At 61.1% G+C, this 141,068-nt stretch overlaps 2 protein-coding genes across 5 annotated transcripts in view; one reads left to right on the top strand and one right to left on the bottom strand.

Moving 5' to 3' along the window:
- Positions 1–20,255, top strand: part of LOC117642777 (optomotor-blind protein-like) — a 23,802-nt gene extending 3,547 nt beyond the window's left edge. The window contains exons 2-7 of one of the 4 annotated variants that reach the window (XM_034381310.1): positions 12,063–12,176; positions 12,453–12,606; positions 16,689–16,912; positions 17,021–17,337; positions 17,453–17,944; positions 18,020–20,255. In XM_034381310.1, coding sequence (XP_034237201.1) covers positions 12,063–12,176; positions 12,453–12,606; positions 16,689–16,912; positions 17,021–17,337; positions 17,453–17,944; positions 18,020–18,546 — 1,828 coding nt within the window. In that variant the 3' untranslated portion in view covers positions 18,547–20,255. Of the gene's footprint in view, positions 1–12,062; positions 12,177–12,452; positions 12,622–16,688; positions 16,913–17,020; positions 17,338–17,452; positions 17,945–18,019 lie in introns of all 4 variants that reach the window. The other 3 variants (XM_034381309.1, XM_034381308.1, XM_034381311.1) reach the window with 3 other exon arrangements.
- Positions 20,256–65,136: 44,881 nt separating this feature from the next.
- On the bottom strand, positions 65,137–104,614 carry LOC117642801 (T-box transcription factor TBX3-like; the record flags this gene model as incomplete). Its single annotated transcript, XM_034381351.1, has 7 exons — positions 104,458–104,614; positions 93,815–93,928; positions 93,092–93,245; positions 83,379–83,387; positions 72,011–72,157; positions 71,666–71,742; positions 65,137–65,257 (listed from the first exon to the last, which is right to left on the bottom strand). Coding segments are annotated over exons 1-7 (762 nt in total), but the record flags the coding sequence as incomplete, so codon positions are not given.
- Positions 104,615–141,068: the final 36,454 nt, after the last annotated feature.

Here is a 141,068-nt window from a genome sequence, read left to right as displayed (position 1 = left end):
GCGGCAGGGCGGCCGCGGCGCATCCTTGACTCAAGTAGCAGATAGCCGCGGCCGACTCGAGGGCCTCGTCTCCATCTTCCTCCAGCCCACTCCAGATCGTGCGGTTCCATTTTCGTCGCGGCCATATTGGCTGGCTGCGCGCTGCGCCGCGCTGCCCCGATCGGCGGTGGTCTAATGGGTGAGACAACTCACACAGAGCGCGCTCTCGCTCGCACAGTCTCTCGCTCACGCACTCGGCCGCAGCCAATACCACAAAAGCCGTTTGGGCGTGGGCCGGACTGTAGGCCCCCTGCTTGATCGCAGAGTCCAGACGATTCAAAAACGCAATCAGCGCGAATCAGGCCGATGGCCAGGCGAGGCGACCTCTGGCGGCCGGCGGAGGAACCACGCTGGCCGCCCGGCCTGGCCCGGCCACGCAAAACCAGAGTGTAATAATCATTTTCTGAGGTGAGCTGCCGTCCGGGGAGATTGTTTCTCTGTGTGAGGGGGGAGGGGTAATCGGCTGTCCTCGCGCGGGGGGTAACGGGGTAGGTTGAAGTTAGCGCCATGTGTGTTTTGTTTTCGTGCATCTTCGTGTCTATAAAACGAGCCCCACCTTGCGAGCGCCTCCCCACGCCGTATATCAACTCGCTCTCATAAACGCCGTGCTGCCCCCCCCCCTCCCTTTCCCCTTTTCCGGGTCGGCCACTTACGGTGGCGGAAAGGGCAAAGCTCGAGACAAAGCGCCTTGAGGAAGTGGGACCGTGCGCCCGGCTAGCGCGGCTTGCTTGGCGACCGTCTGTTTCAAAGGCTGTGCGTGCGTGAGCGAGAGTGTGTGTGCGTTTGGCTTGCGCCTTCCTCGGCCGATCGACAAGAAACAAATCAGCAAAACAAAAGACAAGTGCCGTGCTCCACCTCGCGAGGGTTTCTCAAGCAGCAGCGCGCTAATTACGATTTCGAATCGCCGCGGCGCGCCGCCCGAGACGAAAAGGGAGTGAATGAAAAACAGTGGCTTTTTTTAGACGGTGCGGCGCGTTCCTATACGGACTCCCCGTATACGCTTTTCTCGCGCTGTTTCCGTATTCCATTCCCCTCGCGTCGAAACGGAACAAATTTCCGTGAGCGGCGCTCCTTAGGCCGGGTGGTCCGGGCCAACACGCTTGAAAATTAAATATTCCGGCGCGGACACGCTCCGTGGCGCTCTCTAGCATGGCGAGGCGGTGCGAGGCGGCAAGGCAAGCCGTGGGGAAAATGAATGGAAAAGGCGTCGGTCGTCTTAGCCTGCCGCTGCCGAGTGTGTGTGTGTGTGTGTGTGTCTGTGTGTGTGTGCGCGTGTGTGTGTGTGCGTGCGCTGAGAGCTAGTCCGACCAGTACTAGTGGGACCGGGCCTCGCACGTTACGACCTTGTAATTGCACACACACACACACACATTTCCAGGAGTGCGGCAGGCGATAGGAAAAAAAAGCTCGATAATCTTATCGGCTGATAGCGGTCATCGCTGGAATAACCAATGGCTGCATTATTTGCCATGGTGGCCGCGGTGCGCCAGGCGACATGCATCCTACTGCACGCGCCGCACGCGCGTCGGGCGGTCAACGGGCGCCCCCGGAAATCGGCCGGTATTTGTTTCCGATAATCGGTCGCGTGCCCACGGAATTTGAAACTCGCCGGTGGTGGTGGCGGGCGTCATCGTGGTGGTGGCGGGCGTCATCGTGGTGGTGGCGGCGGCGGCGTCGACGACCTCCCAGGGCAATGAGAGCGTCGGCCGTCGCGACGCCCAGCGTGATGGAGTCAACAAGTGACGGGTGCCACGTCGACGCCCTGGGCTGCCGGGGGCTGCCGGGGGCTGCCGGGGCCCGGGTCCAAACGCTGTGCCGGCCGCGGCGCACAGGAAGTCGTCCCCGGCGTCACCGCCGCGTCGCCGCCACGCCCCGCCACGCTCTCAATTACGGCCTGCACCGGCACGGCCAGCACGCCGCGAGGTGGTGTTCAAAATGGCGGCCGCCTAGCTGGCCATCAGTCACGCCATCTTGGAAAACAACAAAATGGCCTGCTGCATCGCGGTGCACGCCGAACGCGGCAGAGAGAGAGAGAGAGAGAGAGAGAGAGAGAGAGAGAGAGAGAGAGAGAGAGAGAGAGAGAGAGAGAGAGAGAGAGAGAGAGAGAGGGCCGTCGGCGAGTCGGCGGGCAGGTGCTGCCGGCTGCGGCGCACTCGCCACACTCGGCTCCGCGGTGCTGGCGGCGCTCCGCTAGGACGCCGTCGACGCCGTCCAGACGCCCCTTTATGAGCCCCCCGCCCCTTCCCCGCCTCGCCGCGCGCACTCCTTATAGCGCCACTTCTTGGCCTGGTCGCTCGGCTCAGACTGTAAAGTGTACGCGGCAAATTAATATCCGGTGCATCGAGAAAGTGTGTGTGTGTGTCGGTGCCTGTGTGCGTGGTGCTATGTAAGCATGAGCATATTTATCTAGTTGCCACCGCCGGTCGGCGCGCCGCCTCGCGCCGCAAATGCGGATGAGCAAGACGCTTTATGCATGCAACACACTCACACAGACGCACACACATGCGAAAAAAATGGCAGTCATTACGGTTTTAAAGTGAGTGTACGTATGTAGCGAGCCTGTCGCGCATACTATTGTAACGAAGAAGAAACGCCCCGCCCCCTTCCCATTGCTTCCCATAGGAACACGCGTCGAAAACAAACAGCTGCCATGGCGGTGGCACCGCGCTATCAGATTCAGTGCCCCGTTCGAGGGGGAGGGGGGAGAGAGAAGGAGTGTTAGAGACGGCGTTTGAACGCACCGCGCCAACGCCAGCCCACCCCTCCCAGGCCCGCCCTATGCCGAACAGCGCGTCGCTCTGTCTCTCTCGCACCTGTGCCTGACGCCCCATTGGGTGCGAGAGAGACAGAGAGGTGTACAGTTCTCACCCGCACGTTTGGCTCGCTTTCGTTTCGAAGCCGGAAGCTCGCTCCCTCCCGCGGCGCGCCAAATTTGATGAGGGGCACTCGACGCGCGGGATTTTCTTTTTCGAGCCTTTAGCCAGCCTTCAGCCAGACGGCCTTGCGCAAACGGCGGTTAGATTCCTCGCGCGGCAGCAGCAGTAGAATGCCCCAGTGTTATTGTGCCCATCTTTGCGGTGTCAACTCGGCGTCACACCACGCACACACAGTCACACGTACGTGTGACGAGCCGCCAACACACACACACACACACACACACACACACGAAAGGCGTCTGTTGTCACGCGTCGTACCTTGTGCGACGGCACGTGCTGCTAGATTACTGCTAATTGTCGCCTCTGCGAGTGTCACTGTGTGGGCATACAGGACATGAGCCCCGTCCCGTTTGAGCCCCGATGGTCTGAGCCCCGACCTGAGTCCCAACCTGAGCCCGGGTTGAGCCCCGACTTGAGCCCCGACCCAAGCCCCAATTTTCAGAGCCCGGATTGAGCCCCGACCTGAGCCCCGTTTGAGCCCCGTTTGAGCCCCATTTGAGCCCCACTTCAGCCCCGTGGCAATAAATCATGCAAAAATGCGTGATTTTAGGTCGCGGGGCTCAAATGGGGCTCAAATGGGGCTCAAACGGGGCTCAAAAGGGGCTCAGGACGGGGCTCAATCCGGGCTCTGAAAATTGGGGCTTGGGTCGGGGCTCAAGTCGGGGCTCAACCCGGGCTCAGGTTGGGACTCAGGTCGGGGCTCAGACCATCGGGGCTCAAACGGGACGGGGCTCATGTCCTGTATGCCACTGTGTGTCTGTCAGTGCTCGCGCGTATGTGTGTGTGTGAGTCCTGCCAGTGTGTGCGTGCGTCTCGTTAACTTTCGGTGGGGGCGCCGACGAGCACTGCGGTGCCTCGCGAGGGCCTCGCCGAGGGCCTCGTTGTCCTTATCAGCGATAAAGCCTGGGCGGGGCGCGCCGCTCCGGGGCGGCGACGGCAACGCGGCAACGCGCGAGGGGGCGATGAGGTGATAGTGGCCTGCAGGGCGGCCAGCAGGTGGGGCACGCAGAGCGGCGCAGAGCGCCCCCGGAACCATGGCGGCGGCCCGCCCGGCCCGCCATGCGGGAGGTAGACCCCGCGGCGGAAAAGCAGGCCGCCGTCGAGAGTTTTACGATTTTCGGAAACCGAAAATTAGCGGCCGTGTTTTGACAGACGCGGCGGCCGTTGGCGGGCTGGCCGGGCCTGGGGGCCGCCCCGACGTGCTTCACTGCCGTCTTCGTCTTGCGCGAGATAACGCCACATCCTGCACCGATGTGTGTCGCCACCGCGCAATCGCCGCCATCGGGCGGCAGCCGTCGGCGCCGTCGGCGTGGCAACGGTTTAGGGCGGGCTAGAGACTCGCGAGACTCGTCAATCAACGGCCTGATGACGCCCTGGACGTGCTAAAGTGCCCAACGCGCCGCGAGGACAGAGCCTCGTCTCGGCGTCGTCTCGACGGGCGGCACGGCGCGGCGGGCACGGCAGCGGCCAGTTCAGACGCAGGGAGCAGCGCGGCCTTCAAGTCAGTCCGAAAGACAATAACGAGGAGCCAAACTGGCAACCAGTTCCAGCGGCAAAGCGGCGCTCCTCCTCGCCTCTCGCCCGTCTCTCGCCGTCGCCGCCGCCACCCGGCCGGCCGGCCCGGCCACTGCTACCGCCGTGCACGCCGTGGCGCGCTGGCGGCGCTGTGGGAAGAAAAGGAAGGGCCTCGTATTGGTCAGGTTTCAGACTTCCAGACCACGACACCCGACGGCGCCAGCACCGCCACACAGCGCTGCCGGCTCCAGCGGGCGATCTCCAACGCGCGCACTCACACACGCTCACACACACACTCACTCACACACACACACACACACTCGTTTGCGTCGCGCTTGAACGCACTTTCACCTGGAGCGAGCGAAACTCATTGAAAACAGCACGAAAAAGGTTTCCGTTGGCGCTGCTGCGCTGGCTGCGCTGCGGGCGGCCGGCCACCCCCGCCGCCGCGGCGTCGACGTCGAGTCGAAACCGCAGACAGGTGTACCAGCAGCTGGGTATCACACGTGACGGCTTTTGTGTGCCGCCCGGTGATACCAACTGTGGCTCCTAGTCGCGGCGCTGAGCGGCGGTCGTCGCTGCGTCGGTGGGCACGCCTGGCACGCCGATGGAGAGACGGGCTCGGTTTCGATCACGCAACCCTTTGGCGCTGCTAGCCCTGCTAGCCTGGCGCTGGTAGCCCGGCGCGCGCACACACACACCATACTGACACACGCAAGACACGCGATCACCTGGCCCTGCCGGCCGTCGTCCTCCGCGCCCCGCCCCGCCCCGCCACGCCTTGACGGCCCCCTGGCGGGCAGAGGAGGCTGGTCGGGGGAAGGGGGAGGGGGGATGATTTTCTGGATAGCCGCAGACCGTGCATTTGACTGACTGGACCGAAAATCGACACCTCCTTCGGCGGTTGTCCTCTTTTTACACATTTCTGGAACGAATCTCTGCGACCGAAAGGTAGGCCCTAAGTGGCCGCAAACGGCTAAGAAACTGGGTCAAAACGGCATAAAGCCTTGCTTCATTCAAACGGCCCGACCCGCCCGCTTCGAAACAGAACGACTTTTTGACTTGTTGGTTTTATTATTATATCGGTGGGACTGCCCTGCCGCTGGCCGCGCTGGCCGCGCTGGCCGCGCTGGCCGCGCTGGCGCCGGGGGAGGCACCGCCCGTTCCGCGTTCTCCGCCTTCCCGAAAATGACCGCAAGCCCCGCCCCGCCCCGCCCTTCGACAAGGCCGCGCCGCCGCGGCTTGGCCAGGCCTGGCGGCGCCGTGCTTCGATTTAGTCATAAAATGGAGATTTGGGGCCGCGCTGCCTCGGCGCTGCGCGAGTCACCTGTTTGGCCCCCTCGCCGTAATCGGGGAGAGGCAGAAATCTATCCGCCCTGCCGCTGCCCTGCCGGTGCCCTGCCGGCCGGCCGGTCTGTGCGTCTGTAAAACACGGTCGTAATTGCTAAAAACAACGCGGCGGCGTAATCGCTGCGCCGCGCGTGCGTGCGTGCAGCACACGCCCCGTTCGGCGTGCGCGACTCAATAAGGCTAAAAAAGGCGGCCGAAACAAAAAAGAGTCGGCCCGGCCGGGGTTCGAACCTTGGAAAAAGCCGGTGAGCAGCCGCGGGGCGGGGAGGGCGATGAAGTCATCGGCTGCGGGTACTCGGCCGGTGGGAGGTACCCACCCGTCCGGGCACTCATTCATCCCAAGCACCCATTCATGGCCCGGCCGAGACTAGATTACACACACACGCTCGGACAGACGCAGTGTACAAACTAGAGCGTGCCTCGGTACCAATAGCACTGCTAATAACACCCCCCGGTGGTGCCACACATCAATCAATTTCGCCCCGAATTCCTCGTTCCGTGTGATTGGGTTGGCATCCCTGTTGGCGCCTAACATCGTTAGGTTGGCACCACCACCCACCACGACGCCGCCTCTCGAGATCTCGCCTGCCCGACGTGACCCCAGAGAGAGAGAGAGAGAGAGAGAGAGAGAGAGAGAGAGAGAGGGGGGGGGGGCAGAGCGTGATCGGCCAGGAGCTGCTCAGTCGCTGCTCGCTCTGCGGAGCTCGGCGCTTCGCATCGGGAATCGTTTATTATTTTATTTGCAGGAAAAGGACGAGCGAGCCGGGCCGGGCCGGGCAGGGCGGCCAGGCCGGGGCCCCCGTGGCCTCGATCGGCGATTCCTCATTATTTCGCCCGGCTCCTGCACGATCGGCCCGCCGCGTCGGAAATTATCGCGGCGTGGGTTCGACTCCCGGCCGGGGCGCTGCGCTGCAGGGCGTTGTGTCGCGAGCCCTGCCCGCGCCCTGCCTCCTAACGATGTGGGGGGCGAGGCTAATGAAGCCATAAACCGGTCGCATCTGGGATAGTGTAGCGGCCGGAGCCTTTTCCTCCAAGTTTAACGTGCGGTCCTCTGCTGTCTTCGGCCGACTTCGGCCGACTTCGGCAGACTTCGGCAGACTTCGGCCGTCTCGGGCAGGCTTCGGCCTTCGGGCAGCGACGTTGCGGAGCCGCTCTCGTACCTTTATTGCCGTAGTCAAGTGGCGCCTGCAGCGATAGTACTCGCCAACGAAAACAGAGAACAACAACAACAACAGCAAATCCGACCCGGAATATGCATTATTCGCTGCGTTTCCCACTGTGTTTCGGCTTTTGGGAGTCGTCGGGGGCCAAATGTATGCGCGTTGCATGTTGCTGGCCGGGCCGCCCGCGCGCTGCCGGGGCGCCCCAATGTGGCTCAGACAAAAATGACGGGAAAAAGAAAAAGACGAAAAAAGTACACACCTCGTTGTTAACACCAGGTATTTACCCGCAGGACTTGTCCACGCCTCGAGTGCGTGTGTGCTTGTGTGTGTGATTAGAACGGGGTATAATCGAGCTGGCTAGTTTCTTCATTACTCCGCGGGGGGTCCGGGCAGTAAAACAAAGACATAAACACCAGGCGGGCTTAATTGCGGTGTTGCAATAGGTAGACTTTGCAGTGCTTCGCTGTGACTTGGCGGCTTCGCGGGCGTCAAGGCGTCCTTGGCGTCTTTCTGTGTGATCCGGCAGTGCCACGGCAGTGCCACGGCAGTGCCACGGCACGGCACCTTGGGCTGCCCCTCTTAATCTCGCAGCGGATCGAGACTCATCCTCCTGCCCGGGCATGCCCCTGCCCCTGCCCATGCCCCTGCCCATGCCCATGCTCGCCTCCATTCACTAGACGGGCTCCGGTCCGGTTTGGATGGAGATTAGAAGCCTTCCTTTCTTCCTCCTTTTCTCCGGGCCGATTTCGCCCTTTTTGTCCGATCGTAAGTCAGCCTGGTAGGGCGTGGCGTGGCGTGGCGCGGTGTGGCGCGGCGTGGCGCGGCCCCGGGGCCGTGCACTGCGATGGTGGAAGGCGTGAACTGAGGCGGGGGTATCGCTGCTTGGCCAAACAAAGATAAGCAGCGCGTGAAGCTGCCCCAGGCGCCCCGCCCCACCCCACTCCTCCACCCCGCCACGCCCCACCACGCCCCGCGCAGGAACACCCAAATTTCTTGCGGTCTCGACGGGGACGCCGGCTGCGTTCGAAACCGCCGTCGCCGCCTCCCGCTCGTGGTTTGTCATCGAAAATGAATTTTTGCTGCCTCGGACGCGACCCCCTCGGGGCCCCACGGCCCCACGGCCGGCCCCCTATTACCCGCGTACCCTCCTCGGTATGATAATTACGGGCCGGAGGCGTGAGCCTGAAGGGCGTGAGCCAGGTAGAAACAAAAAGGTGTTGAATGGGGATAATGTGATAGATAGCCAGTCCGCCTTGTTTGGATAGGCCTCAGCCTCCTGGCGCCGCGACCAAGCCCTCGGCGCGCACCGCGGCCGTGGCGAAGTAGGGCAGGCACGCGAGCATCGACGGCGTCCTCCCGACGACGGCGTCCTCGACGCGTCCGGCGCCAAGCAATCCTTTTTCACGGTGTAGTCTCACCCTGCAGTCATTATATGGTTTTGTTTAGTTATATCGCCTCTGGATGTGTGTGTTGCTTCCTGGAAGAAATTATAGGTTTCAGCAAACTGCCCTCTCCGCGTGGAGGTGTGGGCCACCCGAGGGTGTGCGTGTGTGTGTGCGTGTGTGTGCGAGCGCGGTTTGGTGTCTCTATCATACAGAGTGGCGGCCGGTCCGTTTAGGAGGCGCACATGTGTCAAATAAACATAAATATCATCACGTGAACCGCTTTTGTTTTTCGTTCCCTCGTGGCCTTTTGCACCTGCCCGTCGCTGTCCGTCGGGCCGGCTCTAATTTATCGTGAATCAGGCGGGCCAGTCGGCCGGGCTGCGACCGCCGCCTCCGCCGCCTCCCACACCAATCTCATCCTGCTCGCATCGCCCTGCTCCCTCGGGAAGTGCTTAACCCTTTGACCCGGCGGCGCCGAGAGCGCTCCCGCGGGAGGCTACCCCGTCTGCGGGGGCGGCGCACCAAGCCTAGCGTCTCCTTCATGAGCCCCGACACCGTGGTCGAACAGCGTTTACAGTGATGCACTGCTGGAGGGCGAGGGGCCGCGCGCCGGCCGCCTAGGAGGTCCACGCCGTGCAGCAGGACCAGGGGGACGAGGAGGGGGCCGCGCCGCCGCGCCGCCGCGCCTGACCAAACACACCTTGGCGCAGGGAAGCTGGAGCGGAGAGTCGGAGAGAGATCAGCGAATGTTTATAATCCTTGTTTGTGCTTGTGCCGTGCCCTCCCACCCATGGCGTCCCCCCTCTCTCCTCCCTCTCTTGCGTCCTCCCGGCCGGCTCCTAATGGTTTTATGCAGCGAGCTTGGCCCCGGCTCATGACCGCCTTGACTGGCCGGCCCGAATAGCCGGGCCGCCCGGCTGCAAGCATGGCTGCCTACCGCCACGGCGGAACGGATTCCCTCTGTCTCTCTCGCACCTGTGCCGGACGGCCGGTGGGTGCGAGAGAGACAGAGCGACCACCTCAACGTGCGGATGTGGAATCAGTCGGAAGGGTGGAAGGGAAGGTCCAGGGCCGATACGGATGAGTTAGTTATGACCACTCTTTGGTGTTGGACTTTTCGACACTGGCCGCCGCTTCCTCGTAGAATCCGTGTGCGTGTCTGGGTGTCTCGCCCCGTGAAGATGTTAATTGATTCAGTGGTGTGTGTGTGTGTGTGTGTGTGCGCGCGCTCACAGCTGTGTGTGTAATATGGTCAGGCCGGACCCGTCACACGCACACACACACCGACACACGAGACCAGGGGGCGACGCGGCCGCCGCTGCGCAGTCACAAAGAAAGAATAAGAATGGTCAAATTATAAAATTACAATAAAATTAAAACGAATAAAGCCTAGGAGTAGGGGCGCCCTGGCCGCGCTCTCGCCAGCCAAGCGGAGCAGGCATGGCACTGGCGTGGCGGGGCGGCGGGCCGAGTGGCAGGTGTCGGGCAAGAGCTTCGTCGCCGCCACCGAACCTCCCGACCGAACGGGCTTAGCTGGCGCTCCAGTTACCTGGCTTCAGCTGGGCGCTGGCGACAGCGGCCCAGCGGCAACCAGCGGCCAGCCAGCAGCCAGCCAGCGGCCCTGCGGTGTAGAGTCCCGGTGAAACGCGAAAAGCGGCAGCGGGCCTCGACTTTTTGCAAGGTCTGCTTGTAGAGCTAACCAGCGGGCGCAGCCGCCTGTCTGTGTGAGAGTGTGTGAGAGCGGCGTCGCGTGTGGCGTCCCTCTGAAAGAGACGCCTCACCTTGCTCGCCACCGCGTCACCAACGACCCTTGTCTGTCTGTCCGTCCGCCTGCCCCTCGTACGATGATGAGGTGTCGTGACTCTGTGTGTCTGCCAGTGTGTGAGTGTGTCGGTGTGTGAGTGCAGTTGTGTGTCCAGTCCTAATAAGAACGGCGCTGTCCCCGCCGCGGCTGCCTGCCTGCTTTGGCGGCCTGAGAACCAACCTCGCCCCCTTCATTCACACGTCCTGGGCCCCAAAACGGCGCGGCACCTCAAAATTCGGCCTCTCTGCGGGGCAGTGTGCGGTGGCGGGGTTGTACGGGGCGCGGCGCCGGCGGGCAGCGGGCCTCGGTGGCGTCCCTCCGAGAGGCGCCAGCGCGCGAGGGGCTTCGTGTACTACATCGTCCACTGTGCGACGCGGTGCGACGCCATGCCGGCTATGCCCCCCCCCCGCTTCCTGGATGCGTCCGCGTCGTATCACGCCCGTTTTCGTCCCTTCCTTTTCGGCTGGGTGGGCAGCCCGTCTCTGTCGCACTCACATGACGGCCCATGGCGGCTGCCCCTTCCGGCCGGTTCGAATAAGCTGGCCGCATGCCAGCGCCGCCGGTTATGTTTTTCGCGCAAAACACGAGTGTGCTCTGCGGAGGAAGGCGGAAAGCGATTCCGAAGGGCTTTGGTTGAGCCTTGCGCCCCAAGGTAGCAGTTTTGCACTGCTTAACAGAGCAATTAACTCGAAGCAGCCTGGCGCGGCGCGGCGCTCCCCGACGTGCACTCACCTCAAGAAGGGCAGTTTATGTGCAACGAGAGCGCCGCGGTGCGCGGCGACAACTGTTTACCCTGTAATGTCTGGCAGCAGGCTGATTCCGAGGGCCGTTTTCGTCGCTCTGTCTCTCTCGCACTCACGGGGCGTCGTGTGCGGGTGCGAGAGAGACACGGCGACGAGAACGACTCTCGCGGAATCAGTGTGCCGGCTGGCGCTGGCTGGCGCGCCCTGCCGTGCCCGGGAGGCCACCGTAATCCCGGGTATTATCACCCAGGCCGCGCTTCGCCCGCCTCGCCCGCCTCGCCGTGCAGATTGTGTGCAGCGGGGCGAGCGGCTCGGCGACGACGGCGCCCTGGCTGCCGGCGCGGCGCGTCCCAGGGCCCGCCACGCCCGTTGCCGGACGGGGGTGTTGGGGCGCGGCAGTGACAACGACGGCCACGGTGTAGTATCTGGCGGCGTCCATCGTGTGGTGCCAGAAGTGGCTCCTAGCACGCGCGGCGTGTCCCTCTCTCTCGCACTCGCGGGGCGTGCCCGGCGTGCCGCAGGGGTGCGAGAGAGACAGAGCGGCCGCACTGCATTCCGCGGCCCTCTATCTCGCGCTGCTCCGCGGTGCTCCGCGCGTCAGACAATACTACACGTGTTCTCGCCGCGACACGCCCAGCTACGCCAAGCAAGCCGCCAAGCCGGCCGGGCGCTAGTCGCGCGCTCCGCCCTCCCCTTCTCCTCCCTGCAGTGCCTGGCAGTGCCCTGCGGAGGCCAATGTCGTGGGAAGGAAGCGCCGGCCGGCTGCTCGGCTCGGCACGGCCGCATCGCGTTTTCACACAGCGAAGCGTGCAAAGCGAGTGGTTGCCGCCGCCGCCGCCACGGCGCTGGCATCGCGAAGCGCGAAGCGTGCGGCCTGAAGCGCTGGTAGCGGCCTGCGAAGTGTGCCTACAAGACATCGATCAATTTCCCCGTGTGCGTCAGCTAGCGTCAGCGGGGCCTTTAGTCCCTGTGTGCTTTTACACTTTTCATCTCGTTACTAAAACCGGAGCCGTCCCCCCTCTCGGCGCCCCGGCGCGCAACGCGCCGCCTGGCGCCGGCGGAGCAAACCTTGTAGTAAAACGCCCTGGGCGCTGAATTTAATACATGTTCCTTTTCCGTTGTTGCAGGCAAATTTTCCCGCAAATGAAGTTCAGGCTGACCGGCCTGGATCCCAAGTCGAAATACATCCTGCTGCTGGACATCGTGGCCAAGGATGACTACCGCTACAAGTTCCACAACAGGTGAGTCTTGGAGTCGCTACTATTCGGCGTGCATTAATTCCCATTTTTTGGGCCGCGTTAGCGAAACTGATAGCATCGCATCGCGTTTCAATTTCATTCTAATTGCGGGTCGGCCGACTGGACAGTGGTGAGTGGAGCCCGGTCAATCGGCCGGAGGAAGCAATCCATCCCGGCATTCGACGGTGGCGCCCGCCGCCCCGCTGCGGCACGGCGCGGCACGGCGCGGCACGGCACGACAGCCAACTCACCGGTAGTTCTTTTCGTTTGTTTCTGCAGCCGGTGGCTGGTGGCGGGCAAGGCGGACCCGGAGATGCCCAAACGCATGTACATCCACCCGGACTCGCCGTGCTCCGGGGAGACCTGGATGCAGAAGCTCGTCAGCTTCCACAAGCTCAAGCTCACCAACAACATCTCCGATAAGCACGGATTTGTAAGTACCGGGGTTGTAAGTATCCAAATTCCATACCTCGCGGCGCGACCACTGTCGGGGAGGGCCGTAAAGTTATACGCCGGTCGGCATAACCCCTTCGGATCAATTCTAAAAAAAATTGTCAAAATATTTAAATAATTTTTGGCCTGGTAGTGTAAAACTACATCTAAAATACCTCAAAACTTTTACAAAAGGATCTGATCGATCAACTCATTCGCCGAGCAGAACTCAATGTAAATTTACCAAGTCCCTGACAGTGTACGCAATGCGAATAACCACTAAGCTAACTAAGGGAAAACTAAAAAACAAAACCAACAACAACAGCAACATGGCATGCCGGTGGTCCCGCAACTTATCCTCATCCAGAAGCGGCGCGAAAATGGTCTCGCCGCCTTAGTTGTAAGTCGCCCGTTCTCTCTCGCTCGCTCGCACCCTCGCCGCCGGCTTAGTGACGGAGACGCACTCCACTGGCGCCGCCAGGACGGCCGTGCCCTGCCCTGCCCCGCCAGGACGCCGGCGACACTGCCCTACCTGGCCGCCTTGTTGGCCAAGTCTCGGCGCCACACCGTAACTGTTGGCCTGCTGCGTCCGAAGCTGGCCGAGAGAGGCGGCAGGGCGGCCTACCTCCCCGGCGGCGCGCTGGCGGTCTGGACGAGGGCTTGCTCGAGGCTTGGATGTCTGCCTGCCCCCTGCCCGGCTCTTCCTCCTGGAAGGTGGCCGGCGTGGTCGGCGTGGCCGGCGTGGACGGCGTGGCCGGGAAGAAGCTCAGTGAACCGCGTCAAAACAAAACATAAGCGCCAAAAAAGGGGAAAGAAGTGGCTGAGCTTCCCGTCGACGCCGCAGGGGCCGCACGGCCGCAGGAATATGCGAGGGGACACTGTGCATTTCGTACACCAGAAACGTGATCATTGTGCAATTTGATCTCGCGCCGTCATCGGGAAAAATGAAAGCAAAGAAGAGGGGCAGGTGAGAGGCGAGAGGGCGGCGGGCGTGGGCGGGGGAGGGGGAAAATAATAAAAAGTGTCGATTGTTGGGAGCTACGCACGGCCACGGCCAGCCACGGCGCACGGCGGATTATTTTACCGCAGGGCAGGGCGGCAGGGCGGCAGGGCTGGGCGGGAACAGGTTATGTGGCGTCGATTTGTAAGACGCTGCACGGCGCTGCACGCTCCGGCGGCTCCTTATCCGAGGCTGCCCATCTGGAGCCGAGGCAGGCCGAGGCAGGCCGAGGCCCCCGACGACCGCGGCACCTTCCCGACGAAGATACCATCCCCGGGGCAGGGCCGCACGACCAAGTCAAGGGGAAAAACGTTTACAGCGCGCGCGGCGCCAGTATTCGAACCGGCGACTTTGCGCGCGAAAGGGCGTGTGGCGGTCGGGCCGGAGCACCTGCTGCTACATGTGTTGTGATCACGACATCCCCGCCCCGCCGCCACCTGTTTGAGGAGAGAAAGTTTACCATTTCCATAAATCTCTTGACGCCTGATAAGAGATGCGAGGCGTCATGTCGGGGCGCCGTGTATGCGTGTGCGGCACAGGTGTGCTGTATGAGCCCCGCTGCATCCCACCGTGCCGCACCACCCCACCCCGCCCCGCCGCGCCGCGCCACGCTCCAGAATTTCGCGGCGTTTCTGCTGCCATTCCTCCAGCATTCTCCAGCGACAGCTATGAGAGCAGGGTGTCGCCACGCCTCGCCGTCGGGGGGCGGCTGGGGGCGGTACGGCGCGGGGCGGAGGGGCCGCCCCTAAGCCCGCCGCCCGCATTCGACGACGCCCCAGTCGCCCCATGCCGTGCTTCGAGGTGGGCGTCCTCGGCGTCCTCGTGGCCCCGGGACGGCCCCCTGCACCCCGCCCGGCCCCCCGGCCCCGCCACGAGATATGACGGACGTATACGATGTCTGGGAGATAGAGGGGGGAGGGGCCTTACGCGCCGCGCCGTGCCGCGCACACCAGCACAGCGCGCACCGAGAGAGAGCGCGACTGAACAAACAGGGAGAGGAACGGAGAGCAGAAAGTCTTGTTGTCAGCTCGTAATAATTGTTATTTAAGGAGGATCCCGGCGTGGCGCCTGCCTGCCCACAGCGCCTGCCCTGCCCAGCCCAGCCAAGCCGTCCGGCGGGGCGGGGCGGGGCGGCGCCCTGGGGAGCGCTGGCGCGGTGCTGGCGCGGTGCTGGCGCCCCTGGCCCTTGGAGCCTCGACCTCGGTCGTCTTCGGGCCGCAGCCCAGGCCTCGGTGTTGCACCTTATGAAACGAAAACCAAATTGAAAACTTATCAGCAGGGCCCCGGCCGTCCCCGGCCGTCCCCGGCGGGTCGGAGGGTCGACCCATTGGCGTGTGGAATGGAATGCAGCTAGCCCTGCTCTCATTAGCAGCGGCGCGCCGGCCGGGCAGTGGCGTAGCCGTGGCGTGGCGAGGGGTCACGAACCCCGGCCGCGAAACCCGATCAAGTTATGGCGGCCACACCTCCGGCGAGCGGGTCTCTGGCGCCGCTGCCACCCGCGGGGCGCTCGACGGGGTGGTCGGGGCCGAGGCGACCGCGCGATGACGTGAAGGTTCGGCCGTTCGGCCTAAGGTTCGGCCCTGGGCGAGGCGGGGCACGGCCGCCACGTGTGTCTATGTGTGGCGCCGACGGCAGGCTGGCGGGTAGGCACGCAGCGCACGCCGCGCACGCCGCGCACGCACAGTGGCGACGACACTCTAATGACCTCGTCAAACTTTTCTGTCCGAAGCAGAAGAAGCAGACGAGAGAGGTAATTGCTCATTTTGTGTGGCGTTGGGCGGCCGGGCAAGCGGGCAGGGCTCGGGGCAGTGCTGGCGCCACTCGGGTTGTCTCTCGGAGTATTGCCCGTCGCAGCGCCAGCACCGCACCAGCACCGCACCAGCACCGCACCAGCACCGCGCGAGCGGTTGACCCGCAGGTGCGTCGACCGCACCGCCACTGCGGCCCCGCCCCGCCCCGCCCTGTTACTGCCCGCCAGCTCGGCGTGGCGCGCGCTCGCGCTTGTGGGAACGAGAAGGCACACTATGAAAAGGCGTGTATGAAACGGAGGCAAAAACGAGCAAGCGATGCAGTTCGCAACCATGTTGCATCGTCCCTCATCGTCTTCTTTCTCTCTTGCTGTCAGTTTACGCGCGGCCATTTCTCATCCCTGGCGCCGCCGCGGCCGCCGTCTGCCTGGGGGCCGTGGCCGGCCGTGGCGCACGGGGCGTACTTCGGGGGGCTCATGGCGGCGGCGGCGACGCGACACCAGGAATGTGGGCTGCCCTATCGGCGACCCGCTGCCTCAATTTCACACCTCCCCGACAAAGGGACCAGGGCGCCCGGCCTGCTTTGAATAAAATGATTCCCGTGTAACGCTTCACGCCTTTGTTCCTGTGGCCCAGGCTGGCCTAAGGCCCGGGCTGGACCGGGGCTTGGTCTTTACGACCTGCTGCAGGGCCTCCTGGACCGAGTCCTGGACCGTCCCCGGCGTCGCTAGGCCGCGCGGCGTGGACGGATCATCTCCTCCTCCTTGTTGACGAGGCGCGGCGAGGCGGCTTTGTGCGGGAGGTTCAAATCGGGTGACAATCTGGGCGTGATCCGTGCCGCGGGTTCAAATACTGTACCGCTTCTTGTTTTTTTTCGTGTCCTCTCCTGGACCGGGACGAGGTGTGACTGTGCGAGTAGGCGATGACGTGCCCGTGCTTTGCCGCGCCCGGGAAACAAGCTTCTGAATCTAAATGACAAAGAATAAAGAAAAGGACCCCGCTGCCTGGGACTCTGGGACACCCGTCGGGACCCAACGTCTCTCTCTTTTTATTTCGTTTACTTTTTTGTCTCGTCCGCTTCTTCTCGCGCTCATCCTCAGCGGGTTATTCGGTGTTATACGGCGCCCCGCGGGGGTCCCAAGAAATGACCAATCCCACACGGATGGTCCTCTGCTGCGCGATGCTGCGGTCGACCCCGGCGTGCCCCGACGACCCTCCCGACCCGATCCGCCGTACCGCGCGTCTTGTATGACCAAGCACCCCACACATGGCAAAAACAGAGGGCAGGGGAGGCATCGGCACCACTCTAACCAGTCTTCCTCGCTTGTGTTACAGACGATCCTCAACTCGATGCACAAGTACCAGCCGAGGTTCCACCTGGTGCGGGGCAGCGACGTGAGCGCGCTCGCCTACAAGCTGTTCAGGACGTACGTGTTCGAGGAGACGGCCTTCGTGGCGGTCACGGCGTACCAGAACGAGAAGATCACCCAGCTCAAGATCGACAACAACCCGTTCGCCAAGGGCTTCCGGGATACAGGCGCCGGCAAGAGAGAGAAGAAGTAAGTAATAAATTCGCGATGCCCGAATTCACTAATGAAATCACTCATTTTTCTTGTGTAAAGATGGTCCGGCACCCTCTACAATAACCTCTCTCCCTCTCCTTCGAGTAGGCAGGCGATGCTGGCGGCGCAGAGGCAGACGTCCTCCTCAGACGACCACAAGTCGTCGTCGACGCCGTCCCGGCCAGAGTCATCGGCGTCCTCGCACCCCGGCAGCGGCGCCGCGCCGTACACGCCGTCGACGGGGTCCACGTCGTCGAGGCCCGGCGCCCTCGGCGCCAGCCCCCCGGCGCGGCACCACGAGTCCAGGTCGGGCCAGGACGACGACGAGAAGATGAACGTGGACGTGGTGGGCTGCGGCGCGCCCGACAACCTCCTGGGGTACTCGTTCGCCCACAGGCCGTTCCCCGGGCATCCCCACTCAGGTGAGAATTGATTGTCTGGCTCGGCTGAGGGCTGATGTATTCACGCCCTGACAACGACCGTTTAACGCCGTGTTATATGACGGATGGACGACCTAACCCTCCCCGTTGTTTACAGAGTCCGTCGTGGAGGAGGCCATGCGCGTCCGGATCGACCAGATCGCCCTCGCGCAGAAGCACCACATGTACGACAGCAAGCACGGCGAGGACGGCGACAGCGACCGCGACGGCAGCGAGTCGTCGGCCGAGTCGCACTGCGAGAGCGAGCCGGGCGAGCGCGCCACGGCGTTCCAGCCCATTGCCCGGTCGCCGGACAAGCCCGGCGGCGAGGCGGGCGGCCTGGCGGGGCTGGACGCCAGCAACCCGACGCCCCGCATGTCGATGGGGCCTCCGATCCAGCCGCCCCCGCACCTCTTCCCCTACCTGTACCCGCCCGGCCTGTACCAGGGCGCGGCCGCCGCCTTCCAGACGCCGTCGCCGCTGTCCCTGTTCCAGGGCGCGGGCGCGGGCCTCGGTGCCTCCGGCATGAACCCCGGGCTGCTGTTCAACGCGCAGCTCGCCATGGCGGCGCAGCACTTCGGCCACTACCCCCACCTCGGCCAGCCTGGAGGTAAGTGGCGAGGCGGCCAGTGCACTGTTTTTCAATCACCGAGCCCGGCGCTAACGAGCCCTTCTTTGTGTGCAGGAGCGCTCCAGCACCAGCTCAAGGCGGCCGCCGCGCTGGCCAGCGGCAACCACCGGTTCTCGCCGTACCAGCTCCCCGTGCCGCCGCCCGTCACTAGTCCGTCGGGCAGCGCCCCGGGCTCCTTCCACGGCGGCGTCTCCGTCGGCGCCGAGTCCCCCACCGGCTCCGCGTTCGAGACCGTCACCCCCGGCTCGCACAACAGCAGCCTGAGTGCGTGCGGGTCGCCGCCAAGCAGGTCGCCGCCGCAGGTGTCGCCGTCGCTGCCCCCCAAGAGGCCCGCGTCGCGCGACCTCCCCGCACCGCCCCCCACCAGCAGGAGTAAGCAGTCACCACCCCCGCCGGCGGCCGGCGCCTCACCACCCCTTCCCCTCCAGGTGTCGTCGCCCAGCTCGACGTCGGCGACGTCCGCCTCGGTGGAGCTCAAGAGCATCGAGAAGATGCTGAACGGGCTCCAGCAGCAGCAACAGGAGTCGAGCAAGAGGAACGGGGAGCTCGCCGGCAACGCGGGCAGCCCCTTCGCGACCTAGTCCCGTGTAAATGTTATGTCAATGTATAATGTGTAAAAATATTAAGTTTTTCTCATAATAAGACACACACATCAAGCACAAAAAAATGTTGTAGCTTATGTAATTTATGATATTATTTATGAATCTCATGTAAATATTCTCTTGTCCGAGTCTACCTAATTATTATTGTCCTTATCGGAGAAAAGCGTGTCTTTTCCCTTATGTTAGGGGAAAAGCCTCGCTGTTTTTTCTTTACTTGTAAAGATTTGTCTGTTTGATCTTATTTGTTCAAGTAGAGTTTTCCAGTTACAAAAGTAAACTGTATTGAAACGATATAGTCCTTTTACCTCTCAACTTATTCTTCTTTCTGACTAAGTCGCGTAGCTGCATAGTAATTAGAAACTAAAAGCTCTCTCTGTATGGTTGCGTCGCATAGAGCTCAACAGGATCTATATCGCTCAATCGTTAGAGAAGTGACTTTCCCACCTGGCCTGAGTACAAAGTCTCAGAGACGGAGAGAGAAGGCCTCCCTGTGAAGTGAGTGACTTTGAGGTAGAAGATGATGTCAAGAGAGTTTTACTTGGACTCCTCCACTGGAGCCGGCTCGCCGCGGCCCTCTGCGGCGCCTAGGTGTCGTCCACACATTACGTAACGCCATTTTGTGTCTTTGTCGCTACTCATGGACTGTCAGTGACTGCGACAGAGACAGATAGCGTTACGTAATTCGTAGACGACCCCTAACAGCACTGCCTGTGATTCTCTTGCCGCCGCGGCCTGCTCCAGCATGTGGATGCTACTGTTACCTTTTTGCGGCTGTCCTTCAAGGAGGGCGCCTCCTTGTAGAAGGAAAAAAAAGACCTCAAAAAGACTAAGAAGTGAATTTCAAGTTTTGAAAAAGAAAAAAAAGAACGCCCCTTTGGTCTTAGTACCTGGGGAAATGAATTTTTATCGCTGTTAATGTACGCACTAAACTGCTTTCTGTATTTTACATTACCTGTGGCGACGTGTGTGTGTTTGTGTGTGGATTGAGATGTTGCATCAATATTTCGTCCCTCATATTGTTGAAGTTCGAGGCTCCATAAGAGTGCGCTGCCCTCAATATGCCCTAATTTATTGATTGTCAGAACGTTTTATGGTTTCAATGTACCGCACCTGACTGCTTGACATTTGTATAAGATGCGCGCCTTTCTCAGGACTTAGTGATAGGCCTCTGACGGTATTTGGAACTTACATTCATTATCTCATGGCCGTGCTGTATTTGTAATAATTTTAATTGTAACTCCTGAGACAGTTAGTGTTTCAATTTCAACTGAGAAACTTGTCATTTTCTTGCTAGAGTGGCTCAAAGAGAACGCGTTATTACTTGTATCTTATAAGAAAAAAGCAACCTATTTTTTTTCTTTTTGAAAGCTTTATTGTCTGATGCTCCTTGGTCTTTTTTGGGTGTTTTTGTTCCCAATTTCCTTCAGTTGTTTTGTTTGTTTCATTTCAAATTCTAAGCAATAATGGTTTTGAGAGAGTAAGGAGACAATATATATTTGAAAGTATATATTATATAAAGAGATGGACGTTGCGCCTCCGTGTCTGGTTGCTGCTGAAACATCCGTGTCTCATCTGTCGTGAATGTAGATGATTTGTGCAATATGTCTGTGATAGTAGAGTTCCCATGTTAGTAAAATAGAACATTCATATCAAAACACTGATTAAACCAATTCTAAACAGTGATTGTCGACCATGCATTTCATTAATTCAACTTCCCTTTACGCACCCTTCAAACACCAAACTGATGAATATCTATGACGAGTATCATCTCGTTTTCATGTATGAAAACAACTGAGCAGTTGCTCCAGCTTGAAAAGAAAGAAGGGATAAAAGTGCAGAAAAGATCGCAGTACTGTATGTGCGACCAGAAGTAAAATCGAAGAACTGGGGCTGAGAGGACAGGAAGAAGAGGAGACAGGCTCGAAGAGAAGCCCTCGTGAACGCTTGAGGGGAAGGGGGAAGGGGGGGGGGGAAGAGGGGGAGGATGTGGACGGGAGAGAGGTGAGGAAGAGAAAGGGAGAGGCCAGCCTTGGCGGGGAGGGGGAAGGGAGAGGGGGAGCAACAGTGGCGCCAGTGACGCGGCTTTTCTCCGCTGGAGCGCAGCACTGTGCACGAACCGACAAGCCGAGCGGGCCCCCTATGGGCCGCCTGGGCCGCCGCAGTCGCGGCACCTCGCCGCGCGGCAGACGAAACCCGGCAAAGCCGTTTTACACAGTATAGAATTCGCGAAAGAGTTTCAAGACGGCACGGACTTCTGGCTTATTCTGATGCACGCACCACAAGCTACGTGCCATATAGTTGAAAAAAATCCGGAAAAATTTTATTGCAAAAAACAAATTGAGCCAGAAGGTTTTTTTGAAAACTGGAAGCTGCAAATGTGAATAGGATGGTGTTGTACCCGTCAAAATAACTTTCCCTTCAACAAAGCGGGATTTTCAGCCCACGCCGGGAAGGTAGGCAACTCATCCACCACCCATCTATGTGGTTTCTTGGCAAACTTGGCGACCCGCGGGAAAGACGCATTAATGCATTGCTGCGCGCAGCGCGCGGGGTTCTCTTTCGAGAAGCTCTTAAAGATCCCTTTGCAGCACAGGAGCCGATGCTTGCTTTACTCTAACTTTGTCTGTTGACAAATCACAGGTCGGCTTGGCGGAGGTCAACGTCGGGGCGGTGCAGTACGGTGTCAATAAGCCACCGCGTGTGTTACCAAAGGGAGTGCTGGGCACACACACACACACACACACACACACGCACACTCACAGGCACAGACACACTCAGACGCAGGAGGTGCGCACTCACACGGTGATTCGGGAGTTGTTCATTTCTCCTACCTAAATGTTCGCCTACCTGTCTATTTCGCCTACCTATATTTCGCCTACCTAATAAAAATATTGAATAAAAATATTCAATAAAATATTGCCATTTTTCGCCTACCTATAGTTCGCCTACCTAATAAAAAAATTAAATAAAAATATTCAACAAAAAAACGAAAAAATCGGCGGCAAAAAGTGGCAATACGAAAGTCTCAAGGAGACCCGCCGATCAGCTTCGGTGTTCTTATGGGAACCGGGCCTTCATCCGACGCTCCCTGCCGCGCAATTCGACAGATTAGTGGGTTCGTATTAGGCTGGCCCACCCGAAGTGCGCGCGGTTTCTGTGGTACAGTGAGAGTCCAGATTCAGAGGCCTTACCTCAGAGGGGTCACATTGGGTATTTGAACCCGCGACCCCGAGTGCCGAGTCTAGTCAACTCCTCTACCCTGACCGCTCAGCCACCGAACCAGCTTGTCGGCGGCGATGTCGCAACTCCTCTTGAGCTGCCGTTCGAGAAATCTGGTCCCGAAAAAATGTTACTTTGAGCGGTCTCGAACCCGGGACCTGCTGCTTCCCACATCATGCTCTTAACCACTGAGCCACCGGGACGCCATGGCACCCGCCTTGCCTGCGCTGGTACTCAATCTTCTCTGGATATACCTCCCCAAGCAATTGGTCGCCTAAAAAATTGTGTATACTACCGGTCCCGAACTCGGGACCTGCCACTTCCCACAAACGTGCTCGTAACCGCTGAGCCACCGAGACGCCATGGCACCCGCCCTGCCTGCGCTGGTACTCAATCTTCTCTGGATATACCTCCCCAAGCAATTGGTCGCCGAAAAAATTGTGTATACTACCGGTCCCGAACCCGGGACCTGCCGCTTCCCACATCAAGCTCTTAACCGCTGAGCCACCGGGACGCCATGGCACCCGCCTTGCCAGCGCTGGTACTTATTCCTCTCTGGATAGACCTCGTCAAGAAGTCGGTTGCCTCTGCCGAAAAATATGCTCATGGCACTAGCCTCGAACCCGAGACCTGCCAGTCAGGAACGCAGCACTCTAACCACGGCGCTACCACGTTGCTATGCACGCTACTAACCTAGCGCCAAACTTCAATAGCCACCCATCTTGCTTGATGCTGGACAAATAATAACTTCGGCGATGGGGTGAGCGCTGTGCGTAGCAACCAAGTAGCGCAGTGGTTAGAGTGCTGCGTTCCTGACTGGCAGGTCTCGGGTTCGGGACTAGTACCATAACCATATTTTTCGGCAGAGGCAACCGACTTCTGGACGAGGTTTATTCGGAGAGGATTGAGTACCAGCGCTGGCAAAGCGGGTGCCATGGCGTCCCGGTGGCTCAGCGGTTAAGAGCATGATGTGGGAAGCGGCAGGTCCCGGGTTCGGGACCGGTAGTATACACAATTTTTTCGGCCACCAATTGCTTGGGGAGGTATATCCAGCGAAGATTGAGTACCAGCGCAGGCAAGGCGGGTGCCATGGCGTCCCGGTGGCTCAGTGGTTAAGAGCATGATGTGGGAAGCAGCAGGTCCCGGGTTCGAGACCGCTCAAAGTAACATTTTTTCGGGACCAGATTTCTCGAACGGCAGCTCAAGAGGAGTTGCGACATCGCCGCCGACAAGCTGGTTCGGTGGCTGAGCGGTCAGGGTAGAGGAGTTGACTAGACTCGGCACTCGGGGTCGCGGGTTCAAATACCCAATGTGACCCCTCTGAGGTAAGGCCTCTGAATCTGGACTCTCACTGTACCACAGAAACCGCGCGCACTTCGGGTGGGCCAGCCTAATACGAACCCACTAATCTGTCGAATTGCGCGGCAGGGAGCGTCGGATGAAGGCCCGGTTCCCATAAGAACACCGAAGCTGATCGGCGGGTCTCCTTGAGACTTTCGTATTGCCACTTTTTGCCGCCGATTTTTTCGTTTTTTTGTTGAATATTTTTATTTAATTTTTTTATTAGGTAGGCGAACTATAGGTAGGCGAAAAAATGGCAATATTTTATTGAATATTTTTATTCAATATTTTTATTAGGTAGGCGAAATATAGGTAGGCGAAATAGACAGGTAGGCGAACATTTAGGTAGGAGAAATGATATAGACTCGGTGATTCTTTCTAAAATTTAATCGGAATTTTCTGGACGTTGAGCTCACTCTCCGACCGCACATCACGATGGTCTCTGCATGGCGGCGAAGGGGTTGTCGTGATATCTCGCGCATCTCCACTGCTGAGGCTTTGCCGGGCAGTGGAAGTAGTTATTGGCTCCGGAACAGAGATCTCGTCAAAGGCCACATGTCAATGCGCTACTCTGCCAACAAAGACGATACAGGAATTAGTTGGAAGCGCCGGGGGTTGGTGGGTCAATCGCCATCCGGGCCAGCGCCGCGCCGGGGCCCCGGAGCCCCTGGAGACCGGACGTTAAAAGCAACGGGCCACTTAACGGTATTGTTTCCGAGGGCCCCGGCAGCCCCGGCAGCCCCGGCCGGACCGAAGCGACGCTGAAGCGGCGCCGTCGCCGTTGTCCAGGCACGCCGGGGGGAGACCAGGGAAGACCGGGGAGGACGGCACCACCGCCGCCGTTTTGCAAACGACGCGATTCCGCATCTCGGCCAAAACGTCGCGCGGTCCCACAGTGGCCCGTCCCGCAGTGTCTCAGTCCTCCACCGCGGGCCGCGGCGTTCGGAGGGCCACTCCGCCGCCGCACCGTGCCTCTGGCTCTGGCCCTGGTCTTGTCCGCCTTTTGGCCACCACGACGCGACGCGCGGTGCACCTCGACACAACCCCGCAACTGCCGCCGTGGCCGCGCCACGCAGCTTTCTGGCCCGGCCAGCAGACCGATTCCGAGAGCCGTTTTCGTCGCTCTGTCTCTCTCCCACCTATACGGGATGCCCTGTGAGTGCGAGAGAGACAGAGCGACGACCCTCGGAATCGGACTGCAGCTTGACATGCGTGTCACGGACGTCGCGGTCGGCGTCCTCCGCAGTCACCCTGCCGGGGCCGCCACCCTCCGAACGCAGCGCTGCGAAACTCCCTCCCCCCTTTCTGAATAGCCCTAACTGGCGCGCGCGGTTTGAACGCCACGCACACGTCGCCTCCTGTGACATACGACTACTTTGCGCTCAATTTGAGCCGCGCGCACGGAATATGTCTTTCCTTCTTTCGTGTTTTTCTTCTTTCTCGATGCAGTTTTTTCTACGCCACCTCCCCTTTCACTCCTTCCCCGCGCCGCAGAGGTCTCCTTCCGATGTCTTCTCTCTCTTTCTGCCCCGCTGGCCGGCAAGACCGGCAGGCCACGAGGGTCATTTGTGTCCGCTCGGCGCAGAAGGCGAGGGAATGCCGTTCACCCGCCAGCGCCCCCCCCCCCCCCCCCCTCGCGGACCACAAGTAGCCCGTTACCTTCACGTGCAGACGGGGAATGATTGAATGGACGCGGGTGAAGTCCGTCACCGAAAGCGGAACCGCACGCTGCCGCGGTCACCGAGTGCAAAAACTGCGAAAACGGACATGTATTCAGGAAAGGGGCAAGGACTGGACAAAGGGAGTGTGTGTGCGAGCGGACCGGAGCGACCCGCGCACTGCCGGCGGTCCCAGGGCTGCGCCGCTGCGCCGCCAGTCCCGCGATGCAGTCGTTCGATTATAGTCTCGATAGTCTCGATAGTCGCCCGCTGGTCAAGCCGTGTTAGACTTGTCCGCTTTTATTGGCGGCTGCTGGGCGAATTGTCTCTCTCGCACCCCTGCGGCCCGCGCGACACACCGTGAGAGAGACGGAGCGACGGGACCACTGTTCGGAATCAGCCTGCTGATGGATATCATTGCAGCCACCCCCGGTCCCTCCGACCGGCCGGCCGGCCGGCCTCCTTGGCCACAGGCGGCGGCTGCAGGCTGTTAGTTTGTCACTCGCCTGCCCTGGTGCGCCACTACGCGCCACTACACTGCAGCACGCAAGACCAGGATTGTGCAGCCTGCGCCCTGCCAGCGCCCCAGCCAGCCTTGGGGTACCAGACGGTCATATCCGGCAGCCTGGCTGTGTGTGTGTGTGTGTGTGTGTGTGTGTGTGTGTGTGTGTGTGTGTGTGTGTGTGTGTGTGTGTGACAAACGAGGACCGCAGGTTCACCCCTCAGGTGGGGCGATCGCCGCCCGAGCCGTCACCTTGCAAGCCTCGCAGGTTGCATAGATGGATAGGTAGATCGGCTCACTGCGCTTCGATTAACATCGGCATACGTAATCCGCGCCGATTCCGGGGACCAGGGGACTTCCCCCTTGCAGGACAGCTTCACGCTTTCCAACGAGCACGTTTGTCAAGCGGGTGGCTTTAGAGAGCGCACCCGATGGTGGCCAACGGAGCGACCCACCCGTGGAACCGGCTCTCACTAAAGGGGGTGCCCCGAAAGTGCACGCCTCTTCAGAGCGCCAAAGGATCCAGGTTTTGGGGCACTAAATGGGGCCAAGTCGGGGGCCGCAAATTGTCCAGCAAGGCGGACAACAGCCTCTGCAGCCACGCGGTCGCGGCGGTCCCGGCGGTCGCGGTATTTAACCCCCACGCCTTATCGACGCAACGACTTGGCCGCGTCTCAGTGGAGGCGCGCCACTATCCGTCCGCGTCGCGTCCACTTTCAGCCCCCATTTCCCCGGAGTGCAACAACTAACACGTCGTTCCATCACTCGGCCTCTCCCTCGCGGGCGCCACCGCCTTGGGTCCGCGGCCCCGGCGGCCCCGCGACGCTGGCCGACGGCGATGGCTATCGGCGCCACGACGCCGGGGGGCAGGCGCGGCCGGGCAGGCTGACGTCACTCAATCGGCGATTGATGAGCCGATAGCCCCGCAGCCCAATCCGAATGTGAAAGAGAATCCGCCAATTGGCCGGACTACATATCTCTGGCGGCGAAGCACTGCGAGGCACTGCGAAGCACTGGGAAGCACTGCGCAGCGCTTGCCAAGATAACAAGTCTGGGTAACGACTTTCGGATCGGGGCAGGCCTCCGGCTGCCTCCGGCTGCCTCCGGCCTCCGGCGCGGCGGCCCTCGTCGGCGCTGGACAAGTCTGTCCTAGCCAACCTTCCCGCCAGAGGGAAATTTACCGCGCGCCGTCTTATCTGCACCCCTGGGTGCATCGCCTCGCATCGGGAAATTTCCCGCAGGGTGTCGTCTCTCCGCCCCTCCGAGGGAAATTTCCCGCGCGCTAGTGATGCGGCTGCGACGGATGTTTGTCAGATCGATGGCTGTCCATGAAATAGTGAGGGAAAGAAGCTGACACCAACGGGCAAGATAATCGGGGGACTCGGCTGTCGAGACAAGCGACGGGACGAGCGACTGACACGGAAAGACAAAAGACGATCAAACCAAGATGGATGGCATGGGGATGGCGATGCGAACCGTTCCAGGGCCTCATTCGTTTGACGCGCCTGCGTCTTCGGACACATATGACAAGTATTTGTCGTGGTGCATGTCACCTCCGGGAGTGGCCGAGCTGAGTCGCTAGTCGTTGCTCGCCGCGTCGGAATCGCGTATCTGTCGCCCCGGCCGCGTTGAGTTGCCCGTCTTTTCGGCCCGGTTTATCGAAGGGGATCTATATGCCTGGAACGGGCCGCGCGACAGCGCGACGGCGTCTTGCATGTCCGACCGACAAAATGACAAAATGGATGACACGTCGCTGCTCTGCTTGCTGCGACTTCGCCGCGTCGTCGTCCGCCGTGTTCGCCTGCGGGTGGCTTTGAGAAAGTAGTATGCGAAATTCATCCGCCCGCGTGGGGAGACACCGGCCCATGCGTTGTACAGTACACCGCCAACCGCGCACGGGGCTCTTCCATTCGGGAAAACGACTTAGATCGTATCGCCCTGGTGCAGACTCTCGAGATGAATTTCTCATAGCCTGGCGCCTGGTGCTCCACGGACCTGAATGCAGTTTTGGGATTGATAGTTCTCGGCGCCGGGGCTGTCGGGGCTGGCGTGCGCCATTAGTTACGTATTGCCTCGTTTGACGTCCGACACGGCACGGTGTCTCCCGCAACAAGGAACGACACCTTGACGTCTTGGAGAAAATCTGTCACGGCGCTGCGAGGCCTGAAACAAAAACAATGACCCTGCAACCAACTTATGAAATGTTGGTGCCCAGTGCACATAGATCTCAATCAAATACCTTTCCCCCTATCAGCAGATCGCCGGGTGGGTACTGCATCGCTCTGGTCCCGGACAGCGGAATTGAAATTTTATGGGCCCGGCTTGGGTGACTGCACCGCCAGATGGTGCCCAGATGACACGAAAACCTCCAAATCCATTACCTTTAAACTGGCGCGCTTTTGCGCGACTGTATTTCGAATGGGCGCGCCACTGTTGTCGGGTGGCATTATTCGACCAAATTCGACCACTTGTCGCGGGCTGTTTACCGTCCAAAGTGACACGCAGGGCTCCTGGCGAGGAGGGTGGAGTGGCACGCCAGGGGAGGGAGGCATATTAGAGCCAACGAAGCGACAAAGGACATTCGCCACCACGCACAATTACTCTTTAGATTTATCACCAACTCCGTGGTCAAGCGGGTGCGTCCGATGCGGGATGGTAGACACCTAGGCAGGCGACACGGGGAATTCCACCGAACGCCTTGCCTGCGCACGGTAAAAACGGCGGCCAAACTAGGATTTTTTTCGGAGTCCCTTTCTGAATACAAAATAAATAGAAATGACTGAAAAGCACACCGAGACGCGCGACGCGCGGCACTGCGTTGCGTGTGGAGACACGGTGGGGACACCCCTCAGCACGCCACGGCACGCCACGGCCCGTAGCGCACGGGGCTTCACCTCCACTGTCCCTTTATAGGTCGTTTCAAGCGATTATAGGACCCCTTATTTTCTCAGTCTATAAAAGAGAGCAATTCCCTACGACGCGACACACACACAAGCACACACAGACAGTCGCGCTCGCATGTGACCCCTGCCGCGGGTAGGACGCTTGGGTGGTACCCTCGCACCGCGTCGCGCCGCGTCGCCACCAGGCCTAATTTATTGGGCCTGCATCGAGGACGACGACGTCGCCACGACGAGGGTGGAAGGTGGAAACACCTGACGCGCCGCGCCTCGCACGCCCGGCCCCGCGCCGCCCCACCCCGCCCCGCCGCGCCCGCAGCGTCGCCACGCCGAGGGCGTCATGCGAGGAATTCCAAGGCGTCGGGGAACACACGTCGCTTCTCGCACTCCGCCGCCGGAAGCGGCAACCGTTAGTCCCGGGTTCGAATCCTCTCACTGCTCACGTTTTCCGCACCGACTGTGCCGTGCTTACTTTCCGCGACTGTGCTACAAGATAAAATGAACCCCGTCGATACTCCATGCCCTGGGCGACACATAACTGCAGCTTCTTCAACCACCTGCGCATGGTGGTCGCGTCCCCTCTCGGCGCAAGTCTGTGCGTGCGTGCATTTCGCTTGTGCCACTGGCTGCGCGGCGGCGCGGAGGCGACACGTCGTTAGATTCGTCTAGTTAAGAGCCCCGCTGTTGCGACCGGTGGCCGCCGGACTGCTGGTGGCCCGCAGGGGAACAAGCAGCAAGGCGCAGCAAGGCGCAGCTGTGCCGGAAGCAGCTCGTCCCCGTCCTCGCCGCCTTGTAAGAGAGGTGATGATTGTCACCTGAGAGCCACCGGCTAATTTATTCGTCCCCCAGCACCTTGGCCAAGGCTTGGCCAGGCTTGGCCAGGCTTGGCCTGACTTGGCCCGGCTCGGCACGGCCAGGACGCGTTGCCGCGGCCGCTGCGGGCGCGGGGGCTGCAGTGCTATCAGTTTGGAATCGCCCCCAAAAGTCTTTATGCTTCCATCGATATTGCGCCACACGTTTTCCCAGCGCCGCCCCGAAAACTTTCACAACCAATCCGAGCGGGCGGTGCCTATTTCCCTATTTCAACACGCGCGGCGCGGCCAAGGCGCAGAGGGTGACCAAAGGAACCGCATTAACCCACACATAACTTTTTATCAGATCAGCCGCGTCGCGCAGGAGAGAAAAGGGGTAAGCGATAACGTTAATAGGCCAGGAGCCGGAATTAACGCCGCGGAGGTGGCCGAGGGCTGCTCAAGGGGCAGCTCCCGTGAGCTTCGTCTAGTGCACCTGCAGGGGGTGTCACCGTCACTGCAGAGTGGGTCGGCAGGAAACGAGAGAGAGCTTTCGGGTGCAGTGAGATGTCCTTGCCCAGATTGGACTTGCAGTACTCTGAAGTCAGCTCTTGGTCTGCCGCGAACACCGCCGTTGGACCGTCAGAGAGGAGCTGGCAGGTCCAGTGAGGTAGTCGGCTTCCGTAGATGACGGCCCGTTCCGTCTGGACTGCACCAGACTACTGTATGCCGTGGCCTGGAGTCGTTGGAGAGCATCGCGAGTCACTGCTCGAGGTGAACCCAAACACCGGGACAAATTACGCCAGGAACCATATGTGAGTGAGCGCGCGTTGCTGCCCGGTGATTCTTGCACACTCACATACGCACCCTCCTTACTTTAAGACTGCCTCCCTGACAGATTTACGCCAAGTGGAAGTCAATATCTCCGGCCAGGTAATTGGCCTGTCTGTCAATGGATAGCGACACTTGCATCACGAGCGGGCCGCCACGCTCCGCCACGCCCTGCCAGGCCGCGTTCGTGGCGCCTTAGGTGCCGTGCCGCAAACTGCTGATAATGTTATCGCAGGTGAGAAAACGCAGTTCGCTAATGAGTTTGCTCAGCCAAAAACGCGTGCATGCGCCGCCTTTTCCGCCCGCCGCCGTCGCGGTGGGGCCTTAGGTAGCCTGGGGCTGCCTGGGGCTGCCTGGGGCTGCTTGGGGCCGTCGTCGCGTGTGGTCGGCCCGCGGCCTGCCGGTCAGGCGACACACAGAAATTAACCCCGCGCAGGACTCTTTACACCGCAACTTTCCTCGTAAACAAAACGAAGGGGGAAATCGGAAAAGACTGGGGATCACGAGGCAGTACATTGCTATATCGCTCTGTCCGAGTTAGACCTCTCCGTCTAGTTTTTACGGGTGGCGTTGGTGACTCTTCGGACAGCAGGTCGCGCGCGGCCGCGCACGTAGCTATACGTGTCAGTCCCAGGGCAGCCCGGGCGCACGACGAGAAACTTTTTCTGGGTTTACAGCTCCACTCGGACACACACAGACAGGCGCGCGCGCGCGCGCAGGACTCCGAGCGATAACAAGATGATTCTCACCCAGAGGCTACTGCTCGGGGAAACAAGTCCAGCGGTGACGACTCGTCTTGTTTCGGCAGACCAGCAGGGCCGCCCTGAAAGCTACACCACGCTGTCCCCACCCAAAACCCCGAACGCGCGGACCCGGTCACACCCGGTCGGCCGACTGCCACCGCCTTTTAAATGTCTCATAAAAGCGAAGAGCGCGCGTATCCGAATTTCTCATCTTGCCTCGACTTCGTGGGGCTTGGAGCCGCGTCGAAAACGCAGCGACCGTGTGAACGGCGTGAACCCCGAGGCGTCCCGGCGGACCGGGAGGCAGGAGAGGGACCGCGCCAAACGAGCCCGTCGCCGCCGTCGTCGCCCAGCAGCCTGGGCACCGCCTTGCGTGCGACGGAGAACGCACCACCAACTCGTTCCGAACGTTCCGAAATTCGACAGAAAGGCAAAGGCGTTGGCACGTCGCCGGCGCGGCGGGGCTTGGGCGGCGCTGATTTAGAGACAGGAATCGACTCGGCCGCTGCTCGCGCTGTTCGCGCTGCTGGACTTGGCACTGGTCAGTCGAGTCCGCCGATTCCTATCTTGTCCCATCGCCGTTCGGCCACCGCGGGAGTGATAGCAGAACGACTTGGCTGCCACGGCGAGGGGCTGACGAGCCGACGGCGCCGACGGCCGGCGGTGCCAGGCTCGGCGACGCTTGGCCAGGCTTGGGCACTGGAAGGTGTCGCGGGGAAAACGTCTCCATCGAGCGCCGCGCCGCCTCGCCGCCTCGCCAAGCGGTTCGCAACCCGTGACGTGACAAGGAGGTCTGCCCGGAGCCGAGCCCCGGGGAAGGCACTGGCCACCCTCGCGGCCGCCACACCAAACTACGCACTAAAACAGGCCGTATTTCAGTTGGAACTTTTTCTGGAGCGAGACTTGGCACAGCGCAGGCAGCGCAGCGAGGCGGCCAATGCTTTGTTACTGGCCGCGATAAGCCCAGTCGCCTAATCAGTGCTGGAACAGTAATTCAAAGAGCCGCGGCGCCGCGCCGACGCGAAAACAGTGAAACACCCCGGCCGGTTAGTGCCTTTATTTTCTGGACGGGCTCATAATATAACGTCTCTGCTTATCTATGATTCGCTTATACGCCGCGCCGTGTCGTTGCTTTTTCGTTTGTTTCTTTTCGTCTTCCGTGCGCACGCGCCACGCTCTACACTGTGACCGGAAGCGAGCCCCTGGCGGGGCCACAGGCCATTGGGCCACCTCGACAGCGCCTGGAAATGAAAATGGGGTACACGCCGCGGCACCTTCGGAAAACGCGGCCTCCGTGAGCTTCTGTGGGTCCTGCCGTGCCTGGCCCAAGCCCAGCCTAGGAAGCGAGATACGCCGTGGTTTCCGGCATGCGAGCGTGGCGTGGGGCAGGCCTCGCACTTGCAACTCGATAACTTTGGGTTGGGCAGCGCCCACGGCGTTTCGCTGTCCACCCGCACAGCCACCCACCGCGCCACCATGATGTATGTTTTGTTAATTGCCCACGGGACAGACTTTCCTACTGGGAAGCCTCGCGGTTGGTTCCACGGAGGACAAGACAAGGTGCTTTTCCCGAGCTCCGCATCTTTTCTCTCGCACTCCCGGAGCGTACCGCACGGGTCCGAGAGAGATGGACCGCCGGGACACCCTCTTGGCCGCCTCGCAACGCGAAAGAAGACTTCGCGGGACTCAGCTGCTAAATGTGACGAAACGGTCCCGACGATGTGCGCCCCGAGGCCGGGAGGCGCGCGGAGCCACTTGGAGAGGCCACTTCACTCGGCCACCGAGTGCGCCGTCGATAGCCATCCAAACCGTCCAAACGACCCCAGAGACACCGGCGGCACCGGGCCGCAGGTGAGGACGGACGGTAACCACGTTAGTTTCGGAGTTCGGAGGCCGCCGCGCGTTCAACAACACCGACTATGAGGGTCTGTTCCCTGCCGCCAAATCGCTGCTGCTGTTTGCCTTCTTCTCGGCCATCATGAGGGCGAGCAGCGTCGCGTATTAGCCCGCACTTGTCCCGGCCGATGAAATGTCACACGGCCGGCGCCTCGAAGCAGGCCGAGCAGGGGAGCAGGACCTCCTCCTCCTTAGGCCCGAGAGGGCGCGCGTCGCCCACTGCTGCCGGGGAGCCCGCAAGGGCCAGGCCAGCGTCTGGGGGCTTTACTCTAACGAGCAGTCCAGCCTGCTTTAGTCGTGTGTACCGGCCTTGATTGAAATGGGGAACGTCTGCGGCTGTGTGTGTGGGTGTGTGTGCGCGCACGTGAGTGTGTGAGTTGGGGTCAGTTTCGATTACAATCAATTGGGGGTGGGGGCTTGGGCAAGCACCGGCAGCGCGACGCTGTCCGCCCGCAAGCGACACGCACGTCGAGGTGGGACTTGGAAGTCAAGGAGGCTAGGATGACGAGGTACACGAGGTGCACGACGAACGAATCAAATTGTGCCCCCGCACGTTGCGGCACGCGGGGGACAGACGGTCGACTGTCGGGACAGGCGGGGGTCGTAACAATTTGGTGGAGTGCCACCGCGTCGCCTGCTGGCCCGGTGGAGCCCCACCCCTCCCCGCTCCGCTCCGCCTCGCGTGCTGGCCTTCTTCTGCGACGTGCACACACACATACACACACCTTACAAGGGGGACGTCACCCTGGGGTCGAAAAAAAACGTGAAGCTCCGATCTAGTCCTAGAAAGTGAGCAGAGCGCGCCGAACGCGGTCGAAACGACCACCGGCAACGACACCAGCAACGACGAAGACTAACGGCGCCTTCCAGTGTGTCATTCCGTCGGGCCGCGCGGAACAGCGTCCGCACTTGAACCAGCTGGAACCTCCTGGAACCTGGAGCGTGTTCGCGGCGGCAGGGCAACCATGCTCTGTGGGGCGCATAGCAGGCGCAGCACGGCCGGCACGGCCTGGGCGCTGCCCCTCCGCTGTAAGGCCCTATAGCGGTGGCCGTGCGGCCCGCGCGGTCCCGGGCGGCGCCTGCAGCACGCGATGCCCCTCCCCACCCTGCAGGCCGAGCTGCAGGCCGCGCTGCTGGCAGAAGACACCGCACGCGTTATAGCGGCCCGCCGTACAATTTGTTTTCGCGCATGCCATCGGAGCCTGCGTATTACACGACGATCGCGTCCGTCCGTGTGCCTGCCCCAAGCAGCGCGCCGACACACTCACGCACGCGGACACACACACACATCCACACGCGGCAGCGTGCTGGCACACGTATGCAGGTACCCAAACATTAATGCGATACTTATCTGATGTCACAGAGTCGCCCCGAACTGCACCTGCCAGAGCTGTCCTCACTCGGGCAGGCCGCCGTTGGTGCTGCCAGCCCTGCCAGCGGTGCACCGCTGCCCCGCCAACGGGCGACAAAGCCCCGGCCAACATCCAGGCAACTCGAAGAGGATGGATATCTGATGCAGTTCAGTGCACTTCACACATGCATCCTGCTCGGCCCAGTTCGAGAGCCCCATGAGCATGCACACCGCGAGGTGGCCGGCCGCGGCTCAGTGACGGGCAGCGCTTTTAGCGGCGAGTGTCATAACTACCTTGTAAACGCGCCGGCTCGCCGAAGCCGCCGCGCCGCGCCCATCCGCCTATCGGAGTTAATTAACTCGCCGAGTCACGTGACCCGAGCACGCACCCAGTGCTCGCTCGTTGCACACTTTTGCAAGTTTGCGTCACCGTCACATGACGGCCGTTCGCGCCGCGTCCAGTCGGTCGCAGGCAATCTGCATCTGCTTTGCGCCGCGCTAGACTTGCCGCAAACATGTCACGTGGTGGCAAACCATATGCCGCAGGCTGCCGGCACTTCCCAGACCACGTGCAGCAGGCCGACTGCCGCAGACCACAAACCGCGGGCCTTTCCCCACAAACCATAACCATGGCCACCCATGCTGCATAAAGCCGTAGGCCACTTCTCAGGAACCACTTCATGCCGATTGCCACAAACCACTCCCCACGTTTGCCGATTGCAAGCCGCCACCGGGCCGCTGCATGAGTGCGAGAGAGACGGACAGGGCCTGTGTGCTAATGCCGACCGCGGCGCCTCAAAGCGCCTCGACGCGTCGCTGACGTGCCAGTGGCGTGCCACTTGTCGTGCGGCGCTTTATTTCGCCTCCGCGACTTACGGCCTCGCTATCGGCCAGTATTATGCGGCCGGCAGAGTCGTTTTCGTCGCCCTGTCTCTGTCGCACCTGAAAGCGTCGCCCCATGAGTGCGAGAGAGACAGAGCGACGACTCTCGGACTGCCGCGACTCTCAATGCAGCCGATGCAGCCACTCAGCAGCCACTCCGCAGCGCCGCCCAACGACGGCAAGATTGTAGTCCAGGGTGCGCGCACAGAGTAGTTTGTCAAAACGGGGCTTGCTAATTTATGGACGCTCCCTTTCGCCCTGTGTGTGCGTCCGCTGGTTTGTTTGTGTGTGTATGTGAGAGAGGAGAGAGAGAGAAGGAGAGACAGAGGCGCCCGTCCAGCCACCCCCCGCAGTGTGAGTGCGGTGAGCACCAGACCGGACCGAGCGAGGAGTGATTCTCGCGAAGGTACCGCCGAGGAAGTGAGAGGGCGAGGGGGAGAGGGACGGGGGCACCAAGTGGTAGGTACTCGTCTGAGGCCCGCGCCACGCCGCCCGGCCGGCGCCAGGCAGCGCCGGGCAGCGCCGACCTGGAGCGGCGACACACACCTCGACGGAGAATGGGTCGCTGGAGGTGGAGGAACGCGGCAACGCGGCAAAAGGCGCAGCCAAGGCGCAGCCTGTGCAGCCAAGCCAACTGAGCGTGTTGGCGAAATCCCGTGCGGAGGCGCGCTGCATGCACCCTGCAGGCCCATTCCGGACAGTGTCTCGTCGCTGTGTCTCTCTCGCACCCCTACGGAACGAGCCTCGGGTGAGAGGGACACAGAGAACGACGAGAGCATAGTTCGGAATCAGCCCGCTAGCTGCCGTCCTATCCTGAAAACCAAGACAGAAACACCAAAAGTAGTTGCAAATTGATGGCAGAGTCGAAAGTGCATATGCAGTGAATGCGATAGACTTCTTCTTCTTCTTCTTCTTCTTCTTCTTCTTCTTCTTCTTCTTCTTCTTCTTCTTCTTCTTCTTCTTCTTCTTCTTCTTCTTCTTCTTCTTGAGGTATCTTGGAATGCTTAATTTGCGCGAATGTTTGTTTGTTGTGCGTTCCTTTGCTCGTGTGTCTCTTCGATGTGCGTGTGTGAATGTGTGAGTGTGTGAGAGGGAGAGAGAGAGAGAGAAAGATACTGTGCGAGAATGAGAGCTTTTTGGCGAGTGCTCTGGGCGTTGGACGGAGACAGAGAGTTTCCCAGCGCCAAAAGGCCAGTTCCTTTCCAATCGATAAAACAAGCTCTTTATTGCTCCATAAACCGAAAACACACACGAGCAAGGGTTGTGTGTGTGCGCGCTCCGGGGGGAATCGAAACAAGCGAAAAATGGTGTCGTGCTCGAGCAGACGACAGGCCCTCCATGCGTGTAACCTGGGCGACACATTTACGCCGAAATAATGGCTAAATCGGCCCAAATTCGGGACCTCTGGTGAGGCGTCGCCGTCAAGGCCGTCCAGCCCAGCCCGTCGAGACTGGGCAAGGGCCGCTTCAATCAAGCAGGGAAATCTTTCAACGAGATTTATCGCACGAGTCGCCGTGCAGCTGGTGGCGTGGCGTGGCGTGGTGAGGCGTGGCGAGGCGTGGTGAGGCGAGGCGTGGCGGCGAGGCGAAGTGGCGCGAGGTGGCTCTGTCTCCACAATTACAACACAGGCTTGCCAGCTACTGTGTGGCACGACAACACGGCTCCACCATGTCCTTCGATTTATGGCCGCAGATTAGCCTCAGCACCGATTTTAACAAAAATTATTCCCAGCGCCAGTGTTTTTTTTTGTACAAAGCTGCTATAAGCCAAGCAAACAGAATCCGAGAAAAAAGCTGTAACGTTTGGTGGTATTTGAACCCGGGCCCCGCACAAGGCAACACTGAGGACGCCCCGTCTTGACGTCTCCATCGCCTTGATACGGTCGGCACGGGCCGGCAGGTGCTGCCGTGCTGCCTCTGGCTGCCTCCACTGCAGCCGGTCCTGCTCCAGTTCGTCCGCAAACGTGAACGTGGCGCCGAAACTTTGGAACCTTGATTGGAACCGAAGACCAGATCTGCAGAGTTCACGTTAGCCCGACGCTCGACAGCAGCGCGACTGGTCCGTGGTCCAGAGGTCCGGGCGGCCCCTTTGACGCCCTGTGGTGTCAAGCGTCTGACACGATCTGCTCGCTCGCTGCGTCTCGCTGCGTCTCACAGGGCAGGCAAATAATCCCCCAGTGTTGTCACCTGGCATGGATAGGAAGGCTGGAGCCGCCTGGAATCCGGGGAGGGATCAGCCCGGATCACCAACACGCTGACGCATTATTTCACTGCTTCCGTAATGATGCCTGCCTTCGGTTCAATTACCACCCCTTCTTCTTCTTCTTCTTCTTCTTCTTCTTCTTCTTCTTCTTCTTCTTCTTCTTCTTCTTCTTCTTCTTCTTCTTCTTCTTCTTCCGCTCGTCGCCCGCTGTCGGGACACAGTGCTCGTCACCTTCTTATAATCGAGTCCCCCCCCCTCTCCCTCTCTCTTTCCATTCTCTTTCTCCTTCCACCCCGACGACGTGTCGATCCAATATTTAGCTGACACCTCTCGGTTTATCTTGGCCAATGATGGCGGCGATGATGCGAGAATGACGTGTCTTTTGCACCTGCCGTTATTTATTCGCGACACTCGCTCTCTCTTGCTCGCACACTCCCGCACGCACACACTGCCAAAGAGAGAGAGAAGAGAGAGAGAGAGAGGGAGAGAGAGAGAGAGAGAGAGAGAGAGGGAGAGAGAGAGAGGGAGAGAGAGAGACCTGGCCGATCGATCACACTCGCGAAACACTACACGCGTCCGCGCAACGGCAAGCGGCCGGCTGCCCCGCCGAGTCCAGGTGCGGCCCAAGTCCGGTATTAATATGGAGCGTTTCGACAAGTTTTTCATCTATTTCTGCCGCACCTGCCGCGGACCGATCACAGAAAAAAAAACGCGCACATCCGCCACGGCCGTAGCGTCAATCGACTCTACGCGGTGAACGTGTCGTCCTGTCCGAGGCAGCGCGTCGTCGGCTTGTTTTCCCAACTCGCCGCGTTCGCCAGGCTCCGTGCTCCGCCTCGACCGGCCTCGGCCGCGGCACCTCCAGGCACCTCCGGTGTGCCATCGGGCTAAACACCGGGGGCAGATTCCCCCAACACCTCTCGCCCGAGTATTTGCTCGGGCGGCTCGGCTTCTGTCTGCGTGCCTGGCCGGCCGGCCGCCGCGCCCCGCCGCGCCCCGCCGCGCCCTGCCCCGCCGCACCTCGTCGCACCCCGCCCCGCCTCGCCACCGCCGCTCTAAGCCGCGACGGCTCCTCGGTCAATAAGTGAGTGTCAATATTGGGTGTCCCCACTAAAAGCCGTATAGCTTTGTGCACACACACACACACACGCAGAGCGGCAGCGGATGTGTTAGTTTGTCTGCGACATCCATCATGGTGTGTGTGCGCTCGCGTGTTGACGGCCGCTCGCCATTCCCACCCATTTTTTCCTAAAATGCGAGGAAATTTGGCGGGGAAAGAGGAAAACAGGGTGGCTGGCCGATGGCCTATTGGGGGCTGCACCGGCTGCGCCCTTGAACCGCGGCCGCGCCGTGCATTGCTTCCATTCCACGCTGGTGTTGCGGCCGCAGTGGCCGCAGTGGCGTCCCTACAGTGGCCCAGCAATGCGCTTTCGGCCGATCAAACGGCCCGGCCTTCCTTCCAGTGGAATGCCCGCCGCGTTAGCGCGCCGCGTACTCATTTGGTTATTTTGGCGGTGTGAGTGTGTGTGTGTGTGTGTGCGTGTGTGGGAAGTGCCGCGCTGACAATCGCCCGGGCGACAATCGAATGTTTGCCTTGGCAGCACCTCTTTCTCACCCGGCCCGGCTGTTCGCTCGCCCCCTCCCCGCCCCCTCCCCGCCCCCAAGGTGCCGGGTACTGCCTGCGCGCTTCACTTATCCAAACACGCCTCTCTCGCCGTGTGAGCAGCGGCGGCGGGAAATCTAAAAGCGAAACCGCGCAAGAGAAATAGGAAAATGGCAAAAATGGTGACGTTTTTGTCCGTTTCCCGCGCCGCTTCCGCCACGACGCGACGGCGCCACCGCCGCGCCGCCTGCCGAGGCAGCTGCGTTGCCAGCAATTAAGAAGTAAAAACGGAGCGCGCCGCGGCCGGGACTCGAACGCCGGCCCGGTCGATTGAGATGGACGGTTCCGAGTCGCCATGCATCAGCAGCACGATCGGAATTTCAAGCTGTCCAGCCCGCGCCGCCAGGGCCGCCACCGCCAGCCGCCACCGCCGGCCGCCGAGGGCCGCCCCGCCAGGGCTGGCGGCGGCAGGACGGGGCTGCGTGCGAGACACGCCGGGAGACACGCATGCGAGGCAGTGCCAGGCAGTGCGGGCACCGAGGCGGCGGCGCACCGAAAAGGGCGTCAGAGTATGGACTCGCCAACGGCAGGCAGGCAGGCAAGGGCTCCAAAGACAAAGGTGAGTCCGCTCTGCTCGCGACCGTCGCCTCGTTGCCTCGTCTCCTCACTCGAATCGACGCCTCTGTTCGCGTTTCGCCGGCCCAGCCCGAGGCCCAGCCCGAGGCCCAGCCGGCCCGCTGCCCCGGGCGGCTGCCCCCACGTTCTATCACTGTCACGCCGGCCCGCCCCGCACGTCCGTCGCAAAGCCACGGCCACGCACCGCGCGCCGCGCACCGCCTCGGCGGAGCGCCTGCACTGCGAGGGGTAGGCAACCCCAGCGCACCGAAGCGCTGCGTGGCGGTGCGCTTGAACTTCGCCGGGCGGCGACTCCAGCCACTGCAGGGTTGCCGCCTCTCTGGCAGGTGTGAGAGGAAGGAGACGGAGCTAGAGTCCAGCCTTGAACCGCGAACCTCCGACCTGCTAGGATGGGTGGCAGATAGGCGAGCTGGCCTAGGGTTGCCACTTATTTCGCTGGCTGTCCTTTCACCCTGGGTGTGCCTACACTATTACCACCGCGGGCCCCACGTTGGAGAAAGAGGACCAGCAGGGAAGATGAAACATAAAAGTCAAGGCGTCTGCACTAACCACCATGACGACAACTTTCCTCCACCGTACTCCACATTATTTCGGTCCCCATAAAGATATCGACGGATGGCTCCCCCTAGAGCGTCTGGCCCCCGCAGGTCCCCGGCCCAATGAGGCATAAAACACGTCTGGAGACGCACGTCGCACCTCCCAGAGCCCCAGATCAAAGCGACCGACCGCGACCACTTAATTAACTACATAAACAAGTATGACGCAGTCTCACGCCGCGACCCCGAGATGACATCTCCTGCAGACGCCGGCGAGTGTGTGTGTGTGTGTGCGTGCGTGTGTGTGAGTGTGCCGGCACCGCGCCGCTGGAGTGCGTGAATCTCGACGGAGAGATAGCAGTTATCATTCGTATTCAAATGCGTATGTACTGTGTGTTGTCGGCGGTGGCACGTCGGCTGCATCAAGCGAACGCGGTGCGCGCGGCCAAAAGGTAAAAGAATTTTCCTTTTTTTTTTTCAGAAAAAGGAAGCGCGCCGCGAGATTTGGTAAATTAGAATGCACATTAACACCACCGGGCTGTCTCGCGGATTCGAATACCGGCTTTTTGGAAATCGTTTTTTTTCCTTTCCTTATTTTCTCGTCTGCTGACCCCGGGCCTCGAGATTTCGGTGCAGACGATAGGCGGCTGAGTAATGACTGGACACTGTCACTGTGTCACTCGCCGCGTGTCACTGCGACAGGTGAGTGACGTGCGCCACGTGACACGGCGACGTGACACGACAACGTGACGTGCTTATCACGGCAGTGTGACGCCGTAAGTGCGCCGCGTCCGGACCGCAGTTGCGTCGGTGCTGCCGGGCGACTCCTGTCGGGACGGTGATGATGTTTCATTCGTCTTGTCGGACGAGCAAGACGAGGTCCACCCTGAGCGGGGAAGTGATCGACATGGAAATCGCCAACTAATATCACCGCGGTCATTGGCGAAACGGCAAGCTCCCTTCTTTTCCGGCCTGGCCGCTGCCCTACATGGTGCCCTACATGGCGTTCTCCGAGACGGACGGCGCCAAGGCGGGCATTCCAGAGGTGCCACCCCCAGCGCCACCCCAGCGCCCCATGTGGGGCCCGCCTGCCCCAGCCCGGGGCCTGGCCGGGGCCTGGCCGGGGCCCAAAAGCTAGGATGACACTGCGGATGCTGTGTGGCCTGGCTATTAGTGAGGGGGCCAAAGTATGTCGTCATTTTTCTTCGAGTCTTGGCTTGGCACTTTGCGGGCCCCGCCTTACATTGTCTCCCTTCAACGAATATTTACTGCGGTGTGACGGGCCTCTAGTTTCTGCGATCGCTAATTCACAGTGGCCCAGACCTCAAACCTAACCTCAAACTTCCACCCTGTTCCAAACGCGCGCGCGCCCCGAATTCCAGGCTCGGCTGGTGCGAACGTTGCCGCGGCTAGGTCGGCTAGGCCGCGCTGCAGATTTGTAGCGCTGTCGAAGAGCGCTAATTAACCAGGCCCGCAGCAGCATTTGTCGACCGTAGTGCTGTCGAAGCAACCAGTTCAACGGCACAGCAATTTGCGTTGAAAATATTCGACGGCGCGCGGCGGCGAGACTCAAAGTTGAACTGCAGCGCGATGTCCAATGGGGTCTGCGCGGCGCCTGCACGGCGCTACTGCAGTCTGGCACGGTGGCGATTGGAATCCTATTCGGAGGCAAGCCGAGGCAAGCCGAGAAGCCGCTGAAATGCAGCCCGATATTTGCCAAGCGCGGAACATTCTCCGACACACCGGCAATTAGCTGACAATGGCTGCTGGTGCTACTGGTGTTGTTGCTGCCGTTTTGTTTTTGTTTTTGTTGGGGCGAAAATGTTTGCCTACCGACCTCTCGGGCCCGTCCCGCCCGTCCGGACCGTCCCATCGTCGGTGCGAGAGCGCCAACAGCCGACACCGCACACCGCCACTGCACCTCAAATGGTCTCTAGTTTCCCTCTTGAATAAAACGAACGCCTCTTTTTTGCCGTGCCGTGCCGCCCCGCCAAACAAGGCCCAATCATTATTGTTTTTGTTCTCCTTTTCTTGCGTTGACGATTGAACTGTTGCGCGGGCTGATGTATGCAGAAAGGGAAGACAGAAGCGCGAGAAGGGAGGGAAGAAGGAATGCGAAAGAAATGCGAAAAAGTACGCGCGAAACAAAGCGGCGCCGACTATCGAATCGTCGCGACCTCCAGCACCAGCAGCGCGAGCGTCACACACACCGTCAAATAGGGTTCAAAGCAGAGCGGAAATTTTGGGGCATTTCCTTCGTGAGACTAGACTACATACCGCACGCGCAGTGTTGCCAGCAGCGACAAGAATCCGAAGCTGTAATTTGAAGGCAGGAATGAAACGCAACGCGAACTGAGGCGGAGGCCCATTTGCCTAGGAACCTATAACGTGCGGTAGTTGGCCGCCTTGCTCGCTTGCCGCGCGGCGCGCTGGTGACAGCACACACTCCACTGGTATTTCGGAATTGTGGAATTGGTTGGCGCGTACGCACTCGGCATACCGCCGGCTCATTGTTCGCCGAGGTAGCGGTCTTCCCTACACCCGTGTTCGCCCCACCACGCCCCCTCGCTCGGCGCCAGGCATGTCTGTACGAGAGGTACCCTGCGACCCCTCGGCCGAATCCGGTACTCCGGCTGAAGACCGTCAAATGGGGCAAGCGACGCGGCTGAAAACAATGGATGCGCACTGCTAGCTGCCAGCGCGAGGGAAGATGCGGTGATACTCCTCGCCCCGAGGTCACCCGGGCGGTCGACACACCGTGGGATAGGCCGCACGTGTCACTCATTTTGACTGCAGGACAGGTGGACTTGGTGGACGGACTGGCTTCGTTATTTACTGTCCCATTACGAGACGATGACGAAGGGGCTGGCGCCAGGCTGCCGTGAATCGCTCGTCCAGCCCCGCCAGCCCCGGCCAGCCAGAAATGCACACAATTTGATACATTTCACCACTTTTTCCCTTCGGCCGGAGACAATGGGTGTCGCATGTTTTTTCCTCTCTTTTCACCCGCCACTCTTTTTTTGAGACCCCTTTGCTCCCTTTCTATCGCCGCTTCTTTTTGGCGCGCACCGCCTTGGAAGAACAGAGGAGGAGGAAGGAGCGGCAAGAGAGAGGCATTTCTCGCGCGCTGCCGGCCGGCCGCCTGCGGGATCCCGGACTCGTGAAATCTCGACCGGCGTGTTTCTCCCGGTGACATTTTCGCTCCCCGCGTGATGAAGATGCATGCGGCTCGCCGGCCGAAGTGCGAAAATGGAAGCGAATTATTTATTTTCTTGGCGATTTACGGCGCACGTCTTTATTCTGGCACGCTTCTGGTGTTTGCTTTTTCGTCCCAGATTATTATTCAATTGTGTTGGCGCGTTTTCCTGTTTGTAGTAAACCGGAGCTAGGAAACCGTGGACAAACATGGCGTTTGAAAGAATATCCCCGCAGAGCTGCGCCGAGCACAGAGTACCCGCAACTAAATGAGATGTGTGCGGAGACCACTTTCCATTCCTCAAAACGTCCCGGGACGTCCTTTCAGGGCAGAAAAACGGCTGGATCGTGACGATTTTTTCTGCGAGGACGTCCTTGCGTTTCCCCACAAGTCACTCCCGCGTGCGCCATTGATGTATTTGTCACGCAGCCACTGTGCCGCAAGCTGCAGCACTGCAGCGCCACGATTTAGCCTCCATTCGACCGCGCTGATGTAGTCACCGAGAGAAAAAGATCCTTTTTTGTGGCTGCAAATCAGCCAGCACAGTGGCGCCGCTCTACAAGACCAGGAAGTGGCGTTGCTTCCTCCACCCCACTGTGCGCCACTGTGTGCCACACAGTGTGCCACAGGCCCGCAGCAACATGCTAATCCCCACCCCAAATTAGGCGCTACCAGCCAATCTGCATGAAACAGGCCGCCAGATCAGTGGGGTTAGTTTTCCCGCTCCAAGTGTCAAATGGGGCCGCGCGGATCGAAGCAAATCGAAGCCTCTGCTTCCGGCGGGGCGGGCTGGACGACTGGGTGGAACGAAAGGGCGGCACTCGTTGCGCGGTTAGGTAATTGACACTCGTTGCGAGGTTTTTGATTGGTACTCTTTTGCCCCAAGGTTAGGTGACCTTTTTTCGAGTGTTAAGGGTTTAAAATCGTGTGGCCCGTTGCGAGGAGGGGATTTCGGGTGAGCTCGAACCGGGGCCCGCTGAGGACGGGGCCACCCCGAGGGGCCCCGGTGGACCCCGGCGGACGGTCGGCAGGACGGACCAGCCGCAAGAGGGAAGCGATTAATCGGTCTGGCACCGCGCAGGAGGAGCAGGAGGGGAAGGCGGACACTTTCTATACGGCCGTGTCCGCAATTTGCATGTCCTTTCCCGCCCTCTGCTCTCTCCGCCAGCCACTTCTAGCAGCAGCGCGAGGCGCGAGAATTCAATTGCCTGAAAAATGCGTACATCGCCTACAGGTTTCAATTAGCGAGTTACAGTGGCGGACCTCGGAGACGACGCGCGGGGGAGGAGGACGCTCTGATTTGCATTGATAATTATTCAACTCGGTGGCGACAGGGCGGCGGCAGCGTGCACCCGTTCGGATCGGGGTGGCTGCTGTTGCAAGCGTGACACGAACACAACTAGAGTACACTGCCATTAGAAGAGAGACGCGCCGCGCGGACTTTGGGTGTGATTATTCCAAAGTGCGTCGTTCTAGGTGATTGCAGCGGCCTGACCCTCGTTCCCTTGGATTGGCGTCTTCCCGATATAAAACCTTGACCGTTTAGCGCCTGACATCACGCTCCATAACCCTCCCTCCGGTGCCTACCTCTCCCCCACCCCTCACCCTCCGCGTCCTCGTGTCACTGCTGCACCCCACAAATTTTCGGCCTTGGAGCGCGTCCCAAATATCACTGGCTGGCATTTTTGCGGGCCATTTGACGCTCCGTTTTATGTGCCAAAATATTTTCATTGCAGCGGCGTGGCGTGGCGTGGTGCGCCTAGCCGCGTTGGCACAGTCCACTTCGCTGATTAGTCGGGAGATTTATGACACTCGGGGTGCCAGCTTGTTTCGCTTCGATGGCCAAATAAAGTCATGGCGTTGGATTTCACTCCTGATTCCCACTTTTTTGCTCCCGTCTTGCGCGTGGTTTTTTTTTCGCTCGGGGTTTTTGCGGCGCGCACGGGCGCTCTTGTTTTTGTGGCGCTCGGCTGCCGTGACACTTGGCTTGCAATGATGATATGCATAAGGTCAACGCGACGTGGAGTGTAACCTTCTATCGCCCCAAATATGTTTTTTTTCCTGGCGTAGCGGCAAAAGCCATTCAACAAGCAGCGCAGCCTTGAAAGGTAACACTACAACTCACCCCCCGGTCACGGCGGAACAATATTTTTACGTATTAAATTTGATTTATTATTTGTTTGCCCGTTTTGTGGGGCTGTGTGTGTGTGGTAGGAATAATACGAACATGCCACTAAGATGAGATGCCATCACGGAGCCCTTCCATCTGTTCTGGTCAGGGTCTTATCTAAATATTGCACGGCCCTGGCGGGTGGCGTGGCATGGCGGGTCGCGGGGTGGCGGCTTGGCCGTGGCCCGGCGGGTCGCCGCGCCCCAATAAAATATTTCATGGTGGATCGGGCGGTCTCGGCTTGACCGCAAGCGGCGCAAGACTCCGATATCCACTGCAATAACACCAATTTCGCGGCTATCTTTCCAGTATCGCCCACCAGCCATCGCGACGGACCACGGACCGCATTCTGCACGGGGCAGCGCCGAGCCGGCCAAGCTGGCGAGGCTGGAGAAGCTCCCCTGCGCCGCCGTGCCACGCCGCGGACACTTCGGCTGCCTGCACCCTCGCCGCGTCCACCCCTCAGCATACGCTCCACTGTGTTCCCCTCGCAGTGTGTGTGCGCATGTGTGTGTGCGCAGAATTTCAATAACAATTGACAGTAATAACAAAAATCGCTCATGATCTCCTGGTATGCGTAACTTCTTTTCCCCGCTCGAATCAATTTTGCTGACAGAATGACACCACTACTCTTCTTTCCCCGCCTGAATTTCTCGCCCGAGGTTGCGGAGCTGACGTCTGGGACGGCGTCCGGACCGCAATGTCGGCGGCGCCCTGCGACAGTGTCACTGCGATATTGACGTCAGGACGGCATTACACGCTGTTGGGCACGCGAGGGACGGCCCGCAGTTTTGTTGCGTTTCCCGTTGTTGGGGGAATGACTACCAACCGCCTGCGAGGAAAAAGGATTGTAATGAAGGCAGACATTTCCGAGACGCTAAATTGTGATTGGCTAGCTTTGGGCGCGACACTTTCTTTCACCGAATTACTGTGCTAGGCAAAAGAACGGATTCGGTACAATGATAGAACTGTTTTAACAATATTTTGACAAGATAAAGTTCTACCACTAGGTCGGCTTTTTCCTTTTTTTGCTTGGCTGGCCGTATGAAATGGTGAGGTTTACAAGCCAGCCCTCCTCCGGTGTGGTCAGCGTAAGCCGTCTCTAAGCCAACCAATCGGTTGCGCTCCCCTCCTCCATGATCCTCTAGGGCTGGCCGGCCGCTGGAGCTCCGGGGCAGAGGTCACCAAATCATTTCCATCCAGGGTGGTGGCGCCGCGGCAGGGTGAGCCCTGGGCGAGCCGAGGCCAGCCCCGCTCTCGGCCTCTGCCTTGATATCCTTCCTGGTTATTCGGACCGGCCCTCCAATTTGTCGCCTGCAGTTTTTCTGGTTCCACCCGGGCTTGTGGGGATAGCCGGGACAGCAGAGTCCCGGTGGGGCCGGCTCAAGTCCGGGACGTCCAGGGAGTCCAGGAGCAGGATCTCTGAGCTGCAGGTTCCCACGCGCCGCATGCGAAATGCGTTTCGAGTATTGAACAAAATGTCGGCCCGCTTTCCCGGCGGCGTGCCCGCGGCCGCCAGTCCGCCCCTCGCCGGGGCCCCGCCGGGGTGACCACGATGCCGGGGCCCTCTCCGTCGCACCCGAGGCCGCGGCCGGACGACGATCGGAGTGAGACGGAGACGGGGCGAGCGGCAAGGTCGTGCAACACCTGACGAGAGCCTGTCCGTCCCTTTATAGGCCGGCCTCGGTTTAGTGGCCGGCCGGCCCGCCGGCCAGCCTCATCAGTGACTCATGCAAACGGTGACGACGTTTTTAACACAACACACATTTCCCACGGACGGGGATCGGCTAGGATGCTGCGAGTCCCGAAGACCGGCTCGTTAAAACACGTGCCTTTTGCTTTTATTTGCACGCGAATCGGGGAAATAAAGGCAAAATGTGTTTTGGCGCGGAGTGGCCCATCGAGAACAGGGATATCATATTGGCATGCGAGCTTGAGGCGCCACGGCGCGCCTCGGCCAAGCATGCAGGGCGGCGGCTGGCGTGAGAACGACCGTCGTGCCGCCGATGTCGCGCAAGCAGTGACCGCCGACCAAGTACCGACGCCCAAATTTCTCCAGCAGATTCGTGAACTGGCCTGGAGTCGCCTGGAGGCCGGACCGAAGCGGAATAGCGCAGCGTCCAGCGCGCCGCGCGCCGGGTGGGCCCTGCAGTCCGCCGGCAGTGCCCTACGGAGGGAGCCCTTCGACTCCAGGGCCACCAAGGCACTCTCATAATTAACCGATTTCTCGGAGGAGGACCGGGCAGCCAGCCTCCAGCGCACCTGGGGCTGGAGCGGCCAGCTCACTGGAAGGGAGAGAGGCGCTCGATCCATACGCCCTACGATAGGCCGTGGGAATGCGGCACACACACACTCACACAGTGATTCGCGGAAGGGCCGATTTTGAGCGGGCGTCGAGGCTGCATCACCCCTCTTTATCACTTTATAGTGAACCGGTTTGGCCGAGAGCATCGTGTTAGTGAGCTGCAGGCTGGGCAGGGCCCATGGCCGGGCCTGTGGCCGGGCCTGTGGCAGGGCCTGTGGCAGGGCCTGTGGCAGGGCCTGTGGCAGGGCCTCTGGCGGCGCTATGGGGACCGTCAAGGTATCACCCTGCACTCTAAAAGCCCCGGAGTAAAAGGGAGAGAGTGTCAAGTCGGTAGCATGGGAAACTCGGGCTGGGCCCTTCAGACGAAGGTACTCATTCCACCAAAAAAATCTATGTCACACATCGGAGTAGAAGATAACCAAAAGTAAGGTTATGCCCGCCCACTTTTCAATTCTTGAAGGACTTTTTTTTAGGCACGAAGTAGCCTTATAGTATACCCAGGACTCAGCCGGCTCGAGATTTGATTTGTGTGGCCCTTTATGCATTTCGGAAGTTTTCTATACGATTTTAATGAGATTTTGCAGACTAGTAGAACTTTGAACGCTGATTCTGATGTTGAAATCTGGTCAAAAATTTGGTGGCCAATTTTGAGAAATTTGCTGTCAAAATCGCCGTTTCCATGGCAAAACTCGACTCGTCAAAGGAAAAAAAAGGGAGTGGGGGGAGCCGAGCCGGGGCGGACCAATAGCGGAGCTTCTTTTTGGGTCTGTACAGCTTACTCCAAAAGCTGAAAAAGCAACGTTCGAAATGAAAAATTTCTTTGACTGCAGGTAGACAAGATGCAACAATAGAATTGGTGCCGGTTCGAACGCAGTTTTTCGGGTAGAACTATCCAATAATACTTCTTGATTGGAGTGTTTTTGGACATGCGCAGTGTTGTTGTTGTGATTCAGTTAGCACTAGGACCACTTCGCTCCACCTCGCGACTTGCAGTGCTCATGTTCCTCGAACAAGACTCACCCGCGTTTCGAAACCATCCCTCCCGAGTTTATGAAGTTTGTCAAACCAACCGTCGTGGTGTTGATACGTTGTAAGGGAGAACTATTACACAGAATTGAAGAAAACATGACTAGAGAACCATAGCCTTTTGAAACAAGCCAAACAATTCAACGTCCACAACAATGGAGGGGCAGTTTTAATGCGCGACTGCTGGCGCTTTCAGCTTCGCGATTTTCGCAAGGGCGCAGACGCCGAGAAAATAGTTGCCAACCCGAGAAAATTAATTTACTGACTTCCTTCTGCTAAGAACATTTTATTCATGATGGACTTCAAAGATGTTCCATTGTCAGAACACTGCGGAATACATTAGCATTGGAATTTTTTGAATTTACCAGCATTTTGATTTCTATTTATTGTCAAGTTTAAATTTCGACGGATGGCACATCGACCACATTGGTACCACTGCCATTGGTAGTCCCCTGAGCCACAACTTCACAACACCACTTCTTTTCTTTCTCCACACTCTTACACAATAATCAAATTGACTTCGTGACTCCTAGGATTTCTTGAAATCGTATTTTTTGACTTCTGAAGGCTGGTTCATCTTTGATCCAGACAAAGGATTTGTTTTGAACACCGAGTAAAGCGGACACCCTGAAAAAGACCGCGGCGACGGGAAGCGATTTATGACCGGGTGACGAAAACACCTGTCAACAAGCGCCTCCCGAGTCCCTTTTCCCGAAACCTCATTTGCAAACTAGCGCCGCTCGCATTCATTAATTGGCCCGCGATGACGGCCGGCAAAACAGAAGCTCCGAAAATGAAACCGAAAGGCGCCGGCCGGCGAGCCGCGTCGACAGGGGGTTGACGGGGAGGGTCGGGGACGACGGCATGGCGACGGCCAGGACGCCCTCCGCCCGCCCTCGCCATTCATTTCCAGGAACAGCCCAATAAATCGGGCATCGATGCCGCCGCGCCGCCGCGCCGCCGCTCGTTGGCACATGTCCACGCACGCGTTCTCAGAAGCATCTTTATTTGGCGCGGGAAGTAGGAACCGGGCCAGCCTCGCGCTGCGATTGGCTGCCCCCAAACTAGAGCCCCGCTGTGATTTACTCTCCTTGCCGCGTTACACGCCGTGCTCCCACGACGATCCGAACGGATCAGTGACGCAGGTCACGAGCCGCGGGCGTGACAACTGTCTCGCACGTGACTGCTTGCCGCCCGACGCCTTCACACCTCGAGCTCTGTCTCTCTCGCACCGGCCGGGCGTCGGGCGTCCCGCGGCGTTGTCGGAGAGGCAGGGCGACCTAACCTAGAAACGGCGCGCGGCGCTTATTCGCAGTGGGCCGCCACGCTCCGCTCCTTCCGGCACACCTTCCACTCGTTCCACTCTCTCACGGTGTGTCACAAAAGCTGACGAGCAGTGTCACGACGCTGGGAAAGTCGCGGTGGCGATAGCGCACACAACGGGCCGCTCACTCAAAGTTAACGAGCTGCGCTCCCAGCCGAAAAGGAGTGTGGTACCGCGGCAAGCGCGGCCTGTGGCCCGGCACTACGTGTTGGACGCCGCCGCTAAGTGGACGAGACCCTCGTTGACCAGGTCGGCGGGAGGTGGGAAGTCAGGCGCGAATTGTCGGCCGCGGATGAAGTGTGGGTGTGGGTCGGCCGTCCTGTTTTTTTTGGCGGCCTCGGCGGCCTCGGTCGCGCCGCACCGCGAGCTCCGGGAGGAGATAACCTCTGGCGAGACCCCGCTCGCTGCGGCACGGCCGGCACGGCTCCGGGCTGGCGCGGCGTCGCCGCCCTCGGCAGCACCAAGGCAGCACCCCGCCGTGCGCGTCGCGCCGCTCTCTCAGAAACTGTGAGTCAGGAAATTTGAATACGAGAGCAGAAATAAAGAAGCAGACGTGACCCCCCAGCAGCTCCAGGCCAGGCTCCAGGCTCCCTGGCGGAACCACCTCCAGGCGATGCCCTCTGCCCCCGACCGCGGCACGGGGCAGGCACACTGGAAAAGCGGCTTCAAATTTTCTTCCGGGTCAAACTTGTTGTGGGCGCACGCGCACGCGAGGAATACCAACGTCTTTTGTCATCTCCCCCTTGTTGTCCCGCAGTGATTTGTCCCGCCGCTCCGTGCCCGCCGTTTGTCTCCGCGCGGGAAATTCAAAACGCCGAAAAATATTCCGCGGGGTGAGCCACGCACAAACGGGCGCTGGCTGCCCAGGCCCAACCCCCAAGGCAAACAAGGAGGCAACTAGGCAAACACATAAGGATCATAAAGCCGAGAAAAGGGTTTTGGAAGGGGTTGGGCCGAGGTGTTCGTGATTAATACGTATCGAGCGAAAATGGTAATGAGTGGGCGAGACGGGCGAGGGGGTGGGGGGAGGGGGCGTGGCGACGCCCGTTATAATAAACTAGTGGGTGGACAGGTCGGATTTTGAAACAATGGGTCTTCGGCCGGGCCCGACACCACAGCCCCCCACGGCGAGGCCCCACCAGGCCCTCTGCCCTGCCCCGGGCGTCGGGACAGGTAGCGGCGCCTACCCGAAGTCCCTGGCTGGCCTGCCAGTGGCCTGCCACGGCGTGCCCTGTCGCCGTCGGTCTGAATGCCGTACGACCGTACGATGACCCACCCAAATAAATGCATTTTAATTTTTTTCTGGACCCGTGGACATAAAACGTGTTGGATTGGCGTGATTTAGGGCGGGAGGGACGCCAGCGTGGCCAGCCTCCTCCTCGGCGTCCTCGGTAGCCGTTACCACGCAGAGGCTGTGTGCACGGAATCCCTGCTTGGTCGCGGTGGACTTGACTCAGGCGGGTCGCGGGTCAGTAGTAAGGGCTGTCCATCCGCACATACCGCCATCTTGGATTCAAATCCTAGCCACGTCAACGACTCGCTTTTTGTGTTTGTCGTGGAGGTGACGCATGCTGGGGCACGTGTCACGGCCTATCGGGGGCTAGCCGCCGACCTGGCCGCCGACCTGGCCGCCGACATGGCCAGCGATTCGGATTCACGTCGCGTTGGGTCGGCCGAAACGTGTCGGGCATGAGGCGAGAATCCCCGCGGCACCTCCCGAGGGGCACCGAGAGGCCTGCACTTTCTTCCAGGTGACTCACGCGGTGAACCCCAGAGGGGCCCGCCGCCTCTCTCGCACTCATGGTTCGTCCCGTAAGGGGCGCGAAAGAGACAGGCAGCAGCGTTCAGAGTCAGCCCGCTGGCCGTGCCCCGCGCGCGTGCGTCGGCGCGGAATGGCGCCCGAGTGAGTCATAGGCGTGCTTTCACGCCCCACAGTGCACCGGCGTGACGTGGTCGTCGCCAGAGCCTCAAAGCGGCCGAAATCTTGTTACACTCGTTCTTCGGCGTCTCCCAGAAGGCCGAGAAGTGGTGTGTGGTGCCCAGCCCCGGCGAGCCCCCGCAGTGCCCCAACCGGGACCACACGGCAGCGACGGCACTGCCCAGCGCCCCTACACCTGCGACAAAGGCGACAAGGCGACACCAATAAACCGGAGAGCCTTTGTCCACGGTCCCTCTGCCGCACCGCCCCTATAAAGTGGAAGGCTGCAGGCTGCAGTCGTGTGGCTGCACAGGCATAGGAGGCAGAAGGTGTCGGACTCACCTAGGCCCCACGTCGGGACCGCCCCGCTGCAGCGATTTTGGCAGTGGCGTCCGAGTTGGTCTGGGGACACAGTCCAGGGACGATCTCGCAGCTACCGGTGGTAACCCTTTGGCTGCTGCGGGACCCCGAGCGGGACCCCCTGCGCGGCGGCATTCCGAAGGCGAGCCGAAGGCCTTCGTCAAAGACTCTGGGCGCCCCATGTCCTTGGTCGTCTACCTGACCGGCGGCGGCGAGCTTCTATCCCGCTCCGCTCCCGATGCCTTATCTTGCGAGCATTATTGTCTCAGGGCCTCATCTTTGTCACCGGGCTGCCGATGTTTCGGGTCCCGAAACCGCCGCAACCGGCCAAGGCACCGCCGAGGCACCGCCGAGGCGAGGAGGCGCTCGAGTCGTTACTGAAGAGCCGGGTTTGCCGCCCGAGATGATCTGAATCGCCTGCGTGTGTGCGTGGACGTGTGTGTGTGTGAGCGTGTGTGCGTGCCAAGTCGAGCGGCAGCATCGCGCCCACGACGCCTTTGCAGCCAGTCGGCCTCTGCTAATCAATGTGCTTGCAGGCGGACTACTCGGAGAACGTTGGCGAGCGCGTCACCGCGGTCGTCGGCGTCCCAGACGGTCCAGGGCGTCCCGGACCGCGAGAGACATTAACGCCCGTCGCGGTGTTCTCGGCGCCGCGGTCGCCGCCGCCAGCGCTCTGGAATCTGTCGCCGGCCAGCCTGGGCTCGGGCCGGCAGCAGCGGGCAGCCCCCCGAACGCTTTCTTATTATTTTCCCTTCTCGTTAAACGGCTTTGCTCGTTTTGGCCGGCCGCGGACAGTCGCTGTAGGGGGTCCCGGGCGGTCCCGCGTCCCGACCGAGGCCCCGGCCGTCCGGACGGCGGGCAGGAGTGGCGCTTGGCGCAAAAAGGACGAGGAGGGAGGGAGATGGCAAAAAGGAGGCAGTCGAATTGATGAGAAGGTGCAGATATGAGTCGGTTGGCACACGGGACAGCGGGGGACCGGCACCGAGGCACCGACCAGCCGGCAGCCCGAGCAGAGGGCGACCCAGACGGCGCGCGGTCTCGGCGACGTCAACATAGTGTGATTTTCGGCGGAGAGCGGCCACCGCCTTCATTAGGAACGAGACAAAGCGAGGAGTTATTTACACGGGCACAGGCGGCGGCCGGCAGTCGTAGACACTCTCATCGATGCTTATCAGTTATGGCACACACCCTCGGTGCAGGGGTCCTTCCTAGGTCCTACCCCGTCCCTCAGGGGTACCAGAACGACTCAGGGAAAGAAAGGGCGGCGGTGGAACCGATATTTCATCGCCCTGCGGGACGAGTCCATCATAACTCAGGTGGTGAACGATGTCGGGGCCGACGCAGGGCCCTAGCGCCACCTCCGTGCGACCATGTCGGACTGTGTCTAGCACTGCTACCTGCGTCGAATCCTGAGAACCCCGGACGAAATTCCAGAAACGGCGCTTGCGTGAGTCACTAGGCACTCCCACAAGCGCACCTGAGAGTGTGTTAGGTGTAAAACGTCGCTCAGGACGCGTTGCATGGGAGACTGTCACTTCTAACGGAGCGCTATTATCCTCAGCACCTTTGACTTTGTAAGCCTCCTTTCTTGGTGGGCATGCGTTCGTGGTGTCTGATTCCTCACCCCGCACCAACACCGCTCGCACAGACACTCCCCCACCCCCTGGACTGGATAAGGCAGGCGCCACAGTGTGCCATGACTCGGTATTACTTCCAACCCTCGTCTGCGGGAGTATCGTCTCTGCCCGCCCTTTCCGTGTGAGCCCTGCGAGCTGCCTCGACCCGCCCCCGCACTGATAAGCTGCGACCGTTTTATTTATTTCTACTTCCTTTCTTTTTCCTCCCTCCCTCCTTTGCCCTATTAAACGGGCCCTTTTACTAATTCAATTCCACCTAGGTGCTGCACGGGAGAATGCTGATTTCTCGCGTAGCGATACCGCTTTTCGATTTTTATGAACCTTTTCCCCCTGAAAATGTTTTACACTTCCCAGTTTTGTGTCCACCTGCGAGGTGGCACATGTCATCTTCCGATTAAACAGATCAATAACACGGCGACGCTGGCAAGCCGGCAAAAGACACGAATCTCGGAGGGCATCGATCACCCGTTTGACAGGCCAGAGGCCAATGGGCCAAACGCTCAGCCAATTACCAGCTCGGCTCCTTGTGTGCACCTGCAGGCCCGGCCCCGGCCCGGCCAAGGCCTGGCCGGCCTAGGCGAGGCGTCGCCGTACTCTACTTGATCGTCAGATAAGACACCCGCCTTTCAGGTGAGCGGCTCTCCGCCCAAAAATGCACACGGAAAAAGAAAAATCCATAACTGTTTTTTGGCTGGCTGCTGTCATTTTATTTTGTGTTTACGAACGTTTGGGTCGCCGTGTGCAACCGATACAAAAGTCACACCGTCTTCTTGTTGTGATGTCGCCGTGTAATATCGCGTCACCTCATCAAATAAAGCAGCGAGACGATGTTCCGGGAATCACCGTGCCGTGCCGTGCCGCGCCCGGCTTGGCTTCCAAACTGCGGAGGCGTCGCCGAGGGCCCTTCCCGGCCGGGGGCCGCCTGTAGCCCCATCGCGGGCGGCGGCGCGCGTTCGAAACGGCACCCTGGATGTGGGCGCCGGAGACCGGAGACCGTGCGGACCGAGGACGCTAGCCAGAAAAGGCGGGAACCATCCCGCATAAAAGTTAACGACACCGCGGAGGAACAAAAGCAATCCACACTAAACTGGGCGCTCTCTAAAACACACACACGCACGCACGCACACACCGGGCCCGGAATTATATATGCCCGAATGTCGAAATAAAGGAAGGGTGTTTGAAAGCGATACGCGGCGGGTCCTGGCGGTGCGACGCGGTGCGGTAGCGGCCAGCTTGTCCACTTTAGCGGGCGACACCTTATACCCGTACGCCACACGGCGTGGAGGCCACACCATCAAGCGGCCATAATCCACGCGCATTAGTAGTACCAACGTACCAACACGGAATCAATACTCCTCCGGGGTTTTTATTCCCTTTTTAAAGCTCAGCATTTCGGGGCAGGGGCCAGCTGTCTGGACACCCTGTTCGAATTTTGTTCTCCCGGTCGCGTTTCTGGTTCATCTTGTACCACCACCAGTAGACTGCATTCCTGGTCGTCCAGCTTTGTCTTGGTAAACAGACAGAAATGACAGCGAGATAATCGGAGGGGTGTTCGGACGAGCTACTTACGCCGCGTCATGTAGGAGAAGGGCGTAAAGCAACAAGCAGGTGCGCGCTTTCGCGCCAAGATTATCACGCGTTTGTCAACGACTCGCAATAAATCTAACGATTAATTACACGTTCATGCCTCGGAATTTCACACCACACCGATGCAGGGCTGGGCATCTTGATACCGATAAGGCCTGGTAATTGGTGACCTGCTCTAGTCTTGTACTTGACTTCAAATTAGCACCTCACCTCCCATTATTTACGTAAAGGCCGTCCCCATTGACGCAGCGTTTTTAATTGTCTAAAAAATTATCAAAATTAATGTCAATTTAAAATTATTGCTGACTAGACGTGACAAAATTACAGACCACCAGGAAGACAATTTTTTAAAATGTAAATTAGGCCATTAAATTTATAATTCTTTCGGCCTTGAGAATTTTCCCAGAAGCTATTGTCTCTGTTTTCTGCTTTTCTCTTTTTAGTGTGTCGTCTCGTTCCAAGGACTGCTCCTCCGGGCGTCTGGAAGCAGCATACGTTATCAGGCTTCTCTCACCGGCCCCAGTCAAGGAATTCCTAAACTGCAGCTCATTTTGTTACTCATTCCCCCATCTTCACACTCCCTGTCCTGTCGCCGGGGACCGTTTCCCTGGTCCGCTCCGTGGACCAGACCGTGCCACAATGTTTTCATTACCGCCCCATCACTCACAAGACGTTCGCCCAATTCTAAGCCCGAGGGAAAGAAGGCGCAGGGAAGAGAAGAAAAAGGTTGAGTTCATGCACGGTGTCCACGCACGGTGTTCACACACACGCACCACGAACGTGTGTCCGGGCAAACACGTGTACGCGTGTAAGTACTAGTGTATGCAGATGCCGCCGCCGGCATGACCGCCTGCCGTCGCCATGCGTCATGATGCGGCTGATAGGGCGCCGCGCCGGGACACCTCGGGACAGTGCGGGACGTCTGGGACAGACAGTCTGGGACAGGCTGGGACAGTCGCACGCTCCGTGAGAGGCGGCACACCGTCTGTGCCAACTCCTTTGAGTGAGTGGACGCTCCACAGGCTTGGCTACGAGAACACGGTGGTCAAATTGCGAGGTTTCAAAGTCAGAAAAAACAGTTGGGTATTTTGATTTTAGGAGCCGAGGCTTTACCTGTCTCCCTCCGTGGCCTACAGTAGTAGTGGGCAGGGCCGCTACCGGGCTGCTGCTTTTGATACGGGCTGGTGCTACTGTTGTGCCGAGATACCCATCGCCTCACGCGCCGAGCCCCCGCAGCCCCCGCTGCCCCCCGAGGGGCCCCTTGCTGTGAGACCACGATTTACCGCCCATCTGCATGTGGACTTTAGCGTGTTGAGTGCATGCATCGCCTCACGGACAAACGGGGCATTTTTCGGTCACCATCGCGGCGAGAATACCGATGGCAGCAGCGAGACAGCAACGAGACTGAGAAAAACGTGGATTGGCGACGGAAAAAAATGAGTCGCCGCTTGCAAATCAAACTGCCAACCGTGGTGAGAGGCGCGTGCCCAGTGTCGTTGTGAGCGTCCCGGCGACACTTCCGAAAATCCCCTTTACGACATTATAAAGCCAGTAATGGAGTGCGATGTCGCGTGGACTTTATGGGGTGTGAAAGAGACGACACGATACAAGACGCATTGTTGCATACAATGTGAGAAGGACGTGTTTCCGCACAAAGCAGCCAAATCTGCGGTACACGAAGGAGGACGCTTTTTGAAAGCTAGAAAAAACAAATCCCTGCGGTCAACAGAAAACAAAAGGTGCGACCTTGGTAGGAATTGATCCTCGGACTGTAACCTGAAGGCCAAATGCACAAATAAGAGCCACGTGTCCGCAATAAAGGCATTGTATGATTCGAGTGTCGCATTTAAAGAGCCGCGGCGCTAAACGACGCGTTTTGCCTTATAAATCACCAGGCTCCCCTCCTTTGTCGCCTTTATCGTCCACTGCTCATCCCCCGCGGCCCGGCTCGGCTCGGCTGTTCCGGCTCGGCTGTTCCGGCTCGTCACCCCGGCTCGGCTCGGATGGTGTGAGAACGCGGCTGGGAGCGGCTGCTGTGGGGTCGCCAGTCAACTTCGTTAGGGTGGTTCGGTCACCCAAGATCCACTGAAATGGAACCCAAATCTTTAAATCAGTAAATAAGTAAATCAGAAAATTGAAAATATCGACACAGGTTACGTTTAAAAAGTCAACAAAGGTTAAATCGACGAAAGTTAAATTTTAAAAAATCGACAAAGGTTAAATTTAAAAATCAACAAAGGTTAAATTTAAAAAATCGACAAAGGCTAAATTTAGAAAATTGACAAAGGTTAAATTTAAAAAAATTAAGCAATTCAAAAGATTCATATTGTTAACGAGCTTGGTGAAACTTTTCTTTTCCTAGTAAAGTGCAACGTTTAGTACCCACCCACCTACCTACCAACGGGGTGTTTATGGACTCGCTCTCTGACGGCCCAGCCAGGGGTGGCGTCCACAGCGCCGCGCCACATCGCCGCGCGTGAAGAACGCACACTCTTCCACGCGCGCGGTGCGTTCTGGAAAACATAACGTCTCCGTTTTTTACACCACCTTATTATAACGCCCTCGCTGTCCCATTATGCAATCAGGGGCGAATCTGCATGCCGCAGTTAAAAGCGCCGCATCCAGTGCCGCGCTGCCGCGGTGTCAGGCGCGGTATGACCGCGGCATGCCGTTTCCGTTTGAAAAAAAAAACAACAACTAGAACAAAACGGAGCGAAACACTACTTATGCCGTTTTCATTTCACTTTTCCGTGACAGTGCGCGCTGTGCAGCGGGCTGGTTTCGAGCGGCGTTTTTACGTCGCTCTGTCCCGTTCGCAACCTTACGGAACACCCCGTGAGTGCGAGGGAGCGACAGCGACGAAAAGCGGGTTCGGAATCAGCCCGCAGTGCGCCCGTGTCCTCGGCGCTGCCTCGGCACTGCCTTGTTGCGCGATAGACAATTCTTAACTCGGCCGGGACACGAAGGCGAGGCGCACTGGAGGCGCTCGCATTTTGGTGCATGCGGCAACTTGCTGCAAGTTGCTTTTAATTATCGTCTCGGCTCAAGTATCTCCCTCCGCCCTGTCGTGACGCCCGCAATGTCGCAGCACGGTTGGCTTGTTATTAAAAAGGCGCGCACGCACGACCAGCTCATCGCCAACAACTAACAAAAGCAACAACAACAAGAGCGAAACCTAGCGATCATAAAGCCCGAAAAAAGCGCACACGTACGCCACCTGATGTTGTTGTTTGCATCTTTTGCGCAGTGCTTCGCTTGCTTCGCGGTGCCCCTTTCCCCGGCTGCAACCCCCGCGGCATGTTAAACGCTCGTATTTACGAGAGCCCCGTATCTCCAACGGCCTTTTAACAGAAAAATTTGCATGTGAAGAGAGGTTTATACATGACACGTGTGTGGGTGCGCACGCCGGCCGTATGAATTTTACCGTCGCTTTCCCGGCGCCCCGTCCGGCCCGTCCGGCCCGGCGGCCCGTCCCACCGCAAAGACGCGCTGCCGCGCCACGAACAGGAAGCATTACAAACACGGGTCAGGACGAATTGGGATCATTTTTATCGTCGGCTGGATTCCCACCCTCACTTTTTTTTCCCTTCCAGCGAGACAGTCCAGCAGACGAGGACCTAAAATTGTGCACTAAACCTATACGACTGGCCGGAGGTAATGATGGGTGGTGACCGGCCGGCCGGCCGGGCCGCGCTGGCCGCCCTGGGTCGTTCGGGGGCAATACAGGGCCGCCGCGTCGCGCCGCGTCGCCACGGCAACCAGCACAACGAGTGACAGTTGCTGGATAAAGACACACGTCTTCGTAACCGCCGCCGCCAAGGACTCGTCCAGCACGCCGATGACGTCGAACCTAAAGCGCGGCGGGGCGGGGCGGGGCTTGGCGGCCACGTCGTTTCGGAATCCGTCCGCGCGTCCGCGCGCCTGGAGGCCGCCGCCGCGAAAATTCATGCGGTGGTTACCGCCGTCCAGCGGCGCTGGCGCGCTGGCATGGCGCTGCGATGCGCGGCGCGCCACAGTAAAGTGTAACGGCTGCCGCGGTAACGCTGCGGCGCTGTGCGGCGCTGTGGGCCGCCGCGCGTACGAACCACTAAAACACGTTAGTCACCCCGGCAGGCCGGCGGCAGGCCAACGGGCCGCGAACGCCGCGGACGCCGCGAACGCCGCGCAGCTCGTAAAATGTTGCAGTTTGGTGCCCCCGCGGCCCCGGCCTTCCCCACCCCCTCCTCCCCGCCCGGGGCCTCCATGCCTCCAGCGCCTTCAGCAGCCGGCGGTGGTGGTGTGGAGGCGGCGGTGACTTTTACGCGCCGCCACCGGCCGCCACTGGCCGACGAGGACACGGCCGCAAATTAGCGACACACAAAGCGATCCGGGGGGAGGACGGGGAGGACGGGGAGGGCGTTGCGGCGCGCGCATGCAGCAGGGCCTGCGATTCGATTCCGAAAGGTGTGCTTGCGTCCCTCTCGCACTCACAAAGGGCGGAACGACAGTCAAGCTGCTCCCGCGCAGCAGCGAGGCAGCAAAGCAGCAACATGCGGAAAGAGAGGGGGGGACGAGGCAGCACCCGGTGTTCCGTGGCCCGCCACTATTAGCCATGCGCAAGTTAATAATTCGTGTGCAGAGGAAGTTTCTGGTTTCGGCCTTAGGCCGCCCGGGCGCCCGCTGGGGAACGGCAGTGGAGGGGAAAGGGCGGCCTCAAGTTGTTATAACCGGAACTGTCGCCCCGATAAGCGAGTGTCTTTGATTTGTGTGGCGGCCGCCGCGCCGCGCCTCGCCGCCACTGCTTGCCGTTGCGACGCATTGAAAGCCGCGCCCCAAGGTTTGAATTTGGCGCCAAGGGCCGCGGCGCGGTGCAGTGGCCCATGGCAGTGGCGCGGTGCCGCCGGCGGAGTGGAGACCGGCCGGCCCTCACAACCTCTCTCGCCACCTGTTGGAATTGGCCCGGCGATATTCGTGTTTTCTTCACACCTGCCTTGATGAAACCTAATCCGCCGCCCTGTCTAAATTTTTCTGTTCCGGTGCGCACACGAATAATCGGGCCACTTTGTCAACGGGCAAACAGCGGAGTGATTCCGAATGGTGGCCGTTCCCTCTCTCTCTCTCGCTCTCGTGGGGCGAGCTGCGGGGCTGTGAGAGGGACAGAGCTCCTCCAATTCAAAGCTGCCCCTTTTCCCGCGCTGCACCACGCGCACGCCCCGCGCTGCGTTGCGCTCCACGCGGCTCCACGCGTGCCGCGCTGTGACTTGCGACGACGGCGTCCTCGGCCTATCCAGTTACCCGGCGACGTCTCCTCGTGTTACGGTGGTCCGCGGCCGGGGCCGTGGGGCCACGACGGCGAGGTGACTTTGGGCGGCTTTAATGGGCCGAAACAACACTGCCGCTATCGGCAGAAGCGCCATAAGCGGCCATGCCGCTTATACCCCGACCGCACGAAGACCAGCGGGCGGACCGCCCCGCCGCGGCGCGCCGCCGAATAGATTTCGTGCCGGCTTTAGGTAAATTCGGGAAACAATGCCGTGCTGTCCGCAGCGCGCAGGTCGCGCAGGTCGCGCAGCGCCATCTGGCTGTGATTGTGTCCCAAACAGGCCTCGGCCACGCCAGCGTACGCCAGCGGGCCTCGGCCTCGTCCTCGTCGCGAGGTGTGCCCGAACGAGGTGCTCACGCCATCGCCCAATTCAATATCCTCGTTACTCGGCTAGCCTCGCGACGGGACGGCGGGACGACGGGGCGCTCGCATGCAATAAAACTTAAAACTGTCGTTACGGCGCGCGGTGGTGCGAGGCTAGGCGCCGGCAGCCGGTTGATGGACCAGCAATGGAAAGGCAACTTCCCCGGGACACGCACACATGTGAGGAAGCCGACGGGGACGGCGAGTCTGGATCGAAATCGGCCGCCTAAGCACACTCCGGAGGGGAAGAATGGCGGCAGTGCTAACAGCCGGGGCGTCCTTCGAAACGAGTAAAGGTGCGAGACGGCCCTCCCTGGCGGGGCTGGCTGCCCGGAAACCGCGTTCCAGGACTCCAGGGCGCCCGGAGCGACCACAGCGACTGAGCGGGGCCCAGGCCCAGGCCGCCCAGGCCGCCCAGGCGCCGGCGTGGCGCGACCAGCGCAAATATTTTATTTCGGCCCGGCGGCGCTCGGCTCTCGACTCGGCGCGTCGCTCTCGGGAAAGGCTTTGCCGTGATTTCTCATTCGCATTCGACCAGCCTTCCTCCAACATTCTGTTTCTAGTTTCCCCGTTGTGGCCCGCAGCGCAGCGGCGACCAAGGGAAGGAATCGGCCGCCCTGCTGCCGCCCTGCTGCCGGCCGGCCGGGTTACATAAAAAGAGATTTGTGCGACTTAGCCGTGATGGAAGCCGAGCACTGCGTTCGAGGCAGAGGCAGCCGCAGAGGCAGCCGCTCTGGAAGACGACCAGCATGACGGAGAAGGGCAGCGTCTTGTTGATAACGCTCCAGCGGGTCCCCGTCCCGATCACCAGCAGCGGCGGCAGCAGCGGGCCGCCGCCACCCTCGCCGCCCACCCCTGCTTGGCGACCACCCGCCGTTTAAATGACCGAAATAATTGAAAACGCGACCAAGGGGAAAATGGGTGCGTTTCGGTGGCAGGCGACTCGCAGGCGACGGAGAGAGTGAGAGAGTGATGGGGCCGGCCGTGGGACAGACGGAGAGCGACTGCATCACGTGTGTGGATGGCATAAAACAAGCGAAAGCTTCGCCAGCGGGCCCACGCATGCGTGTGGGGACCTTGTCAGTGTGGCTGCCTGCTGAATCTGTATTAGAGCATTCGGGTACGTTTAGTTCTGCTATTGTCTTCTTTCCTTTTATGTTTTGAGGACATGAGGGTGTCTAGGAAAGAAAAAAAGAGAGAGAAGTAATTATCATGTAACTTATTATCAGAGTTTATTTTTAAAAGTTCTTACATCGAGGGGTGGTACACGGTATCCAGGGGCCGAAATCACGAAACACAAAAGATTTAGTGGGCATCGAAGCATTTGATGACAAAGCTGGGGTAGAGCTGCTGCAATAATCAGACACTTTCAGTTGGGTGCGTTTAAATTTCAAGCTAGAACGCTGTGCCCCAAGATGAAAAATAAATTGATGCTACAAGGCTCCACTCTTTATAAGAGGAGAAACCACATTGTACTCCGGTTCGTTCAAAAATAACACAACGATATGATCAAGGTTAATGCAAAGACCATGGTGAAGTATTTTTGCTCTAAGTTCAATAAAAATAATGGCTGGTAGAGACAAAGATTCCAGGAGAACCAATAACTTATACAAGACATGTCTACAAAATATAGTTTACAGTCTATAAAATCTACAAATACTGCGAGGAAATAACAAAGAAAGTGTAAGCCAAAACGGGCCAAGATTTACTAAAACAAGGTAAACTGAAAATCAACAGTCTGGAGTGTTAACACATTTTCATCTATCCTTCATTAAGAAAATGAAAATCAGTTGGTTAGATTTTTCTAAAATTGTGTACTACATTTAACATAATCTCCATGCGAATCAGTCTGAGACATAATTTGAAAGATAACAGATAGATATTTCAAAACACAACATTTTTTTCCAAGAGATGGAAAGAAGAGTAAACTAAACAAAAAATATTACAGGCACAAGGAAACAATCGACCCGTTTTTGTACCTAGAATCACAATGTCACAAAATGGCAATTTCGAAGCCACTTCCTACTCTTTGCGTGTCAGGATTTCCTCATGAGCTAAGAAAGATAATTACAGTTTATGTTTGCGTGAATTCGCGGTCTGCTTCATAAATTACACAAAGTACAAAGTAGAAGGAAGCGCAGGACAGGGCGCAAAGCGACATGTTGCTCCATAAGCATATTGTGGTACTGCAGAAAAACAAATGCAGGAATGCACAGTACAGAGGTGAACAAAAGAAAACATTCGACAGGCAAGTTAACTTTTGAGGTATAAACAATCTTATTGCATACACACAATACTCTTTGGTATAAATTAATAACAATTAAAAGAAATGTAAAATAAGTAACACTATATTTACAAAACACAGGTTGATTCACCAAATAAAAGTCAAAGTGAAAACAATCAATATGCTCATAAAACGGTGATATAATTTAAGGATAACGTAGAATTTGTTGTGATATATACATTCTAATAAATTTCAGAAAGTTTAAATAATAAATTTAATCGTTCACACCACAAACAAATTTGCTTTAACTATATCTATTATCAGCACCAAGGTCTGCCGCCACATGGAAATTCAAGAAACCCACCCGACAGAGAGTGAAGGTACTATTAAATTTCACATAGCTGCTTCTGGAAACACGGCGGCCGGCAAGGATGTGCGCTTTGAGTGACACGTGGATATCACAAGCAGGCATGGCCATCTTGTGATTGCCTGATCTGCGTGGTTCTCGCGGTGTGGCGGAGAAGAAAGCTCCACAAGAACAGTCGTCGTAACTCCTCCAAGAAAAATTTTCTGCCACACAAGACCACCTCCCCGCCAACTGCCAGGCCGAGCCGTCCTGAGGGAAGTCCCACTGCATCCGCTCCCCTACGACGCCCCCGCCGGTGAGTGGGGCGATCCTGGCTTGCTCCGGGGGACGCCGTCCAGGCCGTTGACCATCCGCTCGATGCTGCGGATCTGCGAGGACGGCGAGGACGACGACGACGTCGTGGACGAGGCCACGGCGTGCGGCTGCGTCGTGGACGCCGAGGAGGACGTCGTGGACGGCGCCGAGGAGGCGCCCTGGGCGAGGCGCACCACCTCCAGGCTGGCTGGTGACGGTGACCGCCGCAGGGACACCGGCGTCGGTGACAACCTGCTTGACGGCGAGGGGCTGCGGCTGCGCGACGGCGACCTCCGGTGGTGGTGGTGAAGAAGGTCGCGGCTGCCGGGGAAGGCGGGGTGGTGGTGGTGCAGGTGGGGGTAGCTCGGCGGGCTGGAGGGGCTCCCCGACGGCGGCCGAGCCAACAGCGAGGAGGACCCCGGCGTGACGGCCTCGAACGCGGAGCCCAGCGGCGAGGAGCCGACCCTGGACGGGCTGAGCGGCGACCCAGCGCCTCCGGGTGGCGTCAGCGGATACGGGCTGAAGCGGTTGGGGGCACCGCCCACGCCCGCCATGGCGGCCTTGAGGTGCTGGTTCAGGGCACCCGCTGCGAGGACGAGACCAACATTAGCAACAGGTTCAAACAAACACCAAGCACATGTAATGTGCCAGACACCCACCCGAGGGCTGCGCGAGGTGCGGGTAGTGGCCGAACTGCTGCGCGGCGAGGGCGAGCTGCGCGTTGAGCAGCAGGCTGGGGTTGACGCCGTGCACGCCTCCGGACGCCCCGAACGGCATCGGCAGGCCCTGGAAGGCGGCGGCCGCGGCCGCGGCGGCGCCCCCGTACAGCGACGGCGGGTACAGGTACGGCAGCAGCGGTGGCGGCGGGCCCACGGACACGTTCGGCGTGGGGCAGTCTGTGGGGGAGAGGCGGGTCAAAAACAGCGCGAGGGTAGGCAGCCCAGCGCACCGCAGTGCAGCGCGCTGCCGACCCGCACGGCGTCCCACCGAAGAGAGACTCACCCGCTGCCGGCTTGTCCCGGTCCTCGCGGTCCCGGTCGTCGCGGTCCCGGTCGCCATCCCGCTCGCGGCTGCGGCTGCGCTCCCGCACCGTCCGCGAGTCGGCGCCCGAACCCGAGCAGCTGCCGCTGTCCGAGTCGTCCTGCTGCTGCTGGTGCTGCTGTTGCTGCAGCAGCTGCAGGTGTTGCTGGTGAAGCTGCTGCATGTGGAGCAGCTGCCGCATCGCCTGCTCAGCCGCGGACGCATCTGCAAAGACAGCGGCGTGTTAGGCTTAGATCCTGAGGAAGACATCAACTTCGTAGTCTAAATTGTGTTACTGCTCACCCGACGAGGCTGCGAGGTGGCGGTAGTGTGCCGCGGCCTCCTCGGCGGCCGCGCTGGAGCCGGTGGACGACGGCGGCCTCGGCAGCGGCACCCCGGCCACCCCGGCCAGCGGCACGGAGGACGGGGACAGGTGGGCGCCCGTCGAGTCCGGCCTGGGGCCACCCTTCATGTCCTCCGTCACCCTCTGCGCCAGCAAGGACTGCCTGCACAAACAGGGAACGGCAAAGAGAAGATTATCACTCTGGGGAATTACAACGACCCCCTATTAGGTCCAATTCTCGTCATCGCGTTAGGTGGGCGGGGCGGGGCGGGGCGGGCCGCGGTGGCGGGAATAAAAAATGAAATGAAATGACGAGACACTTTGATGCGAGGTGACGACGCGGCGGGAGGCGACGCCTCACTTGCGGCGCAAAGGACGTCGCTCAGCGCGGCGAGGCTGAAGGCCCTGAAGGCCCTGAAGGCTGCGGGGCGTCGCTCAAAGGTTAACGGCGAGACCATAATGACAGGGCACGCTGCGTGGCGCTGCGCGACGCGTGGCCGTGGCGCCGCGCCACCAGTCACACCCCCGACGCCTCGGTGACACCGCCACCGCCGCCAGCGCCACGGCCAGCAGGGCGGGGCGGCCCGGGCCTCTGATGACAGGGAGCCCGGCGAGCCCAGCCCAGCCCGGCCGGGCCTCCCTGGGCGTATTCACCCGGAAAAGTGAACTGAACGCTTTAGCGGTTTAGAGCGGTCGCTGCGGGCTGGGGACGGGCTGGGGACGCACAGGCGGACGGACGGCGACGGCGACATACGGGTGGAAGGGTGTGAGCGCGCGCGGGAACGCGTAGCCCGCGTAGCCCGCGTAGCCAGCGTAGCGCGCAGGGCGGCGCGTCGGCCACGGCCCCGCGGACCCACGTCCGAAACACAAGCCTCCCCATCACGGTTCGTTGGCCAGGGCCAGGCCAGTCGCCCCCATCCCACTCCGCTCCCTCTAGGCCCCAACCGCGACACCTCGCCCGGCGGCGTCCTTCCACCCGAGCAGTCGCGCCAGAAATTGGGTCAGCTCCGGCGAGGCACTCCCTCAATGGGGCCGGGTTCGATCCCCTCCGCCGCCCGATACGTTTTATTTTTTGGCGGTGCTTATTCGGGCCGAATTCCGCGAAGCACTCACACTAATTACACGGAGACTTGGGCCGAGCGGCAGTCTGCGGTGCAGCGGCTGCAGTGGCTGCAGTGGCGGCGCAAACAAACTGCACGACTTGCATTTCCGCGAAGGGCAGGGCGAGGGCAGGGCGCCCCGCAGGACACTTGCGCGACGGCCGGCGGACGCGACGGCCATCCGGTGGTCTCGGGTCACGACACCAAATAATAACCTAACTGAGCAGCACCAGCAGCGCGCCCGTGAGGTGAGGTGATGGTGTGCCACGCAGCGCCACGCCGCTGGCCTCCTCGTCGGCGTCCCGGCGCCTAGCCTCGCACCGCGTGTGGGGCCTGCCTGCTCGGTCTGCCCGGCCGTGGCCCGGCCAAAGGGCGAGCGTTACCGCGGGGAATGCCGAGGGCGCCGCCGAGGGCGCCAAGGGCGCGGCACGGCAGCCGACACTAGTGCTGCCGAAGAGGCTGTGGTTCCAGCAGCACTATACGGTGTTGAGGAAATCGGTCCGCGCGGACGGGCAAGAAGAGGACGCCCAGATTCCCCGTTCGACGGGCACGTATGTAGGTACTCGACTTCCGTGTGGTGGCGGTCCGCCCCGCCCGCCCCGCCGCCCCGCCGCGCCCCGGGCCACATTCCCTCCGAACTACACGCGCCTGCCTGCCTGCCTGCCTGCCACCGGCGACGTAATGAAGAGCTTATTCTCGTTGGCCTGCCCCGGCGCACCCGTTCCTGTTTTCTGACGCCGGCGGCGAGTGGCAAGCCGAGGCGGCTGCTCGCCGTGTTTTTTCAGGCGCTCGCGCGCTCCACCGCAACGCCCCGCCGCGCCCCGTCACCGCCTCTTTGGAGTGCAAATACTACAGAATATTCTCGGCGCCGCCGCGCCGCCACGCCATTTCTGGCCGCGCTGCCTGCTCTGCTGCCGTGTGAGGCGGTGAGCATCTTTGTGGCTGGCTTGGCTGGCGTCGCCGCCGCGCTTAGCCCATTACATCAGAATGTATAACATTACACTTTCCTCGCGAAGTGTGTCCGGCCGGGCCGGGCTGCTTTTTGCTTTTTACGCCCCGCGAGTGGAGGCAAAGGCGCCCCGGCCGCGAAACGCGCATTTACATGGAAACGAAGTGTTTAACATGATACTGAGGACCACGGAAGGGGTGTAAGTCAGAGCCTTTTCATGCCCCCACCCCGGGCCGGCACACCGCGGCACACCCGGACCGGACGGGCAGGAGGCGATGAGAGCACCCCGCCCTCATATTTTACTCGCCAACTAGCCCCGCAGGCCCGGCAGTCCCCGCAGGCCATCATGGAGCCCAACTCGCTCCAACGGCCGAGGAAAAAGGAGAGAGAATAACTCACACCGAGATGAAGAAATAAGAGAAAAATTGAAGCTAATCATCTGGATCCGGTAAAACAAACATCTCCTCTCAACGAGCCGATAATGACAGCGGACCACCGGCGCAGCAGCCCGTCCACGGCGTGGCCACGGACTCGCCCGGCCACGCCCCTCCCCCGCCCCCTCCTCTGCGGTCCTCCAAATAGAGTCTTCCTGCCCCAAATGACCGTGTTGGTCCTCATTACCGGGCGTCCGCACCACTCCGCCACTCCGCACCTCGGCGACGTGGCCGACGACAGCCTCGGCGACAGCCTCGGCGACAGCTCACCCAGCGCGCGCCACGCCCCCGAGGCCCCCGAGCCCCCGGTGAACCTCCCCGGGGAGGCAGGCGAAAGGGGCCCAACTAATATCCGGACAAATCAGGAGGAATGTGGGAGGCCGAAAGTGAGTCAGGAATGCGCTCATTTTCCGTCAGCCTTTTTCCCTCAAGGTGGTCCTCTCGCTTATTTTGATTTATTTTAGGTAGGCTCCGAGGAAACGGATAGGTGAGGGTCACGCCCCCTTCGCCCTTTCCAAGGCGTTTTCGTTTTGCAGTGGCGCGCGCGTCTGGCGCCTGCTTGTGATTCGGCCTTCGGTTTTTTGACAGGGTGCACTGTTAGGGCCGAGGTTTCATCAGCCCCCTGATGTACAGAACCTGAAGTACAATGTTCGTCCTCCTGGTGCTGGGCCGCCCAAGTGCTCACTCCACGCCAGCACCCGTTCCTGGATCATGGGCCCGTCGGTACGTGGCTCCCTGCACGCGTCCCCGGGGTCCTCGGGCGAAAGCGGGGGGGCTGGCTGCAGGCCGCTCAGGGGTTGTGGGGGCTGCTCGCCCGGCCCTCCCGGCGCCCCGCGGGACCCTTAGCTCCATCTCCCGCGGCCCTCAGCGTGCACTCCAACCCAACCAAGCCGCCGCCTACTCCATGCTCGGGGTTGGCCTGCCCGGGCAGGCGGTGGGCCACGCCAGCACCGGTGCCGGGGCAAGTCCCGGCCCGGCCGGGGGCCCGGAATCCCCTTTCTTACAGCGGAAAAAAAGGCCGTAGGAGGGGGGGGGAGGAGGGGCCGGAGGGGGGAGACGGCTATGGAGGGAGAAGACCAGGATATTCAAGCGAAAATACGAGAACATTCTTTTGCGCACAGGAACACACTGTGTACATGTGAGTGGTAGCGCCTATACAAAGATGTAGCGGAAAGGGACGGGTGGGGGAAGCCACACGGGGTGGTTGAAAGTGGTGGGGGGTCGGCCGCGACGTGTGCAAAGGTGCATGTAATCCTGTTCCAAGCTACCCCCTTGCAACACCATGGTCCAGATATCGTGAATATGGTTACGTACATCTGGGCACGAATGACAGTGGAGCAACTATGAATACCCGGCCCTAACAGTGTGGGGTGACATGCACCCACCACCCTTGTTAGCCAGTGCCTCTACAGTGTTGGCACACTCTCGCCGTGCCGTCCTTCCCTTCTCACGAAATTGATGAGGTAATGACTGGTCTGGCGTGGCGTGGTGTGGCTCAAGCGCCCCGGGGGCTCCCTGCCCCGCCCCGCCCCACCCCGCCCCGCTACCTGGCCAGCTGGACTACGTGGGGGGCTGCCCGTGCATCGCCGTACCCACCATTCACTTTGGAATTCGACACGCAGGGGGTGCAGGCTGAGGCACGCTCAGGTGTGTTGTGATCTAGCGGGCCCTGCTCGCCACGGCACGGCTCGGCTCGGCTCGGCCCGCGGCAGCCAATCAATTAGACATCAATCTCCTCGCGGCCCTCAGCGTCCACTCGCGAATCCAAGCACGAGCCGCCGCCACTCCGTGCTCGGCGTGCTCGGCCTGCCCGGCCCGCCGGCTGGCGCCATGCAGCACCGCTGCCGTCCGTCGGGGCCGTGCGGCCGTGCGGCAGGCGGCAGGACAGTCCTCCTTTTCTAGCGAGCGAGATAAAGATAAGGCCGCTTTGAGGACGCGGCGCGCCGCCGGACCGCCTTGCCAGTGCCGTGCCCGCCGTGCCACGCCGGAGTGAGCAGGCGGCTCCACTGCGACTCCGGGCCGACGACTCCGGTCCCGGCGGTCCCGGACACGGTGGCGACACGAGGGGGCGTTAGCAGGGCAATCTCCGCCGGCGCCGGGGCCACCTTGGCCACGTCGGCCACGTTGCCGGCGGCGAGGAAGTCGCGCCAGAATGGAGCCCCCGGTGGTGGGGGCGGGGCCCGGGCGGTCGGGCGGACTGGATGCGAGAAAAAGCTTGTTACCGCATGAATGACACGGTGTGCGCCCCGCCACCCTGTCCGCCAAGCAGTGCCTTGCAGAGCCCCCCCGCCGCCCGCCACTTACCGGCACCAGCGCGCTCCAGTCACTCCGTCTAGACCGCCTCGCCTCGCCTCGCCTTCCCTGCCGGCCGCACCCCTACCCGGGACGGTGGCCGCTCGGCCGCTCGGCCTGTCGCTAATGCTTTTACCGGCGCAATTATCCCCGTCAGCCGCTAACAGCCGGTATATTGTTTCGTCGCCGAGCCGTGGCCGGCCCAGAGCGGGGCGGGGCGGGGCGGCGCTGGTGGCGCGGACTGACAAGGCGTGGCGCCGTCGTGGCGTCGTGGCGGGGCCACCGAGGAATGGCCTTTTCTTCGCAGACACTCGCGCGATTCGCGATGCTCGGTCGGCAAACGGACAGACGGACGGAGGGACGGACAGACAGACAGACAGACGTGCGGACGGACGGGAGTGTGCGACCATCAGGGGCGTTGGCGCCACACACACACACACACACACACACACACACACACACACACACACACACACGCACGTTAAGTCCGGTGTCCGCGGCGCGGTGTAGTCGTACATCTCCGTTACGGCTCCCCAGAGGCGCTAGCGCGGGCGCTAGGCAGCGGTGCTAGGCAGCGGTGCTAGGCAGCAGCGGTCCCACCCACGCCCCGCCGCGCCGCTCGACACACAGCACAGTGTGGTACACGGCGCCGCTGAGCCGCCACCGGGGTTGAGGAGCGGGGCGGGGCGAGGCGGGGCAAGGCAGTGGCGCTAATAAGGGTCGGCCGGCGTACCCCACTTTGTCACCAAGAGCAGCGGTTCGCCGTTCGCCCGGAAGAAGCGGCCGCCGACAGGCACTTTGGTCCCGGCGCCTCCGGTCCTCCGGGTGCGGGTGTTCGCCTCCGTACGTCTTGGCGGCGGCCAGCGTGACGCCAGCGTGCGCAAAGGGCCCGCACCGACCGCCGGCAGGGCGAGCACCGCCTCGGCGACGTCTCGTCCCTGCTGGTCCAGACGGCCGGGACAACACAAACACACCACTTCGGTGTTGGCGGAGGAGCCTCGCCCTGGTGGCGGACCTGGCGACCTGGCGTCCGGGGGTAAATTGCCTCGCCCTGTCGGGCCTGTCGCCACGTCTGCCTGCGATGAGGCGAAACACGGACGAACCGCGCTGCTTATCGGCTGCAAATATAATTTACGCGCGCGGCGCGGAGGGGGAGGGGGATGGTATAAATCAGACGGCGGGGGCGGACTGGCGGACGGCCTGGAAGGCGGCGCGCCGCGGCGGGGTGGCGCGTTTATCAAGGGGGACCGGGACGGACCGGGGCAGATAGAAGCGGGGCCTCCCGAAATTGAAGCGCCCTATCGGCGGCCGAGCTGTAGACTGGTTCCGGGTCGCTTCGTATCTCTGTCGCACTCGCGTCGGGGGCGCGAGGGAGATAGAGGGAGACGGAGGAACGACGTGCGTGCGGATCCAGCCGGCCGTGCGGGCCGTGCGTCACGGTGAAGGGGTGGGGCCCGCTGGGCCCACGGGGGCGCCGTGTTTCTGCGCGGTCACGGCCATCATGACGGCGGCCAGGAGTCGCGGAGGGCGTTTGGGGGGCGAGTGGGGCGCCACGGAGCGGCGCGAGAGGCGCCAACCCGAACGCTAGGCGCGCTAGGCAAACAGGGCGGCGGCGGGGCTCGGCGATTTGGGGCTGGTGGTGAAGCTCGCGTCGCCGAGTCGCCGAACGGCGCGCGGACAGCTTTACGACAGTTGTGACAGTAAAAAGGTGGGAGGACACCGTCAACAGGGCCACGCCCGGCATGGGCGCCACCAGCGCCGCCACCACCACGACGGTCCGCGCCCGAAGTACTCACTTCTTCTCTCTCTTGCCGGCGCCAGTGTCCCGGAAGCCCTTGGCGAACGGGTTGTGGTCGATCTTGAGCTGCGTGATCTGGCGGAGCGAGGAGAAAAGCCACTTACTTTATCGTCGAGTACAGCAATTAAGAGGCGATGGCTGCGTGCGGCCTGGGCAGCCACCGCGAGCCTCGGGCGAGGCGCGCGGCGATACCCCGCGCATACCGAGACCCGGCGGCGCGGCGGCGCGGCGGCCGCAAGGGGTATCGCCTCGCGTCCCGACGCGACACACGGTGCTGCCGCCGCCGCCGCAGGACGCCAAGAAAAAGGGCAAAAAAAAAGGACGCCTGATGCGAAAAATTTACCTTCTCGTTTTGGTAGGCCGTGACGGCGATGAACTCGGTCTCCTTGAAGACGTACGTCCTGAAGGTGCTGTAGGCCAGCTTGAGGACGTCGTGGCCCCGCACCAGGTGGAAGCGGGGCTGGTACTTGTGCATTGAGTTCAGGATCGTCTGGAAGCACAAGAAGAACATCACGATGAACGCCTCGAAAGAGTGTTCAAATAGAGTGAAAACGTCGACGACTAATTCGAAAGTCGGCCCCGGGGGGTCCAGCCGGTCCAGCCTGGCGTGCGCATAGTGCACGCAGCACGCAGTGCGTGCGGTAATGCCGGCCAATGGCGGCCAATGCCGCCGCCGCTAATCCCCGCAAAAGCGCAGCCAAACAACTGCAAATATTTGCTAATGAGTGTCGGCGTGTCTGCCGGTCGGACCGGGCCGGGCCGCGGCGGGCCGCGGTGGGCCGGGGCCGTAATGTATGCAGCGGGTCTGTTCCAAACGGCGGCGCTCGGCCGGACGGCCGGTGCGACAGAGACCACTTTCGGTCATTACGATCGCTTTTCCTCGTTCCACGGATATTACGATGGCTCCATCGGCCGGCAGCCAAAGCCAGGCCACGTGGCGGGGCGGGGCGGGGCGCGGCGGGGCGGCAGTATGAATATGCACGAAGAGGTTAGGTTTTACAAACAAGCCACGACCCTCCATATTGATCCGAGAAAGACGCCTGCTGCTTTACCAACACACACACACACACACACACACACACACACACACACACACACACACACACACACACACACACACAGACACACGCTGTGGGCAGCGCGGTCGGGAATACACCTCGTGCTATGGGCCGCCCATGGAACGTGCCCGAAGTGAGGCCGGCCGGAACCCAGCCATTACTGGCCTACAGAATAAGGGCGTTTCGGGGCGTTTCCGGGCGTTGTAATGCATCCGCCACCGACTGGAAGCACTGGAGGCACTGGAGGCAGGTCCGGCCCGTGCGGCCCGGCTGCCGCGGAGGCAGTGGCGGCCGGTGGCGGCGGCCCGGAGTGGACCGGAGGCGGCGGCAGCGGAGGATGCATCTGGGGCGGGGCCGCGTGGCGACGGCAGCGGACCGCGACGACGACGACACACCGCGGGCCCGCTGTCACGGCGCCAACGGCACGCCGACGGCACGCCGACGGCCAGGAAAGAAGTTTATCCCAGCCGAAACAAGCGCTGCTCCGGCATTGTGGGTGCAGGCCGGCTGGACCTGCTGGAGCCTGCAGCCGCAAAGCCACACAAGCGTGCCCCGCGTGCCCCTGCGGTCGAATCCTTCACTTTGGCGCGCGGCTGGCGCGGCTGACGCGGCTCGCGCCGGAAGCGGCCAATCCCATCACTGTAACTACACCTCATGGTGAGAGGTAATAGTGTGCTGCCCCGAGCGCGTGGGTCCCTTTGAGGGCATTGCTTTTCTTTCCGTTGGAGGGAAAAATTGATCGAACGAAGCGAGCGCCGAGCAATCCCAGGCATCTCCACCGATGTCCTGATAAATTTGTAAAGTAACGCAGTCCGAGATACGGCAGCGCGGCTGGACCGGACCGAGCCCGGGGCTTAATTATGTCACCACCCGGTGAGGGAATAAAACAGAAACATGCCTGACATTCTTTCTTTGAAAATACCCGTTTCCCGTTTGAAAAAGTGCATGGTGTAAGGCCCGAGCCGTTAATGGCGTTTCGTTTTATGGCGCTCGGGACCACCGCGGTGGAGCCGGGCAAGCCGGGCAGGCCGGAGCCGTCCCCGCCCGGAGGCAGCCATGGGGCAGCCATGAGGCAGGCCCGGCCCGGAGCCACTGGCTTCTTCATCGGGGATTCACCGGGGACGTGGGACGTGTTCTGCACCTAATTATCTTGCCTCCTCTTTTTGTTTCGTCCAGTTCCTAGGCAGGGCTTCGGCCGGGGGCATGGCGTAGTTGGACGGGGGCTGCGCGGCCGGCGTCGAGGTCCAAGTTGGGGGTTCCGGCCAGGCGATTTCGCGCGCCTCAGACAAGGACCTTAAGGTGGCGGGGCACTAATTCCACTTCACTGCATCGAATTAGCTTCCGGCCGAATCCTTTATCGGGCGATCGCAATGTCGCCCTGCTGCGCGACGCCCTGCCCTGCCAAGCCCTGCGAACTTGCAAATGGGCCGAACAAGAAGACGCTGCCTCCCTGTCCGGCTGCTGGAGTGCTGGAAGGGGGAGGCAGGCCCAGGGCCGGCCCAGGGCAGGGCGCTGGAGTGCCGGACACGCTCCGTGTCCAGCCGGCCTAATTGGGTCCCACACTCTCCAACAAGTGCAGCATGCAGCTCCAGTCGCCCCCACACTGTCGGCATGTCCCACGGCCGTCGAAAGGCCGTCGAAGCCCGCGTCGCGCCACCGTCCAAGTTCGTCTACAGAACTGCGAGCCCCGCTGCGCAGCAGTTCACGCGGAGCTGGCGCCACAGACAGCCCGAAATATTAATTTTTGCGGAAATAATTGCGTAATTTTTTGGTGGAGGCTCGCGGTGAGTCACCTCCTCTCCTCGACTTGGCGATGTGATGGCGGTGGCCGTGGCCGGGGGGTCGTTGGGAGGCAGGGCTGGGCAGGGCTGGGCAGGGCTGGGCAGGGCGAGCAGGCGGAGCGCCGATCGGCAGCCGATACCACGGCCGGCGCTTTGTCACCGAGAGGCCCCGGAGACCCGGAGACCCACAAGGAGGCCGTCATGCCGGCCATCCCGGTCGGCCTAATCACCCTCCGCCGTGTGGGTCGCCTGGCTCGCCCTGACGCTGGACCTGCCGTGAATCTGATTATGTCCAACTCGTTAGTTTTAGCGCCTGCTGCTACCCGAGGGAAACTCATTATCACGCTGTATTTTATCCTCTTTCTGTTCCTTTTTTGTGTGTTTTCGGGTGGGGGGAGGAAATAACACGCACACCGACCGGTTACACTCACACACACGAGGTGACACAGCGACGCGCCCGGGAGCTAGAGTCGTGTGAATGATGGCCCGGCCGGAGAAGGACGAGGCCTGGCCGCGGCCTGGCGACCTCCATCATCGACTCATCGGCCAACGGGTTGCCCATTCAGCGGGCAGATTCCGAGCAGTGCTCCGTCTCTCTCCTCTCTCGCAGCGCCACGGCGCGCCGCGTGAGTGCGAGAGAGAGGCCCATCGCGGCGCCCATTGATCGGCGAGAACGAAAAGCACTTGGCGACGCGGCGAGGAACGCATTTGGCCTTACCTCCCAAGTGGAGGCCGACGCAAAGAGCCGCGGAGGCGCCGTGCCGTGCCGTGCCGTGCCGAGCCGTGCCCTGCCCAGCCTCGCCGCCTTATCGAACATGTTACTTCGCTCGCGGGACGCGGCGGGACGGGGCGGCTACCGGAGTGCCGCCGAGACTGCAGCCGGGCCAGGACACTCATTCCGAGAGTCGTTTTCGTCGCTCTGCCTCTCTCGCACCGACGCGGGACGCCGCGTGAGCGCGAGAGAGGCAGAGCGACGAAAACGACTCCGAGTCTGTCCGGTAGCCGGGCGCGATAAGCTTGGCGTCTGGAGGCACCGCCGATTGGAATTAATGCTTTCGCCGCCGCCGCCTGTCTCACTCGCACTCGCGGGGCGCCCCGCAAGTCCCGCGTGGGTGCGAGGGAGACGGAGAGAAGCACGGCTCGGAATGAGTCCGCCGAGCGCCGATCCGCGCGGCCGGCGGCCTCTGGCGGCCTCTGGCGGCCGAGTCCCGAAGCTAGGCGGTTCATTCAGGGTTCGGCCGGCCGGCTAGGTTTCGAGGCTGTAAATCACCTTCACCAGGACGCCGCGGACGCCGCGGATAGGACAGGCTGCTCGGCCGCGCGGAAGCAGCGGCGGCATCATCGCAGCGTCATAATGACTCCCCGCTATGCTAATCGCGAGACTATTATTTCGCCGCCAACTGTTGGTAAACACACAGCGAGCCGCGAGCCCGCCGCCCCGCCCTGCCCGCCAGTCGACAGGGGTGGCTGGCTGCGAGAAATGTTTCCGACTCTCTTTCCCGAGCGACACTGCTCTGAGCGTTACAAAGTCCTCGAATCAAAAAATGAAACAAAAACGAAAACTCGCCGCAGGAAAAGCCCTCTGCGACCAGTGGAGCGGGACGCCTCCGTTTCCATTTGCAATGCACGGGGCGTCCTGGACACTTGATACAGTTTTTTTTTCCGCCGCCGCGGACTTTGCGCGGCGGGCGACCGACTGCCGCCACCTGCAGATATGTTTTGTTTTTGTTGTTTGACGCGTTGTGCCGCCGTGGCCGCCGCCGTCCGGTGCACCTCGGAGAGGCGCCGCGCTGCGCCGCGTGAATACGCATTACGGGGCGTGAGCGGCATGCCCCCGGCACGGCCGGCGCGGCACGGCGGCACGCAACGACGCTGGCTGGCCTAATGGCGCGAGCCGACGGCGGCCTTTCGCAACGCTCTTTTTATTTTTAGACCATCGATTTTCATCCTCCTGCCGTTATTGTTCGTGACTTTTGCCCAACCGTCAATCGTGCGCTGTGTGTGTGTGTGTGCGCGCGCGCCTGACGGCGGTGACGTCACGGCGGCCGGCACAATAGCGGCGCGGTCAGGCCGGCCGGACGGCCGGAAGGGGCGAAACCGCAAAACACAGATGGGGCGGCGGAGTGCGGCGTGGAGGCGGCGCGGAGGCGGCGCGGAGGCGGCGCGGAGGCGGCGCGGAGGCGGCGGGGCGTGACGAGTTGTGACGGGCCCGTCACGCGGGCCTCACGCAAACCGTCGTGCGAGTGTGACAGTTGGCGCCGACAAAGGTGCCTGCGGTCCGGGCGGAGCCTTCCGGGCCCTTCCGGGGCCTTGCGCGCCGAGGCGGGGCGGGGGTGGGACGGGGGGCACGAGGGCATGACTTTTACACCCACACACGGTCGGACGGACGGGCGGGCAGACAGACGCCACACACACGTGCGTTAGACTGCCGCATGGGATTGAGAGAACCTCCAACTTGTCGATTCCAAACTATCGATTCCGAAAGTTTCCTCGTTCCAGCACACTGCCAGCACGGCTACTAGGCAGGCGCCCAGGCGCGCGCCTCACCGCCACGCCACACCCAGCCCAGCACCCAGCGCGCACGCGGCACGCCACATCATTATTCAACAGACTTATTCCATCATTTTGCTCCTCGCCGCCCCGCGCGGCCTTTCTAACGTACAGTACTTTTAAAAGAATTTTCCGTAAAAAGAAACGACTTTTTCTTTTTCTTTTTTTGCATGTCTCCCGCGGCACATCTCGAAAACTGGCGCCGAAAGTTTCCGCCGCCGCGGTTGGTGACGCTGTCGCGCGCTGTCGCTTGTCGCCCCGAGATGAGCCCCCGGGGCTCATTGCACCCAATGGGTGACCTGGACTGCAGGCGGACTCCGAACGGGACTGGGCAGTCGCTCTCTCTCGCTCTCGCCCCTCTCAGTCAGGGGGCGCGAGAGAGACGGACCGACGGAGAGCGCGGCGCTCGGAACCGCTCGCTGGGGAACACCAGCCAATCTGTCACCCGCACGGCGCCAGCGCGCCAGCAGACTGAGGGCCGTTTTCGTCGCTCTGTCTCTCTCGCACTCACGAGGCGCCCCGTGTGGGCGCGAGAGAGACAGAGCGACGAAAACGACTCTCGGATTGAGTGAGCGCGGTGCTTTCCACCCCCGTCCCCCGCGGGGGCAAACGGCGCAGCGCGAGGCTCCACAACAACTATCACCCCGTTGACGCAGCGGCGCGGCCCGACGCAGTCACACTCATCTTTCATGCCTTTGTGCGTCCGCGCATTTACGCGACCAATTGTCATCTTTTTGACAGCGCGCGTTCAAGGAGAATAAAAAAACACGCGAGCCGCAAGGAACGGAACGACAGAAGAAAAAAAAATTGCCGTGCTAGGGAGAAAAGCAAGGCAAGTATAACAGCAGAAGAAAACGGCACTCCGCGCGATAAAGATGGTCTCGCGAGGCAAGACGAAAGAGAGAGGGAGAGTGGGTGAGCGAGTGAGTGAGTGTGACGGAGGAGGAATGAGAGAAAAAGATCACAAGGGATGAGGGAGGTGTGCGCATGCCGTCGTGTGTGTGTGTGTGTGTGTGATGCATCCCTTCCTGTGTTTAACCCCAAGCAAAGAAAAAGCGCCCTCTGCCCCCACAGAGCCGCACCGACACAAAAACGAGCCGAGCCCTCTTGCAGCACACACACACACGCACACACACGCACACACACACACGCACACACACACACATACACACAGTAGTGAGCCTCCCTATGCCGCACGGGCTGTCTTCATGAAGGGCCTCATTTCGTGTGTTCTCTCCTCTTCGCGCGCGACTTGCGACCAATTTGCTGCTGGACCCGGGGCGAGCGACGCGCCAGTGCCACTTTCGGACGCGCCCCCCGCGGGGCGTGTGGCGGGGCGGGGCGGGAGAGAGTGTGCGCGACGACGTCCTTGGCGTGTCCGCTAAAGAACAGAAGGCCCCAAGTTTCGAGAGGCCCCCGCGACGACCCTGGACGCAAGCGGTTTTCTGTCTCTCTCGCACTCGTGGGGGCGGCCGGGGCGGCCCGCGGGGGTGCGAGAGAGACAGGGCGATGCCCCGGAGGTGGTCCGTGGAGACGAGGAGCGTCTCGGCGGCAGCGCGTCGCAAAGGAGGCGCCGCCGAGGAGGCGACAACGCAGCTTGCTAATCCAGGCAGGCAGGCAGGCAGGCAGCCGGCGAGGCGGCAAGGCGGCGAAAGGTGAAGGAGCCGAGCCGCGAGTCATCAGCCCACTCCACGCCAAGGCTGCAAGGCTGGAAGGCTCCAAGGCGAAGGCGCCGCGCGGCGTCACCCACGGCAGGGGACATCAGGCATGCAAAACGACGCACGAAAAAAACGGCAAAAAGGCCGCCAAAAAAAAGACCCTGGAGTCACACACGCTGCGTCGCGCTGCGTGCCGCACGGAGGCTCGGCAAACTGCATTGTTTCAGCCGGACTGCAACGCCGCAGCGCGCGGGCCGCGGGCCTCATTCCGAGCGACCCCATCGCTCTGTCTCGGTCCCACTCATCGGGGTCCCGTGAGGGTGCGAGAGAGACGGAGCGATTGGCTGGGGGTGGCGACTGCGTCCGACTGCGTCCGACTGCGTCACCCAGGCAATCCGCCGTTCATTTCGCGCCGATTGTTCGTCGAACGCGACACTGAGCCAACACGACCCAAACTGCGCTCGAAAAAAAGAGAGAAAGAAAGCCACCCCCGCCCCTTCTCGGCGGCCCCAAAAGGAGAAGGAGAAGGAGGAGCAGAAGAGGCACAGAGTGCGGATCACCGTCACCGCGATGGCCCTCGAGACAGTTTTTTCCACCGTCACGGACTCGAGGGCATTTAAATGAAACCGGGAATCGCCGCGCGCGCCCTGAGTGCGAGAGAGACTGCGACAAAGTTACAGTGGGGAGTAACCAGTAAGAAGCCTGATCGGGCGGGCGTCTGAAAAAAATGCTCTTGGCGGGAAAATGGTAGCAGGTAGGCCAACCCGCGGTGCTGCGGTGCCGCCGCCTTGCCTACCTTGCCGGGCGTTTTGGCGGGCCGGGCGCTGTCGCGACGCTCCGTCCTCGCTGCTGGCTAGCGGCCCTGGTGGCTGCCCCCGAGGGCTGCCCCCGAGGCCCCGCTCCCGCTCCACCCCGTCCACCCCGTCCCGGCCGTCTGATTGCGCCTGCCCGTATAATCAGTCCTCCCCGTATCGCCACGCGGAGCGCGCTGCTGCCGTCCTCGGGCCCGTCGTCCTAGTCGTCCCCGTCGTCCCCGAGTCGCCCGGACCAGATCGGCCAAATTGACCGTGTAACACCGACCGGCCCGCCGACCGGCCCTGACGAGAGGGACCAAGTTGGCACAGAGGGCGTCGAGCGCGCTCGTGTGTGTGTGTGCGTGTGTGTGTGTGTGTGTGAGTGTGTGCGTGTGCGTGAGTTTGCGCACGTACACGCGTATGAATGTAGGTGTGGGTGAGTATGCCTCGCTGTATTGTAAACCAGTGTTCCTTCAACCCTGCACCAGCCGGGAAAAAAATGTACCGAAATGATAAATAGAAAATTTGACAATTGCACCGACTTTTCATCCAAAGCCCAAAACCCAAGTTGACGAGGAAGGGGAGGGAGGCTAGATTTGCGCCACCAACCTCTTCCCTCGGCATACGGCCGGCCTGGCCGGGGGCCGGGCGGACAGTGCGCCCTGTTCTGCATGCGTTCGGCGGTGGGCGCGCGGGCGCAGAGTCATGCATTTTTCATCATATCGAATTATGATAATGCGGCACGACGGCCAAAAAGCCCCCCCCCCCTCTCTTCCTCATCCTGCCCGTGGTCATCGTGCTGCTGATGCGGCGTCTCCCTCTCCCCTCACCTCGCGCAAGCCCGCGTCGTGTCACCAAGACGCTGCCTAGGTCAAATGAAACTGTTTGCGTCCCGTGCCTGGCCGTGTGGCGCCCGCCTAGAGTGCCTGGGACGTCCCGGGACGTCCTGGGACGTCCTGGGACAGCCAGCAGGTGTCCGCGCGCCGCCGGTGCAGTGTAAACAAGGACAAATAAACTGTCGCCCTAAATCGAGCGGACCGAGCGGGGCTGGCAGGGCTGGCAGCAGCAGTTAGCCGGGGTATGCACCTGAGGGAGGGGAGGCACCTGGTACTCCCTGCGAGCGGTGCGGGGCAGTGCGCACATCCATACGCCCTTCCCGCTGTCCCCGAGCCCGCCTGCACGGCCGGCACCCTACCATTACTCCAGCCCTCCTCCGCCGCCCCCCCCCCACCCCCACCCCCCGCGCACCTGAACCGCTCCAGCTTTTCTAAGGGGCCAAGATTGATGACTTGGTAACAGGCACCCTAATCACGCATCCCTCCCCCTGTCGCCCCTCCGGTCCCCACTAGAGCACACTCTCCCATTTTCCCACATTTCCTCGTCGGCCGCCTTCCCGCCCCGCGTCGCGTCGGTGAAGCCACTCTCCATGCACGACATCGCGCTCGTCCGAGAGGAGGCCGCGGGTTCGATCCCCGCCAAGGGAGTCTCCGTTTTTTCCCTGCGCGTCGTAAAGACGGCGGAGCGGCCGCGTTCGGCTGGCGACGCCCCAGGCGTCGTGGGGCCGCACCCGCCGGCGTCGCGGTTGGCCGATTCGATAACAGGCGCGTGTGGCGGGGCGGGGCGGGGCGCTTGTCGCCCAGTAACGCCCTGCAGTGCAGTATGGCCGAATGGCGCCGCGATGCGCCCGACGCCCAGTAAATCACCTGGGAGGCGCGGCTCAGCCACCGCGACGCCCCGCCCGCCCCGCCCCGCCCCGCCCCGCCCCGCCCCGCCCCGCCCCGCTCGTCCTCGAACCGCGCCACGATTTATGAGGGACGTGAATTGCAGCCCCACCGAGAGGGGCATTTCGCCCGGCCACCGCCCCACAGGAGCGTTTGAATCCATTTTAATAATAAAATCAAAATGTCCCAGGACACGCTGGACGCCCCGCCCGGCCGGAGTGGCCGAAGGCACGGCGCAGAGCCCCCGTCGCCGTCAAGCACCCCGTCTTTGAGGACCTCCTCCACGCCGTCCTCGCGGCCCTCGTCGGCCCTGCGCGCGATGTGCCTCATTGGCCTCCTCGGCGACGACGCGCGCGGCCTCCCCCAAGACCGCGGCGTCGCCGTCCCCCGGGACAGGACTGCAGACTGGCGCCGAGAGCCGCGTTCGTACTCCGTCTCCCTCGCGCCGACAGGGGACGCCGCTTGAGTGCGAGGGAGACGTGGCAGCGAGAACGAGCCTCGGAACCAGTCCGCTGGGACTGGCTCTCATCGCCAATTGGCGGCGGGCGGCGTCTTTGAGGCGTCGCGGCGAGCCAAGGCTTCCAAGGCGAGCCGGGCCGGCCGGGCCGGGCGCCGCGGTACGCACCGCCAAGCCACCGCCAAGGCACCGCCCGCACGCCGTCTTGACCCAATTCCGCACCGGCAGTGCGAGAGGGAGAGGGAGGGCATTCAAAGGCCCTAGTTGGCCACCTCGGGGTGGCGGCACGCATCCTGGGCCGCGCTTCGGTAATTGGGGACTACTCACTAGTACCGCGCGCAGCGAGACAAGCGCTAGAAGAAAACGCAGAGAAAGAGAGAAGAAAGACTCTGGCCGACAGAAGCTGCTAATCTCGACAAAAAAACAGCTTGTTTTTGTTGTGTTTTTTTTTTTTTAAAAAATACGAAATTTTTCAAATTTGTGTATTTAGTTTCCCACCTGTCATGGCGGCTTCTGAAATCGGAGACGCGGCTGGACAAAAGCGAGACCGCGTACAAAAGGGGCGGCCAACTATCTATTTCTCTTTTTCGTTTTGTTTAGAGAGTCCCCACCACAATGTGAAGGGAGGAGGCGCGAGGCCGCGACCAGCCGCCCTGTGGATCCACTCTGAAAGTCCGCACCGCCACCGCGCGCCGCCAGGGCCGCCAGGCGACACCGGATAGGGGCACTGGAAGGACTGGAGGGACAGGGCGAGATGCTCCACAGCGATCATTTGGCCAGATTAGCTCAAGGTAACGACATTAGCATCGTGATGTATTCAGGGGGCTGTACTACACACACGAATGCTTGCACGTACCGAGTGACCGCGCCGCGCCGCGCCCCGGCGGCGCACGTGCCCCAGAAGGACCGCTCAGAACGCACGTATTATTCATGGCCTAGGTACGGCGGCGCACAGAGCGGGTGTGTGGGTGTGAGTGCGTGCGTGCGTGCGTGTGTGTGTCCGGAACGGTGCCGTCTTTGTAACAGGCACTACTGTAAGCAGGGTGTGCCCAGTCACGCCCAGGGGGTGACAACTGTCACGGGCCGTCACGGTGTCGCGAGCACCCCCCCCCCCTCCCCCCCACACACAGGCTGAGGCTCGTGCGCGTCGGACCCACGCCCTGGACTGGAAAAGGTAAATCAATAGGAGGTGGCGCCTTCACAATTTCTTCTCAGATTTTTTTTTTGTCGCGTTGGTCCTCCGATATATAGTGCGGTAAGCTTATTGCATAGCGTCGTGGCAAACAGCGAGAGGAACGGAAAGAATACCGGAAGTGCGCGCAGGAAAGAAGCAGTAAAGGAGTGATTGAGGGGAGGGTGGTTTTACGGAGGCCGCCACGCACGCACACACACACACACCCTCCACCCCTCCTTACTTTTCATCTGCGTCCCTTGTCGTCGTCCTCGGCCGGCTCGGCGTCCTGCAGCCCAGTCTCAAGGGCGGCTAATTTTACGCTTGGAGCCCCACCACCCCACCGAAATGCTCCAGTATTTTGTGTGCGTGCCTGCGTGCATGTGTGTGTGTGAATGTTTGTCAGAGCGTTGTCCAGCAGCCAGGGCTTTTTGCTCCCTGCAAAGCCTGCTCGACACGTATGGACCCCCGTAGTACTCACTTCTCGCAGTCTCCCAGTGTAGGAAGTGGTAGAAAGTTACCTGAGGCATCTGCAACAGAGAAAACCCGAGTTCATCACCAGTTCGAACAAAACATTTTTTTAAACAACGCACGCTTTCAAGAGCAGTTGTTCACGCCAGCAGCAGCAGCCTATTGAGAGAGAGAGAGAGAGGGTTAAAAAAAATCCAAGTCCCCGAAAATTAGCCAACTTGGCTGCGGCCGCGCGCGCGCCCTCGACGATATCGAAAAAAAAATCTCACGAGTCGGAAAGAAAATGTTCTCGCGTGTGCCAAGTGCGTTGAGTCCCTTCCACGTTCTTTCATGCACACTTCCCTCTTGGCGCAGTTTTTTTTCTCGCTATCGCGACCGCCATCAACGGCAGAGTCGTTCCTCCCATTCCATTCCGCGTATTACAATTACATCGTGTACACGATAAAAAATAGGAGGGAGAATTTACATGTCCGGCCGGGCAGAGTGTATTGACGGGACACATACGCGTATACTCGCTCTCTCTCTCTCTCACACACGCACACACACACACGCACAAACATTGGCACACACACACACACACACACACACACACACACACGCACACACACACACACACACGAGCAAGGTGGCTGCGGCAATGGACTCACACAGACAATAACACACATTAGCGGACACGCGGCGCCTCCGAGCTTCTCTTTCTAATAAGACGGAGACACACACACACACACACACACACACACACACACACACACACACACACACAAAACCAGAGTGGAGTTCCCTGTCATCTGATAACGGCCCGGCTACCGGGTGTGCGATCGGGACTGGCGGTGGCCGTGGCGGAGCGGAGCGGGCGGAGCGGGCGGACCTGTGGCCATTCCAGGAAAGTGATTGGGAAATGGCGAAGGCGGCGGGGCGAGGCCCAAGTCGCGCGGTTTCATTTGAACGTTTTAACGGCCCGATTGAGCCGGCCGGAGACGGAGGGACATCCTTCCTTCGCGCTGCTTCGCCTCATTATCACGCCGTTCCCAGGGCGTTGCCGCGTTGCCGGCGGGCCGCGCCACGCCACTGCCTCGCCTCGCCGCTCGCTGCGGTGGGTCGCGGATTTATAGCGACGGACGGACAGACGGACGCCGCGACTGACGGATGGGTGGACGGAGCGCAGTGGGACAGAAGACCGGTGGAGGCGGACAAAACTCTAGACGCGTTTTGAGCTCAAGAGTCGCTGAATGGGACTCGAACCGAACGTGTGACCCCACCAATGGACTGCTCTCCCAACGAGGAATCCATTGGTGGGGTCACACGTTCGTTTCGAGGCCTGTTTAGCGACTCTGGTGCTCAAAACGCGTCTTGAGTTTTGTCCGCCTCCACCGGTCTTCTGGCCCACTGTGCGGAGTCGCACGGGGCGCCGTGCCGATGCTTCGGAAAAGGCATCGCGGTGGGCCGCGGCGCCACGGCCATGCAGGGCCATGCGATCGTGTGTTACAGCACGGAAGGGCTCCTGTGACGTAAAAAGCGTCCCGTTTACGTCAAACTTCCCGACAGCCCTATAATTATGCGACTATCACGACGGGCCTCGCTATCACGACCCGGATGACAGTGCCACCCCAGGTGTCACGGGGAGCGGGGGAGGAGGTGGGGGGTGTCGCGGGGGCGTTTATCAGGCCGCTCGGAAAGGGGAATATCTCACCCAATTAAAGGCGGGCATCACGCGACCAGAAGGAGTGACGGAGTGAGCAGTGCTGCCTGAGCACACCGCAGCGACCAGGCTTGGGGCAGCCGGGTCGGGGGCAGCCGGGGCACGGCGCGCACCGCTCACGGCGGCCAAATTGATTCTAATGAGTCCCTCTACAAACAGTGCGGGCCGGGGCGCAGCAGGGCGCGCCGGGGCGGGAGGGGAGGGGGGCTAATCAAGATTTTTCAGTAAATGCCGCGCCGCTTGGCTTTGTCGCGCGGAGGTGAGCGGGTCGCGTGCCGCGCGCTGTTCGGAAAGGCAGCACCCCCACCGCCCCCGCGCCGGTCCCCGCGGTCCCCGCACTGCGAGCTAGGCGCCGTCGGCGAGCCGTCGGCCTGGCGGAAATAAAGACAGCCCGCAGCGCATCCCGGGGCGGCGGTGGCTCTGTGGCACGGCCGGCACGGCGTGGCAGCACCCGCGTGTAATCCCATTTGCAGGCCGGTGACCCGCCCCGCCCCGCCCCGCCCCGCCCCGCCCCGCCAGGCCCGGCTTCGCGTACCGCCGGCGGCCGCGAAGAGGGCCCAAGGGCCGGGGTGGCCGAGAGGGCTCAGCCCTTTTTCGCCGCGCACCGTGATTGGCTGCGTGGGGGGTGGGGGTCTTGTGGGCGGCGCGGCGCGTCGGGGCGTCGAGGTGCCAAAAGTCGCACCCCGCCAGCGCCGCCAGGCCCGCCAGGCCCGCCCTGCAAGCCGTTACGGCCCTACCCCCTCCACCGCCACGGCGTCGCACCGCCGCCATGGCCGCAGCCCCAATATTTCATTGCGGCGGGGTTCGAATACCGGGAACATCCGTTCTTCTTCCCTCCATTTTGAGTTGCTGTAGTTCAGTTTTGCCGCGGGGCTGGCGGCGGCCGCGATACCATAGGCGATACAGCGCGCGCCGTCCGCCGGCTGATTGTAAGCCCGTGTAACCCGTCAGTCACGGCGGGCGAGGCGGGCGAGGCGGGCTGGCGCGGCCCGGGCCAGTGACAGCCTTTCACTCCATTCCGAAACGTGGCGGCGGAGGGACGCCCGGCGGACCGGCCGACGGAAGACACGTCGAACGCAAAGCCCCCACGGCCCCACGGCCCCGGCGAGGGCTAATTACCGCCCTTGGGCCCCGAAGGGGTGGGGGTGGGGGCGGCCACCCCCGCCCTCCATCGCCGTCATGGCCAAATTTGTAGCCAAAAATTTCCGCGACCCCCAGGAAAAATTTCGCGACCCCACGGGACACCTCCTTTAGCATGCGACTGCGTCTGATCCGAGGCGGGCATTTTGCTCCCTCAACGGCCAATTGGTCTTAGTACCTTCCTTTAGCATGCATTTGTTACGGAGTGCAATTATCAATCTTAGTTTGGGAGCAGTATTGTCTCAAAGTTGGCCGAAACGCTCAGAAATGTCTATGAAAAATCGTGTTTTGGGCTGATTTTAAGCAGTCACTGCGTCTGATCCGAGGCGGGCATTTTGCTCCCTCAACGGGCAATTGGTCCTTGGACCTTCCTTTAGCATGCCTCTGTTACGGAGTGCGATTATCAGTCTTAGTTTGGGAGCAGTATTGTCTCAAAGTTGGCCGAAACGCTCAGAAATGTCTATGAAAAATCGTGTTTTGGGCTGATTTTAAGCAGTCACTGCGTCTGATCCGAGGCGGGCATTTTGCTCCCTCAACGGGCAATTGGTCCTTGGACCTTCCTTTAGCATGCCTCTGTTACGGAATGCGATTATCAGTCTTAGTTTGGGAGCAGTATTGTCTCAAAGTCGATCAAAACGGTCGCAAATGTCTTTGCAAAATCGTTGTGACTGTTTTGGTCAACTTTGAGACAATACTGCTCCCAAACGAAGACTGATAATCGCACTCCGTAACAGGGGCATGCTAAAGGAAGGTCCAAAGACCAATTGCCCGTTGAGGGAGGATGAAATACCGCCTCGGATCAGACGCAGTGGATGCTTAAAGTCGGCCCAAAACACGATTTTTCTCAGACACTTGTGACCGTTTTGATCAACTTTGCGGCAATACTGCTTCCAAACTAAGGCAGATAATCGCACTCCGTGACAAATGCATGCTAAAGGAAGGTCCTAAGACCAATTGGCCGTTGAGGGAGCAAAATGCCCGCCTCGGATCAGACGCAGTGGCTGCTTAAAATCGGCCCAAAATACGACCCCAGATCAAAATTGCAGCACAAGCGGTGGGTTTTCAAGCCGTTACAACTTCTTTTGAAGAGCAGTGGGCAGCCACTGGCGCTTGCAGTGCAGTGCCACAGTGGTTGCGACACGGCGGGCCGAGAAGACCGCCGCAAAGTGTTGTTGACGAGCAGCACTTCGTCGTCATCGTGGAGGTGAAAGTGTGACGCGCGTGACGCAATAGCCGCGCGTGGCGGCCGTTCGCGCCAGTCAATAATAAATGAGCAGCTGGGGGAAAATATTGGCGCGGCCAGGCAGGGTGACCCCGCCCTGCCCCCTCACCCTCCAGGGGCAGCGGCAGCGCGTCCAAGGGCGGCCTGCCTGGCGCGGCGGGGAGTTCTAATTTTATCCGCTCGGCGAGGAGAGGATCAGCCGACGCGGAGGTGTTCTACGGCATGCGCTTCGACGGGGGCCGACGGGGACCGACGGGGACCGGCCCTAGAGGCCCCGCACCTCTCGAAAGGGCTTCACCGGGAAGCCTGCAAGGGGAGGGGGAGCCCCGAAAGGGGTGGGGGGTTCGTGGACACACACATACATACAAACACACACACACCATACACACACAGTGCAGTGGACGACGTCCCCCTCCCCTCCCCTCTGAAATAGCGGCTGCGCCCCCCGCTGGTCCGCCGTCCCGGCTACGCCACTGGCCTCAGCTTTAGCCTCAGCCGCCTGAGCTACGCCCTGGCTACGCCCCTGCCCCGGCGTGGCCGGTGAGGCTGCGCCTGCACTGCGCGCTGCGACTCTCCCACACGACTAACTATAGGAGACCCCCGGTGCTGTATCCCAATGCACAGACCAGCGCGTACAAGCTAAATTGCCCCCTCATAAAACCGGCCGCGCGCTCCGGCGGGGCTGTCGAGGACGGTCGGGTGTTTCCGTCGTCCCTTCGGGCCTCGAGGACCCGCCGAAGGCTCGCCAGCTACGCGCCGCCACGCCGGGGGAGGCGCGTCCCCGTCGAGCACGGAGCCGAACGAGACCGAGCCAAGCCGAAGACGACCCGACCGTCCCCGACAGCGACTACCTGCGGCGTGACCCAGATTACGGATTTTTACGATCATCGGGGGTCTCCTATAGTTAGTCGTGTGACTCTCCCCGGGAGGCAGCGGCAGGCCGCGGACGGGCACTGTGCGCTCTTCCTGCCCATTGTGGGCCACTTGTCGGTAACGAACGGTTTCCCTCGCGTCGCCGCAGCGCGGCCAGTAGACTCATTCGGAAGAGTCGCAATTTCGTCGCTCCGTCTCCGTCGCACTCGTGGAGCGAACCGTGAGGGTGACAGGGAGAGACGCGCAACGCGTTCGGAATCGCCAGGGCGCGGCGGCGTCGCTTCGGGCGGCGTGTGCAGTGCAGGGTGCAGACAGGCCGAGGCAGCCGGGCACACGCAGTGGTTTGGCGGCAGCGCGGCAACTCCACTGCCTAGTCAAATCTTTCGGGAGCCACACTGGAAGCTGCGCCCCACACACGCCCGGGCATTAATTAAAAACATCCCCCACACACACACACACTGGCAGTCTGCTGCTGATTTCACGGCTGGTTTGTGGATCGTTAGGGCTGCCGGCCATTAGCGGTCCGCCCTGCAGTGTAGGCGCCCTGCTGCCCGAGCAAGGCCGCACACACCCCCTGATAAATCACACGCACACACACACACACACACTCGCAGACAGGTAGCATGCCAACGTCTTCATTTTTCCACAGACAAATGAATGACTAACACACTGGCTGGAAATTGAATTAGGGGCCATCCTTCATATATGCCGGACTGGCGGGGATAGGGGGGATGCAGGGGCAGCATTAGGGTGGGTCAATAAGTTATTCGCCCGGTAACTGAAATTAAAACAGGACGGTTTTAATGAACTCCGACATAATGCAGCGTTGGGAAGAGGACACACACACACACAATCACACTGACGCAAAGGATTTAGTACGTCACAAGCGGACTGGACTCTGCGGATTCCACGCACACAGACACACACACTTGCACAAACACAAACAAACACGCGACGCACACAGACGCGGTCCGGGCCCACACTCGGGGTGTTTTCTCGGTGGTGGCGCCGAGCGCGGCAAGCGGCGCCAAGCCCATGTAGGGCCACCCCGTCGTATCGCACGGCGCGACGACGGCGCCCTCGGGGCGGTGCCGCCTGTCAGGCCGTCAGGCCGTCAGGCCCAGGTAATCAGCCAACCGCCGCCAGCCTCGCCCGCCCCCGCAAGTCTCGCCATATATGATGGATAGACGAACGGCCAAACACTTTAAAAGGGGGGCGAAAAAAAAGGACTGTTGATTTTCTTTCGGGTCTGGGACCGTGTTTGCACTCAGTAGCGAGTCGGGTCGGGCCCGTGGTCGGGCGGTGTGGGTTCGGGTCGGGGTTCGAGTGGCGCCGCACTGTAGAGCCGAGCGTCGCCCCTTTGTCATTATCACCTGCGGGAGCGCCGATCCGTTCGTTCTCTTTTCTTTTCCGCCAGAGTCTCCCAGAGTGAAAGGCCGCGCTGGAGTCGCACTGCCAAGCACTGCCAAGCTTAGGCGTCGCCGCCATGGCAGTGTGAGTACACTGTACTGCTGCACACACCCAGAGAGGTCCCCCAGGGCGGACGCGGCCCTTGCCCGCCCCAAATAAGACCTTAAGCCTGAAAGCCACACCCTTTTTGCCGATGGGATTTGCATTGCCGTTCGCCGCGTTCGCCGCGCCACCACCGTCTCCTGGGACGACACGCGCCGTCACAGGGAATGCCCAATTTTTACTCCGAGCCATTAGAAGACGGCCGCCTTTGCGGCGCGAGAGAGGGGCCGCGCGTCAGCACGTCGCCGTCGACACGTCGCCGTCGACACGTCGCCGTCGACACGTCGCCGTCGACACGTCGCCGTCGACACGTCGCCGTCGACCTCCAGGTGGCTTAGGCGCGGCCCCGCTGCCGTTTTCCTCCAGCACTCCATCGCCATGAAGGAGCAGGCTATCCATGCACGCATCCATCCGTCCACATGGCTGCACCCATAAGAGGAGCTGGCGCCGCTGCCAAGAGGTGCCGTGGCGTGGCTCGGCGTGGCGCGGCGTGGCGCGGCACGGCGGGGACCTCAAAGGACGGGCCCGTCGGTACCGCCGAGCGGCCCGGCAAGACCCTCGCAACTGCGGCAGTGGGCGCGGCACTTGCGCGGCCCTCACGCGGCGCGGCGGGGCTGTCACCTTGCATCAGGGCGCGCGCATCGCGCTTGACGCGCTCCGCTACCTCCCCATCCCGGCCAGGCCGGCCCGCCCGGACCCGCCACCGACTGCTCACGCTGCAGCCGCCAAACCGACCAAAGGGTACCAAAGGGTGGCGCTGGGGTCTCAGTTGGCGGGCCGGTCCGCCCTGAGTGGGGCGAGAGGCGCCGGGCGGCACACTGGCCGACCAGCCGATTCCGTGCAACGGTACGGACCGCCGTGCGTGTCGTGTCGCCTCTCCAAACAAAGAACAAAGTGACCCCCACTTTCTTTCTTTTTCGGCGGCGGAATCGGCCGGGTCGTCAGCTGCCGCGGACTGCGCCGCGCAGACAGGCATGTAATGAAGAGAAGCGAAGGGAACGGGATGATCCCCGGCCACACCAAGTGGCGGCCTCGCCACTACTCCCCGGGGTGCGGTGCCCCAGGGTGCCCCAGGGTGCACCGTGCAGTGCCGCCGGCCGCGTAGGACGCACCCCTCGGGGCCTCAAATAAAAACCAAACTTTTCAAAATCTTTTTGGCTGGAAAAAGAAATGTTTAAGAACGAATTTTTGCGCTAGGCCACCGTTAAAAAGTGAACAATTTCAAAGAATTTTTCAATTACGGTAGGTTAAGGTCTCGTTATATTCTTTTTGTGGTACAGTACTGGACCCGCGCCGTGCGAGCCGTGAAATCTGGGCTGGCGCGCACTGCGTGTGAGAATCAATTAAAACTACCCCCGCGCGGGTCGGGCGGGCCGGGCCGGGCGAGGGCCCGGCTAGGCAGCCCGGCCGGGCCACCACCACACACCTGTAGGCGCCCGGCTGCGCCTGGCCCGACGGGCTGGACGGGCCAGGCCCTCGTCGCGCCCCGCTGCCTCCATTGGCAGCCCCCGGCCCGGCGAGCCAAGCGGAGCCAGGGTGCATAATGCACACATTGTCGGCCAAACATCACAAAGACGTCAGCCTCGTTGACGCCGCACTGCTTGGCGATGCCGGCGGTGCCCCGGCGGTGCGAAAGACCCGCCGTAATAGGAGAACAAAGTCGCGACCTTTCGCGCCTGACTGTACCGCCAAACGAGCCGCCGCAAGTTTTTTTGCGTCCGACGCCGTCAAACGGACCGCCTGCCCAAGTTTTCACGCCTCGGCCGCTGAAATTTGCCGCGCCCCGCGGTGGCACGACAACGACGCCCGCACCGAACCACCGAACGCGGGGCCGCGGGGCCTGCCTGGGGACTTCGATCGCCTGGACGAGACAGTGTCGGACGGCACCACCCCCTCGGCCTCCCGTCGGTTCCCTTCGGCCCTTTGATGGATGTGTCTGGCCCACGCCAAGAGGCCACGGCAGCCCAAGGCCCCCGCGCACCTGCAGGTCGTGCGTGGGACGCTGTGTAGGGAGTAGGCCGTCAGGGCGGCACCCTGGCAGCGCGGCCGCGACACCCCGAGATGGATCACGGAGGTGTGAGGACGCGCCGCCTCGCCTCCAGCGCCAAAGGCGAGCCAAAGGCGAGCCAAAGGTCACCCGGCCGCTGTCGCTCCCTCCCTGAGCCTTTAAGCCGTTTCGAGTCTATCGAAAGCGCCGATTTTTTCCTCCTCCTCCCCAGACATTGTCTCGCGGGTAATCTTGTAGGGACTATCGGGATGGAGATGGAGCAGCCGGCGAGGCGGCGGCCCAACCAGCGGCGGACTTCAAACGCCCCGGCAGCCCGGCATAGCCACCACGGTGTCCGTTGAGGTCATCTCTGCGGACAGCCGGCCCACTTGAGGACGCCCTGCTTGACGCTCTGCTTGGCGGCGGCGGGGACGGCGCGCAGTTTGCTCGGATCCATTCAAGGGCGCCACCATATTGGATTAGCATTGTGGCCCTGCTGGCCCTGCCGGCGTACATTACCTGGCACGCATTACCTCGGCCCCGTAACAAGCTTCACCCCTGCTCGGTTTCATTTTTGCATGGCGCACGGCCTGGCCAAGAAGAGCCTCATCCTCCAGGACACTGCTTCATCCAGGACGGCCTGACTCGCTACCGATACGCGCACACACGCACCTACACACACACAGCCTCCAGGACCCTCCGGGACCCTGAGGACCCTCCCCTCCGGACGCGCAAGGTGCGCGGGGGTGGAGGTGCCAAGTCTCTCACGCTCCGAGGTGGCCATGCGCGCGGAGGGCGGCGACATCAAAGCCAGGCGGAGGCAGGCCAGGCAGAGGCGACAGATCGCCATCTCCAGACGCCACACCGACCGACCGGGGAGGCGTCGCAACGGTCGCAACCGAGTGGGCGGGTGGAAACTGCGTAGGGTGAGACTCTAAACATTGAAATGTAGTGAAAGCCTTTGCAATTTATCTCCAAATCATTCCTACCGAATCAGTGCGCGTTGGCGAGTTTGGAAAGAAGCCATGCACTCGTTTGTGCGATCGTAGAGTTTTCGCGTGAGTTTCACGTCGGCCTTTCAGTGCCAATGGACTTTGGGCACTGGCCTCCTCGCTCGGAGTCTCCCCTGCCGCTGTTTGCGTTGCGTGTCCGCGATGGGATTCCCTTTGGCTCCGAGCAGACCAAAGGGACTCGACGATACCCCACGCCCCGCAGCGCGCGGAGTATCTTCTGCGCGGCGGGTTGTTGTTGGCGCTGGCCACGCATGCAGACCCCGCACCCGTTTGTACACACACCCTCGCGGGTCAATAAAAGAAGATGGGATGCTTACGTAGCCGTGCTTGTCGGAGATGTTGTTGGTGAGCTTGAGCTTGTGGAAGCTGACGAGCTTCTGCATCCACTGCTCCCCCGTGAGCGGCGAGTCCGGGTGGATGTACATCCGCTTGGGCATCTCCGGGTCCGCCTTGCCCGCCACCATCCACCGGCTGCAAGGCACAAAACAGTTCAGTTGAAGCGAGAATGCAAGCGTCATTTTTGGGGAATGAAATTACTCAGCAAATTGGCGCGCAGGGCGTTATCTATCAAGGACCCTGCCGGCCGGCGGCCCTGGGCGGCCAGTCGGCGCACACTGTATGTACCCACACTGTGCGCACTGGAGCCCAAGCGCCACAGCGGGCGCAGCAGGGCCACCACCTTTGAAAATAAAAAGAGGCCGGCCGACAGAGTGTCGCCAGACTTGTCAAAGCAGTCCCCTGGACAATCACAAAAAGACTGCTCTGCGCGCTTCGCCGTGTCTGCTGCAGCAGCGCGGCGGCCGTCCACGGCACCGTCTCGCAGCGGATAATCTTCCATTATGCGGTGCCGAGTGGGCTGCAGTCTCATCCCGAGCTTTCTCTCTCTCTCTTACTCGAGGGGCGCGCCGCACGGGTGCGAGGCAGACAGAGAGACCCCCGCCCAGCCTGCTGCAGGAGCCACGGCCGGCCGCCTGTTTGGCCTGGGCCGTGGGAGACAACCCTTGCACGCCTTTTGGCAGTGCGGTGGCATCAGCACTCACCTGTTGTGGAACTTGTATCTGCAGTCGTCCGACGCCACGATGTCCATCAGCATGATGTACTTGGCCTTCTTGTCCAGGCCGGTCACCCGCACCTTGTAGGCGGGGAACATACGCCTGCAACACAAGAGACATCTGGTAAGTCGTCGAGCCGGGAATCTCATTTGATCACTCGATTCAGCAACAAAAAAACATTAAGACACGGTGATGAACGTGATTCATGATCGCGAACGACAAGGGTTCATCCGGGGGTTCATCGGGACACCGAAAATCAGCCTCATCGCATGGACCCAGGCAAAAACCTCTCAAAATTTCAGCTGTGTAGCGCATGATCGTATCTGGTGCCGCCATCACGTTCGCCCCCGATGAACTTTGACGCGCTGCCGGCGTCGACCTGGACGAGCCGGGTGACACAAACACCCCCTCCTCCTTTTTTTTTGGACCGCGCCTTGAGCGCGCGGTGACCGTGGCCGCAGGATAATGACTCGGATTATCTTGTGATCTTCACAGATTCGGTCCCTTCGGTCCCCTGGTCTCCCAGCCCCGCGCCGAGAGTAATCCCCCGGCTCGATTTAACATAGCGATCCGTCGTCCGGCGACGTCCAACCGCCGTGCCACCCGCACTCACTGGAAGGTGAAAATTAAGAGTGGGTGTCTTTTTTTTTCAAGGTATGTTTTCTTGTTGTCGCAGTGCTCGGCTCCTCGATTCCCGCGTGCTGCTGCCGCTGCTCGAAGCGCTTGCAACACCTGACACTCCAGTCTTGCGTTTACAAAACCTCCCCTCCAGCCACGCCACGCGGTGCCGTGCCGCGCCACACCGCGCCGCTTGGTCCCGTCGGCCGGTTGCAGACTGCCAACGTTAGAGTGTCGCGGTGCGGCTGCCGCACCGCGTGTTCACAGCACGTACCAAGCGGTTCCCAACTCAAGATAATAATTGCACGCCTAGTTGGTAATCAGTGAAATAATCAACATCATCCGATAAAACCACTGGGACTCAGTCACTTTTTACCATTTCGCGAGATCACTGCTCCCAAACTATCAGCGGTCAAACCCTTCCCAAGTTGGGGCATGAAAGAGTAAGGTCTTCCGAATACTATGGCGTTGAGGGAGGCCTTTGACCGCAACTAAACTGGACGCAGTGGCCGCCCAAAGTCAGCAAAAACAGCTACTTTCTGAAATTTATTCACTTTTTGGCCATTTTGCGAGACCACTGCTCCCAAACCATCAGCGGTCAAGCCCTTCCCGAGTCGGGGCATGAAAGAGTAAGGTCTTCCGAATACTATGGCGTTGAGGGAGGCCTTTGACCGCAACTAAACTGGACGCAGTGGCCGCCCAAAGTCAGCAAAAACAGCTACTTTCTGAAATTTATTCACTTTTTGGCCATTTTGCGAGACCACTGCTCCCAAACCATCAGCGGTCAAGCCCTTCCCGAGTCGGGGCATGAAAGAGTAAGGTCTTCCGAATACTATGGCGTTGAGGGAGGCCTTTGACCGCAACTAAACTGGACGCAGTGGCCGCCCAAAGTCAGCAAAAACAGCTACTTTCTGAAATTTATTCACTTTTTGGCCATTTTGCGAGACCACTGCTCCCAAACATCAGCGGTCAAGCCCTTCCCGAGTCGGGGCATGAAAGAGTAAGGTCTTCCGAATACTATGGCGTTGAGGGAGGCCTTTGACCGCAACTAAACTGGACGCAGTGGCCGCCCAAAGTCAGCAAAAACAGCTACTTTCTGAAATTTATTCACTTTTTGGCCATTTTGCGAGACCACTGCTCCCAAACCATCAGCGGTCAAGCCCTTCCCGAGTCGGGGCATGAAAGAGTAAGGTCTTCCGAATACTATGGCGTTGAGGGAGGCCTTTGACCGCAACTAAACTGGACGCAGTGGCCGCCCAAAGTCAGCAAAAACAGCTACTTTCTAAAATTTATTCACTTTTTGGCCATTTTGCGAGACCACTGCTCCCAAACCATCAGCGGTCAAGCCCTTCTCGAGTCGGGGCATGAAAGAGTAAGGTCTTCCGAATACTATGGCGTTGAGGGAGGCCTTTGACCGCAACTAAACTGGACGCAGTGGCCGCCCAAAGTCAGCAAAAACAGCTACTTTCTGAAATTTATTCACTTTTTGGCCATTTTGCAAGACCACTGCTCCCAAACCATCAGCGGTCAAGCCCTTCCCGAGTCGGGGCATGAAAGAGTAGGGTCTTCCGAATACTATGGCGTTGAGGGAGGCCTTTGACCGCAACTAAACTGGACGCAGTGGCCGCCCAAAGTCAGCAAAAACAGCTACTTTCTAAATTATTCACTTTTTGGCCATTTTGCGAGACCACTGCTCCCAAACCATCAGCGGTCAAGCCCTTCCGAGTCGGGGCATGAAAGAGTAAGGTCTTCCGAATACTATGGCGTTGAGGGAGGCCTTTGACCGCAACTAAACTGGACGCAGTGGCCGCCCAAAGTCAGCAAAAACAGCTACTTTCTGAAATTTATTCACTTTTTGGCCATTTTGCAAGACCACTGCTCCCAAACCATCAGCGGTCAAGCCCTTCCCGAGTCGGGGCATGAAAGAGTAGGGTCTTCCGAATACTATGGCGTTGAGGGAGGCCTTTGACCGCAACTAAACTGGACGCAGTGGCCGCCCAAAGTCAGCAAAAACAGCTACTTTCTGAAATTCATTCACTTTTTGGCCATTTTGCGAGACCACTGCTCCCAAACTATCAGCGGTCAAGCCCTTCCCGAGTCGGGGCATGAAAGAGTAAGGTCTTCCGAATACTATGGCGTTGAGGGAGGCCTTTGACCGCAACTAAACTGGACGCAGTGGCCGCCCAAAGTCAGCAAAAACAGCTACTTTCTGAAATTTATTCACTTTTTGGCCATTTTGCAAGACCACTGCTCCCAAACCATCAGCGGTCAAGCCCTTCCCGAGTCGGGGCATGAAAGAGTAGGGTCTTCCGAATACTATGGCGTTGAGGGAGGCCTTTGACCGCAACTAAACTGGACGCAGTGGCCGCCCAAAGTCAGCAAAAACAGCTACTCCGCGACAGTCAACAAAAGTTTGATAATTTTGAATCGAAGTTGGGTAAGCCATCGGCGGAGTATACACGAATAACTACCATTTGGAGTGAATTTTTGTGGCGAGTGTTCGGTAGCGCTGCTCAGGCAGGCACCCTGACACCGCTCGCCCGGCTCATCCTCGGCGTGAAAAGCTTTTCGGTTCGGCGGCGATGGCTCGGGGCACCGCGACACCGCAGCACCGCGCGGCAGATGTGTCTGGGTTGCGCACTACACGGCCAGCAGCACGTGGACCAGCGCAAGCAGCCACGACCTCCTGTCGCGTCAAAAGCTGCCAGATTTTCAACGCCATGCACACACACACTACTCTCTCTCTCTCTCTCTCTCTCTCTCTCTCTCTCTCTCTCTCTCTCTCTCACCGACGCGAGGCTTGGGTGCAATGCAACTGCAACTAACGCGAGGCGAGGCGCCCGGCGGGTAGGCATCCCGGTGGCGGCGACGCGCAGCGGGAGGGCCTAGCTGCTTCGGCTGCTCCGGCCGCTCCGGCTATCCATCCAGCCTTGGGCAAAAAAAAAAGGCGGCCAGACAATGGAAGCGCGACCCACGTGACCGGACGCGGGGAGAAGGGCTGGTGAACTGGCCGCGGGAGAGTGTGTGAGTGCGAGAGTGCACGTCCGTGTGAATAGGGGGGAGGAGCTTAGCTATGGCGGGGTGGCAAACTTCACACTCAAGGTGGGGATAATGTGAGCAGCTCTCTCTCTCTCTCTGGGGCGCGCGGCCTCTCGCTCGCACACCCCATTCTGTCCCTGTCTCTGTCCCCGCGGAACAGCGCGCGGCTCTACAATACCCCGCGACTCCCATCAGCGAAAAAGGGAAAAGGGTTATGGAAGGGGGTGAGGGCAGGAAGGCGTCGGGTCGTGTCTGCCGCGAGGAGAGAGCGAAAATCAGGCTATTTAAGCCGCGGGGGCGCGGGGCGCTACACTGGAGGTGTTATGCACGGAGGGGTGAGTCGCGCTGCACCAAGACAAAGATGACTACTCTCTTGTCATCCTCTCCCGCGCGCCGCTGCGCCTCCATGCAGCCTTCCTCTTCGGCCTCGTCGCTGCGAGACGGCATAGGACGGCAAAGGCTGCATCTGCGAGCCAGCTCCATCGGCGTCGACATCGCCAGCGAGCCGCCGGATCCCTGCTGCTGTCTGTACAAACTTCTCGACAAAATTAAGTGATTTCCCGGAATATCCGAGCAACAAACGCTTCAGGATTTCCACGCGGAAAAACGGATCTCGCGGAACCGGCGCGGCGCGGCACGGCCGCCCCCGCTGATGAGAATAGAAGGGATGAGGCGAAAACGCAAAGAAGAAAAGAAGGAGAGGGTGGCGGTCCTGGTGGAGGGCAGGGGAGGGGGTTCAAGTGGCTGCAGCCCGGGGCAAGGCACGGCACGGCACGGCAAGGCGACGCGACGCGTCGGCTGCTTATCCTCACCAAGCCACCGCCACCGCGCCAACAGCCCCGCCAGGCCGAGGGCCGAGGGCGAACACAGCGCGCAATTTCCACAGAAAGACTTGACAACGTTACGCCACGAGTGGCGGTATGAAAAATGGTGCATGCCGAAACAGTGGCGCGGCGTACTGCGGCGCACCGCGCGCAAACAGAGTCATTTGTTGTCGGTTTTAATTGGCCGCCCCGTCGGGGCCCGTCGGGGGCCCGCGTCGGGCACACTGGGAATAATGCGATGCAGCTGCGAACAATGTCAATTATGCTGCGAATAAAGGGATGTGTCGCGAGTCATTATTCGGCCGATGGGGTTAATTACTGTCCGCTTATCATAATGTGGAATCACGGCGGCCGCGGCCATGACTGTGACTATCGCGCTAATCGCAAAGCGGGCAAAGCGGGCAAAGCTCACGATGCTCGCGCCTCGCAGCGCGCGCAGTGTGCCCGACGATGCCACTTAGGGAAACAGAGTCATCATCATGTCCACGGCGCAGTGCACCGCACCGAGCACGGCAGTGACCTATGACGCATGCACGGGGCGGTCCGGGCCCGCCCGCCTCCACAAACGCCGTCCTGCCAGTGACAGACCAGTGCGAAGCGAGAGTCACTCAGCCACTGGACAGTCGGCCGCCCCGCCGGTGCTCGTTCCGAACAGCGAGCTTCGGCCGCCATCCGTCCCGCTCGCACTCACGGGGCGCGCCGCGGTGCCGTGGGGGTGCGAGAGAGGCCGCCCGCGCCGAGTTCAAGAGACCCCTTTGATCACCACGAGGCGTGAAAATGAGGGGCGGTGGCGAAGCGACACGAACGCGAACGCGCGGTCGCGACAAAGTGAATAACACACAACAGTGGCGTGGAATGTCAGCAACGAACCTGTGACGCAACGACGTTTTTGCTTTTTAGCGTTAGGTTTGGATTCTCCGCGGTTCAACTTCTGACGCTCGCCGCGCCTCCGCCGCTGTGTCACCCGCGGGCTGTAGTGGCCGGTGTTAGTCAAATGACCCTGCACTTTTTCCGCATGCAATGCCGCTTTGCACATCGATAGTTAAGGCCAAAAGAAACGTTTTGACCTGCAGACGCATTTTTTTTATCCCTTAGGAAAAAAGTTATGAAGGGTTAAATTTAACATGGCGCCTTACGGGAATTTCGGGTAGGCAACCCGCAGCGCACGGCGGTGGTTTCCACGTCGCGGCCGCGAGTTTTGGCCCAAAAGTGGGACTTCCAGTTGGAATTTCCGAACCAAATTTTCAGGGTTGCTTAAGAAGGGTTCAAAGATCACGTTGCCGTCGAGCACTTGCCAAAATTGTGACTGAGGCCGATTCTGCGAGGCCTCAAAGTCCAAATTTCGGGAAATTTAACAAGGTGGTGTTCAAAGCCGTCCAAATCCTTAACGGTGCGCAGAACAAGTTGCGTCTTCGGCGGGATCAATAAAGTGGAGTGTCCTGAACACGCTCCAGGTGGTCGATTTTTCAAATTTGACCTGGAGTTTGAGATAATCGAATTTTTTGGGAACATTGCAGCTCGGCCGGCGAGCCGCCGCGGTACCAGATTAGCACGCACAGGGGTTTTTGACGATACATGTTGCAAAAATGAAGCGCGCTAGACTCTTTTCACGCAGTGCTCCGCAAACTATGCCACAATCACAACCAAATGCCAAATTTTGAACCAGATAGGGGCCGGGGAACGTCCCTAAATGAGGACGGGAAAACGGCTCCGGACGCCGAAATGACAGACTTATGCCGCAGTGCTCGGCGAGCGGGGCGTAAGGGCACGTTTTTGGAGAATAATTGTGCGTTATAGAAGCAAGGTAGACTCTTTCCGCGCAGTACTCCGTAAACTATGCCACAATTACAAGCAAATGTCAAATTTTGAGCCCGGCAGGGGCCGGGGAACGTCCATAAATGTGGGCGGGAAAACGACTCGGGACGCCGAAATGACAAACTTTTGCCGCAATGCTCAAATGCCGCAATGCCCAAATGTCAAATTTTGAGCCAGCCCGGGGGATCATCCCCAAATGAGGGGGTGGAAACAGCTGCTGAAGCATTTTAAAGGCGCTTTTCAAACGCGTTTTGTTTTTCAAACTCGATGTTGTTGTTCGGCGGTGAGGTGGGATGGTGGGCAAACGAACTTGGACAGGCGCGCCACCGCCACCCGCTTTTTTCCTGCCCTCATTTAGGGACGTTCCCCGGCCCCTGCCGTGCTCAAAATTAGAAAATTGGTTTTGAGTGTGGCATACTAGTTTACCGCGTACTGGGCGGAAAGAGTCTAGCCTGCTTCGGTAACGCAAGATCATTCGCCAACAAAGGTGCCCGCATGCCGCGCCGAGCATTGCGGCAAAAGTTTCGCATTTCGGCGTCCGGACTCGTTTTCCCGCCCACATTTATGGACGTTCCCCGGCCCCCTGCCGGGCTCAAAATTTGACATTTGCTTGTAATTGTGGCATAGTTTACGAATCACTGCGCGGAAAGAGTCTACCTTGCTTCTATAACGCACAATTATTCTCCAAAAACGTGCCCTTACGCCCCGCTCGCCGAGCACTGCGGCATAAGTCTGTCATTTCGGCGTCCGGAGCCGTTTTCCCGTCCTCATTTAGGGACGTTCCCCGGCCCCTATCTGGTTCAAAATTTGGCATTTGGTTGTGATTGTGGCATAGTTTGCGGAGCACTGCGTGAAAAGAGTCTAGCGCGCTTCATTTTTGCAACATGTATCGTCAAAAACCCCTGTGCGTGCTAATCTGGTACCGCGGCGGCTCGCCGGCCGAGCTGCAATGTTCCCAAAAAATTCGATTATCTCAAACTCCAGGTCAAATTTGAAAAATCGACCACCTGGAGCGTGTTCAGGACACTCCACTTTATTGATCCCGCCGAAGACGCAACTTGTTCTGCGCACCGTTAAGGATTTGGACGGCTTTGAACACCACCTTGTTAAATTTCCCGAAATTTGGACTTTGAGGCCTCGCAGAATCGGCCTCAGTCACAATTTTGGCAAGTGCTCGACGGCAACGTGATCTTTGAACCCTTCTTAAGCAACCCTGAAAATTTGGTTCGGAAATTCCAACTGGAAGTCCCACTTTTGGGCCAAAACTCGCGGCCGCGACGTGGAAACCACCGCCGTGCGCTGCGGGTTGCCTACCCGAAATTCCCGTAAGGCGCCATGTTAAATTTGACCTTTCATAACTTTTTTCCTAAGGGATAAAAAAAATGCGTCTGCGGGTCAAAACGTTTCTTTTGGCCTTAACTATCGATGTGCAAAGCGGCATTGCATGCGGAAAAAGTGCAGGGTCCGGCCTTTTTGTTGGACTAACACCGGCCACTACTGGTTCCGACACGGTGGGCGTCGCTCCTACTCTCTCACACTCGCGGGGCGCGCCGCACACGCCCAAGGGTGCGAGAGAGAGACAGCGCGCTGGCGGCGTGTGGTGCGGCGTGGCGCCTCCCTTGTGCCGAGGTGTTGGAGGCGCTAATGCTCTTCCTTTGACGGCGTCCTCGCGCCAGAGAGCCGCGGCAATTGCCTCACGACACGTACTGCGTGCTGCAGCGTGAGTGGCACCTGAGACGACGCGGGGCGGGGCGGGGCGGGGCGGGGCGGGGCGCCCACCCTCCATACAGCCCGCTGCAGTCACACGGGTCCAATTTCAATTATTTGCCAAACCACGCCACACGCCCAGCGACGCCCATCCGAGCTGCTTTCGATGTGTCTGCCGTCTGGGACGACGCCTGTCCAATGTGTTGCAATTTCCTAAACCCGCCAATGAAAACATCCTGAAAACCGAAAGTGTCCGTCTGTCGGTCCGTCTGCCTGCTCGACAGCGGCCCCTCTGCCTCTCTCCACGCGTTTCAGCAGTAAGCGCGTGTGTTCCCGAAATTCCGGGAAGGAGCCTTCCCTGCGCAGTGTGGGCCGCGGCGCAGCGGCGCACCGCGGAGCTGCAGCGCTGGCCTGCAGGCCCTGCAGTGCAGGCGCGCCAACTGAGCCGCGCGCGTCTTTAATTGTGCGTGGTTGGCGGCACTGCGGGGCCGTCGCTAAATCACGTGCCAGGGCAGCCAGGGCAGCCAGGGCCTCCGTCTGGACCGCCGCTCGCCGAGACAGGCCAGTCGCCCGGAGATTTATTCGTTCATTCATTTATTTATTTTTTTTCCGTGGCTGCCTGCAGTTACGACCGAGCACCGCGAGCCGTCCCAAACCCACCTACACGAATAATTGTCCCCCTCTCCTTTTATCTGCTCCTCGAAATATTTTTTTCGCAGGTAATTACACCCCTTGAGGACACCGGAAGCGGGTGGGGTGGCGTGGCCGTAGCGCGGCGTTGCTTGGGCCGCGCTGCCGATCTGCAAGGCCGCGCCTGGAGCTAGAAAACCGCAGGGTATTTCGAGAAATCGAAGCGGGAGGGTGGCGCATTTCGAGAAATCGAAGCGAGAGGAAGGTGCCGGTGCGTGGCGTCGTCCTCGGCAACATCGGCGGGGCGGCATGCTGCGGGTTTGCGGGAAGTCGGTCCCAATGCCGTCCTCGCGGGATTCAGGGAAACGATTGGCCCGCAGGACTCGCAGGACTCGCAGGACTCGCAGGGCCCGCAGGACTCGCAGGGCTCGCAGGACCCGCAGGACTCGCAGGACCCGCAGGGCTCGCAGGACTCGCAGGGCTCGCAGGACTCGCAGGGCCCGCAGGACTCGCAGGACTCGCGGGACTCGCAGGACTCGCAGGGCTCGCACTCGCAGGACCCGCAGGACTCGCAGGACTCGCAGGGCTCGCAGGACTCGCAGGACTCGCAGGACTCGCAGGACTCGCAGGGCCCGCAGGACTCGCAGGGCCCGCAGGACTCGCAGGGCTCGCGGGACTCGCAGGACTCGCAGGGCTCCCAGCGCCCCACTCCGGCGGCGTACCCGGAAACCTGCCGAATTTTAACTCCAGCGCCCGGAGTCCTGCTGGCAAACCGCGATGCCGAGGGGAAGGGTTGTCGAAAGGGAGGTCCGCGGCGGTGGCTTTGCAAGGCCCTCGAAGTGCTGCGACGACTAGATAGCCGACGGCGGCGTGGCGACACGACGCGATCCATCTGCTTTTGACTGGAAGATTGCGGGCCTGGAAGTGGCCGGAGGCGGCTGGAATGGGAGCGTGTAACTCCTCGGCTCCACCAATCAGGGCCCGGCGATATTCAGCCGACGCGGCGACGCCAACGTCCACGGCATCCGCCCCGCCGGCCGCGGCGCGCCGCAGCGCCGGGCAGTCAGCTCACTGCGCCTGCCACCGATCCCGAACGGTTTCGTCGCCCTCTCTGTCGCACTCGGCGGCCGCCCTGTTGGGTGCGAGAGGGACAGGGCGACGATGCGGTTCTTCGGAATCGCCCGGCTGCACCAAGCCAGGCACCACGCCCGGCACGCCCGGAATGCCGAAATAAAGGCCGAGCCCGGCCGATAGCCCCGCGGAGCCCCGCGGAGAAAAATCCGGCGAGAAACGACGAGACGAACCGGGCTGGCCGCACCACCTGTGCGCGGGGCCGGTACGGCACTCGCCGCGTGGCGGGGCGGGGCGGGGCGGGGCCGGCCGGGGTGGCGACAGCTGTTCATTAAGTGAGACCTAATTACTGCCGAAATGATGTTGTCACATGAGGAACCCGCTCCGAGCTCGGCCGGGCAGGGCCCCCACCGGCCACACCGCGTGGTGGCGGGGCGCGGCGGGGCGCGGCGGGGCGCGGCGAGGCGGGCGCTTCGCGGTGTTCGCGGTCCGACAGCCCCGCGGCGATACTAGGAACACGCCGCCACGCCGCGCGCCGGCCGGGGGGGTTTCGCTTTCAGAATGCCTGAGTCATCCACTTAGCGCGCCGGGCAAAAATTTGGGGCCAGCCGCGGCCAAGTACGGCACGCCGAGTGAAGGGGTGGGCCTGCGGCCCTGGGCCTGCGACGGGGAGGACGCTCTTCATAACCTCAGAGGGACACACCTCCCTAATTTAGCCCCACTTTACACTCCAAATTCGCAGGTTGACTCTCCGCAGGCCGAGCGCTGACTTTTCAAATGACAGCCCCCGCCCACGCCTGCGAGGCGTGACTGGCTGCAAATGCGATTATTTGCAGTGGGCGCACAGCCACAGGTGGGTGTGTGGTGTTTGGGCCGAGCCAACTCGTCTTGGTTCACGAATTGGACGCGCGACTCACGGATACTCACCGGCCACTCTTGGTGATGACCATCTCGGTGCCCAGCTTGTGGAACTTCTCCCACAGCTCCTTGCTCTCCAGGGTGACCTTGGGGTCGTCCACGACGCCGTCGTCCTCCGGCGGCATGGGTCGGAACGGCCTGGGCACCATGGCGGGGTGCGGGTGGTGGCCGGCGATGGCCGCGGCCAGCACGTCCTCGGCCGACGCGTAGGGGTGGCCGGGGGGGAAGCCGAGCGGCGACCCGAGGGGGTGGTGGGGGCCGAACTTGTGCAGCAGGCCGGACGGGTAGCCGGCAGCGAACGCCGCGAGCGCGGCGGGGAAGTTGTACGGGGCCCCGGGAGGCACTCCCACACCCCCGGCGGGACCCCCAACACCAGGACCGCCGGCACCGGGGCCGCCCGCGGGGCCACCGCCGCTGGCCGCGCCCCCGCTGCCCCCGCCGCCGCCCGCTGCGACCACCGTGGAGCCGCCGACGCCGTTGGAGTCGGAGGAGGCCGGGGTGGCTCCGCCCACCGTCAGCAACGAGCTCACGCTGCAACAGAACGGGGAAAACATAAGCAAGAGAACGTGAAAACATAAAGCGAGCGCGTGTTTGAACCCGGGCCCGAGCCGAGGCCAAATCGGGCGCCTCGCCGCGCTGCCCAGCCCTGCCCTGCACCGCCCTGCCGACTGCTCGCTCCGCCAATTACGCGCCTCTCGCTATCGCTAGCCGTATCGCCCACCGCCATTAGTGCATTCGCATGGACTCGGTGCGTGCGGCACCGCCAGGGCGCCGCCGTGCGCGTGTGTTCGCGCGCGCGCGCGTGTGTGTGTGTGTGTTTTGCGGATCGCTTGTGCGGGTTTTTCTCGATACATTGTTGGCACCTGTTACAGGCTTACATAAAAGAAACACTCAGCTGTGCAACAGCCCAGTGAGCATTTTTTTTTACGTTTTCTTTTTTCAATTTTCTCGCTGTTGGTTTTGAGGTTGGATCTTCCTGCGCCGCGGGAACGGAAACGAGGCGACATTAAGATGGCCGTCACAGATGGGCACGTCGAACCGTGAAACGGATTTTCGAGCCGTCGTGGTCGCGATCCTCGATCTCCGCCTCCACCTCGCTCCTCCACTGTACGCCCCGCACCCTCCACGTCATGTCCTGCGCAGAAACGGCTCGGCGGGGCTCGGGCCGACGCGAAGACGCGGGGACGCGTCACTCGACGCGCACAAGGCCCCGACTGTGCGGACTCCCCCTTGGACTCCCCCGCCCCGCACCCCTTCTTCGGCCTGCCCCGACCCGGCCTGCCGCGGCCCTGCTGGCGCGCGCCGCGCCGCGCTTTCCAAGCCCACCGCGCGTCGCCGCGTCACGAGGAGCGGCGAGGCATTAGTCACAAGCAGTCTCGTTCTTGTTGTTCTCGGTTGAGAAACAATCGAAAGCCATGTCGTCGCCAGCAGCAGCGCCGGCACCGCGGCGACGCAACAGCGCCGCGTATCACTGACGCGGAAAATTGCCGAGCGACCGAGACTCCAAGAGCGGCTCGGCTCGGCCCGGCCCGGCGGACCGCCCGCCTTTCAAAGGTGGAGGAGCTGGCCGCGCTGCCCGCCGATTCGTAATTATGATACTCGCTATCTGGCGGCCCGGCGGCGCGGCGCGGCGACGCTGGCGCCGCCAGGGCGTCGTGGCGGCCGCTGGAACTACGCCGTCATTACGCCGCGCCGTCCAACAATCCGACTGGTAATGGTGTCGTGATGGCGGCATGCCGTTATCACGGACTGGATGGCCATGCCATTACGGTCGAGTGTCCCAGTGTCCCGCCACGCGGCGGCCGGCTGTGCCGCCGTGGCGCAGTCGGTTAGGGGGCAGGGCTGCAACCCGGAGGACGCGAGTTCGCGCCCCGGTCGCGGCCCGCGTTTTCCAACGGCCTGGAACGGCGCGGCCGATTTACATAGCAAGGGTCTGGCTGCGTTCTGCGCGGCGCGCCACGCCGAGCGGCGAGCTCTTTGAAGCAGGCGATGCAGGCCGCGCCGCAGGCTTTGCGCCGCTTGCAGGCCAATTACACTGTCTCCGGATGTTTCCGCGTCCGCCGCGGCGGGGCAGGCGGAGCGTCGCCGAGCGTCGCGGCGCGCGGCGTGCTCGCGCTGACTTACTGTCGCGAGGAAGCACATCGCGGTGCGCGGCGCGCGGGCAGTGAAAGTCGCTCTTTTGGCGTGTTTTTCTCTGTCCTTCTCCCCCACTCGGGATGCAGGCATGCAGGTGGGCCGCTGGCTGGCCGCTGGCTGGCCGCTGGACCACCACGACGCCCGTCTAGTGCAGCACGTAGCACGCCCGCCCTCCAAATCTCGCCGGACGCGTGACCGGACTTTTGATTGGCTCCGGAGCGGACGCAGACCGCAGCATGACGGCCTGCAGGGCCTGCCGGAAGGGGCGGGCCCCGCCGGCCAGAGTGTTCGGTCAGCGCGGCCAGCCTCCAGCCTCACAGCCTCCTCCTCCGTCTCCCCGAAGGCCCCGAAGGCCCCGAAGGCCCGCCGGATGGAGCCATTCCTTTGTTGCATACACGGTACGCCCCTCCACCGCGCACTGCAGCGCTGCGGCACTGCAAGGCACGCACCGCATGCCCGCCACGTTAAAAATTGGCCAGGGATATATTAAGCCTCGCCGGTCAGGGGTCGTGAATGGGGACGGGGTCGCTGACCATGTCGACGACCATGTGGCCAACCACTGCGGTGCACCATGGCACCATGGTGAGGACGTCATGGCGTCCGATAGCCATTGAATAATCCAGCCGGCCGGCCTGTTGAGGCCCATGGCCGTGACGTCGGCAGCGTCGCCGCCCTCCTCCTACTCCAAGTACCTGCCGCGGTACCCCGCCCCCGGACCGCCGGGCCGCCGCACCGTCGGACCACCATGGTGGCGAGCCAACAATCATTCAATCGGCCCCTTCGCTCCCATAATTTGAAAAATAGCTCATAATCCGGAGCCGGGAGGGGGAATTGAAAGGCCGGTGTGGTCCACTTGCTGCTGCCGGGTACCCAATCATGGTGCTGGACGGCTTCATCCAGCGGCCCCTCCCCCTTTCCCCTTTCCCCTTTCCCCACCCACCGCGGGAAATTTCCCGCACTCGGCGCGCATTCCCGCCGTTTTCCCTGACAGAGGCCCCCGGCCTTCCGCCTGCAGACCGATTCCAAGAGTCGCGTCTGTCTCTCTCACACTCATGAGTCGAGCCGTATCGGTGCGAGAGAGACACAGCGACGAAAACGGCTCTCGGAATGAGTCTCTGCCGCTCATTGAGTCATGCCGTCTGTCGCGGCGCCACTCGCGCCACTTGCATCGACTTTCCGCGGCGTCGCGGCGTCGCCGCCCTAGTTCTCCGTGTCTGCTCAGACACACGACGAACCGATCGTCGTCGCTGAAATATTCAGCCCCCCGTCCCGTCCCGTCGACGGCGTCCTGGCGGTGCCGTCTGTCGGTGCCGCGCCGCGCGGCCGCGCCCTGGATGCCAACACCGGCGTGCATTATTGGTGGACGTGCTCAGTGGCGGCAGAGAGGCGCCGCGGAGTGGTGAAAATTTCAAATTACCGTTTGTGAATATCCGCTCGCGCATCGTTTTTCTTCATATCCGCGGCATTGCACCGCACGCGTGGTGCGCCACACCTGGCGGGCGTCGCCGCCACCGCGACGCAGCCACGCGATGAAGGGGCCACCTGCATACTGCACTACTCGGCCTGCTCGGCCTGCCCCGCAGCGCGCCGATCGCTCTGTCTCTCTCGCACGCATTCCGATGACGGACGACGCCCCGATGCGAGGGCCAAGGGCCACTCACTCCGGGACAGCTCCAGGATTGACGGCGTCATAACCAAAATGTCGTCTGCACTATGTTTAAAAAGTCGGCGGTAAAAACGCGGCGCGGTGTGGCTGGCGTGGCTGGCGTGGCTCTGCGGACTCTGCGGCGGCGTACCTTGGACATGTGCCAGCGGCGGTGCCGGGCAGTCGCGGGCAGTGCACTGGGAGAGACGCGCACTGCACGGCGCCGGCGCCACGGCGCGCCACGGACAGGACAGAACACCCGCGGGCGGAGGGGTTCCCGTCCCACCGACTCGCACAACGGCCGTACTTCCATTGCAAGGCGGTATTTCACTTCTGACTTTCATTCCCATTCCATTTCCCCTTGCTGTCAGTGGACTTGGGGTACGAGTTTTTTCGACCTTGGAAATTGGTGTTTTAACGGTTCCATTCAAAAACGGCGACGAAAACGTGCATCCTGATGTGTCTGCTGCCTTGCACTACCCTGCGTCCCGTCCCCCCTGCACAATGAACTCACACACGTACGATCGCGCACACGGCGCACTCACGCACACACCGCAGGCGACGTCCTCAGGGTCCTCAGACTGCGATGCCTATCGGGCGGCTCGCTAAATATCACCGCCAATTACTCGCTGGGGTGGCCCGGTGCGGTGCGCTGCTGTCGCCACACTGCAGACGGGGCCTCAGTGGGCCAGAAGACCAGTGGAAGCGGCCAAAACTCTAGACGCGTTTTGAGCTCCAGAGTCGCAAAATGGGACTAGAACTGAACGTGTGACCCCACCAATGGATTCCTCGTTCGGAGAGCAATCCATTGGTGGGGTCACTCTGGAGCTCAAAACGCGTCTAGAGTATGGCCGCCTCCACCGGTCTTCTGGCCCACTGTGGGCCGGTGAGCATCACTCCGAGGCAGAGGGCTGCAGCATGGCGGCGCCCTGGTACAGTGCATCCAGTGCGTGGGGCTTCGTCAAGGCTTCGCGAGCAAGATCCACGCATCCGCCACCGCGCCACGGCGCTCTTACGTGCTTCTCGACCACAACACGCTGCTGCAGCGGCGCTGCACTGCAAGGCGGGCCTCCGAAACCACGACATGCTTCTTGCGCGTCAGGAAGTCCGGCCCGGCGGGCAGACTTTTTCGCAGACGGTTTACTTGACCATTTTCCTTTTTCGCCGAATAAAATTGCGGACCTCATCAGGCAGGACACCCACACACGCCCGCGCCCTACGCTCACACAGACGCGCGCACACACACACGAGCGTGTTCGCTATCATGGCGGGCTGGGGGAGGATAAGACCTAATTCCGCGCGCGGGGGATAAACTTTTTTTTTTGCCTCCGTCCGCCCCAAAAACGATTCGCAAACCTTTTATTTCCTCTTTGACTTGTATATAAATGCAAACCGGCCGAGCATTGAATTCGGCTTCCGGCATTGGAAGAAGGGCACCCCGCCCCGCCCCGCCCCGCCCCGCCCGTCTCCATATACCTGAAAACCGCACGTGTGGTCGATATATCCTTCCTCTCCTCTTCCTTCTTCTTCTCCTTCTTCGCGCATTCCGCCGATTGCGCGCAAAAAGGCAACAAAAAGAGGGTTTGAGGACACGGGGCCCACGAGGGAGGGTGGGCCTCGGGGTGGGCCCTGGCGCCCCGCCGCCCCGCCGCCCCGCGCCGGGATGGGCTTGGCAAGGTCTATGCGTGACAAGGCCCCCCCCCCCCCTCCCCCTCCCCCGCCTTCCCAAAGGCAGTGATGTTGATTGCATTACTGCCCCGAGGGCCCCCGAGTCTCCGCTGCCGGCAGTCCTGCCGCTGGACAGCAACGAGTAGAGCGGCGGCAACTTGTGCCGACCCCAGCACGCTCGGGGGCGGGCCGCGGGGCGGGGCGAGGGGCACACGGAATCTGACGATTAAACCACCATCGCGCATTCGGCTTCTCGATGAATCGGTGAATAATGCAGGGTGGTTCCAGCCCCCCGAGCAGAGCCCGGCACCAAGCCCGGCACACCGGCAGAGGGAGGGAGGTCGCCTGGGCCGCCTGAACCATCCTCCGTCCGACACGCGGCGAGGCGCGGCGTGGCGAGGCGAGGCTCACTGCGAGGGGGAAGTCCGAACACATAAACCAGTGGCGTTGCGCGTTGCGGCTGGCGTCGTGTGGGGCAAGTGGCAGCCCGCCGGCACCGCGCTAGCTTCCCACTGCTTTTTCGGCTCAAACCCAAATTACAGAAATTACACACTCTGGCGACCTTTCACCCGCCAGGCCGCGCCAGCCACAATCGCATCAGCCTCGCTTCATCCCGCGACCGCAGCCTCCATCTCGCCCCGCGCCAAATAGCGCCCCCCCCCCTCTTCTTCCTCGCCGCGTCGCCCCTGGCGCGCCTGGCGCAGGACGTCGTGGATGACCAATGGCCGCATGCAGGCCGGGAGGCGCTCTGGGCCGCTCTCGGCCCCGGAGGCCGGGAGGGGCCAGTGGCTGGAGCAGCCGGGAGGGGAGCCCACCCAGGACGTGCGCGACGTGCAGTGGGGCCGTGGAGGGCCCGGGGAGGGGAGGGGGAGGGGGCACTGGACTGGCCGCGCTCGCGCACCCCCTGGCCGCCTGGCTGCCTCACTCGCTTCACCCGTCCCAACGCGGACCAATAACCCATTGTTTGTTCCCCGCATACACTATTACGATACTTTGCCCCGGCCAGTGCGTCGCGTCTGCGTCGCGTCTGCGGCACGCCTCCCTGCAGGGCGATTTCGCACATCTCTGTCTCTCTCGCACTCTCGGGCCGCGCTTTGTAGGCGCGAGAGAGATGCGGTGCGCGCGGAATAGGGTTGAAAATGCCCGGAAAGTTTCCGGAAACATTGGAAAAAAACAGTGTTTTTTTCCGTTTTTTTCCCTGGCCTCGGAAAAATTGGAAAGATTCAGCCTGAAAAGTAGGCAAAATGTCGGGCATTTCGCCTGAAAGTAGGCTAAAAGCATACCTTTATCCCTATGTGAACACGATTCTCAGTGCACTCATACTACTAATACCCTGTGATGACCCCTTCTCGTGCGTTTTTTTGAGCTTGCTGTTGTGAATCTCGGGTTGTCAGTATAAGTTAAGTTGTAACAAAGCACAAAAATAGTAGGTTCCATGTTCATAGTGCTTAAAAACTAATTTTTCCTATTTTTCCTTTTTTTCCAAATTTTCTGGGTTTTTTTCCAACTTTTCCGGTTTTTTTCCGACCCGCTGAAAGTTTCCGGAAAATTTGCATCTCTAGCGCGGAATCAGTCTTCTCTGCACAAAAGGCCCGGGAGGCTCAGCTTCCCCGCCGGCCTGGCTTCGGCTTCGCCTGGCTCGCATCGCAGCCCCCGGCCTACATCCTGTTGCTCACCGTCCTCGAATGCAAACCGCGCTCGGGAAGGAACCGCCAATCAGGCGGGGAAACCACCCGACGTAACCGCCGACGCCCCTAATCCAGGCTCCCCGAACCAAACCACGGTGCTGCTGTAGCTCCGCGCGCTCCGCCTGGTCTAATGCCACGGCCAGGCCACGCAACGACGGCCGCGCCATAACGAAGCGGGCCGACCGCCGCCACCTGCAAGTCCGCGTCGACCGCCACTTGCGCCGAGGACGCCGAGGACGCGGACCGCCCCATGCGCCTCGAGGGCGACGGCGGCAGCACATGTGTCGAGTTGAGTGTCCGCGGGGCTTGCGGCGCGTTCTAGCTGGCCGTCTACACTCGCAGCGTGGCGCAGCGTGCAGCGACCTCGGGGTAATTAGATGCACCACTGACAGACAGCTGCCGTCGCTCTATCCCCAGTCAATTTCGATGTGGACGCTAGGGCTGCCGACGAGCCGATCAACTAGCCAAGATCGTTCGCCCTTTCATTCATTCATTCGTTCGTCCGGTTCGTTCAATCCATCCATCAATCCATCAATCCATCCCTCCATGAATTCATTCATTCATCCATCCCTCCATGAATTCATTCATTCATCCATCCCTCCAAGGATTCATTCATTCATCCCTCCATTCATTCATTCATTCATTCATTCATTCATTCATTCATTCATTCATTCATTCATTCATTCATTCATTCATTCATTATCTGTTCAAATAAGTTCGTTAGTCCACTAGTTCGTTCCGTTTAGCTGTAGCCTTCGATCATCACTCAAGTATTTCATTCATTGATGCAGCTATAGAGCTGTCATGAATTTGCTGACCGGCTTGGCATCACTTTCAACTAATCCCGCCGCGGCCACGGACGAATCCGTCACGGAGCTGCCCTGCTAATGTTCGCCGTGACACTATCGACGGCTTTTCATCTCTCTCCCTCACCCTCCTTTCCTCAGGCACGCACACACACACACACTCACACACACACATTCACTGTCACTCACACGCACACGTGCATTGCGGCGCAGCTTTTACATTAAACTTTGGCCGTAGGCGGATGCAGATTTGACGGTCGCCGCTTTTTACACAAAACATACACACACGCACTTCCACCACACACACGCACACACACACACACACACACCACACACACACACACACACACTCACACTGTTTCGGGGAAACGACTCAATTAACCCTTCGCTGATGCATTCTGGTCCCGTCCGCACGGGGCAGCCCAGAGTCACGCAGGAGCCCAGGGGCGGTTTATCTTGACATCTGTGGCAGCACGTGTCTGTGTGTGTGAAAGTGTCCATTGGTGTGCGTACGTGTAAGTGAATGTGTGTGTCTTTTACTAAAAACGCGCGCGCACGCCACGGCGCCCGTCATGCACACAAGACGTGTCGTGTCGTCCGGAGAAAGGTTGGCGCCAACAGGGCCTTAGCGGGGCCTTACGGGGCCTTACAGGGCCGTAACGGAGCGACACGACGGCGGGGAGGTTCGTTAGCACGACGAGAAGGTCGTCTCGGAATGGGGCGGGACTGGCGGGACTGTTGTCTGCCAGCTCATTTGACCCAAGCAGGCGATAAACAATTCGGCCGCTTCACGACCGGAACCCCATTTCACTGCAACATCGCCGGCATCACCGCCTTCGTTTCCTGGTTCGGGCGAGCTCTCGCGCGGAAAGTGCTCGCCAAGACATGCAGTGCTTCGAGGCTGTGTCAGAGGGCCCAAGCCGATTGGCCGCCGGGTTTCATCGGTTGCAGGCGCCACAACATTGCAACGTTACGCGCTTTGGCGTGGAGCTCCTTTCCTGGAACTTGAACGTCCGGGCTGCCAACCTAACGCCCCCGCGCGCTCGGCGCCATGCGGCGCCATGGCGCGCCACCAGCGCTGCCAACCCTGGCTCACCTAAAGTCCGTCGGTCGGTGCTGCGGCAGCAGGAAGGGGTGGAAGGCCATGGGGTTGCACGGGTGGCCGGCCTGTGGCGGTGAGTCCGGCGGAGAGTCCGGCGATCCGCGGGACGGGGACCGGCTCGGCAGATCCTCGGCGGCCTGCTCGAATCTCATCGAAAACCTCGTCCAGGGACCGGCATTGGAGGAAGGGGGTCGCGCCGACACGGGCGACACTGTAGCGCCACGGCCTGGGCCTGCACGGCCTGGGCCTGCACGGCCTGCAGGGCCTGCCGCCGCGTGTCGCACTAATCACTTCTCACTCACTCACTGCACCACACACACTGTCACTCGCGAACACGTTGAGCGAGAGCGCAGCCAGGCGCTACTGAGGCGCGGGCCCCGGCGAGCGGCGGCGGCGAGGACGACCCAGTCGCCCCATGTCGTCGGCCACAATATAATTAGTATTCCACTTGGATCTGCAACACAACACAGGGCGTCAGCGCGGGCGGTTCGAGGCGCGGTCCGAGGCGCGAGGCGCGAGGCGTCAGGGCGTAACGCTAACGCGGCCGCGGCGGACAGACGAGTGAGGCGAAGCGGAGGCGAAGCGGCCAAGCCGAGCGCGGTACCGGAGTGGGCGACACATCTCGCTTCCGAAAACAAAACACGAACGCGTTGCGCGTCGCGCCGCCTGGCCGGGGGCCGGGCGGGCCGGGCCGCCCTGCAGGTACGTACTCCACTCCCCTACCCCCCGGATATCACGGACAGCGCGGAGCGGCGGCAGTGGCGCGCCCGGCCAGCCCGGCCGGCCGGCCGGGGGCAGCAAGAGAAGCACGAGGGGGCAAGGGGAGGAGGCGGCCGGGAAAAAGTACCCGCAACGCCAACATCTCGGCCGGAGGTAGGTACGCTTTGATTGAATTGGCAGAAGGAGGGAGGGGGCAGGGGCGGCGGTGCGGTGCGGTAAGCGACGCCGGGGGAGGGACACTTCCCCTCTGGCCATGCTCGCGCTCGCTCCGCGCTCCCCCGCCTCCCCTCCATTTTGTGCCTCCCCACCAGCGGGCCACCCGCCGCACCGCTCCCCGCGCCGTCCCCGCGCCGCTTCCCCTCCGGGCCCTCCGCCGGGTTCCACAGCACTAAGTAAGCCGGCCCACACCTAACCTAACTTAACATTAAGGCATTCACACCTACACGGGCGCGGGGCCATGCGGCGCCATGAGGCGCCATGAGGCGCCGCGAGGCCATGAATCATGCGGGTGGACACGCCGTTCACACGCCGCGGCGCCGCGCTCACGGCGACGCCTCCACGCCCCGCCGGGCTTGCCGGCTACGTGTGTAATTGCATGCACGAGGAGGCAGCCGAGCGGTTTCGCCGGGCGTGAACGCGATTATACACAGCGTGTTAATTCGCCCCGCAGCACGCACGCAGACGCACGCACACTGTCGCGACGCGCACGCGGTCCGCACTTCTCACTTGCACCACTCACTTCACTGCACTACGTCGACTACGTCACTCCGGGCAACCAAACACACCTTGCGGACACCGTCGCGGCCTCGGCGTCGTCGAACTGCACTCGCGAGGCGGACAGCGCGGCGCGGCGCGCTCCGCGGAAAAATATCGCGAATGGTCGTCGCGGCGCAGCGCGCAGTGCTCTGCGTCGCGGCGAGGCGAGGCGGCGTGTCGCGGGTTGGGCGGCGCAGGACACAAGACGGTTCGGGGCGGCCTCGCTTGGCCGCGCGCGCCCGTGTGTGTGTGTGTGTGTCTGTGTGTGGCTGGAAGGGAGGGCAGGGAAGGGGACGCCACTGCTCGGCCCGTCCCGCCCGTCCCGGCGCTGCGCCGCTCGCTTCCTTGCTTTGCTCCAGCTCGGCTCGGCTCGGCTCGGCTCGGCTCGGCACGACTCGGCACATACACAGGGGGACACACACATCGGAAACCAAAGGCTGCATCGGCTGGGCTCGGTTCCGTCGCCGGCTCGCCTCGGTTCGGCTCGGTGATCGCATGTGGCGGCGGTGGAGGCGGTGGAGGCGCTCGCCGACGGCGGCGGCGGTGGCCGCCGCGTCCGGGGAATGAGTGTAGTACAGTGCGATCCGAAAAACGTATCGCAATGCGAATGCGAGGAACAAGGGCCCGCCGAAGGGCCAGCCGAAGGGCCCACCGAAGGGCCAGCCGAAGGGCCCGCCGAAGGGAAGGCCGAGCCGAAGGGTGAGCCGAAGGGTGAGCCGAAGAGCCCGCCGAAGGGAAGGCCGAGCCGAAGGGTGAGCCGAAGGGCCCGCCGAAGGGAAGGCCGAGCCGAACGAACGCCGAACGAACCTCGGGTACACAAGTGAGGGGTGGAACGGGACGCACGGCGGCACGGCCAAGTGCAGGGGTGGCGCGCTGCCCGGCGCTGCCGCTGCTGGAGGTGGTAGTGGCAGCGGCTGTAGTGTTGCTGCTGCTGGTGAAGCGGAGAGGGCAAGAAGAACGGCATGACAAAGAAGGGTCTACCGCGACCGCCAACCACGTGACCAAGCCCAGTCGAGATTTCCTCATACGAGAGCCTGTGCGAGCGGTGGGCCCGGGGGGGGGGGGGGGGGGTACAGCTAGCGGCGGCGGAGCGAAGGGGTCCGGGTTCGAAACCGGGCGGCGGCGGACTCGCTCCCATGGTGGAAAAGAAAGGGTTGGACGGTGAGGAAAAAGACATCAAGGGACTGGCAGGGCGCGGGGCGGCGCGGGGCGGCGCGGCGCGGCGCACAGAGCCCTTGTTTTCCTGCAGCAGAAAGGACAGCCCTGGGGCGGAGATATGGAATGGACAGAGGCAGACGTCACTTTGCGATGAGAAAGAGGAAAGGGGTGGCCCGGGCCGCGCGATGCCCCGCCTCCACAACACCGTAAGCGCGGCGGCGCGGCCCGGCGTTACGTCGTTCTTGCCGCGAAAGAACACAAAAAGGGCGGCCCGTCCCCGTAATCAGCTTCATGATGATCTTCTCCTCGTTTTGGGTGCCGCGTGTACTTTGCGCTGCTTGTGCATGTCGCGGCGTTCCGCTGCGTCCCGCTGCGTCCCGCTGCGTCCGCCCATGTCACCTCCAGGGCCTCGCCTCAGAGGCCTCAGAGGCCTGTCGGCTGCGGAGTCGATTTGGCTGCCGCTCTGCGTGCCCGTGTGGCCGGCGGCGGACCCCATTGGCGCAACATTTCCCCCTAAAAAAAAATCTTTCGCGAGAAAGCAAAAATTAGCTTTCCAAAAAAAAGTACTACAGATGACAGTTTGTTATTGTGGCGAGCTCCCCACCGTCTTCTCGGCCTTCTCCTCGTCGCCCACCTCAACTTGCCCCCACCTCCCTGTAGGCCTCCCTCAAACCCACTACAGTGACGCCTGTTCGCCCTTCGCCACCCACTCCCCGGGTTCGCCGGGAGTTTCAGCCCCTGCGGTACACAACACACACACGCACATATACTGTGTGTGAGTGTGTGTGTGCAGCACTGAGGGGATGCGAAGGAAGAAGAGAGAAGACAGCCCGCATAGCCTGCTCACCGCGGTGTAGTGTGTGCAATGCTTTCTCTTTTCCTTCCCCCTCGTGCCCTCTCTGTCTTGCCTTCCGCCACACATACATACATACACACACGCACGCACACACACACACACACACACACACAAACTAGCGTGTTTTTGCGGGCCATGCTGGCACCCCTCCGCTTCTCGCTGTCCTCCTCGCACCCTATTCTTCCGCCGTATTCTCCTCCACCGTCGGTTCGGACCGAAGAAGAGACCATCCTCCTTTCCCTTTTTCGCGCCCCCTCTCTCTCTCTCTCTCTCTCTCTCTCTCTCTCTCTCTCTCTCTCTCTCTTTCTCTCTCTCTCTCGCTCCCTCCCATTTTTTCCCGCGCCGCGCTGCGCCACGCCCCACCGCAGGCAGACCCCCCCCCCCCCCCAGCCCCGCGGGGGTTGAAATGTGTCTTCTCCAGCCCTCGACCCGACAAATTCCATTCGGCCGGGATTAATGTCAGTGGAAGGGCGGAAAGTAGACTGCAATTCGCAGCGAGCGGGAGAGAGATAGCCAATCAGGCCGAGTTTATTTATCGCGCCTCACGCGCGCGTCCGTGTGTGTGTGTGTGTGTGCGTGTGTCGATGTGTGTCAATGGGCTACAGACGCCCCTCCGTTTCATTAATCGGCGCACGGCGCGCACGGCGACGGACGGACAATGCCACAAATTACGGCGAGCAGGAAAAAAACTCGTTAAAGAGTTATTTATCTCAAATTAGCGCCTACAAGACGAGGCCTTGTTACGTCGCCACACCACTTTCGGCGCTCGCTGCTTCGCCTGCTCGCCTGCTTCTGCTCCGTCTATTCCGGGAAGGCTTCCGGGAAGGCGGCCGCAACGGCTGGAAGTGCTGGACGGCAGCCCGCCGCGCCTCGCCACCGACCCAAAACATGGAAATTACTCCTTATTCCAAATGTCCGATTAAGTGTGGCATTTGCAGATCGGACAAAAAACCTTGGCGCTCATGTTTTCTGTGTTTTTTGTCGTCGTCTTTTCGTTTTCGTCCGCGCCGGCGTGCGCGCCGGAAAGATAGGGAACGCGCCGGCCGCGCTAGGCAATACGGTTTCCGGTTCCGATGAGCCAGCCAGCCAGCCCACCAGCCAGCCCGCCCAGACGCCGCAGCCGCTCTGCTCGCAAACTTTCCGAGAAATCCCTGTGTTGGATCTAAAGCCCCACCACCCCGCCCCGCCGCTGGCTTTGGGCTTTGGCAGCGCCAGATAGGACCCATATCCGTGGCCGTGCCGTGGCCGTGCCGTGGCGGCCGGCGCCAATCGTCCGGTGTTCCGAGAAGAGCCGCGGAAGAGAGCGAGGCGAGGCGACCCGCCAGCACGAAGCATGCGAAGCCTGGCGCAGCCTGGCGAGGCACAAGCACGGCCAGATCGAGCCCGGCCGCCGCCAGCCGCAGTCCGCCTCGCGGACGCGACGCGCCAAGCCGCCGCCGCCAAGCCGCCGCACCGCCGACCGGACCGGACCCCCTCGCCGCTGCTCGCCGCGCGCCGCGCCGCACCTCGCTCCGCCCGAGACACCGTGCGCCACCTAGCGGCCGAGGAGCGAACCTGCTCGCCGGGGCCGGGCGGGCGGGCGAGCCGGGTGTCGGGGAAGGGGTAGGCGCGGGCCAGGGGTGGGGGCACCACCGCTAGAGGGGAGGGAGCGCCCGGCGGCGAGCGGGAGGGGCGAGGCGGGGTGGCGTGCTGGAGCGCGAAGAGAAGGGGCAGCCCCAAATTTCACGCCTCTCCCTCTCTTAGCGCAAGGAGCGGGAACAGGTGTCGGCCCGAACGCCGATCTAGCGCCACGCCACTGCCGTGGGGTGGGGCCAGGAACGGCAAACCGCGGAACGCAGCGCACCATTTAAATTTGCCGCGTGGCATGGCGGCCGCCGAATCCTTTTCGTCCTTCTCTGTCTCTCTCCCACTCCTTCGGGGCGCCCCACGCGTGCGAAAGAGATAGAGTGAAAAGAGTCTGCAGGTGCAGGGCCAGCGCGCCTCACGAAACGGCATACGATCAGTTGTGGTGTAGCCCGTAATGGTAATGGTAATGACTCTAGGCCGGCCCGCCCGCCACCGACGCGCCCGTGTTGCCTACCCCCCAGGCGCTTGTCACTCGCCCCGAGCCCAGCCAACGTGATAGACAAAAGAAAACTTTTACCAACAGATTCTCTAAAGTGCCCCGAGGGAAGGGCGTGGAGTTAATTATTTTCACCACCCCGTAGGTTCTGGTAAAAAGAATAGGCTTCCTCTCATCTCCCATATTTCCGCATACAACCGTTTATAGATTTGTTTCTGAAATTGATGCACCCTAGGGGACACCCTTGGGGACACTGATTCAAAGAAAACAGAGGAGAGGGGCCTTGAATCGGCGTAAGGGGCCACCCTAGGCGCGAAGGGCGTCCGCTCGTCTCCGTCCATTCATCCATTCGCTGTTCATTTATACATTCGTTCATTCTTCATTCATGCACCGGGCAGTGCTGCTCCGCTGTTCATCTCAGTTCCCCGCACGCCGGGCCGTCAGTCCGTCTCACTCAGCACCGCCCTGCTGCGCCCTGCACCGCCCCGCACCGCCCTGCACCGCCCCGCCATGCCTTGCGGACGGAAGGACTGGGCTGTATTTCATTGTCCACGCTCTCCGTACGATAAATTCGCCCCGGATTTATGTAGTGGTGGTAGTTTATTTTCCCGAGCCTCCACCCTCCCCCTCCCCGGTGCCGCTTCCTCTCTGGCAGCACTGCTCTTGTTCCTTGTTTCCAAGGAAGTATGGCGGATTGTGTGTATTTTTTCGTGTGTGCTTTTTTGTATTTTCGTTTTCTTCCCCCGCTTTGGTGAGAGTGCTGGCCGGCCACCGCCGCTGGAGGCCCTGGAGGCCGGCGTCGTGGTCCCGGTGACGTGGCCGCCATGGTAATGAGCGCGCACTTTTCGGCTGCACCTCATCCTGGGCATCTTGGCCATCCGGCCGCACCAGCCCCACAGTGCGGTGCCCACAGTGCGGTGCCCGTACGTACAGTGCGGTGCCGTCAGAGCGCCGCAGGACTGGACCGGCTGAGCTACGACGCCGGCTGCCGGACTCGAACACGCTCTGCTTCTTGTTGTCGTGTCTCACAGCGACGGCGACATGTGTGCTTCAGGGTGGTCAGTGGTGTGCTTCCAGCGGCTTGGCGCGGCTTGGCGCGGCTTGGCGTGGCGCGCCACGGCGGGGGCAAGGCACTAGCCGCAGACAAGCCCGGCACAAATTTATGGAACTATACAAGTGTGCAAAACTGTTACTATTATTTTTCGTTTTTTTTTCGGGGGGAAGGGGGGATTGTGAAATGAAACATTTTTGATTGCTTTCGGTATCCGTGTCCATTTATTTGGTTGACGTGTGCGAACACAGGATGTGCTTGGAAGCCTTGAAAGCGACGAGTGAGTGGGTCCTCCGCGCCAGAACGCAGTCAGCACGCAGTCCGGCAGACTCCGGCCGGACCGGCGGGCGGGGCGGGGCGGACAGGACGGCGGTCGGCGCCGCATGCGCGGCACGTCCGCGGCGGCCAGGCCTCGGCCCAGGCGCCGGAAGTCAAGTGCCCGGCTGTGACGGACGCGCGCGCCGTCGTGTTCCCATAATCGACTCTGAAAAGAGCAGGGGAAAAAGGGAAAAAAGGGAGACAAACAGAAAGCAATCCCCGCACCGCAGCGCGACGCAGCGCGACGGTCGCCCCGTCAAATCGTGAAATGTTTCGCGAGCGTATGTGTCACTCGGCTGTCATGCGACTCCGGTCGCGTCGTCCCGGTCGTCCCGACGAGGCGTCGCGGGCGCGTCGCGGCGCGTTCCGGGAACCGGGGGCCGTCGGGGTCCGCGACCGTCCGCGGCCCGGACAGCGTCGCACGCCGCCGACGCCGCCAACACCACCACCAACGCACCGCGCCACTCCGCGGAGGAGGCAAGGCAACGCCTGCTTATTTTTTGCGAATGTGTACTACTCGTGCTTCCGGTGTAACACACATTATGTATTGTCAACATCTCAAATGCAAAACTGTTATTTTTTTATTTTTGTTACTGAGCAATATTTTTATTTGAAAAAATCTTACTCCGGTTTGCTGAATGCCCAAGTGAAGCGACGGCCTTACACATTGCGCACACACGCACACACACGCACACACACACACACACACACTCACAAGCGTGCGCGCGCGGAGGCCGTGCACCCCGCGCACACACGAAATACATTCAGTCCATAAATTCATTTCTAAGTGACAGCGGCTGTTTATAAGGCTTTGAGTTCGCTTCGCGTCACGCCGCGGACCGAAAAAAAAAATACATAAAGAAGAAAATAATCCTTTCTTCTACCTCTAATTTCGGTCCGATCTCGCGCCGGGCAGTGTATATCCATTTCCCTGACCTGCCCTGATTCGCTGGAAGCCCCGGCGGCCCTCCTGGAGGGAGCCAGAGGCACCGCGGTCTAAACGGGGAAATCCCATCCCCGCACTGCCCGGCTCGGCCCGGTCGGGTAGGGGTTGCGAGTTGCATTGGGGCGGCCGGGCCGCGCGGCGACGCTGTCGTCCGGCTGGACTCGAGCCGCCCGGGCCGACGCGTTCAATGGGGCCGAAGGGGAGGAGAGGCGGGCTGCACGGGACCAGTTCGACTAGGGGCTCAGGATAAACACAATTTTATTTGGTTCGTGGGTTTTCGTTGACGTTCTCCTCCACGGCGAGCTCAGTCTCCCCTGCTGCCTCCTCTCTATTGCTGTATCCACTATTTGAAGCAGGGAAAAAAACTCTCCGAAATTCCAGTAAAATACAAGCTGTTCAATTTTCCACCTAATTCCGTAATTTTTTAATTTTTTTTTGTATTTTTTTTTTTAAATTTTGTATTTTTTTGTAATTTTTTTTTTTTGGTGGTGAAGGGGCATGCGAGATCACCAGAGTAATGCTCACCACGCTGCTCGCCGCTCGGGTCGTGGCAGGTATGAAAAACGACCAAAAGTGACCGCACCGAGAGACGCGGGCGACGCGGGTCCGGCGGGCCGCGGATTGAGTTACCCGAATGCAGGACGCGCTGGCGCTGCCGGCGGGTAATCGGTAGCTGCGGCCCAGCGGCCTGCAGCGCGGTAACGCGGTATGCAAAGCGCCAAGTGCAGCAGGGATTATTTTTCACGCTGGCGGCGCAAATTTCTCATAACGTCGGCCCGCATTTGGCGCCCACTCCGGAGGGACTCCGTCGGCCCGACAGCGAGAGAGACCCGACGCTCGGAATCGGTGGGCAGGCCGGGCAGGCCTGCAGGGTCGTGAGTGGACGGCATGGCGGTAGTCGCAGGCGGGCGGCAGACAGTGTGAAAATGGATGCTGCTGAAATGTGCGTCCGGGCGGCTGCCTTACTGGGTCAAGCAGGTGGCCGTTGTGGTGTGCGGGACCCTTCTCGGTGTCCTCCGGACTCGTCGCTCGGGACTCCGCGCGCCCGGCGCCGCCATGGCCGCCGTGGGGACGGATGCTCTGTTCCCGAACATTAGCCCTTTCGTTCCGAACAAGGCCGCCGTCGTCGGCGTGGTCTCGGTGGCGCCGCCCAAGCCGCCCCGCCCCGCCCCGCGCTGGGCACTCATGTGCACCAAGTGGCGCCTGCAGCCTTCTGACGGCTGCCGCAAGCAATTCCTCCATCCAGGAGCAAAAATAAACAACAAAAAACCAAATAGAGGTCGAGTTTATTTTTAGAGAAAAGGGGGACACCTGAGACGATTTGTAGCATGTTTTCTCCGCTCTGGTGAAATTGTGTAACGCTGGTGCTTCTTCCTCCGAGTGGGCCTTCCCTTCTCCTTTTGCCGAAGTTCGTCGCTGCCACGTGTGACCGGGCAGGCTGCGCGGCGGGCTGATCCGAGAGGCGTTCTCCATCGCGCTCACGGGGCGTCCTGTACAGTGTGAGAGAGAGGGAGGGAGGCCTCTCGGAGTGCAGCGTCGCCGTCCGCAGGCTCCGCAGGCTGGCGGGCAGTATGCGGACGCCACACGGGGGCGGCAGGGCGGCTGCCCTTGCAGTATCGCCTTACCAAAGCTTCTCTCACCTCGACCCGCCTGGACCCGCCCGGACCCGCCTCGACCACGTCGTCCGTACACTGTAACGGACCCAGCCCGCAGCGCCAGCGCCGCCAATCTGTACACGATACTGAAGCGTCGAGACGGCTTTCATTTAGACGATCTTCCCGAAGGCAGGCTCGTGGAAGTCCACCCGCGCGTCGGCAGGAAGTGCTTCGGACAGGCCGTCTCCAGGACGACGCGACGCGAGGCGCGCAAGGACAGGCAAACAAACCCGCTTCGCTTCGCGTTGCTTCGCGTTGCTTCGCGTCGCTTCCAATATCGATTCGAGCAAGCGGGGAATGCGAATCGAAGCAGGGAATCGCCTTCGGGCCCTTCGACGTCCTCCGCGTCCTCGACGTGAATGGCAATGTTTCCGGTGCGAAAGCGACTTGGGGAGGCGGCGGCGTCGCGTCGCCCTGAACCGCCGCGACGGCCGACGGCCCGGGCCGCCTCAGCCCGCCTCGCCTCGCATTCATTGAACACATGCAACAAGTACCCGTACCCACGGGGCGGACCCCCCACCCATTTCGCCGTGAATTGCCGTGTATTGTAACGTACGCGCTCCCCATTCACGGTCGTCTCATTCATTCTCTCTCTCTCTCGCTTCCCCTGTCGTGTTGCTTTTCTTCGCATCCGCTGTGGCCCGCGCTCTTTTCAATCGCAAGCTCCTCCCTGCAAGCCTTTGCTGTACGCCCCAAGAGCGGCCGACGGTGGCGCGACAAAATATACTGCACCGCCCTTGCATTATGCAACACGCACACACACACGCACACACACACTCACACGAGAAAATTTTTTGGACGCATGTTGACTCTGCGTTGGTCTGCCGACGCCGACGAATCCGATATTTTGAAAGCGAGCGACGCCTCCCATCCCAACATCGAATTGGGAGGTCCCAAAACGGCCTGGCTGGGGCAAATATTGTTCAACAGTTTTTTTTTTTCTTCGCGATCGGCGACTTGGACGACGACGACGACTGGACAAAAGCAAGAGAGAGAGGCAAGAGAACAAAACGCACAAAAACGGCGCCGAGTCCGATCAAGATATAAGTGATGTACCCAATTAGGAGAGTGTATTGCAAGCAGTGCGGCGACTACCCGTGGATTCTGCGTCGGTGTGCGTGCCTCTGTGTGCGTGTGTGTGTGTGCGTGTGTGCGCGTGTGTGTGTGTGCGTGTGTCAGTCCAGACAGTTGGCCGCATGTAGAACGTGTGTCTGCGTCGCAGTCGATGAACAGTCTCATTTACATGGACTGGCAGTGAAGGGGAAGGACCGCTCAGAGTCGCCTTCGCTCGCCGCCGTTTTTACCGCCAAAATATCCGTAAACTGTATCTCTCTCTCTCTCTCTCTCTCTCTCTCTTGTGTGTGTGTGTGTGTGTGTGTGTGTGTGTGTGTGTGTGTGTGTGTGTGTTCACGTAAAGGTGTGTGCGCGCGCGCGCGTTCAAGGATTTTATCTGGAACGATTCCTCTGCGTTTTTTGCGTTATGGTTCTGTGTTAATTTTGACGTCTGAGATGCTTTGTGTGATACCGCGAGGACAGGAGCACGGAGGAGAGGACGACATGGAGGAAGAGGAAGGAGGAGGGGGAAGGGGAGGCGCCGCGAAAAGCCACAGGAAGACATTCATCTCGGAACCGAAGCCCCGCGGGGGGTCGGGCCCCGGCCGGGCCTGAAGGAGTCCTCTCTCTGTCGGCACTTACTTACCGGGCTCACCTGACGTCGAACAGACGTCGCTCCATGCCGACTCCTTGCCACGCCGAAGGCACGGCGAAGGCACGGCGAAGGCACGGCCAAGGCACGCCCAACCGGTAGCCGAGCGTGCCTGCCTTTGCCTTTGCAGTGCTGTGCAGTGCTTGGCAGTCCCGACGACCACGACGCGTTGTTGTTGCTGCCGGCCGGTCTTCCTGCTGTTGTTGTTGTTGCCGAGCGCACAGACTGGCCGTGCTGATGTCATCCAGCAGCCATGACACTAGCGGCTGCATGCAAAAGCCACAAAAGCATCTGTGTGCGTGTGTCTCTGTGTGTGTGTGTGAGTCGCGTTCATAGAGAAGTCACACATGCCGAGGCCTGTAGCGTGACTGATAGTGAGGTCGCGTGTGCGAAAGAGACGACTGTTCGCAGAGAGAGAGTCAAAAACTTGCATGCGAACACCGAACCGCACGGTGGCACTCATGCTTCATGCAATGCCTTATTTATTGGACACGTTCCGGATAGTTTTATGTACTGGGCCCCGCATCGCTGATGTGCGAAGAGTTGTTCTGTTAATCATGTCCAAATTCCTCACTGGCGTCGTCTCCCGCCCCAGACGGCCCCAGACGGCCCCGCCCGGACCCTCCGTCTCGAAAAACCGTGTGATGTCATTGTTATACCGCCCCAATAAATTTGGCTGGGCAGAAGCAGCAGCCGCATAGCGGTCTCTCTCTGATTGGTCGCCCGCAAGGGGCAGATGTTATCCTGTCCTTGTTTGGCGAACAGCCCACCACGGGCCAATGTGTGCAAATTGTTCTTCGGGTTAAAACGGTCGCCCCAACGCCGCCCCCTCCTTGCGAGGGACTTCTCGGAGCTAATTGTGGAAATGACCCCGCACTAGGAAACACGATACACGATACTGTACACTATTGTCATTCCAAGTCGCGAGAGATAATTTAAAGAACACTTTGGCCGTGTCCAAAACCGTTTTCGATTTTCCCCTCCTTCGAAACGACTTCCTGAACTGGAAATTCGGTGTGGTGTGTGAATCGCGCTGTCTGTGCGACGCGGCGCTGTCGCTCTGTCTCTGTCACGCCCCGCTCGGCCCCGCGCGCGAGAGAGAGGGAGCGAGCCGCGGCGCTCGACACGCCTGGCGACCACAATACCAAAGCCATCACCATCAACAAGGCAACCACAACGCAATCAGCACTGCCACAATGGAAACACACACGCCAACTGTCACATGTGGCACTCGCTGGCGAGTCGCTGGCGGGCGTCTCATGAGAACACAGCGGTCGGTGCGTCCGGGGCGAGTCCGTCGTGGACGCCACGACACTGCCACACCGCCTCGGACACGGCCCAGCGCTCGGCCCCCTACAGTCTGTCTCAGGTCGGAACGAGCCTGGCGAGGTTCACTTGCCTCCTCAGCAACTGCAGCAACACCTCTGAAATGAAAAGGGACAGACCCTTCGCAGCGGGGGTTCGGCACAGGCCACTGCCACCCTCAATAGCAGGTAGCCGCACTACCGCTGCAACGACGCGACCGTCTCCAGGCTCGTTCCGACCTGAGACAGACTGTAGGCCCCCCACGGCCCGTCACGCACGCCGCCAAGCAAGGCCCCGCCGAAAGTGGGGCGTTGACACCCCCAGCGTCCACGACGTCCACGACGACGACGTCGGAAAAGTCGAGGAAAATGGAGGTAGGCGGCCATGGCGAAACGCTCCGCCGGCACGACCGGCGGGCAGGCCGCGCAACCATGGCGGCCTCCCGCGTCCTCCCGAGCGTGAAGCACTCGATGCAGTGCAATGCAGTGCTGCAGCGCGGGGACGGGTATCTCGGCCTCGCCGGCCTGCAGATACGCCACTCCACTGCAAGGCAAGGAGGAGCCCCTCCCCTCCCTCCCCGTGGCGACATTGCCTGGGCGTGCCATGCACTCCCAATTTCCTACTGAGAAATGCCGTGCTGTCATAATACTAAGCTAATTCTCAGTACTCTACAACTCAAATCTATCATAATACAAAGAAATTTGTTTGTAATACTAAGAAACTGGTCATAAGTTACTGAGGACCCCTCACCATACGTTACTACCTTCGCTGTGCTGTCATAATACTAAGCTTTTTGTTCGTATTACGAAGAAAAAGCTCAGTAGGATCTTGGGAGTGTGGCTGTGCCGCAGTGCGGGGCATGGGCGCCGGCCCGCCGCGCGGCTAAGCGGCGCTAGGACACGGCGACACGGCGACACAGCAGCAGCCAATCCAGGAGCTCCCACCAACGGGCGCCGGTACGGCCGGCACCGCGGTACCCCTCCCACGGGTAGCTGGGCCTGGCTGGGCTTGGCGTCGCCGCTTCGCCGCTCCGCGAGCACGCCGCCTCCCACTGCCGGCACCGCGGTACCCCTCCCACGGGTAGCTGGGCCTGGCTGGGCTTGGCGTCGCCGCTTCGCCGCTTCGCCGCCCCGCGAGCACGCCGCCTCCCACTCCGCGGCCCCGCCGTCCGCGACGCCGCGGTGCTCGCGGACCCGCCGCCATCGAGCCGCCACGTTAGGCGGCCGCGCCGCTGCTCCAAATGGGCATGCACAACATGGGGTTCGAGTACCGGCGACGCTTTCGTTTTGCTTTTCGGTTTTTCGGTCCTTCGGACCTTTGGCATGCGCTGGGCGCCATTTCTGGTCCACTGAGCTGCAGCAGTGGGTCCAGCCGGCCCGGCGGCGTCTTGAATTTAGCGGGTGGCGATGCGCCGGTGTGGGTGACTGGCTGACCACCCACTGACCACGATGCTCATGTTCTCGTCGCTCTGGTCGTTCTCGTCCTGCTACCGGAGGCTCGGATGACCCTCTGCCGGCCTGTGCCCTCCCCCTCCCCCTCGCCCACTCGACGGCGTCTCGAGTTCAGCGCGCCTCGCCAAAGGCAGCCAAAGGCCGAAAGCCTCGAGGCCCGGCGGCGCCCGGCGGCCAGGCCAATGGCCAATCCTATCCGACACTGCCGGAAAATTTGAAGAAAACGCGCGGGAAAAATCAGATGGACAGCGGAAACAGCCGGCGGGTTTTCCTCTCGCAGGCTGCCTCGGCGCCTTGGAGGTAGGCAGTGCCGCCACACTGCCCTGTTCGGCGGGATTGCCTACCCGCCTCGTGCCATTACCACTAAGGGCTAGACCACACATGATCGCCCTCGCCCTCGTCCGGCACGTCGATCGTTTATTCGATTTGTTCGACGAGTTGGGCCGAGCCGCGCTAGGATAGGGTAAGGGGACCTCGCGACTAATAAGGGTAATTTGGAGGCTGAGCCTTCTCGGCGTGCTCTTCGCTCTTCGCACGCCAGGCGGAGTCCCAGCGCTGCGAGTCGTACTTCGCTCACAAAGTCTCTCTCCAGCTTTGCATGCAGCATGTCCGGCAAAATGGGGACGGTGGCGGAGGCGAGCCGCAGCCAGGGCGCAGCAGCGCCGCCGTGCGACCGACATGCACGCCGTTGTGCAGAATGTTGTTGTTTTTGAAAAAATGTTGGTTTTTGTGTTTTGTGGAGGACGCAGTGCTTGCTTGCATGTGCGTGCCGTCCACCTGATCAAGGGCCCTCTTCGCGTCATCCAGAGCGTCCCCCGAGTGGCCGACGCGTGCGACGCCCGGGACGCGCGCCGCACAGAGAGGGCGCCGCCGTCCATGTCCAGTACACCGTTACAAAGCGCGGAGAAACTCCCGAAAAAACACAGCGACGCCGGCAACGCACGCAAAACGACATCGGCGCGGACGGTCGTTCCGACAGCCCGGCCGCGCTGCCTCCGCTGCCGCGCTCCGCTCCGCCGAGCGTGATATGTCGCGGACCTGTTGTCGGCCCCGCCGCCCCGACCGAGCAGCCAGCCCGGCCAGCCCGGCCAGCCCCGCGAGGCCGCCAGAAAGTTACAAATTACAGTAATACTTATGGCGGGTACAATGGGCGCCGCGGCTCCTGGACACCGCGTCGCTCGGCCAGCGAGCGCTGCGACATGGGGACCGGACACGTCGCGCTTACACTGATAATTGGACGGCTAAATAATAGAAGTCGGCGCGGCGGCGCTGCAAACGCTCACTTATGGGCCGCAGCGTGGCGTGGCGAGGCGTGGCGGCGACCGCCGGCGGCCCGCAAATGATAGGCTGGATCGCGGAGGTGGGGCTGCTGTCCCCGAGGCCTGCCGAGGCTGTCCCGTATCCGGCACGGCCGGAACGGAGCGACGCAGAGAGCGAGCATTGTGAGGGCGTTGTTGGTGTCCTCCGCGGTGTGCATCGTCCAGCCCGCCGCACTTCTCATGCTTCACCGGCTGATGCGAAAATAATTGTTCGGCGGTCTACCCGTCACGACACGCCCATCGTCACGCCGGTCACGCCCCCCGCGACGCACGACGCACGGCCGTGACAAACGCGCGCTGGGAAAGCGGCGAGCGAAGAGGCTGCGGCCGCTTTGTCGTGGTGCTGGCCATCTTGGCGGCGGGGCGGCGGGGCGCGCCGAACCAGCCGAACAGTTCTGCGGTCGCCGGGAACACCGGGAGCACCGGGGTAGCCACCCGGGAGCGGTCCTATGGTCCTATCCCCGTGGAGGGAGAGGAGAGGGCCGTATGGGAGTCCGCGGCCCCGGAGCCAAGGCGGGGCCCGGATCGGGCTTGCCTGATTAACCCGCGGGTCAACCGCTTACGGTTTCTAGACAGCCGCCGCGCTCGCCGACGACGTCCACAGTGTGCCGCCAAACTCGCTGCCGGTCTGGCAGGCCCTTGGGCGGGCCGTTCCGAACAGCCCCTCCGCTCGCCTAGGCTCCGCTAGGGTCGCCTCGCAGGGAAGGCGCTCGTTTAAGGGTTCGTTTTGTTGCTCGGCAAGCGTTGGCAAGCGTCGGCAAGCGAGCCACCCCAGCAGGCCCCCGCCCACTCAGCACGCGATTCCCACCTTAGAGAGGAAGCCAAATTACACATATATTCTTCACTCCTTAAGCATGGCGTGCGCACTGACACGTAAATTATGGACGGCCCCGCCGGTGTCACTTTGTGAGGCCGCCACGCGAAGCACCACGCCGAAGCACCGCGAAGCACCGCCAAGTGGCGGCCTGGAAACGCCGGGCGGGGCGGCGGCGGCGCACAGTGGGCCTGAAGTTCGCTGGCGGCGGGAAAACCTCTAGACGCGTTTTGAGCTGCAGAGTCGCTAAATGGGACTCGAACCGGACGTGTGACCCCACCAACGGATTGCTCTCCGAACGAGGAATCCATTGGTGGGGTCACACGTTCGCTTCGAGGCCTGTTCAGCGACTCTGGGGCTCAAAACGCGTCTAGAGTTTTGGCCGCCTCCACCGGTCTTCTGGCCCACTGTGCGGCGCGGCTATTGGAGGGCTGACGACGTCTCCGCGCGAGGCGAGGCAACGCCAGGAACGCCGGGCAGCGCGACGTGATGCTAAGGTTGTTATTTGGCATGGGAAAGGGGACACAAGGGCCTTCTCGTGGCTTCCACCGGCATGCTCGCTCAAACCCTTCATGCCTCGCCTCGTCCCACCGCCCCTCCTAACTACCCCTAGATAGCCCCCCCCCCCCACTTCCCCTCCCCGCTCTCTCTTTGTCTCTCTCGCACTCATGCGACGGCCCGTCGTTGGGGGTGAGCGAGAGCGAGACAGAGCGCGGAGGCACTGCCCGTTGAGGCCCCTATAGATAGGCCTGAAAGAGGCCAATTATCACACAGGAGGTGAAAAGTAGAAAAGGGGGAGCCCCCCCCCCTGCCATTACCGCGGGGCGCGATGAAGCGCACGCTACTGGCGGTAATGACGCCACACCACCGCAAAATCGTTATTCTTTTCCGGCTTTTGTTTCACCGAAACGAGCGTCCCATATGTTGCCACGCGCCGGCCTCGCGTGCGTGCGTGCGTGCGTTTTGGCGCCAATGCTCGGCGGCGATTTCAACACCTGCGACTGCAGATGGCGATGGCACGCACGCGACTATGGGGCACATTCTAGAGTTCCTAGGGATGTCTTCATCTGTAAAGCAAAGATTTTCATCCGGACCTCTAGTCTTCTGAAAATGTTTCCCCGCGCTTGGTGAAGGTTGGTGTGATGTCGTCCTCGCGATGCAAAAGTATTGAGATGTCCTCCACCCCACTGTAAACTGCCCTGCCTGGCTGCCTCAGCAAATGTTCGTCCCGCACAGTGATCGATCTCCACAGTGCAACGGCCAAGAAGGTGCCTGTCGTCAAAAAATTAGATGTTTTTTTTCTAACACGTTTCATTTTTTTCCTCTTTTAAAAGAGTTTTGCAAGCTTTGCATTAGAGGTGCGAGAGAGACAGAGCGGCTGAGTGGCGCATCAGTTGTTGTTTGCAGCCGCCTTCTCTGAATACAGAGAGATGGGCGGCGGGCACGCCACGCTGCGCCACGCCGCCTCGGCCGGCCTGCAGCCATAGGCAAGGGATGCATCCTAACAAGCCCAGCTAATGAGCGGACGTTGGGAAAATACATGCATTTGCAGAAATGAGACGGATTTGCGAAAAAGTCCGACGGGAGTGTGAGGAAGAGAGAGAGAGAGAGAGAGAGAGAGAGAGAGAGAGAGAGAGAGAGAGAGAGAGAGAGAGAGAGAGAGAGAGAGAGAGAGAGAGAGAGAGAGAGAGAGAGAGAGAGAGAGAGAGAGAGAGGGACGATTCACATGCATGCTCTGTGGCGCTCCGCGGAGCAGCGCTTTTGCTCGGAAGTAGCGTTGCGTGAATGAGTGACATGCATCATACAAGGACTACTGCCCATGGGGATCAAAAGCATTTTCATTTCGTCTTGTTTTTTGTCGTTGTGAACAAAAACAGACTTTTTTTTATTCCTGCATGACGGTGATGAGTGGGCCAACCCGCAACACAGCCGCCTGCGCCGCATCAGAGGTTGTGTCACAAGTGCCTTTGGTTGGACATGTTTCAAAACCTGCGACTCCTCCAACCTGCAACCTGGGTTCAAAACCTGCCACCTGCTTTGAAAACCTACGACTACCTGTTTTCAAACCTCTTGCGTGCCTCTTTTTTTGCGGCCGGCCTCTTAGCGACGCGTCGCGAGTCCGTTTGGTCGCGTGTGTCGTGACACTGTCGTGACACTTTCGTGACGGACGTACGTCCCGTCACGTGGTCGTGACCGCGCCGTCACAGGCCGCCTTGACGGGCCGCTGCTCCGCGCCGCTCCCCGCCACCGCACGGCTTTCCGGTCGTATTGACCGGCAGCGCGCGGCGCGCTCGCGCCGAATCAAATATCAAGTTTGGGTCTGTGTCCCCGCCGCGTCGCCGCGTCCGCCGCCGCGGCTCCACGCCCCACGCAGTAATGCCCCCCGATCACGCACACTGCTGGGGCCTGCCGGGGCCTGGCCTCCCTCTCCTCCCGAAGGAGCTCGTAAAACCGTTTGGCCAACTCCATAAAACTCGTTTTACCGTGTGGTAAAATGGCTTGACGGGCCGCCATCGCGCGTTCGGCGCGCCGCCGCCGTTTTTGGCCGCCGCCAGGATTCGAACCTCCGCCGCGCCGCCGGCCGCGCTTTCATTCGCATATTTGTTGAGCGAGTAGGGCACCGCAGCGAAGATCAAACCGAGCCGAGGCGTCCTCGTAATGAGGGCCAACTCACACACACACACGTGATGAACGGCGCGGCGCGGAGACTTAAAAGGTGCCGAGTCCACGATGGCGGTGGACGTCAAAGGCGCCGCGCCTCGCGGTAGGTGCCCCACGCGCCCCGAGGCGCTCTTGGCCGTGCCGGCCATGGAGGTGGCTGCTGATTGGCCAAAGGCCGCCAGAGGCAGCCAGCCCAAGGTGTGCGGCGAGGTGCGGCCAAAAGGCGCCGCGGATCGCACTGATTGCCAGCGGCCGGAGTTACGACGGCAAGCCCAGGCGTGTGTTCCCTCCGCCTGGTCCCTCCGCGTTCGTGCCGCCCGCGGGAGTCGATCCCGCGACCCCGCCTCGTCGTGCGCCCGGGCCTCGGGTCGGCCGAGTCTCATTGTCCCCGGCCGACTATTCGGCTACCGGATTCCCGCATCGGCCGAGACCATTTTACCAGTGTGCCGCAATAACCTGACGGGCCGACCGGTCCGGTCCCAATACTGCACCGCCCTCCGAGGCTCCGTCCACTCCGTCCACTCCGGCCGCTTGGAGCACATACGAAGGTCCATTGTTTTGCCGTCCTGTCCTGCTGGCTCGCTGGGCTCGCTGCTGGCCGACCGACCGTGTGTTGTGTGTTTGGCCAGCCCCGGCGATCGGTGCAGTTCTGACGGGAATAATGAACAAGCCAAGGATGGACATACGACGGGGGGCACGGTCACGGAACCGCCAGTCCAGGCCGCCAGGGCAGGCCGCCGGGCCGGCCTGGACAAGGCCTTGTTGATTTTCCACCCCCGGCCCGCCGGCCCGCCGCCGGCCCGGTCAGCCTTACTGTGCAAACCCCACGGCCCACGGCAGAGAGGGCACGGCGCAGGCACGGCGCAGCAACACAGCCCTGCACTCCGTAACTGCATTCGGCCCTCCAGCAGGCCACGTATGTGTGTGCTTGACGTGGGTGTGTGTGAGAGAGTGCATGGCTGAAAATAGGTGACGGTCGCGTGTCCACTCGACGTGTTTTTCGTCCTGCTGCATGCGAAGCTAGAGGCTAGGATGGCCAGTTTGCGGCTGGAAGGTCAATGGGTGCAGCAGTGCCGCGCGGGTGTCCACTGTCAGTTCCTCTTTTCCTCCGTCATTGCGTGCCAGGCCAGACACAAAGCCTGCCGACGCTGCTCCTAGGGTGGCCGCTCTCATGGTGCGAGTCTAGGGTGCCCACACTTCTGGTTGTTGGGCGCGTCACGTGGTCATCCACTTCAGGTGGTCACCTTAAAGTAAGGAACGATGGGGACCACGCTGGCAAAAGGAGTAAGGTGGCCACGCGTGTCACCAGCTTCGCCAGGAGGTAGGGTGGCCACCCGCCCTCAAATACTCCTCTCTGCTGCTGAAGGAGAAGGAAGGGCGACTTGCCTTGCCTCGCTCCTCGCTCCCCGGCGGCCGGCCTCACGCAACGGCCTAATAGCTTCGGCGTGAAGCAGCGCGACGCCGCGTGAAGCACCCCACGCCACCCTCACTATTTTTTCATGGCAGTTTCTGTCGCTGACCGCGCCAACAGCGCCTCGCCTCGACCGAGCGGCCAGCGGCCCGGCCGGCACGTAGCGTTGTCGCGGAGCCAAGCGGAGCGCGGCCACCTCAGCCATTCTCTTTTACGCGACCCCGGCCAAAGCGAGCCAAAGCCAGTGCGGCCTGGGAATGGGCGGGGCGGGGCCAAAACAGAGCACACAAAAACGAAAACGGAAACTCGGTCGTCCGCGAGGTAACGGCCGAACGACGCCGACGGCGCCTGGCAGGTAGGCAGGCAGGGCCGCACGCGTGCGCACGCCGGACGGCGGGCTGCCTACCCTCGCATTACCATTACCATTACGGGCTGGCGCTCGTGGCTTTCTGTTTTCTTCACTCGCTGGCGGTTTGCAGATTTGGCCGCGTCCGGCATTGCGGTGTAGGACTGCGTCGAGGACTGCGTCCAGGACTGCGTCGCGCACCCGGCGGCGTCGACGCGCTCGGCGGCTCGGCACGACAACGGTCATCGGCTCGGGGAGGAACGCCTTCGGGAATCACTCGGTGCGTAACCGAGCAGCAAGCTAGTACAGCTATAGCAGCGCCGGGCCGGGGCGGGCCCAGGGGCGGCCCGGGGAGGGGTTTGGGTCACATCTGTCGCACCTGACCGCAACAATAGCGTCACCGACCGGCCGCCTTTTGTTGCCCCAACAAAGCAATACCCTCTTATTACCCCATTGTTATTGCGGGGCGCAATGCGGCTAAGTGAGGGGTACGTTCGGCCGCACTCGTGTGTGTGTGTGTGTGTGTGTGTGTGACAGCGTGACGCGTGTTGCTGCGTGTGTGCGGGGACACGGCGGCGGCGCGTGTTCGCAGCGAGCGAGGTAACTGCGAGGAAAACGTCACCAACTTACTGGGCTTTTGTCGCACCACGCCAGAGTGCCAGCGATGTGTGTGTGTGTGTGTGTGTGTGTCGTGGCGGGTTGCAGGCAGCAGCGTGACCTAGGGGCGGATCTCGGGTGCTTAACGGAAGGGGTGTGTGTGTGATACGTCCTGTGTGTGTTGCGGTGCATTGCGTGCGAGCGGCGTGGGTGGCGGTTTCGCTGTGTGTGTGTGAGTGTGTGCCACTTGAGGGAAAAGCCAAAGGTAACTCTCTGTGATGCGTATACGCTGCACCGCCACGTCTGCGCGCGTCATATAATCGGCCGGAACGTCCATCCGTCCATTCCGGATTGGTCCTTCCGTGACTCCGCGGCTCCGTGACCGGGCGCGAGGCGAGGGCATGCCCAGGGCACCATGCCCAGGGCATGAGGCAATCTAGCAGTGAGTTTCCCCTGCAGCACTTTAGGGATGGGCAGGCGCTCTGAGGGTGCGCCCTGCGCGGTGCCGGCGGTGGCGGTGTAGCGCGGCACGGAATGCCCCCAGGACCCCGTCGCCGTGCCGCCGTGCCGCCGTGCCGCCTGACGTGGCCAGTGGCCACACACTCACACCAAAGCACGGAAGGAAAGGAAGAGAAAGAAATTTCAGGTGGCGGAATAGGCGTGTAGCAGCGGCTGACACTACGAACATTGTTTTTGTCGCTCTGTCTCTCTCGCACTCTGTCCCTTCCGTGCCCCCATCGGCGCCGCTGGACTCGGCCACCCTTTCGGAACTCCACCGCCGCCCTCCTCGCCGAGGCGGCTGAAAAATTAAGCGGCAGTCGGGCGAAGAGCGGTTTGTACTCTGTCTTTCTCTCTCGCACCCTGATGGAGAGGCCCATGAGTGCGACAGAGACAGAGCCCTTCTGAACCGCTCGGCGCCTCGCAGTGTGGAGGCGCCGCACCACGCCACCTCGCTCGTGCCGCCATCCTTGATGCCACCCTTGATGCCATCCTTGTCCTTGATGAGGCGCGCTGTATTTTTCATACCCCCCGATAATGGCTCGGTGTAAAAGTCATGGTGGCGTGGTCGATGTGCCGTGCAGGACGCCAGCCACGCCACTGCCAAGTCGAGGGGCGGGGCGGGGGCGCGGCGGCACCTAGTGGCTGCTTCGGCTATCGCTGTATTGCTGTGGCGAACTGGGTCACCCATGGCGCCGTGGAAAATGAACGGCATTTCAGCAGGCGTGCTGGGCTGGGTTGGGTTTCGCCCTGTGAAGAGAAACGGCCCACATTAGCTGTGCCAGCCGAGGGGATAGAGACGCATGATCCCGTACGGTAAAAAAACATTATCGGCCAAAGTATAAATCGCGACGGCCTCTTCGCGGTGTGGCGTGTTGTTTTGATGGGTTAGGCCGGAACGAAGGAAGGCGTGGCCTCGACGGCCAGCCTCGCCTTGCCGGCCTGCTTGGACGGCGTGCCCCGTCGCCTTTCTCACACCCATACATGATGCACCGGCCTGATTTGGGCCCGGCCGTCGGCGACAACCCTTCCTGGCCGCCTGGTTCCCTTCGGCGGCCCCTGGGTGGGCGGGGCCAGGCGGGCCCCAGGCCGGCCGCTCTGCTTGGTGAGGGTCTTTACGCGCACGGCGCTCGCCGCGCTCGCGGACACATGCCGCGGCCGATGTCGCTATTATCGGCACGCCAGCACGTCGCAAAAAATAAAGTTCTTTCTTTTCCTTTCGAGAAATCGAGAACGATAAAAATGGTGCTCATCGCGCGTCGAGGATGGCGGCGGTGGTCATCAACGCGGACGGGGCGTGGCGGCGAGGCGTTGAGGAAAGCAAGCAAGATGCAGGCGGTGGGTGGTCGCTCTAGTCGACCTAGTCGGCCCGGTCGGTTCGATAGATCGCGATAGCATCGCTGCGCGCACTTTGGCTGCTGATAATTAAGATTGGGGGATCCGAGCCCCGATTTGCCCCCACCTCCTCTGCCGACACGATTTTCGCGTGGCGCGGACTTTCCGTTTCGTGGCCGAGGTTTGGCCAGCCGGGGCGGGCTTCGATGAGCCCCGCGATGGCACGGCGTTTGCCGGGGTGGTTATGCGCACGAAGGCACAATCGTTTAATTAAACGCTGCTCCGCGCGGAAAATGCGGAATTTGTGGACACTTTTGCGCTGGAGAGAGGGTGACTGAGCTGGACGTTTGGCAGGTGTGCGAAGGGTGGCTCGCGCCGCACCCCGCTGGGCGCCACGTAGTTGAGCGCTCCGCCGCCGCAGGTGTCGAGGGCAGCACCAGTCGGGTCGGGGAGTGCGCCCGACGCCCAGGGCTGCCCAGGGCACGGCCGGACGGCGGGACGGCGCGGCGCGGCCAGCGCGGGTGCCAACGAGTGGGAGCTACACACGCGAGCCGCAGCGCCGCGGCGCTAGGCAGCGCGCTGGAGAACCGCCACTCCTCCTTCTTGCCTCTCTCCTTCTCCTTCTAGCGCGGCTCGGTAATGGCGGTGCGCGGCATCGCGCGGCAAGCAGAGCAAGCCGAGCGAGCGGAGCAACGACACCGCCGGGCGGCGCTCCAGCGCTCCAACGCGGCGGCGCGGCGGCCGTAGAGGATTGGTCGCGGAACACACACCACTCACACACACACACACGCACACGCCCGTCTTCCGCTTTGCCGCCGGCTTTATAAAGTTGTTTGGCCGTGGACGGCCCGGCGTGTACGCCATACACCTGGTGGGAAATGTGGAGTCTGCTGTTGCATTCCCCGCGTTGCCCAGGCGCTGAGCCCCGCCCCGCCCCGCTCGCAGAGACCGGCACTGTCTGCCGCGACTTGGTGGGTCTGCATGACCAAGCGGACAGGAATCCGGTAGCCTCCCAATTGCTCTTCCAAATTCGAACCAAAAAGACGACTACTTTCAAAGGTTTCTTTAAAAGAATGGTGGTTGTTTTATTGTTTGTGACGTGGATGTGTCATCGCATCGCGTCGTCGTTTGGGCCGGGTTTACTGTCGGCCAGGGCGACGCGACCGCACGACCACCAGGACGCCGCACCTGCGACAGCCTGCGACACGGGGGACTCGGAGACACGAGGACACGCCGCTATCAGATGGACTAGGCCCAGCCAGCCACGTGCCCGCCGTGCGGCCGCCGTGCCGTGCCGCTGCGGCTCGCTTCTGCCGAATCCATGAAGATATATCTATCCCCGGCCACGCCTGGGCGGCCTGGGCCTGGGCCTCGGCCTGGGCAGCGCGGCGGGCGGCGGCCTCCCCAAAAATTCAGCCCAGGTTGTTAATAGTGATCCCCAATCTAGCGGAGAGACCTGCCGCCCGATTCTGAATGGCCTTTCGCCGCTCTGTCTCTGTCGCTCTCCTAGGGAGCCCCGAAAGAGCGACGAAAAGTTCGGTCGGGATAGGCGGCAGGCCGCGGCAGGCCGGCAGGGACATCAACATGCGGCGTTTTGTCGTCTCATCGTCTCGGCGGCGACCGCAGTGACAGTCATAAGACGTGTTCGTGTGCGGCGGCGGCCTGATAGGCCGGATAGTCTGCTGATAAGGCGTCCGACAGCGAGACATGCCTGTCGTTATGTTGAATGGAGTCGTCGGCACGGCCCGGCCACGGACGCAGGAACGTTTGGGACGTTTGGATGCTTGTCGCGCGCTGTCGTGCGGCCGGCACTAAGTCATGGTGGCGGCAATCACCTGCCGGCCCGGTGGCGGCCATGGCCGTGGTGGTGGTGGTGGTCGCGCTGAAGAAGAGCGTTGCTTCGCCTTACCGGGCCGGCCAATGTGGTCTCGTGTGTTACGGGCCGAGCGGCGCTGGTTGGCCGCGCTGGCCGCGCACCACCGGGCACTTTTCACGCTCCGGGGGGAGGGGGAGGGGAGGGCATATTGTCCTGTCTAGTCCGAGGGGCCGCAGGCGAAGGCAGGCCAAGGCATGCCGGCGGCCCACCCACGGCGGCATAAGCGCCATGAGCGGCGCGCAGCCCGAGCTTCATGGCGGCCAGCACGGCCGGCACGGCCAGCACCACGACACCGTAGACCGTAGCGGTCACGGCCCCGCCGCGGCCCTCGCGGTACCCACGGCCCCCGTGATCCTCGCCGTGATGAACAAGGGGGAGAGGATGATGATCCTGCCCGCGCATGGATGACCCCCCTGCCCTGGCTGGCTTCCCCGGCTCCGAAAAAAGTTGTCTCTAAGTGGCCTGCTCGCGGTCGCGGTCGGGAGGGCCACTATTGGGCCCCGACTTGGACCGCTATCACTGCGACTTTCGAACCGGCGGGAGTTGCTGAGGTTGGTCCTGGGCGCGCGCTGGCGCCCGCTGGCGCCGTGACCGAATGAACTTGTTATGCATTGATGCTCCCTTCTTCATTACCTTCGTGAAAGTCGCCCTCGTGGTGGCCGGGCCACCCGCGCCATGTCCGCCAGGACACTGATTCCGAGCATCGTTCCTTCTCCTGTCTCTCTCGCTCCTCTACGGTGCGCGCCATGGGTGCGACAGAGACAGAGCGACGCGAAAACGGAACGGTTCTGCTGGTCCAGGTCGTGATCCCGCGCGGTTCTTTTGGTGGCACGGCCGCACGGCGCGGTCCGCGCGACCGGCCCGTGCGCTGAATAGTCATGCCGCGCCGCCTTCCCCTCGCAGGGCCAGGACCGTCAGGACCGCGGAGTGGCCAGGACGGCGACGACGCCGCGGCCCGTCTGTCTGTCTGTCTGTCTGTCTGTCTGTCTGTCTGTCTGTCTGTCTGTCTGTCTGTCTGTCTGTCTGTGGGCGCGCGGCGCTCGGGGCCGCTCAATCTTCGCCCCCAGTTTGCCTCGGCGGCTCTGGTTCCCGTGAAACCGAATCGCCGGGCGGGCGACTGCCGCCGCCATGCCGCCGCGCCGCCGCGCCGCCGCCAACGACGGCCCGGCCAGGATGGACCGCGGCACAAATTAATGGAATTTCTCCCTGGCGGCCCAGCCGGCCAGACCGAAGGCCAGACAGCTCGTGGGTGTTCGCCCCGCCGCGCCTAGCTCAGTGGTTCTCAACCTTAGGGTCGCGACCCCAAGTGGGGTCGCGAAAAAATTTTAAGGGGTCGCGGCGAGGTAGCTGGGGTCGTGTTTTGGGCCGATTTTAAGCAGCCACTGCGTCTGATCCGAGGCGGGCATTTTGCTCCCTCAACGGGCAATTGGTCTTTGAACCTTCCTTTAGCATGCCTTTGTTACGGAGTGTGATTATCAGTCTTAGTTTGGGAGCAGTATTGTCTCAAAGTTTACCAAAACAGTCAGAAATGTCTTTGAAAAATCGTGTTTTGGGCCTATTTTAAGCAGCCACTGCGTCTGACCCGAGGCGGTATTTCGTCCTCCTTCAACGGGCAATTGGTCTTTGGACCTTCCTTTAGCATGCCTTTGTTACGGAGTGTGATTATCAGTCTTAGTTTGGGAGCAGTATTGTCTCAAAGTTGGCCGAAACGCTCAGAAATGTCTTTGAAAAACCGTTGTGACTGTTTTGGTCAACTTTGAGACAATACTGCTCCCAAACTAAGACTGATAATCGCATTCCGTAACAGAGGCATGCTAAAGGAAGGTCCAAAGAACAATTGCCCGTTGAGGGAGCAAAATGCCCGGCTCGGATCAGACGCAGTGGCTGCTTAAAATCGACCCAAAACATGATTTTTCAAAGACATTTCTGAGCGTTTTGGTCAACTTTGAGACAATACTGCCCCCAAACTAAGACTGATAATCGCACTCCGTAACAGAGGCATGCTAAAGGAAAGTCCAAAGACCAATTGCCCGTTGAGGGAGCAAAATGCCCGCCTCGGATCAGACGCTGTGGCTGCTTAAAATCGGCCCAAAACACGATTTTTCAAAGACACTGCTGACCGTTTCGGCCAACTTTGAGACAATACTGCTCCCAAACTAAGACTGGTAATCGCACTCCGTAACAGAGGCATGCTAAAGGAAGGTTCAAAGATCAACTGCCCGTTGAGGGAGCAAAATGCCCGCCTCGGATCAGACGCTGTGGCTGCTTAAAATCAGCCCAAAACACGATTTTTCATAGACATTTCTGAGCGTTTTGGCCAACTTTGAGACAATACTGCTACCAAACTAAGACTGATAATTGCACTCCGTAACAAAGGCATGCTAAAGGAAGGTCCAAAGACCAGTTGCCCGTTGAGGGAGCAAAATGCCCGCCTCGGATCAGACGCCGTGGCATGTTAAAGGAGGGGTCCCGTGGGGTCGCGAAATTTTTCCTGGGGGTCGCGGAAATTTTTGGCTTCAAATTTGGGGTCGCGAGCCGAGAAAGGTTGAGAACCGCTGGCCTAGCTCCACCAGCTCGTCTTGAACGACGCCGTCGTTTCCGACTCCGTGGCGCTTCGCGGCCGCGGCGGTGCAGTATGTGACCGTCCTGGCTGGCGGTGCTTGGCGGTGTGGAGCCACTCGATGGCTTGTTCCGGGAAGTCAAGCGATAATGCCTCGCCGCGCGGCGCCACAACC

Source organism: Thrips palmi, unplaced genomic scaffold (genome assembly GCF_012932325.1).
Source record: "Thrips palmi isolate BJ-2018 unplaced genomic scaffold, TpBJ-2018v1 HiC_scaffold_16, whole genome shotgun sequence".
NCBI classification, from domain to species: domain Eukaryota; kingdom Metazoa; phylum Arthropoda; class Insecta; order Thysanoptera; family Thripidae; genus Thrips; species Thrips palmi.
The sequence above is the reverse complement of the archived record's forward strand: the minus strand, read 5'-3'. Positions and strand labels throughout refer to the sequence as shown.